This window comes from Sphaeramia orbicularis, chromosome 5 (assembly GCF_902148855.1).
Source record: "Sphaeramia orbicularis chromosome 5, fSphaOr1.1, whole genome shotgun sequence".
Taxonomy (NCBI): Eukaryota; Metazoa; Chordata; class Actinopteri; order Kurtiformes; family Apogonidae; genus Sphaeramia; species Sphaeramia orbicularis.
Genome location: NC_043961.1, coordinates 48,058,676 through 48,165,780, shown reverse-complemented (window position 1 = coordinate 48,165,780; position 107,105 = coordinate 48,058,676). Strand labels below are relative to the sequence as shown.

The 107,105-nt window shown below is 37.4% G+C and overlaps 3 protein-coding genes and 1 long non-coding RNA gene across 4 annotated transcripts; 2 read left to right on the top strand and 2 right to left on the bottom strand.

The window, feature by feature from the left end:
* The first annotated feature begins 2,959 nt into the window (after window positions 1–2,959).
* Window positions 2,960–4,851, top strand: LOC115419276 (uncharacterized). Its single transcript, XR_003935420.1, has 3 exons — window positions 2,960–3,087; window positions 3,202–3,206; window positions 4,840–4,851. It is a non-coding gene; the product is annotated as an uncharacterized LOC115419276 (long non-coding RNA).
* A 4,236-nt stretch (window positions 4,852–9,087) lies between these two features.
* st7l (suppression of tumorigenicity 7 like) lies at window positions 9,088–30,702 on the top strand. The gene is made up of 15 exons (XM_030133943.1): window positions 9,088–9,261; window positions 9,700–9,782; window positions 10,750–10,909; window positions 10,991–11,045; window positions 11,497–11,612; window positions 11,798–11,876; window positions 12,409–12,497; window positions 13,241–13,341; window positions 13,740–13,854; window positions 13,956–14,028; window positions 14,597–14,699; window positions 23,959–24,109; window positions 24,436–24,528; window positions 24,675–24,814; window positions 28,869–30,702. The coding sequence occupies exons 1-15, from the start codon at window positions 9,093–9,095 to the stop codon at window positions 28,962–28,964; spliced, it is 1,623 nt and encodes a 540-aa protein (XP_029989803.1). The 5' UTR covers window positions 9,088–9,092; the 3' UTR covers window positions 28,965–30,702.
* A 14,557-nt stretch (window positions 30,703–45,259) lies between these two features.
* Window positions 45,260–65,245, bottom strand: LOC115419273 (protein Wnt-2b-A-like). The gene is made up of 5 exons (XM_030133948.1): window positions 64,657–65,245; window positions 59,310–59,530; window positions 55,944–56,221; window positions 53,997–54,258; window positions 45,260–46,138 (listed from the first exon to the last, which is right to left on the bottom strand). The coding sequence occupies exons 1-5, from the start codon at window positions 64,854–64,856 to the stop codon at window positions 45,909–45,911; spliced, it is 1,191 nt and encodes a 396-aa protein (XP_029989808.1). The 5' UTR covers window positions 64,857–65,245; the 3' UTR covers window positions 45,260–45,908.
* Window positions 65,246–73,359: 8,114 nt separating this feature from the next.
* On the bottom strand, window positions 73,360–104,748 carry LOC115419271 (CTTNBP2 N-terminal-like protein). The gene is made up of 7 exons (XM_030133946.1): window positions 104,519–104,748; window positions 92,896–93,000; window positions 83,562–83,792; window positions 83,161–83,268; window positions 81,813–82,001; window positions 81,514–81,684; window positions 73,360–75,167 (listed from the first exon to the last, which is right to left on the bottom strand). The coding sequence occupies exons 1-7, from the start codon at window positions 104,555–104,557 to the stop codon at window positions 74,217–74,219; spliced, it is 1,794 nt and encodes a 597-aa protein (XP_029989806.1). The 5' UTR covers window positions 104,558–104,748; the 3' UTR covers window positions 73,360–74,216.
* Window positions 104,749–107,105: the final 2,357 nt, after the last annotated feature.

Sequence of the window (107,105 nt, the reverse complement as noted above, 5' to 3'; positions counted from 1 at the left end):
CTCAAGTGGGTCATAGTAACCTATAAATACTCCCACTCCAAATTTTTCTCTTTGTAAATGTAAATATTTTCATGTATTTACACTAAAACAAAGCATAATATTGCAAAAATATCTGAATAACCTGAACAAACATGAACAACCTGAAATGTCTTAATAGAAGTACATGCAATTTTAACAATATTCCATCTGTTACTAGATATTTTGTGTATTTGTAGTTCCACTGTGATTTGTAAGTTATAATGTACACGTGTAAATGATAAACTGAAGCAGAATATTGTTAAAATTACACATTTTTGTCAGTTTGTTCATATTATTCACATTGTTTGAAAGGATAGTTTGTAGATGCACACATTTTCATAATGTCATTTTACTTTTTTTCCACTCTAAAACACAGAGAAAAGTTTGGAGTTGACATTATTTATATATTACTATATTACAATTTTACTGGTCCACTTCAGATTAAATTTAGCTGAATGTGGCCCCTGAACTAAAATGAGTTTGACACCCCTGACTTAAACAAATAGTGCTGCTCTAAAATTTTATAAAACTTTTTTTTTTATTATTATTTGGAACATTTTGGGGGGGGTGCATAAAAAAATCCAAACTTGATTTTTAAAACACACCCTAATATGCACTATATGCAGTGAACAAATGCAGTGTGGTCTCTTCTTTTTACATCCATTTCATATTAATGCCTAAACTAGTGCAACAACCCAGGAGTAAAGAAAAATGCTTCACTGTAGATTATTCCAAGCATATTTAAATATTCAGTTAATGTCCAAATCCATGTGTATTTTCTCCTTCTATCTGAATTGGTGTGTTTCTCTGCTGGTGTCACTCTGTTTCATGGTTTATAATTGTACACTTCAAGGCCAATCTGCAGCACAAAGCCCTCTAAAATTAGCCTCCCTATGAGTCATCTTTGAAACCATCCTATAAAGGTTACATGATTCTCAGCAGCAGAGACTGCAATCAAGGCCTGTTGACTGCGATGGAGGACTTGAACCACAGAGGCCCAAGTGCTGTCATGTGCTTTCAGTCAAAACCTCATCAGGTTGTATGAATGGACTGGGAAGATTCAGACACTTTCAAAGAAATCTTGTTGGTTCAAAATGAAGGTTTGTGAGTCAGCAATTTGTTATATCCATCCCCTGCTGTTACTGTTGTCAATAAGATCACCGTTTAGGGGCACTCTGTACAAACACATGTCTTATGAATAACTTTAGCTCAGACTTAAGAAAGAAATGTTAAAATGCCAGCAATAAGATTTTACTTTATAAGAGTAACGTGCATATAGACCCACGTAAACCCTTGGTTCATGCTACACGCTTTAAATGTTCGGTATTAATCTTATACAGGGGAAACGGGTTCCTGTAAGGAAAGAATAGAATGGGAAAAATACTTGTTTATTTCCCATTAACTCTATTTTAGGTTACTGTGTATATTTTTGCCATTCCTGTCATTGCTCCCCTGTATGAGTATGTTTTTCTTTACAGATATAGAAGTTATATACATAATGTGAAATGCTGATTACATAGTGCTGCCTGAAAATAATAAAAAGATAATTAAAAAAAAATACCAGTAATAAACAAAAGCTACAAGTGCAACAATTTATTCTTCCTATGATTAGAAATGTTTGCAATCGATGGAAGACCTAGAAAAACACATGAGAGGTAATGCAAGCCCCTGCCAAGGCCATTCCTGGCACTTCAGCATTATCAAACTACAAACAAACCACACAAGTTTTGACTGACGGTTTCCTGTGACTGTATAGACAGACAGATGCTGGAGATGTTTTTGTTTTCTTTTTCTCAATAAAAATGAAGCCAAAATCCATCTGTCATAGTATCTGCCATGTTGCTGGTGTGGTTGAGTCAGTTCTGTAGAGACAGGGGGATATGACGTCTGCCCACCCCCCACATGATTTATGATTAATTATTCCAGCTGTCAATCACCCATGTTTACAACATCAAATTAGTTATGATAATACAATAATGTAAAATAAAGTAAGGATGGAAATACACACATATAACATTGCTTTAATTTTAGTAATACAAATATGTTATGATGTAGATGATGTGAGATTAGACAGATGATGATTTGCATACACATCAGTCAGATGAAATCTACCTAAAAAGTCTGAAATCACCTTCAGAAAATATGATTAGTAGGTGTACTTTGAGTTTTTAGTTTGGCCAAAGTCCTATAGAATAACAGAGTGGGTTGGATTTATAAACTATACCACAGCTGTGCATCCGAGATTAGAGATTAAGATGCTTTGGCCTGATTTTTGAAAGACTATCATAGTGTCCACCTTTATATGCACTGCCCTGCCCCCAAAAAAGTCACACATGCAATGTTTCACTGCACCACCTTTGGTTTTGATTGCAGGAGACATTCACTGTGACATATTTTTTGTCACATAATACTTATGTAGTGTCACAATAAGGTTCATAATATTTTTTCCATTCATAGTTGCATTAATCTTGAGTATTGAATTATTATTGATTATTGATTATTGAATCGGACCGCTGCATCAAGTCTTCATCACATCCCAAATTAGAGTCTGAACTTTATGGAGGCTAATCCATGTGTGAAAATAATGTCTCATTCTCCCTAAACCCTTCTGTCACAAGCCTGATGATCCTGATCAATCCTGGCATTGTCCAATCTTTTTGACATTAGAGACATGAGAGGACACTTCCTGCAGCTAGAGTTAAATAAACAGCCTGGACAAAAAAAGTAACTGCCTGGAATTAACTAAGCAAATAGTTCAGATCCCTCCATGGGTGAGTACTGCAGTGGTTAATAATGTTATTTAACTTTATTTAACTGATGCAGTAAGTAGCCTCTCATTTCTTTAACACCTAAAAGATTGGACAATGCCAGGATTGATCAGGATCATCAGACTTGTGACAGAATGGTTCAGGGAGAATCAGACATCATTTTGACACATGGATTAGCCTCCATATAGTCCAGACTCTAATTTGAGATGTGATGAAGACTTGTTGCAGTGATCCGATTCTCCATCATCAATAATCAAAAATTAATGCAACTATGGGTGGAAAAAATATTGTGAACCTTACTGTGATACTACATAAGCATTATGAGACAAAAAAGACAACACGGTGAACGTCTCCTGTAATCAAAACCAAAGGTGGTGCAGTGAAATATTGCATGCGCGACTTTTTTAGTGGCCAGGCAGTGTACATTCCATGTAAATGGGTATTTCCCCATAATGTTCAGAAAAAAAAATCTTCACAGATGGAACAGGTGGTGCCAGGCACAACAAACCCCGCCCCTCACACGTATTGTAGCTTATTTTGGCATTGATCCAGCTGGTGTCATCATGTCTATGTGTGTGGTGATGTCAGCATATCAATTGCCTCTATACAGTTGTGCTCATAAGTTTACATACTCTTGCAAAATTTGTGAGTCTTTGGCCATTTTTCAGAGAATATGAATGTTAATACAAAAACTTTTCTTTTACTCGTGGCCAGTGGTTGGGTGAAGCCATTTATTATCAAACAAATGTGTTTGCTCTTTTTAAATCATCTTGACAACAGAAATTATCCAAATGACCCTGATCAAAAGTTGACATACCCCAGTTCTTAATCCTCTGTATTGGACCCTTTAACATCAATGACAGCTTGAAGTCTTTAGTGGTAGTTGTGGATGAGGCAATTTATTTTCTCAGATGGTAAAGCTTCCCATTAATCTTGGCATAGCACCACCACCTTTAAGATTTTGGGTTTTCTTGCATGAACTGCTTGCTTGAGACCTCCCCAAAATGGCTCAATGATATTGCGGTCAGAAGACTGAGATGGCCACTCCTTCACCTTCATGTTTTCTGCTGTAGCCAATGACGGGTCGATTTGGCCTTGTGTTTTGGGTCATTGTCATGTTGGAACATCCAATTGTCCCATGCGCATTCTGTCAGGGTACGTAAATTTATGAGCATAACTGTATATGTGGCAAGTTTGAAGTAAATTGAAACAAAATTGATGTTTTTTATAGACATTTGAAATTTCACCCATTATAAGGAAATGGGGGGGGGGGGGGGGGAGATTAAAAAATTCATAAAAAATTTGAACTTTGACCTACTTTTGCCAAAATGTAATGACATCTATTCTGGGTCACTGGCAATCTATAAACCTAATTTAGTATAAATTCAGCTAAGAGTTTTGCTGCTACAGACATGTGAAATTTCACCCATTATAAGTAAACAGGGACAAAAAAAAGATTTTAAAAATTCATAAAAATTTTTAACTTTGACCTACTTTTCCCAAAATGTAATCAGATCTATTCTGGGTTACAGGCAATCTATAAACCCAATTTGGTATGAATTCAACCAATAGTTTTGCTGTTAGAGTGTTAACAAACAAACTAACAATACCCCTTGCCTCCCCTTCACAAGGGGCAGGTTATTAAGAAAAACAAGTAAACATGCTCATAACCATCATTGAACTGTTTCCTAAGAGGGCATGGTGGGGGAACACACATCAACGTGAATGTGTATTTCACCAAAAGTAGTCCTTGCTGACTGCAATCTACTGCAGGTAATACACTAACTTTAAAAAGATTCATTGTAATTGCTGACAGTAAAAAAGATTAAAACATTTAAATACGAGGCAAGTAGCCAATATACTGTATGTGCCCATTGTTGTTGTTTCATATGATGCATATTCATCACAAAAAGCCACAATGGGTATGCATGAATTGTACTGAGAGGTCATCATTACTGAAACTCTGTTTTCCATGTCCACAGAGACACACATATGGTACAGTTTTTAAAAAAATAAGTACTAAAATGTCTGTTTTGCTACATATCTGTGTAAGTGTGGGTGGTCTATAATTTAAGCTTAAACTTAAAGTTTTTTAAACTGTAGGATCTTGTAATATTGAAAAATAAAGTGAATCTGCTCCATACTTCAGTGTGTTCATCCTCAGCCCATGTCCTACCCTTCCACCAAGTTTAAAGAAAATCCTCTTTTTTTGGTTTCCTGCTGACAGATAGATGGACGGACAGACAAATGGAAGTGATCATATAACCTCCGTGGCAGAGGTAATTAGACTGGAGACCTGTTCCTATTTGATTGATGATGATATTTGTCGAATTTAATAAGTGAGTTCGAATGACTCATAAAACCCAGAGTCTGGTATTTTCCATCATTATTATTATTTTTTGGTGATATTTGCAATCTGAAGGTGGAGCCAGGGATTGTGTAACTTCGGTAACCATCTGTTCAGTATTTCTTGGTAGAGGAATTTATCATTTGTGCATCTGCATGTGTTTCACTATAATTATAGGGTTAGTGTCATGGTGAATCATGAGCTGCTTTTAGGTAGAAAATATCTCTCGCCATCATGTCTTACATTTGTTTGATTTTACTGGATCAGATATTGTATTAGATCTTTCAGTATGTCTATGTTCTGTTTGCTTAACACTGACAGGCAAAACAGCATAATAATTTCAACAAACACATGATTAATCAGTATGGACACAACATCTTACTTTGTAATTAAGTCATACAGCAAAAACAGGAAAAACACTACATTAAAAAGACATGGTTCACTCTGTCTGTGGAGGTTTACATTTTACCTGCACCAAGATTTTCATTGTACTTGTTATTTAAAGTCACAAATCATTTAGCACCTTTCTGAAAGTACTGGTAACACCCTTCAAGCTCCTGCAAATATCGACATACTGTTGTTCACTGACAACATTTGTGGTTTTTATTTGTGCATTTGGGTTTTATCTTATTGTTGCTAAAAAATGATGTTCTTGGAGCAGAGGGAAGTAGAAAAAAAGACTCTGACTGCATGAAGGTAATTCAAATGTATTATTCATCTCTGCCTCTTTCGTTTATACTTACAGTTGGCTAGAGTTGTACAGTATGTACAGCGAAATGTGAAAAAGCCGGTGTAGAAACCGGGCAAGAGGCTGGTTGCTGAACTATTTTTGGTATTGTGTGTTTTGAATCTTTATCCCCATGTTAATAGCTCTGATGATAAATAAATTTTATGTTTTACAGGTTTTGCTTAACATACAAAAAACATTTCATTAGTACATTATTGAACATAAAGACAACATCCTGGTTACATGTGATGGAAAGTATAAAGGTTGTCATCATGTCAGTTGCTGCTGTGTGGTCGATGTCCTCTTTGCTTGACAATAATGCATTGTAAATGAATTTTTATAGTTATGAAATAGCAACTAAACAGAGTCACTTGTATTTGCTGATTTGCAAATGAAAACGGTTTAAATGTTGGCCCGTGGTCTCTGAATATGTCATAGAGGAAGTCATTTTTTCTGTGGAACCATTGCTTTCAGATGTGGTCAAACTGCACGGTCTCTTGATAAAAAAAAAAAAAAAGAGAGAGAACAGGCATTTTCTGAAAATGAAGTGTTTTGAGAGAAATGAGTTGTAGAGGGAGAGTACCTTTACGGAGACAAGTAATATAAACTCACCGAGAGAAAGCAGTGTGGGAGACGAGAGCCAGTTTTATAAAGTTTGAAGTTTTCCATCAGCAGAGACCACCAAATGCACAGATGACAAACGACCAGTCAGATAGTATGCGCATATACCACACAGTTCTCACAGCAAACTATTACTTAGGAAAATATTATTACGTCCAAAATTACACCCAACTCACAATAAAATGTTGTACTGCTTTGAATAAAAAACATGACCAAAATGAAGATTCCATGCCATCAAATTATGTCATAAGCTTGACAAATGCAAAAATATTAATTCGGTGTTCAGTCTCCTGAGTCCTAATTCATTTACACAGTTGCCTTGGTGAACAATATGATCAACAGAACACCGGGTTTTTTCGAGCCTTAAAGAGCAGCCTCTTAAGTAGTAATGAGAGTGAGAAATGCAGTGCATTTAAGTGAAAATCCTGATTAATTATGTATGATTAGAGGACTCTTAAAAGCTTTGGGGAGAGAAAAAGGGGGAAACTACATAAACAGAACATGAAGTCTAGAATGGTTGGATAGATCCCAGACGTGAAATTGTAAATGAACCTTAAGTGTACAGGTGACTGCAGAATGATGAGAGGTATTATTTCTGCATGGTTCAACACTGGCTGACTGTGCACAGGTCATGTCACACTTTGTGCCAAAGCTTTGTCCATTGTTCCCTGCTTAATCTCAGTTTTTTGCTTTATAGCTGTATTTAACTGCATATGAGTCACCTACTGACTCCGCTGATGAGGATTCCTTTTCAATTAAGCATTCTTATATAATGTGATAACATATACACTTTCTGCAAGTGTCCTTTAATTCACTGAAATTCATATTTCATTTGCTTTCTGTTTATATTTAACTAGTTTAAGTGGCACAGTGTAAGCACAAGGAACGATAACGCTGTTTACACAGTGTATTCTTGGAGGCTACATGTATGTTTTATCAAAGAATGAGTCACTGAGCAGAGGTCATTTGGAAATATCATTTCAGCTGGAAATACATTCAGACATTCAGGTCATGCTATCTACTCCTGATAACTTCAGCAGACCTGTCTTGTTCTCTTCGTCGACTCCGATTCCTCTTTTCTCTTTCTCACTCTTCCTCTCTGTCAGTGGCATCATGCATGTTTTCACCTTCTAAAGTGATTGTACCTGATTTATATGACAGGCCTTTAACCCTGCGTGTGCTTGTCCATCAGCATCAGGCAGAAAACACCCAAGGGCATGTGAGAGCAGGACCAAATCTGGCTCTCTGTCATTCAGTGGCTCTAACCTCCAAGTAGAATGCACTCCAACAAATCACATTTATTTCTGCTCTGTTAGGAGAAGTGAGGCAGTCACACAAGGTGAAAAGTACCGTGGGTCGCATGTATCCAAAAATGTACTTCTACATTTTCTAACATCACTTATTTTTTTTTGGCACTTTTTATATATATCTCTGTATATATAAACCACACATCTACACAGTTGTCTTGAGGACAAATTCATTTCATTTGCTGTTTGCAACTGTTGAATAAAATGGAAAAATTGGGTTGCCTATTTATTTGCAGAAAATACGGCCTTGTACACTTCGCTGCAGGAAATGATACAATTCTAATATAATGTAACAAAATCAGAAAATAGAAGGAAGCAAAACTGAACATTATCTCAGCCTCCAGTTAGTGGCTGACGATGAAAGGAAACAGATTCATGATGTAATAGCACCGCTTAGTGGCTATATATAGTATTACAAACTAAAACCAGCGGAAAAACGAGCAGATATAAATTGTAATTGTACATTTATGGCTTCAGTGATGAATACCATTAAATATTCACAGAGCTATGTCCTGTATTTATCAACCTCACCTCCTTGATAAGGTAAATATAGTTTTAAGTGAAGCTGAGGGAGTGCATTCTATAATTTTAGAGCCTTTAATATCTATTGTCTAAATAGCATCGATCAGAAATCAGCCATTTCTATTTTGTATGTGTTGTTATATGTATCTAAAGAGGGCATTTATATGATATTTATATACAGTAAAAAAAAAAAATACATATTTTATATATAGCCTGTCAGGTATTTACAGGATTATTAGGTCAAGGTTTGGTGACTAACAGACGCTTGAGAGTAGTAATAGTCATATTCTATTTAAAATTGTAATTTACTGTTGTTATCTTCATATTATACAATAAATGTTTTACTGATTAAACAAAAGCTTTTCAATGCATATCTGATAAGGTGATCTTAGGGATATATTGTTTTTGAATTAGAAAAACTCAAAGCCACGGGTAACAAGAGCTGTAATATGAAACAAAATGCACAACAGGTTATCACTTTAAAATCTAAATATGTGGGAATGTGTACATCCATAGTCTATACAATAATAGAAGCTACTGGAACTGGCCTCTACCAAAACTACGCACTATCTTTATTTTGATCCATTAATTTCATACCATCTAACAATGTGTCTTCAGGTCTGGTTGAGAAAAGGAATGAACAGAAGTATCCACATCCACACTTGTCAAAACATGCATTTTCCGCGGCCTCCGGAAGTGGATTAATTACTGAGGTTTTCAAAATAATGGGCTTCTTACTTGGTGGTCACGTGACTCCTCTGTTTACAGACATCCGGAGAAACATGGAGGACTCCACTGGCAGTAATCCTCAATCTCTTGGATTTACAGACAAATTAAAGTCTTGGCTGTCTTGGTCATGGACTTACGTGTGCTTCATTTGGTTCGGCATGGTGCTGATCATGATATACGTCCTGTGGAGCCCGCTGAAACTGCAGGAAACTCTTACCTCAGGTGAATTAATGCGACAGCTAGCTAGCTATTGTTAGCATTCGGATATGTGGCTTTAGCTGGCAGCAAGCGGGAGCTTTTGGTTTGACAGTTCGCTGTAACACTGAGTCACTTTCAAATAAAAACACTTTCGCGGTTACAGTTAAGTCGTGTGTTAAAGTTTATTTTATTAGGTCTTAATTTCATGACTTCTTGCAGAAACTCACACAGTATGTTGTCAAAATCCCCTTAACAAGTTTTGTACTTGTCTTGAAATGACCGAGATCCGGTTCCTCCTCACCTGCTGCAGAAACCAGTTAGACATGACAGCTGATGTCAAACAGGATTTTACTACATGATAACCGTATAAAGAACGTACCAATGTAATGTTGACGATTGATAAGTGTAAATGGAGTTTAACTCTTCTCAAATACTATGTGTTTCTCTGTATTTGTCTTTCAGCCTCAGTGTTTCTGAACACACTGACCCCAAAATTCTACGTGGCCCTCACAGGAACCTCCTCCCTCATCTCTGGACTCATCCTTGTAAGCTTTACAAATGTCACACTTAATAGATAAAACTATGTAGCCACATTTTGCATGTTCTCTTTGCTTTAAGCCACTTATGAGACAACACATAGCACCAAGGTTTCCTATGCACAAACATAATGTGGCACCTCTGTCCAATGTTATGCCAACTCAGTCTCTTGCCTAAACACCGAGAAAAATGAAAAACACTGTTACTTAATGATCACTGCACCAAGTCGATTTCTGTCATTTGGCACCATCATTGTAGCATTGTGCTCATGTAGTAGCACTTTCTTCTGTTTTGAAGCATTACTTTACTGGTGTGGAAAACTGGCTTTAAACTTTCTCATATGGCGCCATCAGGTTTACACAACAATCTTGTTTACTCGTGTTGCTGCCTGATGTAACTGTGAAGATAATCACTGCAACTTTAATGTATATTTCCATATTTTGGCAAAAAAATGAACAGTAAAACCAGTTATCCTATGGTTTTACATTGATCATCTGTTTATAAGTGTGATTGTGATGGTTTGGCATCATTATGAGCTAGGGAAAACATTGATTGTAATAACTTTGTTAAGATTTCTGAATTTAATGTGTGTGGCTTCAAAAGGTGGAAAACTCATTTTTTTAGGAGATGACATCACAATGAAAACATTACATGTATTGCATTCCATTTATGCAGTTAAGCCCCCTGATGTATTGTGTGCTGAACCTTCAACCTCTAATCACGTTTTAAGTATTTTACCTAAGTGCTTACAAGACCATATGCATTAAGGCTAGTAAAAGTTTTTAAAGGAATTATTTGTAATGTTGAAGATTTTCTCAGTTGTTAATAGTTATAAAGTATGTGTTTGTTCTGTGGGTATAGGTGTCATACCATAAAAAGTGAACCACTGGTTAATATCAATACTGTATTGCAATGGCAACATCTAGATGAGGTGATTTTTGCCAACCAGTATTTTTAAAATCTTTCTTGCTACAGATATTTGAATGGTGGTATTTCCGTAAGTACGGGACCTCGTTCATTGAACAAGTGTCAGTGAGCCACCTACGTCCTCTATTGGGAGGAGTGGAAAACAGCTCCACGACTGGTCTCTTCTCATCAGTCAATGGAGACGCGGAGCCTAGACCCAGTGTTTCAGGTGATTATTTACATGCTACACAGTTTAACAATGATACTTGCTTCAAAGTGACTCATAATAATACTATATTCCCTCTGATAGAGTGTAAGGTCTGGAGGAATCCTTTGAATCTCTTCAGAGGAGCTGAATACAACAGGTACTGGATGTGTGGCTGTCTCTGTAATGTGATGTTTATAAAGATAAATCTTTTTAGACTCTGCACTTTTTAACTTTTCTTGATTGACATTCATAGAACTGATAGAGCTGTTGTTCTGTGGTGGCCATGGTTTAGAAGGTAGAGTCAATAACCGAAGAGTTGACGGTTCGAATCCTGCTCTGTCTTAGTCTTGTGCCATTGTGTCCTTGGGCAAGAAACTTCACCACACTGGTGTATGAATGCGTGTGAATGTTTGGTGGCAGCATGAATTGACAGCCACGCTTCCGTCAGTCTGCCCCAGGGTAGCTGTGGCTACAAATATAGTTTACCACCACCAGAGTGAGAATGTGAGGGTGAATGAATAATGGATCTATAATGTAAAAGGCTTTGGGTGCCTTGAAAAGCACTGTAGAAATCTAATCCATTATTATTATTATTCTGTGTACTATAGGTATACCTGGGTGACTGGAAAGGAACCATTAACATACTATGACATGAACCTGTCTGCTCAAGACCACCAGACCTTCTTCACAGGGGACACACAGCAGTTAAGACCAGAAGATGCCGGTGAGTCTTTATAATATATATTTTGTCCTACCCTGCAAGCTCAGTAATAAAATATACATTGTAATATTTATCTGTTGTTACCATGTGCGAACAAATGACTCAAACAAACAAACAAATGTTTCTATCACTAAGGTCTGTGCTAAAGTTACATGTGTAATTAGTCTGAGTTCATCATCCCATTATAGTGATGCAGAAGGCCTGGAGGGAGAGAAATCCTCAAGCCAGGATCAGAGCAGCTTACCAGGCCATAGAGATGAACCACGAGTGAGTTTATTTCTTTAACCTTATTGCATATTATCAACTGCTGATGAAGGCAAATAAATTGTTTAATGTCAATTTATCCTATTTAATGATAGCAGAGAGAAAGTGGTCTTGTGTTCTTTTTGAAAGAGATCAAACTCTGACCTTTTACTAATTAAGATATGAGCTGAATGACTGTGTGCAATTTAGACCTCAGTACAGTATTTAAGCAAGTGAGTATATTCAGTTCCTTTCAATGATCTCACATAAATTGTATAATTGAAGAAATACTTGTAATGGAACATCCTGGTCTCTGTGTTGTTACTAGTGCATGTGCTTTCTTCAATTAAGAGCATAAATATGTTCATATAATTGTGTTATGGGCTTTTTGCCCACTGCTGTAAAAGTAATGACTGCCTTGATTATATTACAACTCACTTTTGAATGTGCAAGCTAAATTAAAATTAAATTGTCTTGTGTATAACAAAGGAAGTATATGTAGTCTGCTGATAATCCACTCCTTGTATCTTATACTTTTGTGTGTATTTATGTGCAGATGTGCTGCAGCTTATGTACTTCTAGCAGAGGAGGAAGCCACAACTATCACAGAGGCTGAACGTCTCTTTAAAAAAGCACTGAGCATTGGTAAGACTAATTATGTGTGATAAAACCTGTGGGACAGAGTTTAAGAATTCATGGTAAAAAACTTAAAAAAAACATGTCTTAATGTATGTGTATTGAGCTGTGATGTTGTGCAACATTATGACACATGACTTAAACATCCGTGCATTAATACTTTTCCTTAAAGCCAGATTTTTTTCATTTATTCACCCTTCATTTTAACTCAATATGTTGAGGTCGAGGTCTCATTTACGATACAGCCAAGCATTACTTGTAGTGGTGATAAAGATAATACAAAGGCAATTGATTGAACAATAACACTTTAAAAATAATTGAAGGAATCACAACAAGAAATTTGGGTAAACAAAGGTGGTAAAAATAATAAAAAGGCCATTCAGTTAAACAATGAAACCATTAAACTAACTGAAGCAATTAAAATTCGAGGCAAATGAAGCAGTTAAGGTCTGAACAGCTTGATGTAAGAAGTGATGAAATTAAAAATTTAAATTGCCCTGGGGATAAAGATGAAATAGCTGACTTTTTTTTTTTCCCTGGGTGCCATTTCTGTTTGCAGGTGCACAATGACTAGAACTGCATTTTCTGAGAGCAATGAAAAACAAGCACAGCACCTGCAAAATTATATAATCATTTGAGTGTGTTCTATAGGGGGTCTCATTTAAAGGCAGTAACAATGGCAACAATGTTTGTGTTTTGTATTTCTCTCAACTGATTTGTATTTTTATGTCTCATTTTCTACCTGTTCCCAGCTGGAAAAGACATCAACTTACTAGTGTACATTAAACGCAGACTGGCAATGTGTGCACGAAAGCTTGGCCGGATTAAAGAAGCGGTGAAGATGATGAGAGATGTAAGTTTTTGTCCAGTGCTTTCTGAGTAACATACTTTTCATAAATACAGAACAGTGCAGAAGTCTTCGGCCACCATTAGCTATGTCAATTTACATTTTTAAAAAAAAATAATTTATATATTTATATGTGGTTGTAATGAGCTTATCTATTTCTCAGTCTCTGTATAAAAATACTGCAAAAAATAGAGGGAAATATTCTACACCATATTAAAAACTCACAAAAAATATAAACCACATGGCTTTTACAGTAAATTGTCAGTATTAGGTGTGATCTCTGTCCAAAACAGAAAGAAGCATTGGACCTGTGTTGAATGAAACCTGGTGTAAAACACACCTATTTTGGCCAAAAACTGTTGCTGAGTGCCGCATATTGAGAAGGTTGTGTCCTTTCTTCACAGTTAATGAAGGAGTTCCCATTGTTGGGAATGTTAAACATACATGAAAACCTCTTGGAGGCGCTTCTAGAGCTTCAGGCATACGCTGATGTCCAAGCAGTTCTAGCCAAATATGATGGTGAGTCTCAGCTCAACAAACATCACAGTAAATTGCTGATGAAACTGCTGTACGATGTTTACCGTGAATCACATGACACTGATTTTATGCTGCTGTTATAGATATCAGCTTGCCAAAATCAGCTACGATATGCTACACATCTGCACTGTTGAAAGCACGGGCTGTTTCAGATAAGTATGTTTTGCTTGTTGAACACTGCACTCCTGTATGTCTTAGATCTGTGGGGCTGTGTTTGAGTTCAGTTCAGTGAGCAGCAGCGTTGTATTATGTGTGTTTTTTTTAATGTCCTATTATTTATTTATTTAGAAACCCCCCGTAGGGGAGGCAAGGGGTATTGTTTTTGGTTCGGTTTGTTTGTTTCTTAACACTCTAGCAGCAAAACTGTTGGTTGAATTCATACCAAATTAGGTTTATAGATTGCCAGTGACCCAGAATAGATCTGATTACATTTTGGGAAAAGTAGGTCAAAATTAAAATTTTTTCAGCAATTTTTGAAATCTTTTTTTTCCTCCCATTTACTTGTAATGGGTGAAATTTCAAATGTCTATAAAAACCTCAATTTTGTTTCAATTTACTTCAGACTTGGCACATATGTAGAGGCAATTGATATGCTGACATCAGCACATGCATAGACATGATGATGTCAGCTGGATCGATGCCAAAATAAGATACAATATGTGCAAGGGACGGGGTTTGTTGTAGCTGGTACCACTTGTTTATTTATTTATTTATGTTTTTTCAGGTTTTCTCCGGAGGCAGCATCGAGGCGAGGGCTCAGTACAGCAGAGATGAATGCTGTGGAGGCCATTCACAGAGCTGTTGAGTTCAATCCACATGTGCCAAAGGTCAGTCTTGCCATGTTCACCACTTGTCTGATGTTCAGAATCGGAGTACCTCATTAATCCCAGAGAAATTGTAATTTCAGATTGTTGAAATTTAAGTCTGATCACACAATTTGCAAAGGAAATTCCATGTTAAAAGGTATAAAAATCAGATGACGAAGCAGGCAGATGAATAAAAAACCAGACAAACAAAGATGAATTATACTGACAATAATAGCATTGAACCATAGATTTTAAAAGAGAGAGAGTAAAAATGCTCTCAAAAGATGTTACCAGAGACCTGCCATCATATCAGTAGTCAGAGGTCTCTTAATCTGCAGCTGCCATAAAACAAAACCCAGGGGGGAGTAGCCAGTTTTGGTTTTGAAATCAAATCAATCATCAAATATAAATATGTGATGGTTCATTTTACATTTTATGAGTTATGTTGGCTGAGATGTTTGTCAAGTTCTGTCAAAACCATTGATGGTCTCTTAATGTTTCTATATATCAAGAGTCTGACAGCAGTGTTTCTCAGTGTGTAGCTGTCCCCGACTAAGATAATGATGACTTTTGGTAACTTGCTGTGCTGTGTAACGGAGATGTCCTGTGTGTCTTCTATGTTTATGGTTTGAACTGCATGTAAACCCAGCTTCTTGATTCCACATAATGTTCCCGTCTCACCAGTAGGTGTCAGACTAAGTCTTCCCTAAGTAGCTTTCAAATCTGAATTTTGTTACACCTGCTTTGGCTGCCAGGTTAAGACCCAACATGCCGATTTATATGTTTATCCAGTTTGAGTGTTTTTATTATAGTTATTTTAACCCAACTTTATTGTATATCTTTATCACATTCATAGAAGAAAATGCTTTCTTTTTCGCAACATGACAAGTGCAGAAACATGTTCCTGCATTTGATCATAACTAGGTCTTTATAAAATCAGCTGTAATAACTGCCCAGATTGTTCACAGTTTAGTGCAGTTGTCACAGGGAGCTCATGAGAGTACAGCTGAATATTTCCCTGGCCTTCCAGTTCCCACAGGATTAGATGTCACACATGCACACGCACACAGACTCATACACAACTATCTGCACCAGAGTTTTGTCTCAGTTTAGTCTTTGTAGTGTGGTGGTGTTTCATCTCATCCAACCCTTTACTTAGAGAGAGAGAGAGAATCAGTGTGTTTGTGTGTACGAGGAGGTGGGATAAACGTCAGCCAGCGCTTTGATCCGGCCTTTGATTCTTAAGCGCGGGCCCTCATCCTCGCTGTCTCTCCAACTGCTCCCTCCCCATTGTGCCCAGAGGCTGCTCTCCTCCCTTCTCATCACCTACCCTCATCCTGTTTCTTATCCTCTCATGTTCTGTCATCCCCTGTTTGGGCCAAACACAGCCTGGATCCGACCGCCACTGCCAACTTTATCAAACTTAACCTTTCTGAATGTTGTGAATGAGATCGGAAATTTATACCAGATCTGTTACCAAAGATCATTGGTGGGATGAACTTTCAGGATTTGACCTTCAGGATGTGGTTTTATAACAATGTTGTGTACAGTGAGTTAGTGTATTTGATAAACGCGGGTGGGAGTTGTCATGTGTTGTTTGACTGAATGACAAACACGCCTGTGCTTGTGGCCTTTGAAGAATCCACTAGATCTTACCACATGATGGTTTTCCCTTTCTAATTTCCAGAAATCCCATAGCAATAAATCATAGTAATTAATGTTATATTTCTGCAATGTATGAGATGATAAAATCGTTAAACATTTCTATTTCATTCACAAAAACCATATCTACTCTTAATAATTATCTGCAGCCAAATTGTTAACAGACAAAACTTACACAATCAAGATGGTAAGACAGATTCAGGTGTGTTTTATGTTCATATAATAATCGTCATGAAGCTTCATTTCATCTTCATCTCCTGTTTTTTTTTTTTTTTGGCCATCCTGGACTTTTTTGTTAAAGGGATATTAACTGTGATCCTCAATCAATCATTGTATGTGACTGTAATACCCCTCAGTCCTTCAGATTTCCCATTCTAAAGTGGGAAAAAAAGGAAGGGAAGTACAGTATAATACTGTAGAAACATAGTGGACTCACACAGTGACCTGCTCTCTCTGTAGATATAAACATCGCATTCTAAATGAACAAAAAATAATCCTTATTTTTATGTGATTGTGCACTAATGAAAGCGTAATTATGGATATTTCATTTAACTAATGCAATTTCTGTAAATCCCATTAACCCCCATAATATTTATTTTCACAGTAATTTTTAAAGGAGCTTATTTAAAAATGTATTATTTCTTATAAATGAGAAACACTAATTACTAAGCGAAGGATTACAGTAATTATTAAATGCTGTTGCTGTGCTTGGCAGCAGGAGATGCATCAAAAAAATCTTAATAACAGTGTGTATGTTTTCGCTGCTATAGAGACACTGTTGTATGCTCTGGTGTTGCACTGATACAGAGTAGACAGGCTTCAGCGATTAGTAGTGTGTGGATTTCTACAACTTTTGCAGGCGTAATTAATGTGAATAATACCCTCAGAGTTTACAGATACAACATTATGAGCACAAAGTTCAGTTTGAGCTTAATACTGGCAGATAAATCCAGCTCCAGTAAAGGGAATTTGTGCCATTTATCAAGGTCTTTTGCTGCCTTCATGTGCTATGGGAATTATGGTAAATACTACTTACAAACTCGAAAATTACTCATGAATGTCCCCTCATGTTGTATTTTCCACTGGGTAATTGGGGGAAAAAAATTTGATACACGAGTTGCTGAGGTGAAAATAACCTTTGACCTTGTCAACATGGCGGAGAGCAACGAGGGATTAATTGTAAATGATAAACATTGTTATTATTAATGTCCCACTGCTGTTAGGGGATTTTTTTGCACATTTATAGAATACACAATTTGCAAAAAAAAACTATTTTACAAAAAAAAAAAAAAAAAAGTGGAGTTTTCATGTTCTCCCTGTGGGTGGGTGTGTGTGTCGGTGGTGGTGGTGGTGGTGGGGTTCTCCAGGTATAGACATGCATTAACAGGGTAATTAGTTAAGCTAAATTGTCCATAGGTGTGAATTTGAGAGTGGTTGGTTGTTCGTCTCTATATATGTCAGTGTATATATGTCCCTGCGACCCTCTCAAGGATGAAGATCAGAAGATGAATGAATGAATGAAAGAAAAAAAAAAATACTATAGTAGATGAATTAACACGTCCAAAACTGTTTTACCCAAGTAGCAGGTCATGATAAATTGTGTCAGCCATTTTTCATTTCGGTATGACAACAAAAGCACTTGAACACAGCCCACTAGTAATTTCAAATCCACAAGTGGAAAGCATCATCTTCCAGACAGCATGTGAAGGCAGCATGAAACTCAGGTTGGTGGATTTTAATAGGCCACTTCCAGGTGTTATTGTGTGTCGTGAATAGAACAGAACTGAACAGACTCCGCTGTATTACAGCAAGCATCAAGTGTGTGTACTGACCAATCATGCCAAGCAGATTATAAGTGAGTATCATTCTAGGCTTTGTCACATGACTTTATTCACACGGCTGTGCAAGAACTACATTTCCACAGCTGTTTCAGTGCACACCGTCCTCCTTCCTCACCAACTCTCCATCTTGCATCTATTTCCGTTCTCTTCCATTTTCCTCTCCTCCTTATCTTTTTTTACCCATTTATTTACCCTGTCCTTCTCCACTTCTTCCTCCCCCTCCTTCGCCCTTTTCTTCATCTCTTTCTTTCCATTCCAATCAACTTCACCAGGCAGTCGGTGGTTAAGAAGCTGCCAGTTTCCTAGATGCCTGTGTAGCTCATCAACTGCTCCGGCTACCTGAATCTGCTTTACATTTACATTTACTACCACTTTGCTTCATACACAGTCATTTTAAAGCAGTCAGGGCGACCAGATCTCATCTACCTCACTAGTTTACTCCACTTTATAGGGCAGTTTCTCATCTCACCCCATTCTGGTTGACATTCTCACATGTAGATAGCCTGTCAAGGCCCAGAAATGCAGACCTTTGCTTAGTTTACCTCTGAGATTGCCATTTTGGTTTGTAAATTGAGACAGAGTAGCAGGACTGTGTTTGCTCTGCATTGAGATAGATGAGGGTTGATTCAAACAAGGGAAAAGGGGCAATTACGGAAAAACAACTTAGTTTAGAACATCTCGGTGTAATTTTTTTGTGGGATTTCTAATATTCACTCTTGTACTTGAGTTTGAAGGTGTTGTTCGTAGTAGTAGCTGCATTTAATGGCTAAAAAATTGTTAATCTTTGTTTGTGCTTCCCAATCCAACACCTGTTTGCTCTTTCGCTATAGGCATGTGTCCGATCCATATAGAGAAACCACAAGGCCGATGTCATTGTGTGTGTGTGTGTGTGTGTGTGTGTCTGTGTGTGTGTGCGCCATTGCGAGAGGCAAAGTGCTGCAGATTAGAATCAGAAGGCAGCTTATGAGTTATGCTCTGGGCTTATGACTGCCCAGGGATAAAAGGAGAACACATGAAATCCAATCCCTTCATCAAAGAGGCGACAGGGAATGGAGAAGCAGACCCAAGAATAAGAGGAGGGGGGGCAGAGTATGGAGGACTGAGGTGTCACCAGGTCTAATGCTTTGGCATGCAAGGAAGGACAGCTGAGCAGCCAGCCGTTCTAAATGGTTAATCTTAAAACACAGATCTACATGGGTGCCATATACTGTATGTTTTCAACTACACACAACTATAGAGGTCACAAAATCTATAAAACTGTCAAATCATGCATAGTTATCCTCAAATACCCCATTGTAGCTGAAAGAACAAATTGTCTTGAGTTTAAACTGTCAAAATGTAAAAGAGATTGAGCCTCAAATAAAACTCTGCTTCCTTTTCTCTATTGCCATTTTCCATTTCTGTTCTCACTACTGCGTATGAAAATGGCTTGATTAGACCGCTTTCGGCTGCCTAACAATCACTGCCAGAGGCTTAGGAAATGATGAAAGGTTCATGGTCAGGAGAAAGGAGACCAAATGTTGAGGAGGATGAAGACAAGACCCTCTTGGCTCGAGCAGAGCTGACGTGAGTAAGGCAGACGGCATAAATGAGAAGGGCAGACAAGCAGCTTCTGGTTGTCTCTGGCTGTCTATCCTCATGACAGCTTTAGAGGATGTTCGAATGGAAACATTAGAGGCTAGTAGCCAATGTAGTCTATTGGCCACGAGACATGGATGAAGTAGTGTCCACACTTGTAGACTGGATCGTTTCATAATTGGGCCATTACCTTGAGGGGTCTAGGAGGTGGTAAGAGCGGTATAGACAACAGGAGTGTGTTGCTGCCATCTCTATATAGAACCTTGCAGTGTTTTGTAGAAGAACGTTGCACATTAAATAAGCAGTGATGAGCCACATTTCCACCACAGGAACTTTCCCCAGGATTTAGGAACCTTTGGAGGAACTCTATGTGATTCCACCACAGGGACCGGCATTAAAGTTTCGCTCTGAGAACTTTATTTTACCTCCAACAAAGTCCTTGTTTGTACTTTTTTGATAGCTCTGAAACATTTAGGTGGGGCTGTCAGCACTTTTTGGTCAGTACTCTCAGCATGTGTGATTGCTTTTTCACACACTGGTGAATTGATTTGCCAAATCTTGGTAGGTTTTGGTGGAAATGTAAGCAATCAATGGAAAAGGGAAAACAGCTCTAGGACTAAAATTTCACCTGACTTTTGGTGGGAATGCTGCTGTAGATTGAACTGAGGGAAGAAACACTTGATAAATGGTCAAATGGTGATTGATCAGTGCTCTAAAAACCAAGGCGTGGAATATTATTGAACATTATTCAGGAAGGATATGAATTAAGGGACAAGGTGTTATGATGCTGTAAAATGATGAAGTTGAGGAAGTGAAGATTGTTGATTATATGGATTTCTTTGAGCAGAAAGGTGGGAAGTAGAGGAGGGACAGTTAGAAAAAGGATGAGGCCAAAAAATAGTCTGAGAAACTGTCTGGGGTACGACATCCAAGTATGTAAGCCTGGCAGGGATGAGGAGTAAGGTAGGAGGACATGGGTGAAAGGGGATGGATGAATGGATGGATGGATGGATGGACGGACGGACAGATGGATGAGGGATGGATGGACGGATGGACGGATGGATGGATGGATGATGGACGGATGGATGAGCCTGTGACCATGGAAGGGATTAGACAGGATTAGCTCTGGGGTAACCTTCCCAAAGTGTCAGTCTGAGATCTAGAGCACTGTGAAGCTGTCCGCCTGGGAATCCAGCCCAGGGGGCCCCAGCCCAGCACATGGGTTTTGTTTAACACAGACTCATGCCACCCTGGGAAGCACAGACATAAATTACACAGAGTGGGAAGTTCATCAGAGTCAACGTGTCCCCATGAATGACATATCCTTACGAGCTCAGCCTTACTTGAATCTATATAATACATAAAGGAAAAAATATAATTTGCTTATATTTGTATTTTTTGATGTTCCTCTGTTGCCATTTTGGAACGAGACCTGTTCTATAGGTTGTAAGTCTGGGACATTGGCCTTTGTCTGCACAGTGAGCCGACTGACTCACTAGGACAAACTTACACAGTAGGGAAACAGAGGAGGGGGGTAGTGGGCGATGTTACACATTCATGAAATAAATGCACTGTACTGTAACAATAACACGTACACCCACACACAGCTTTGGAAAGCTTTTCCCTCCCACCTTGAACAATTGCAAAATAAGGCTCTCAACAAATACCTCACGAGGAAAATGTTTTCAGTGTGCAGGGAGTTAGCCAGAGGATTTGCACAATCAGATGGAGTAAATGAAGTGATGACTTACAGACAAGGAGAAAATATGAATGAAACTGTTAAAGCTGCATTAAATTATTTATTAACACAAGAGGTTGGACTTGTTCAAACATAAAAGTCTCATTAGCATTGGAAAACAGTTGCCTACTTTACAACAAGAGCAAATAAATGGCTTAACCCATAAAGAAACAAACAGCCACCAGCAACCAAAAGCATCACCTGATATAAAATGTTTAATAACTTCTGATCCACTAATCCTATCAATACATGTAAATAATTGGTGTAAAATGCAGTTTGTCTTCTTTTCATGGTCATCAAATATGACCCATTTGGACGTTCAGAGGCTCCGTAAACACCATCATCTTTTACAACATTGATTCACCAGTAAAACCCATGGAGCTGGATCAATGACAGTGGATGGACACACTTGGGTTATGTTCAGTTAATGATATATTTTGATGAAAAGTCACTTTTTCTTTCAATTTCTGTTTCTGATATTATAACAATCAACTTTAATCAGAACTTTTGTGAACATCTACATGGTCTGTAAATTAAATATGGGAAAATATGTGATTTTCACTGAGAAAAAAAAAAGCAAAATACAGAGTATAATATTATGTTAAATGGTGATAAATAACTTAAAGAAAGGTTAAATAGAGAGGAACAATCATTTGTGAAGTGCCACAAAAAGAACACTGGGTCTTTATGGGTTAAAATTAGAGTTTGTATTCCAACCATCTGTTGAATGTGAAATGAGGAAAGAGAAAGATCATGCACACTGTCTCGATTCTTTAACTATAATAAAGACTTTCATCATGTGTAAAGGTGAAGGATATAACCCATCTGTCACCAATCCAGTGAATCCATTTTTGTATTTATTTTTGCCTCAGCCAAGGATGTTCTTGGCATGAACCAGTGTGGAACCCATTCAGTTTTGGAGCAGATCCAGGATGAAGGCTGGATGCTGGAATCTTTTTTCACTTTTCCTAAAACTATGAGATAGGATTGAGTAAATATGCGCTCCGCAGGAAATATGGAGAGAAAAATCCATATCCATATCTAAAGCTATTTAAAGCCACCTTTCCTAAACTTAGAGCAGAAACCCAAATAGGTGATATGGTCAGGGTTCATTCTGGTGCTTGAAATCCTTGAAAATGCTTGAATTTAAATGTTGTGTTTTGAGGGTCTGAAAAGTGCTTGAATTATAGTTTAAGTGCTTGAAAGCGCTTGTAATTATAATTCTGTGATGTGATTTATTTATTTTTTTTAATGTTAATTCAAGCCAAAGCTACTTACAGAGAGATGATACATTTTGAAAAATAAAACCTTTATGTCAAAAAAAAAAAAAATTAGCAGGTGCTCTCAGGTCAACTCCAGGTGCATATTTATCTTTGGATCAGTGCGAGTGTGCCTGAAGACCGTAAAGTGGCTTCCCTTTTTTTGGATAAAACTTTGTGTTCTCCTTTAATTTCTAATTTTTTTGCTATTATGAAACATCATTTTAGATGTTTGTAGCATAATACAATGTACATCATTGTGATGAAACGTGAAAAAAAAAAAAAATCATGAGTATATGTACTCCTGTAGGTATGTATTATACCCCAGTGATAAGGTGCTGTGCTGGAAAAATTTGAAAATTATCCTTAAAAGTGCATGAAAAGTGCTTGAATTTGACCTTGAAAAATGTGTACAAACCCTGTATGATGTATGAAAAAGACAGAAATGTAAAAGATACAGTATATCAAGACCAAAACAATGAGATGAAAACATGGTAAATTACACAGCTTAATGGAAGCAACATAAAACATGTAACAAGACAAAAATGTAAAAAAAAAAAAAAAAAAAAAAAAAAAAAAAAAATATATATATATATATATATATATATATTGTATATACTCTGTGTATGTGTATATATATATATATATATATATATATATATATATATATATATATATATATACTGTATATAAGATAATTGAAATTCAAAAAGCAATAACTGCACAATAGTTCAGCTGTTTTTGTGTGCATTTGACATTTCATATTCACTTTATTTTAACTTAATCTGTTGGAATTTCTGTAAAAAGATAGAAAACCAGATTATAAATAACATATATATACATATAATATATATACATTATAAATATAACCACAGTATAAAAGACAAAACAAGACACATAGGTGTTGAATGCAAGACTAACAACTGTTGATGTTATCTTGTCAGGTTCCAACATTCCAACAAAATGCATTTACTTCAACATAGTTTGAGATCTCAGGAAATCAGTAAAATGTTGACATTGTGGTAATTCTTGACATATTTTTCTTAGTTTGGGTGTGAAGGAGATATAAAATTGAGTTGTAAAGGTTTGAAAAGCCTTGGTATAAACTGTATTAGGTTCATGGATTCTACTTGAGCCAAATGGAATCTAGATCCTGTGGTTATGTACTGATCACAAGTGTTGTGTTGTTTTCTTTTGTGTAGTACTTATTAGAGATGAAGAGCCTGATTCTGCCTCCAGAACACATCTTAAAAAGGGGCGACAGCGAAGCAGTGGCATACGCCTTCTTCCACCTGCAGCATTGGAAGAGGGCAGAGGGAGCCTTAAACCTACTACACTGCACTTGGGAAGGAAGTATGTACCGTTTCCACAAAGGAAAATGACATTTGGAGTCTGTGGTTTAAAACAGACCAGTATCTTGTATACTGCTCTTCATTTTAAAATCATTGTGTCATGGGTCATGTAAGCACGGCACACCCACAAATATTTTACTCCTGATTATACAGAGTGAGATCATTCCTCACAGGAAGACAATAATTGTTTTATTTGATTAGAATATTCTGTATAACGGCACTTTTCAGAATTGGAATAGTTGTTAAACAGCTTCATCCAGACACAGTTTAACTAATTGCTTGAAATGCACTGTCTACTTTACTATGTGCTGTTTTTTTCTGTCTTAGCCTTTCGGATAATTCCTTACCCACTGGAGAAGGGTCACCTGTTTTATCCCTACCCAGGATGCACAGAAACAGCAGATAGGGAACTACTGCCCTGTGAGTAGAGGCACAAAAGGCTTTTTCCATGTACAACATGTGTGTCTGGATGTTTATTTTAAGCACAATTAAAAGTCCTTCCTTCTGCATTTACTCAGTGTTTCTTTTTTTCTCCTTCTCTGGTCATTTCTTTCTCACCTCTCCAGCGTTTCATGAGGTATCTGTGTACCCCAAGAAAGAGCTACCTTTCTTCATCCTCTTCACAGCAGGCCTTTGCTCCTTCACTGCCATGCTGGCCATGCTCACACATCAGTTCCCTGAACTCATGGGTGTCTTTGCCAAAGCAGTAAGTATTAGAACTACACGTCTCAGAAGTAGCCATTGTGATTTTTTTAGACATCCCTTTTTGTGTACACAGTAGTTTATTACAGACATGAGAATCACTTCTACATATAATGAAAGCCCATCTCTCTTGGCTCCTTTTCGTGTTTTGTTGCATGCGTGCTGTTTAAACTTGTTAACCTCTGTTGTAATAATCGCTGTCTTCCATCACTGTCAGTAACACTGGAGGCTCATGGGATTCGTAGGCCTTTAAAGTTGATGTTTCACTCCAAAACAAGCTGTAGTCCAAATAAAGTTAGCAGTAACCACAGATAACCAGGTTGCAGGTTAGCATCACAGCAAACACAACAGGGTAACAGAGACTCTTAAAGGGTCAAATATTTGCACGACTTCTTTCTAGTGTTTATTTGTTGCAGAAGTGTTGTCTGTTGTCGGTAAATTTGGCAGTTGTTTGCAGCCTTGGCTAATGTTTTGTTTATGGTCACCCTGTTTATTAGGGTCTGTTTTTACATAGACTCATATGCTCAGCAGCAAAAAATAAAGCCGTAAAGAACATCTAGTGCTTGTATTCGTGTTGTGAGAAAGATTAGATGTTGATAGGATTTTTACAGGACAGCCTGGTTTGTGTAACGCTGAGATGGAGAACACGAAAACCATTGAGGGAGGAACACAGAGGTTCTCCACTGTCTTCTGGAGAAAAAACAGATTTCTGCAAAATACTGATTGAAAAAAAGAATCGAAGCAAAGCAAAACATTGATGATGGTGACAGCAGCATGCATTTATTTCTATTAGTTATGGATGCAGGACTGTATAATCTAGTGTTTGAATATGTTTCCTCAGTGGGATTAGAGCAGTCTTTCTCAAATGGGGGTAAACGGAAGAAGCCCAGGGGGTATTTAAAATCTTCTTTTTGGGAAAATATGTTAAATAAGTTATCATGTACTGAATACAAAATAAACAATGAGAATTAATGCTGAAATATCAGCATAAATTGTATGAATTGAATGTTTTGATTGTGTTAATAAACACAGTCAATACATTCATATAATAAAATTGACACTCCTGACCTTATTTCATTTCAATATTTTTAAAAGCTCAGAGGCTCCCCCTAAGCTTTGGTAACAGTTTAAGCACATGTCTGTTTTATATTATTGAAGATTACTTTAATTTAGTTCTTAAGTAATTGTTTTTTGTTGATAAAAGGTTCATTTATTCATTAAGGACCAATTCAATTATTTTTCTTATCAACGAAAGTGGGCACTTTGATATTTTGCACAAAATTCACTTATAAAGAGTTGTTATTTTAAATATATTACAGTTAAATATATGCTGTTTGTTTACAAAGTTTTGAAAATAAAAACAGACACCTTTGGCACAGGAACAAATTTTGTACAACATAGAGCTGGGAGGAATGGTATTATTAGAGAAGTTACCTCATATAAAGTCTGATCTTTGGGAACCTATGAATAAAACCACCTAGACCATAAGTTGGTAAATTCATCTTGATGGAGTCGGGGTGAGTATGTGAGTCTCTCCATTTTGTATATGTCGTAAACTATGTCTGTCCAATCAGATGCCTTAAATTTTGACAGTGAATAAAAGCTGTGATGCAAAATGTGGTTTGAAAAAATTGAAATTCCAAATAACATATCTGCACACTAGTTCCAACTAATTTTTTTTTTTTTACATTGCATCTCAATTTCCGAAGAAACAGTACTGTGAGAAGACAAAATTCAGTTGAGTAGAAGCAGTCGTGGTTCAGGCCAGTTCTGCCTAGGAACAGAGACCACAGGGCCACGTTCACTAAGGCAGGGTACACTCCAGAAAAAACTGTACAGTGAAAAATTTAACACATTCACACAAGAACAGTTTTTCTTTTTCAAGTGAATTTTTTTACACAAACAAATCCTGTTGGGTGTGAAACAGCGTTAACTAGTAACAGTGTAATCAAAGAAAAACAGAACAAACTGATAAATCTGAATAAATTGGTGGACTATCTGTTGCCTGAGTACTTTATTTTGACGTGAAATGTCAAAATAATAGTTGAAAGATGTCACGGGGTTCTTTTCCAAACCGGCCAAAAAAATGTGTAAATTTTCAGCTTTTATTTCTTTTATCACACTCTCAGGGTAAGAAAGCAGCGACCAATTTCAAGTAACACTTTTATTAGGACAATGGGCCTCATCCACAAACAGTGTGTACACACAAATCTGTTTCTGGGTTTGACACACAAATCCAGGATTCATCAATATTTTCTTACCTGAATTTGTTCATACTCTGCAAACAAATTTAGAACTTCTTCAGACCATGCATATGCACAAATAACGAAGGCTGAACTGACTTAGAAAATGCAAACACATACCTTTCATGTACATGCAGAGCATATAAAACCACATTCATTACAAAGAGATTTAATTAACATTTTTTAAAAAATCATTAATTTACTAATATATTGGCTAAATGTATTAAACGACCATGAAACTGACACACTTTCACCCTCATCATTGAGACAATTAAAATATTCAGCAATAAATATCCAGTCCTAGTTTACAAAGGAATATATAAGAATGTACATTTCGAAATGTAGGCCTAACAGCTTTAATTTAATTGTTTTGGCCTATACTGATCACCCACTCTCATTGAATGAGGACCAGTGTCACCAAATATAAGTACATGTAAACTCTGACCCTTTTCATTGCATTCATTTACATTTATATGGTCACAGTAATTCACTCTCTGGAAGTATGAGGGTGATTATTGCTGTTGTTATCCTTCCTTCCTTCCTCCTTCACCTCACCAGGAAAACAACAAAGAACAACCTTTGAGCTCCGGCTACACCCTGAAGTGTGTTGTGTCACACACAATTTTTATACTCTGTTTTTAGGGATTTAGTCATTTTAGAACTGGAACATGCACATGTTCAAACAAAACAACTTCTCCTCTGACTCTGAACCTGTTTACATGGACACAAATACTCCGATCATTATCCGATATCTGGAATTATCAGATTATTCAAGTGATCATGTAAACAGGATAATCTGATATACTTTATCAGATAACAACACTAATCTGATTATGAGAAGTCAGATTAATACCTGGATTTCTCCTCAATATTCCGATGTCTTCATGCACATATACAGGTTAATCCGATTTATTTAATTTTTTTAAGTCTGTGCATTTGTAAACATGTAAAATTGCAGAGAACGGAAGTTACATAGTCAAACGTGAGCAGAAGGCAGTAACAGAAAGTTAAAATCTACCATCACTACATACGTATTTACTCTGAAAAAATCTGATCATGGACTGGAGCGTCTAAACCAGGGTTTTTTGATTATCGCATGTCTTAAGTGCATGTAAATACGTTAGATCTTATTATTACAATTATCCAATTACTCCCAATTATCAGACTTTTATGGTCATATAAACAGGCTCATTATTTTGCACATGTGCTGGTGCAGCATCTTGTACTCAGTGTTGCCCGAGAACTATCCAAACAACCCAGATCATTTTTACACTTTTTCCCGAATCGTAGTGGATAGAGCCAGACCTGTCTACAGCACTGGCATAGCGCCACTTTAACATAATGCCAGTGCTGCAGATCGGTCAATTAAGACTGAAATGCATTTAGTAGATATTATGTACTTAACTTATTTTCATTATTGCCACAAAAACACAAGATGAAATGGTGAAAGTCACTGATTTATTTGAGTCATACTAGTGTGTAGATGAGTGAATCACAGATAATGTAAAGTTTATCCTCATGCCGGATGAGCACATTGAACTGCACAGTTTATATAAACAAAATTTCAAAACTGATAAGGCTTGGATGATGCTGCCTCGTCTGTGGTAGAACGTCATCTCCTTCCTGTACTCAGAGAAGCTTTCCATATAAATATGTTCTGGTGTGAACATCCTGACCAAAGGAGATGTGTTCCTTCAGCTGCAAAATCCAAATCAAAACGCATCACAGCCCAGTGCTCCTGTTGTCACGTATATTCTGCCGTGAACTTTCCTATACATTAAAGTGTTGGGTTTCTGCTTTTCTTCTCCCTTTCAGTTCTTCAGCACCCTCTTTGCACCCCTGGGTTTCTTCGCAGACAAGATGGAAAGCTTCATGCCGTCCAGTTTTTGGCACCAGCTGACTCAGATCTGACCCCATCTCGCACACACAAACACACACACACATATATACACACACCAACACATCTCCAAACCCTCAGACAAAAAGTGTTTGCTCTCCTGTCTTCAGCATTACTGTCCACTTGCTGCGTTGTTACTGATTATGTTGGCTAAGGTTGTATCAACATGGCAATACCACTCTCAAGATGCTCTCCCACACTGTTCCAGCAGCCAGTTATATTTCCAAGAATACATGTCGTGAGTACCACTTGCAGCAATTTCACAGGCTCATTCATTTGTTATTATGTCAGACAGGGAAGATCTAATAAGGAATTTGGCAGAGGCACCAGTCTGCTGGTTTTTAATGCTCCTTTAGCTACTTATTTTGTGCAATTACTTTGTTATTACCATTCACATTTTTGAGAATATCTGTTTACTGAAACTCCCTTTGGCCAGAACTCTTATTTATGTGTATCGGACAGATTCAAGGGGCTCTTTGGGACGGGGACCTACAGTACGTGTCCTATATCAGCTCCACTGACATGTAACGGGGCAGGATTTAAAAGTCCGCAAGACCTCCTAAACCCAGAGCTGTGATTTACACCCTTGGAGTGTCTACAGTGTATACAACGCCCCTGCTGTTCAGCAGTTGTTGCCATGGCATGACACCTCAGTACTATATCACCGGGGTAACCGCTAGCACCCCTAGCCACCCAGAACATCAAAATGTAAATGGATTCATCACTGGCCATGGTAAGGCCTCTCATGGCATCATTCATGTCTTCTGATTGCACTACTAAACATTTTACCCCATCCTGTTAATCAGCTATTCCTGACGGTAAAAGAGACATTTCTAAAGTATAACTATATAACATAGCATTACAGTAAATCTAAATCTACTGTTATCTACTGTGAGTATTTCAGCGAGTGATACCTCATATTAAGATGACCAACGGTGTTTACTTAATACCATATATCCTCAACTATTGCATATGCAGTGGAATTGTGCATGTGCTGCCATAACAATAATAATAATAATAATATATAATAATTATTATATTTATTAATAATTTTCCACCCATTAAAGATCCCAGTGTGACTGGGAGTACCACTGTATTGTAACACTCAGTAAAAAAAAAGAAAGACTAATAGCTAACATAAATGTGCCTGGTCAGAAATTGTCATAAAACCTGAAATTGTGATGCAGTGTGTGTACAGTATTGAAATATGTATCAGCTATTGTACTGCTGATTCATATTTTAACCTAACTTAGTCCTGGTTGATGGTTAATATGGCATCTGTCTTCCCACCATTTGTTACATTCACAGGATTTATAACATAAAATTTACAAGTAATGTTTTCAGATACTAGTTATTCCAGTGTTTGTGATTATTTTGATCTAAAGCCTCAGAGTGTGCTGCAAATGACATTACACTCTCAATTGTCGACCCTGTAGGTTAATAAGTGCCTTTTAGTGAATCAGATTTGCTAAACATACCAATATGATTAAAAAACAAATTGATGTTAAAAGTAAAGTTTCATCAAAAACAAGAAGTCAAATTTATCATGCAGGTGTATTTCAACTTTACACTTCCATTAACTCTAAACTTTGGCCCGTAAAACCTGTGTATATTCTGGACACATGTTTTAGTGTTTCTGTGCAGCTGAAATGTGAGAGTACATGCTGACGACAGGAGGATGTGTGAAAAATTGTAACTTCCATTGGATGAGTTTGAAAGCAAAACTCACAATAAATTACTTCTACCGTGCAAGTGTCCTGTATCTGTCATTGATTTGTTTTCTGGTGATATTTTTTTTGTCATCTTAGTCAAAGTTACTATATCTGTATCAATATTGGGTTCTGACACAAAAGGGACAAGACTGAAACTTTTCAGCATGACAATAGATGTACATTATACTTAAACTAAGGTTAGGTAATATAGTGAAAAATGTTACCACAGCATAACATCAGTTGATATTGGTAAGTATCAGCTTTGAGCTATGGTTTTAATTTACTTATAATGGACCAAACACTGCAAATGATGTAAAAGATGACATCAAAGATACAACAAAATGGTAATGCTTTATGAATTAAATTTATTTTTAAAAAAAAGAAAAACAAAATAACCACAATCTGAACCCCAAGATGACAATGACATAAAAGGCAGTTATTTGTAGTTTTATATTCAGAAAAGGTGAAACAATGACCTGAAAATTGAAACAAAACAAAACATTGCAGCACTTTGGAAATCTACAACATTCAATCCAATTCTTATAGTAGCATGTTTAACATCATATATATAACATATATGAGCAACATTAAATAAAACAACAAAACTGACACATTTGGAAGTGTTTCAATAGAGAAGGAAAACTAATTAAAATGGAAAATGCAATAAATGAAATTATCCCTTCATAAAAATACTGTCATAGCAGTTATTTGGCTCAGCCTTATGTTCATGTACATATGTAAAGTTCGTCTAATTGGTACTGCTGGGGACATGGTGTCTTTTTCAAGGACAGACTGCTCAGTGCCACCCTGCAGCTACTCCTGGACTACATAAAATCAAGAGCCATCGTGGCCGTCATCATGATTATCCCACTTGGCCGCCATCAGCAGGTGCTTTTTACTTGGCCATGAACCACTGGTGCCATGATAATACTTCATACACTCATGCTTAAGTGGTGAGCAGGAGTAATGAAAATCACTGTAGAGGGCTGTTGACGGGCGCTCAAGTGTTTGCTCTCAGTGCCAGAGCGCTGTTTTCATACGGCATGTTGAAACCTGTGCTGCTCACTGACCTCTATCCTGGAGTGGCTGAATGTCGAGGTAACTGAACTAAAAGGGACGAGCAAATACAGAAAATACAGAGTAAAATGACTAACGGATATGTAAACAAGACAAAGAGCCAGTGGAAGGTATATGTTATCTCTAGTATTGTTCTATAATCATAGGTCTACAACAGTTATGATTATGGGAATATAAGACAAGTGAACAAGTAAAATGTATTCAAATGAATGGTTAAATAGAATGTGCCCTCAAAAAATTATAAGATATACTTATTTCACAGAAATGAATTTAGGTTTACCCTGTCCCTGGATATATCTGTCTCAAGACGTTGCTAGATTTACTTTCTAATTATCTTTCCAATTCATATTTCAAGGAATAAAAACATTAAAGAGCAACCTTTTAATTCTAACTTTCTAATTCTATGGTCTAAACCAAGTCAAGTGTTGCACAATAAAAATGTGTAAAAATGCAGAATCTGGTTCAAATTCAAAGTATTTGAAACCAATGACTTTATAAATAATAATATATTATGTTGTATCTATATATTATAATAATTTTCTTGTTTTTCTTTCACATTTTTTGTTCTTTAATTATTTATACTGAAAATTTAACCAATAAGTGATATAGATTCATCTTAATATTTCCCTTCCATGTAGGCCCTATTTCAACAGAGATCTAGTCAGCTGGTGCAAGTAGCCTCACAACTAGTGACATGCAGATCACCTGAGGGCAGTGAATGTGTCACAGTGATTGTGATAGAACAACACCTGTGTCTGGAGGGTCCAGTCACTGGTTAATCGGTATCCATGGCTACAGTTACACCATGAAGACAAAAGCTCCGAGAAAAGACCACGAAGGAGACCAGTGAGGGAGGACGCCAAGACCCCCATGACTTCTCTAAAGGAGGTGAAATCTTCAGCAGCTGAGTTGGAGACTGAATATGACAACTGTTGCCGTGGTTCGTCACCAGTCAAAGTTTTATGGGACACTGAGCCTGTTTACATGACTATAAAAACCCCATAACTGGGAGTAATCAGATAATTGTAATAATCAGATCTGACATGTTTACATGGTGTCAGGTTTAGATGCTCCAGTCCATTATTGTATTTCTTTTGGAGTACATACGTATTTAGTGATGGTAGACTCAAACTACCTGTTATTAGGTGTGTCTCAATACATATTATATACATAATACAATCTTGTGAAACGTCATCAGTTGTGGCACAAGTACTTTTACATTTAAAAGTTTGTGCAAACCAAGATCGGATGGAATCATCTGTTAAACCAAGGATGGACTGGTTAGTGACTTGTGTGGACTTGGGTGGCAAATATCCCAAGATGCATTTCATACTATTTAGCGCGTGCTGTTTACATGATCCCTTGAAAAATCTGATAACTCCAGAAGTTGGACAAAGATCAGAGTATTAGTGTGCATGTAAACGGGTTCAGTGTTGAAGAGATCTGGACTAGAGTTCACCCAAACACATTGCGCCTGTTTACATGACCATAAAAGTCTGATATCTGGGAGTAATCAGATAATTGTACTAATCAGATCTAACACATTTACATGCACTTAAGAAATGTGATAGACAAAAACGTTAGTTTAGACACTCCAGTCCATTACTGGATTTCTTTCAGAGTACATACAAATGTAGTGATGGTAGACTTAACCATCTTGTTGTCTTCCTCTCACGTTTATTTTTTTTTATGTGTTTACCAAGGTTATTATCGTTAACGAAAACTAACAAAATGACAAAAATTAGAATTGAAAAAACATTTTTGTTTACTGAAATAAAACTATAATTAAAAGACAAAAACAATAACTAACTGAAACTGCATTGTGTGCTTACAAAACTAACTAAAACAGGAAAGAAATATGGATAAAATTCCCTTCATTTTCGTTTTGGTCAATGTTGGATTGATATAAAATTGATTTATTTCACTCCATCAATTTTAGCTAGCGGCACCATACGGTATTTCATGGTTCATCACTTGGTTTAGAATCGGAAACATGGAGACTAAAGCAGCAGAGTCCTGTCTGGGAGTGAAGAAGAGAAAAGATATGAAAAAACTAAAACTAATACTAGAACTAAACTACCACTAAGCATTTAGAAAAAACAAAAACTAACAGAAACTAGCAAACCTACTCTAAAAACAAATTAGAACAAACTGAATTAGAGAAAAAAAAAGTCAAAACTAAATAAAACTAAACTATCATGAAAAATCCAAAACTATTATAACCTTGGTGTTTTCACATGCGCAGACGTAAAAGAATGAAATAAATCAGATTAACCTGTATACATGCATGAAGACATCAAAGTATTGGATCGAGGTGTGTTAATCTGATTTCTCATAATCAGATAACTGCCATTGTTGGATAAAGCCTATCTGATTATTCTGTTTACATGATCACTTGAATAATCTGATAACTACAGAAATCGGATAATGATCGGAGTATTGGTGTGCATGTAAACGGGCTCATTGACACCGAGCTCAACTGGAAGAAGGTTCTTTGATTTGATGAGACCAAAATGGACCTTTAATGCCGTCAGACCTGTGCTATCTTTGGTGGACACAACTCTGCACATCACCATAAACACACCATCCTCAGTGTGAAGCATGGTGGTGGCAGCATCATGCAGTGGGGATACTTCTCAGCAGCACGCCCTGGAAAATCTGTTTACGTATCTGATTCAGTCTGCAACAGACCTATGACCTCGGAGAAGAGTTATTTTCCTGGAAGACAGTGACTCAAAGTACCAAGCAGAAGCTACACAGAAATGGTTTGAAGACAACAATGTTCTGAAGTCACAGCCTCTGACTTCAATCCAGTAACACTGGGGTGTCAAACTCCATTTAGTTCAGGGACCACGCTCAGCTCGATATAATCGCAAGAGGGCCAGACCAGTAAAATAACAACAGTGAAAAAAAATAATTACATTATGAAATGTAATTGTGTTTACAAAAGTTTCCTTAAAAACATGAATAACATGAACAACCTGAAATTTCTTAAGAATAATAAGTGCAATTTTAATGATATTATGCCTCAGTTTATCATTTACTTGTATGTGTTACAACTTACAGATCACAGTGGATCTACAAATACACAAAACATTTAGTAACAGGCAGAATATTGTTAAAATTGCACTTACTTCTCTTAAGACATTTCAGGTTTTTGTGAAAGGATAGTTTGTAAATGTAAACAATTTCATGTCATTGTACTTTTTTACACTAAAACAAAGACAAAAATTTGGAGTTATCATTATTTAAAGGTTATTATGATATTATTTTGCTGGTTTGACCCATTTGAGATTGACTGTGGAACCTGAACTAAAATGACTTTGACTGCATTGATTGTTAATATTATCCTTCCTACTACTCCTTCGATGTCCGCCCAGCATCCCATCCATGTCCATTCGATGTTGCAGCTCAGGAGGGCGTTTGTACGGGTTTTCCTCAGCCTTCACAGGCCCGATCACCGCCAAACTCGCCAAATGAATCGAAACATTACCTGACTATCTAATAGGCACAATTTTATGTCCGTATTCAAATGTTGTGAGGTATGCTGGGCGATTTTAACAGGGACCCGGCTCACCACAGACCAGGTCCCAGCTAACCTCGGAACGGGTCCCAGCTCGCCACAGACCGGGTCCCAGCTCACTTTGGACCGGGTCCCAGCTCACCTTGGACCGGGTCGATTTTAACAGGATCCCAGGTCACCACAGACTGGGTCCCAGCTCACCTCGGAACGGGTCCCAGCTCACCTCGGACCGGGTCCCAGCTCACCACAGACAGGGTCCCAGCTCACCACAGACCTTCACAGGCCTGATCGCAGCCAAACTCGCCAAATTAATAGAAACATTACCTGACTATCTACTAGCCACAATTTTATGTCCGCATTCAAATGTTGTGAGGTATGCTGGGCGATTTTAGCCTCTGCACCACGGGTACAATGCCACTAGTTAGTGTAATTTTTACATTTCATAAATTCATCCCACAGACCGGATTGGACCCTTTAGTGAGCCAGTTTTGGCCCACAGGCCATATGTGTGACGTGTGCAGTAAAGCAACAGTAGCTGAACACGAAAGGCTGTTTATGTTCGATCCCTGTGGAACCTGATACAGTCTGAGAGGTTTTGATTGAGACCTATCCACACAGATTCAGCACTGCGATTGTCTTCAAAGTACATCTACTGAATACTGACTTGAAGGGGGTGAAAATTTATGTATGGAAAACATCCAAGGGGGTGAATACTTTTTATAGGTGCTGTATAATGCTATATTCTATAGCTATGTAAATCTATCTTGGTGCTGTAACTCCACAGGACACTGTTGCTCTTGTGCTGACATGATGTGTGTATTTTCTGTAACATATATCTGACACATACCAGTGTGCTGCCTACTGTTTTGGTCTGGTCTGTTAGCTGCTGATCAATCTGGAATAAAACTATCTCTGGAGGGTCAGGCTCATTCTTTCCTCTGTAGCTTCTTGCATTTTGAAATCCATCTTAGCGTACATGTAACTATCACAGTATCTTCCGCTGTGCTCAGTAATAAAACATTGTCCACTGTCTTGACCTAAATGTGAAGTAAATGAGCCATATTCCTCAATGTTTACTTCCCACGCACGGTTTATACAAACATGGGTTTTACACATATATTATAATATGTAGCATCATACATTGTATATGAAGATAGATGTTCTAATACTGTTTCTTGTAAGTGTATACAAATGAATACACAAGTACATGACCCTAACCACCGTGCTGATGCAGATCTGGAGTTGGTCCCAGAGGGCCTTCAATAGCAGCTCACTCCTAATGTGTGGTATATGCTAATGCTAATACTAATGTTAATGCTAGTTACCGTGTGTGAATTAGGATGGGTTAAATGCAGGAACTGAATTTCCCTAAAAGGACAATAAAGTGAGTTAACCTATAACCTTTTTAACAACTCTGAAAACATGGGAGATTCTTGTGTAACGCCTTTTCAAGTTTACAGTCGATATGCAGATGTCGCCTCATGTCTGACAAACGCAGCACTACAGCTGGTCATTACAGCCATCAATTTCATGACAATCAGAAAAATGACAATATATAACAAGTGTTCAGAGAACGCAAACCTCCTCCAAGCACCACGAACGGTGTGCATGTGTGGATCGACTATTTCTTTTTAAAGTAAACAGTTTCAAAGTTGTTCCATACAGCAGAAAAAGTTGAAACTTGGTATCAGTCATGTGTATGTCAAATTATATTAAATTCCAATCAATATTGAGTTATAATGAAAAATGTGTCGTAAATGGGATTTTCAATGTTAAATTGAAATGTCCACAGAGTCTACATTCCACAGTGGATGTGGACAATTTTGTGCCAGATACAAGATATTGTTATAAGCTACGGGTGTATCAAATTGGAGGCTAATCAGAATCATTTTGAATTTTTTTTATGAATTTTCAAAAATTGCACAATGATGAGAGATAGGAAAATTGGACATTTTGTGACCTTGCTGTGACCTTGAACTTTGGCCTACTTGGCCCAAAATTTAATGGATTCGTCCAAGGGGCCTATCTGTGGGTAAAATTAGGTAAAGATGGTTGTAATAGTTTTCCCATAAAGTTGCTAACAAACAAACAAACACGCAAACAAACAAACAAACACACACACAAAGCGAAGTGATCACAATACCTCCTGGCAGAGGTAACAACACAGTGGTGCAGTGGATAGCACTTGTGCCTCACAGCAAGAAGGTCTTGGATTCAATTCCAACACCAGTCAATGGAGGTGGGACCTTTCTGTGTGGAGTTTGCATGTTCTCTGTGTGGGTTCTCTCTGGGTACTAAGGCTCCCTTCCACCATCCAAACACATGCACTGATGCAATGAAGAAATTGCCCATAGGTGTGAAAGTGAGACTGATTGGTTGTTTGTCTCTATACAGTTGTGGACAAAATGATTAGACCACCCCTTGTTTTCTTCAATTTCTTGTTCATTTTAATGCCTGGTACAACTAAAGTTACATTTGTTTGGACAAACATAATGATAACAACAAAAAAACTCATAAGAGTTTAATTTCAGAGCTGATATCTATCCATTTTCCATGTTTTCTTGATAATAACCAAAATCACTTCAGTTCTTACATCAGTATTTATGGCATTGTACTGACAAAAACAATGGTTTTAGGCATTCCATGTTTTCTGATCTGTCTAATTTAGTCACATGATACACACAGGAGTTCGTACTTGATTGCATAATCATTGTTTTTGATGACTTTTGATGATCTAATATTTTTTTCCATTACTGTATGTTAGCCCTGTGATGAACTGGCGACATGTCCAAGGTGTACCCTGCCTTTGCTCATAAGTTGCTGGGATAGGCTCTAGTGACCCCCATGACCCTAGTGAGGACAAAGTGGGTTCAGATAATGAATGAATGAATGAATGAATGAAGGATCTCTTGAAATCTACCTAAAAAGACCAACTTTTTTCCTCATAAATGGGACAAGTATTGGATGTGTACATAGAGTGGGAGGGATTTATGAGAAGTTACTCTATGTTGTGAGAATAAAACCATTTGCATCAGTTCCCACAGGCTATCACAGTATTCAGTTACATATATACAATCAGTGGGTATAATGATATAGGTTACAATATGAAACTATTCACATCATAACAAGAAAATAGTATTTTATCTTAAGTTTCTTGTTATAACAGGAGAAGTTTGTATGATGAAAACCATCTTATTATAACCATAAAATGATTTCATTATAGTCACTCTGAACCATTTTATTTTTCTAGCAACAATGCCCTAAAATATGTCTAAAGACTGGACAGTGAAAAGGGTCAGTGATGACTATTTTACCAAGTTTTGTGGATGTTTTGCCTTTGTTCCGTCTGTGCCAGATTCTCCTGCTGTGCTGAACTTGGTCTATGTTGGAAGGACTTCAAAGCCTTGAAGCAGAAGTCCAAAGTATATAACAAATCCTTTCACAAAACCTGAACGGACAGGCCTTTACTTACGCTTTGCACTTATTTAGTATCTAATGTGCGTTAACAGGGCTTAGTATCACTGAGAAAGACTTTAAACCCCACCGTGTTTATTATGGCACAGTGGATATGGGAGTGAATTAATTGCCTCATCTGTAATGATTTGGAATAATTCTGCTGAAAGATAAATTAAAGCGTACAATTTTCCATTTGCAGCGGTCTTCTGTTCTCTCCCTAGAAACATGTGATCTGTAAAATATACAGTAAGTCTGGATTTTAGCAATTGCTATTCTCTCAGCAACAAATGACTATAATTTCACTCTGTAAAGAAAATAAATATGCTGCGCTATAGCAGCTATAGTCAAGTCCAATTTCACGTTCACATAAAGCTCTTAATTACTGCTGAAAGGGTCAGAGGGGCCGTGTCCTGTTCCAAAAAAAACACTGAAACAACATTTTGCCAAAGGTTTTCAACACTTTTTCTAAACCAGTCAAGAGCAACAGTTTCACAATGTATACATATCAGCATAGAGCTGTACATTATACATATTCATCATATGATTAGGTAAAGTGTAAGATAACAGACTGGAGGGCATGTCAGGCAAGTTCAAGGAGAAATTAAACATGTTTACTATGAAGTTGACACACTGTTTTTGAATCATTACAAGCTGTGAGCATGAATTACAACATTTCTCTGTTCTGGTTTCCCTGAATGTGAAGCATCCATGTGGACCACACTCTTAGTCTCTCCCATTGGACCAATTTTAGCTCTGCAATGTTGTTAAAATGAGATGGCCATTTGATATCACTATGATGGCAGGGAACGCTCGCAATGACACTCCTGTTATTTTTACAGACTTCAGCTGGATAAAACATGGCAGGGGTACAAAGCAGAACCCGGAGGCAAAGTGTTTTTGATCTGTTCTGTGTGTACGTCTTACCTTACTGCTCCAGATTTCAAATTGTGTCAGTCAATTTGTAGACATTTTATAAAGTATTTTCTGTTTTCTACCCTCTGTCCAGCTACCAATATAGAGCATAATGATGGAAATCACTACAGCAATACCAAGGGGCAAATACTTTGGCTCCTAAGTAAAGCCAATCTGAAATATCCTTAAAATTGTAATACCACTGATGACCACTGGATGTTGGCTCCAACAAGACCTGGCTCCACTTCCATTGAACTTCTCTCTAAAAATACTGTAATGTTTTCCAAGACTCGTTCTGGTCTCATCTGTTTTATTTGGACCCTTTATTAAGTGATCTGGTCCATCTTTCATTATTTCTTCTGTTAATCAGATCTCAGGTCAAATAGAGGCTTTGACTGATATGTTTGAGTGACAGTTTGCTCACTTTTATGCTTCATGTGCAATAAAACAGACTTTTCCTGGCATTCAGCTCCACTGTGATTAATAGTTTCCACTAACAAGACTGTATGACTGTATAACAAGACTGTCATGTGTTGTGATTAAGTTTACAGTTTTACCAAGACAATAAGTTAGCACTTAGCATTAGCTCAACCATCTCTCCAGGAGCCTTGCCCCTTTTGTCTACATATGGTCACTTCCAGCTCCACAAAGCCACCATGATGACAGCAGAATTGCAAACTTACCGTCTTCAGTGACAGTTAAGAAACCAGTGGATCACAGTTCCTCTGTCCACTAAATAAACACACATTATGAGTTAAACCCAGTGGCACAATGACACTTATCCACTAGTAGTGGGTGGATCAATCCAAATATTGATAGTATCGATACCAAGTGGGTATCGGTATCAGATTGATATTTGCGTGGTGAAATCAATACTTTAGTTTCAGTTTTTCTCTGGTTCAAATTGCTGAGGTTTTTTCAAAGAGGCGACAGCCGGGTCACCGGACTCATTGCTTCTGTCTTAGTGCGGAGCAGGCGCTTTGCTTCTCCTCCCCCTCTTGTGTTTCGATGTTGTGCAGTCACATGACTTTGAAGCACAAAGCAAACAAGCAAGCCGCTGGCTCAGGTGCACCCGCCCACCAGCACAAGCACAACACATGCACAGACTGAGACATGGAGCAGAAGAATGGGATGGAATAGGAGTGCCATGTAGTTATATTTTCAGGCCGAAAATGAGACAACGGCAAGCTGAATAATTTGTAAAAAGGCTATAAGGCACAGATAATTTTGATTTAATTTTTGTATTGCAGTTTCTTAACACTTCCTGAAATTTTTTTTGTTTTAATTTGTTTTCCGGTCATCATTTTCTGCTGTTTGTTAATTTAATTAAAAAATTCCAGACATGACAATGTATGGGGAAAAACTGTTTTGTTACTCTTCTATTGTTTCTGAAAAAAAAAAATTTTGATCATAAAGTATTTTCTTTGCCCTAATTCTGTCCTTAGTTTTAACTATTTAATAATAAAAAAGGAAACATCACAAAACACTTAAAGGTCATGAAAATTAATTGAGATTTAGCAATTCGATGATGCATTCACCTTAATTATTTAAACGTATTGGTATTAGTAGCGATATCAGTAATATTGGCCCTGTATTTACTTGGTGTCGGATCGATACCAAAATATGCAGTATCGCACACCACTATTATCCACATGATGCCTCTGTAAGTCATGTAGCTGAAAATTATCTTTGCATCTTCATTTGATTTCATTCTTAAGCCGTAAAAGATGGCCGACAGAGATAAATGCTTCTACGCATGTGCGATTCACATCATCCAGAGACTTAAATTGTCCCTTGATAGGCAGCACAGGGAATACTGTCAGTGTGCAGGTAAGTATTCAATTATTTTTTTCACTCATCCATTGATACAAGTGATTGTGTAAATTCTTGCAAAGTAGCAAATGTCGATGGGCTCAGAATTTGAAATTTTTTTGGTCTTTTTTTTTGTTTGTTTTTGTTTTTTTCCACTATTGCTCATTTTCTTTGTACCTACAATAATCAGGGAGCAAAACATCAAAGCTGAAAAATGCATGTTTTGAGATTACTAAATTAAGCTTGTTTGTTTATAGAATTACTGGTAAAAATGAAATCCACCAATCACAAAATCCTGTAGCTAGAAGGTTTTGTGCTTTGGCCATCAAACGCATGTACCTTTGTCTTTACCAGAGTTAGCAAAAGAGTGTTATTACTATTGTTTCGTCCATGTCATTAGCAGCTGCTCATAACTCACCCCCCATGACTTACAATGAACACAACATGCACTAGCATACATCATGGGTTTTCTTTTTACATAATGCAGAAGAGGTGGGCTTATTCTGATTTAAATTTTATTCTTTTATTCCCAGTTTGGTTCCTGTTGATTCTTTATGTCAATGCGACACAGACAGGTTATGTGAAATAAAAATTCCCCAGAATTCTTTGACATCGAACTGACTGAACTTAAAAACACAAGAGACATCTTTAACATTTTACCTTCTTCATGCCATTGTGGCCAATACATAGAGGACCATAAACTGTCCTGTAAAGTGTAAAACAACAGACGCCTATACCAGTGGCAGCTGCTCGTCTTTCAGAGAGGGGAAGCTCATTGTCGGCTTACATCAAAAAAATTTGTCAAGTTATTTAAACATAAATTCGGCCCTCTATTCCTTTTTAAGAAAATGGTCAGTGACCTTATCGTACCAAGTAGGTGCCTTTTCCTGGGACTTGATAGCTAGTTCACTCCGACCTAGCCGACATTATGATTGATTTAACTATCTACAAAATGATATTAAATTCAAACAAGAAATGATTAAAATATGTAACTGAAACAAGAAAATGCTGAAATTATGTTAAACTGAAACATGGAAGTACAATGAGTGTGTTTTATTTACAGTGCAAGAAATGAACAAGTCATTTCGTAGTGGTTTCTCTCTCCATTTCACAAGCAGAATGTGCGATGGTATTAAACTGAACTCTGTCAAGTGAAGGAGTAGATCTCAAAATAGCTGTCAGTCAAACGGAATTCAGCCTTTCGACTGATCCTCCAATCAGCATGTGGAAGCCCAGCATCCAGCCCAGCGTCCAGCCCAGCTGAGCTCCGCCCACAGCTCCATTCACACCCAGAGACGCTGAGCGTCCAGGGGCGGGACAACATTGTGGCATTTATCCAATTACCGTCCAGTTTTGAGGCAAAGAAAAAAATTGTTCCATGAAGTCTCATTGAAGTGCATGGACGCTGAGCGTCTACGGGCAAATACATTAACCATAGATCGTATGAGAAAACAGTGCAACAGGAATGTATGAGAAGTGAAAAACATCGAGTCCGTTGATTTGTGATAAAGCTGATTCTGAACGAACTCGTCTGTGAGATGAACGTGTTCTAACACATTTGTAGTCAATGAAATGTCAACACAACCGTACATATTTGACCATTTAATTTTCGTAATTTTAAGGGAAGCTGAGCTTCCATTGCAGTCTATGAGAAATTGCCTCTGGCCTATACTAGTGACAAGACAGTGGATCAGCATGGTTTATTATAGAAACAGAAGGATATTTTAAGATCTGTTTGTCCAAGCGGAAAACACAAACACACTAGTACAATGCTGACTGAATCAAAGCTCTACTTTGACGTCAAAGTGAAGCCTCATTGTGAATTCAACTGTCAAATCTTTATTTTGCTCAGATACACATGATTGTTTTTTTTTTTTCTGCAAACTGAAGTATAAAATAACATGACTATTTTAATCAAATTATAAATAAAACCTCATTGGCATGTCAGAGATGTGAGTGATTACACTCGAAGCTGCTCATGTAACTGTGTCATTCACCACATTCACTCATCCAAACCAAACTGATGGTGTGGGTCAATGCAAGCTCCTTTGTTTACAGGGTGTATGTAGGCAGGAAATATTCAGTTTTACAATGAATCAGATTTGTCAGAGTTGTGTTTTGCTAGAACTATGCTAGAAATATGAACTTGTTTAGCGGCAAATGCAGCTGAAGCTCAGGTCTGCCCCCACAGTGTGTGAACCACTCTCACCTTTCTAATCTTTAAGAAAAACAAAGCCCGATAACTCTTCATTTACACTCAAAACAAGATATTTTGTTTGCAATTAACTTTTGACTCGTGAACATTTGACACTGTATGTCATTCGCTCTTGTTCAAAGCACTTTACTTTGGCTCGCCCTCTCATTACGTTGACTTGAAAAAATTTGTTGACTCTCAGTATTCACAGCTTGTTGTCAGATTCATTTACATTTATAAACCCCTTAGAGGGTAGTGTCTCTAATGGCCTAACATGATGTCTGGCTGCATTACCAGATGTTGAAAAGTCAAATTCAGGGTCCAGAGCTACTTCACTTTTTCTTTTCTTTTTTTTTTTTTTTGGTGATGTCTTGGCCTGTTTTCATGAAATACTTTTCACAATCCACTCAGAGCCAGTGAATATGTTCACAAAGGACTGAAAATGTAGTTGCATAAGATTGCAAAAGTGTTGTGTCACAATACAGACAGAAAAAAAATCATGTTGACCTTTGCAATATGACCAGAAACAGCTCATCACTGAGAAGTGTATGTCAAAAACCAATACATGGCTTGATGTCTATGAAATTGACAACAAAACTCTCATCTTCTTAAATTGTGTGTTTTAATATATTTCATATTGAGATCTTCATCTTCCATATCTTGCTGTTTAGTTTACATATTTACACATCTAGCAGCTACAAAACAACGTGGGTGACTCAGTTGAAATTGTACATGTGCTATCCTAACTTTTTTAAGGACAGCGGCTCTGTTTATGGTCTAACCCAACTCCTGAGGGAAATAAGTGGGTTTTCAGCTGCTAAATCCTCCACATTTACCATCTCTGTCTCCTATTAGTAGCGTACAGTGGGTTTTTAGAGCTTGTTTCATGCAAACAACTGCCACAGTTAAAAACAAAGATCTGAGAGTAAACCACACAGGAAAGCTGTGAGTCAGATGGCTTTTAAACAACAAAGCTGAAAGTTGCTATAAATCCCAGTGAAATCAAGTGGAGCTGCAGCTTTGGATGGTAATTCTCAGAAGCTTCTGTACCACCAGTAATCTCTCTCACATTGCCACACTGTTTTCACATTATTGTTTGACATGTTACTACAAAAATATTGCTTTTAGCCACTTAAACTTTTTACATTAGTAAAATTTGCATTTGCAATTGATATGCAGCAGCCTCCCCAAAAAAAAACAAAAAACAAAAACACATTCACCTGGACATACACTGAGGTCCTAAACAGTCAATGCATCTCAGTGATCAGTCAGTGGTGTGAAACCTGGATTTACATGATTCCAACAGTGTCCAGAAGGTTACATCTGGTAAACCCTCCAGCCTACTATTCAGTTTGTGTGACAGGATCTTGTGAGGCTTACTGCTGTCAGATGGTGGGGTGGATAAAGACTAAGCAGTTTAATTAAGGGAAACTGAAAGAGTCCAATTTTGGCAAACAAAAGACTAGAAGCACAAAGAACCAAAGACAGTGAACTAGAGGTAGAAATAATAAAGCTTCCCATGAGGTGACATAATCATTTTGTTTTGCACATCAAAATACAGTTGTTCAGTCAATGCTTCTAATGTTTTTCTTTTATTTTTGGTTTTTTTTTATATTAAAAAAAAAAAAAATCTAACAAAATTGAAGTCTGCATACTCTTTTCTCCTGTATTCCACTCTCTGTATTAGTTTGTTAGAGTTGCACTAATTTGCAGCAACTGTTCTCAATGCTTTGTCAGAGTACCATCCAGTGATTTGGTGTCTTTTGGAATAATACATCAATATTTCTGGAATATCATAATAAATCTCTCTTCATTTTTCTTTCCCATGTCTCTTTTATCCCCTGTCTTCTAAACATTACTGCTGTTATTATTAGTATGAGTTAAGACAGTGTGTTACATACTGTGAAATGAGCAGTCATCATCTGAAATCCCTGTCAAACAATGGTACATTTCCAACAGGATAATATGATCGCAATCCTGTAATAAAGATTTCACCATTTAAAAAAGTTGAACAACTTCTAAGAAACAATTGTTAAAGCAGCACAGGAGCAGAAACTGGGCCTACTTTCCAGTTTAGCATCATCCAATAAAAGTCTGTGATGTCATGTCCTTCAGAAGGGCTTCAGGAATTGTCAAAGTGTCTGATTTAAACCAAAGAACCAGAGGTACAATAGAGAGATCCATTTATATATCCATTTATATGTCCAATAATACAAGCAGTCAGTAGCACAGAGTTTGAAGAGTGGCTGTATGATCCATAAGGTGTGGTTTGTTAGTTTCGGTCCAGCCTCTCGGGTCGCTTGTGTGGCTTGCAGGTGTGAATGTCCACAACGTCCTCGCAGTCTTTGCACTCCACAGCGCAACACCACTTGAACTTGCACTCGCACTTGGTGACATGTTTGACGCGCATTGTGTCATAGCCCCGTCCACAGCACATGACCTCACAGCCGTCCGTGTCCCTCGACGACTTGTTGCACACTCTGCCTGCTGTGCCCAGAGAGCCTACAGGGACATGAACAGAGTCAACATGTTGTACATCTACGAGCAACATGCACATAGTGGAACGACATGTCAGAGATGGTTGTGGCATTGATAGAGATACCTCATGGGTATTGTGGACACTAGTTGGTTGTTGGCTTTGTGTTTCACCTCTTGCGGTAAAAACAACTTTAGCAATCTTTGCAGTTGTTATGATTTCAGTCTTTTCCACCTCGATTAACATTCTTTATCCCTTTTCTTGTGTATACTGTGTACATAGTCCTCAACAGGACTAAGCCAAATGGTAAGATCCTTCCACTGGATACATAATGTACTGAGTAAAATGTTTTGGCTGGAAGCAAGATATTTAACCTTAAAACTAGGGATGTACTGATACCGATACCAGTATCGGGTATCGGGTTCCATACTCAGCATGTGGACTTGTACTCGTACCCGTGAAAGTACTCAGATAAAATGCACCAATACCACTTACGGCAGCGTGACATTTGCAGTTAAGTGCAGCAGGTACGCGGTGGAGGAGTAATGTCAGCAGTGTGGAGATTTTTCATAATAAATGACAGTGACAAAAGTAACGCTGACTGCAAGTAACGTTAAAGACAGACAGATATGGACAGAGCGTTCAGTCCGTCCTCTGCGTACGTGAGATAACTTTTGTTATGATTTGGTGCTATATAAATAAAATTTGATTTGATTTGATTCTATCCATTTTCCAGGTGCTCGTGGATGCGTACCCAGACAGAGAATACCACCGGGAACTGTGGAGGTAGCAAATCTTTTCAAAGAGCGACTGTGTGAGTTTGTGAAAGACTACTGACATATTTATGTCAGCTACCCTCATCAATGTCAATATCAACACTAGTATCCACATGAGTGTTACCTCTGTCGTCTCCATGTTTATTATTACTGACTTTCTTCTTCTTAAAAAACTTAACTTTTCTTCATAGTATTTGTCCAGTATGGTTAATTAAGAGTGGCATCCCCTGGTGGATTGATTGAGAAATGCTCATTCCAACTATGGGAATCGATAAGAATTTAACGATTCCGATTACATTATCGATTTTGCTTATCGATTTTGCTTATCGATCCGATTCCTTATCGATTCTCTAATCAATTCTCATTGGGTGAGGGAATAAAAGAGTACAAACGGGTGTGTTTGCATTAACTGTCTTTTATATTTCCATCTCTGCACAGAAATATAACATATACAGGGTGGGGAAGCAAAATTTACAATATTTTGAGGCAGGGATTGAAAGACAGTGTATGACCAATTAGTTTATTGAAAGTCATGAGAATTTATTTGCCACAAGAAAATTTACACAATAGAAAATGTTTTTATTCTGTGTGTCCTCCTTCTTTCTCAATAACTGCCTTCACACGCTTCCTGAAACTTGTGCAAGTGTTCCTCAAATATTCAGGCAACAACTTCTCCCATTCTTCTTTAATAATATCTTTAAGAAAGTCGACATTGCTGTGTGATGTTCTATTGGTAGCATGTTCTAAAACTCCCCAAATAGCATAATCCAGAGGGTTTAGATCTGGGCTAGAAGGCGGCCATAAACGTGATTCCCAAAAATTGCTAAAGTTGGATTTGTTGCTGTTGTCAACAAGTGTTTTGGTGTTCTTGTGTAAGATTTTAACATCAAATCATATTTTACTGCATTTCTAACGGTCTTGTTGTCTACCTCAAGTTCAATTGCCATTTTTCTCATGGATTTGGTTGGATCCTTTAGGATTTTGGATTTGAGAGCTTTAATAAAAGCTTTGGTACATTTTTTTGTTGCTTCCTCCACTTCCAGACTTTCTCGTAATAGTTTTGCTCATAGTCATTCTCTTCTTTCCATTATAAACAGTCTTTATGGACACTCCAACTATTTTTGAAATCTCCTTTGGTGTGACGAGTGCATTCAGAAAATCACACACTCTTTGACGTTTACTTTCCTGATTACTCATATGGGCAAAAGTTTCTGAAAAGGTATGGATAATAGTGTTAGGTATGATTATGACATCAATATATGTTTGGTTTCAAAACAATTGACGTAGTGCCTGCTGAGAAAAAACAACTAAATGTTCATTGTAAATTTTGCTTCCCCACCCTGTACAGTATGTACAAATAATAACAGAAGATGCCGGGCCCAATTTGGAATGGGTGTGGGGGCATACAGTGAAAGTGAAACTTAAGACGCTTTACTAATTCCTCTATTGCTGCATTTCCACAGCGTGGAACCGGCTCAACTCTGCCCGTCTCCCGTTGTTGTACACCTCATTTCCTTTCCCCTACCTTCGGAAACGTTTATTTGATGGGGTATGACGTTTGTTGCCCGCACCTGAACCAGAACTGGGCCCGGATGACGGCCTGGTGTTCACTCTGCCGCTAGATTCACAAGTGCTGCTAAGTAGCGTATCAAATGAATCACATGCTGTGTGGACAAATGTTTGAGTACATTGGAGGGATTCCACCCTTTTGAAGAAATGGAAGCTTTGCAAGTGTTACATGTGGACCTGGTGTTGTCTTTTTAGACCGTTTCTGCCTCAACGCCATGTTGGCTACATTCTGACCAAAACAATGCAGCGTATGCGTGACGTCATCGTGCATGCGCAACGAAGGCAGAATCAATTAGCAGAATCATTAAGCAGGCAGGCAAACGATTCCAAGAAATTAAGCTACTGGGATCTGGTTCTCAAAAAGAACCGGTTCTCAATTCCCATCCCTAATTCCAACGCATTAAATGTCAGTAGCAGCACTTTGTTACAGTCAGAGTAATGACAATGACAATAAAGCACATTTTCAAAAGGAACTAAGAGCTGCAATGAGATTATTAAGTACTCATATTGGTACTTGATATTGGCAAGTACTCAAATGTAAGTACTTGTACTTGTACTTGGTCTGGAAAAAAGTGGTATCGTGCATCCCTACTTAAAACAAAGGCTCTGATTTTCTAGAGAGCATAAAGATCGGACTTTATTTCAAAGGAAAAAGGTCATGTGGTCTAATGAGTCCAGACTGACCCTGTTCCAGAGTGGTGGGTGCATTAGTGTAAGAGGAGAAGCAGATGAAGTCATTACCCATCATGCCTAGTGCCTTCAGTACTAGTTTGTGGGGGCAGTGTTATGATCTGAGGTTGAGGTCAGTTGAATATACTGAATAACCAGGTTTGAACATCATACAAGGATTTTTCAGGATCATATTGTTGAGCATGAAACATGATTTTCACACATGGATTGGCCACCACAGAGTCCAGACCTGAACCACATTGAGAATCTTTAGGATGTGATAGAGACGACTTTATGTAGTAGTGTGACTCTCCATCAGCAGTACACGATCTTGGTGAAAAATTATTATAACTGTGGATGGAAATAGATGTTGTTGCTTTGGATAAGCTTATCAAAATTGTGCCAGAGTGACTGTGCACTATAATTAAAGCTACAGGCAGACCAATGAAATATTAGAGTACGACTAAACATTTTCATGCCTGGCTGTGTGTTTATTACGGTGGCCCAGAGGTGCAACAGGCCAAAAAAATTATCCACTAGCCCAAAAAATTATCCACTATAAGAAAAAAAAAAAGAGAACAGCCCAAAAAATTATCTACTAATTACCTACTACTACTATTCCTAGTGGATATTTTTTTGGACGGTTCTTTTTTTTCTAATAGTAGATAACTTTTTGGGCAAGTGGATAATTTTTGGGTTGTTCTCTTTTTTTCTTATAGTGGATAAATTTTTGGGCTAGTAGATAATTTTTTGGGCTGTTCTATTTTTTCTCTTATAGTGGATAACTTTTTGGGCTATTCTCTTTTTTTTCTTATAGTGGATCATTTTTTGGGCATTTCTCTTTTTTTTCTCACAGTGGATAATTTTTTGGGCTAGTGGATAATTTTTTGGGCTGTTCTTTTTTTCTAATAATAGATCATTTTTTGGGCTAGTGGATAATTTTTTGGGCTGTTCTCTTTTTCTTCTTATAGGGGATAATTTTTTTGGGCCAGTAGATAATTTTTTTGGGCTGGTGTCTTTTTTTCTTATAGGGGATAATTTTTTGGGCTAGTAGATAATTTTTTTGGGGCTGGTGTCGTTTTTTTTCTTATAGTGGATAATTTTTTGGGCATTTCTCTTTTTTTTTTCTTACAGTGGATAATTTTTTGGGCTAGTGGATAATTTTTGGGCTGTTCTGTTTTTCTAATAGTAGATAATTTTTTAGGCTAGTGGATAATTTTTTGGGCTGTTCTTTTTTTTTCTTATAGGGGATAAGTTTTTGGACTAGTAGATAATTTTTTGGGGTTGGTGTCTTTTTTTTCTTATTGTGGATAATTTTTTGGGCCAGTGGATAATTTTTTGGCCTGTTGCACCTCTGGGCCACCGTAGGTTTATTTGTTGTCTGTCTATTTGTTTTTACAAAATTATATTCATTCAATTTTTCTCATATGCAGATACTGCTGGTTGTTTTGTAATTTCTATAACTGTGAGTCATGTTTGTTCATGATTGTTCCACGAAAGCATGTTACTGCTAAACACACTGTAATAAACTGTTAAATATAACGTAAGTGTCCTGAACTGTTTTTTTTTTTTCAGCTGAAGCAATAAAAAAACCAAACCTGATAGAATCTAACACACTGTGTGCAGTAAAGGGGCACTCTACGATAATCACTACAAGTGAAATACCGCATATTTCTTTGACCCATTATCCACTGATTAGTGCAGCTTTAAAGGAATTAGAAGTGGCTTTTCATGCACTGTTACTTTGTAGTCACTCCTTATTTTTTCTGCTTAGCTACCAATTGGCTGCCTCTTGTCCCGTATCAGCTCAACTTAATGACAACTTGGAAAAACTCCAGTGATGACATCGATGTTCAGACCAGCTAATGTTGGCAGACAACCGCCGCACAACACCAGCAAAGATGTTGACGCTGAAAACTGAAACTTTCTTCAAAAGCAAAACATCACTTTTCCCACACTCTCACAGCAGGGTATAGGCTTCCACACAATACTCAGAGTAGTGTCCGAGTGGAACACAAAGGTGCTCATGTACTCAGGTGTAAAATCTAAGGCTGAGATCAGGTGCCACTTGTAATAACAGAGCATCCCTGTCGTAAAAGAGAAAGGGATAAGAGGAGATATTTCCCTCAGGCTTTAAGGAGTGGAGCTTAATAATGACCAAAGGAAGGTTCTGAAAAATAAGCCTGCATGTATCCTTAGGCTGTGAATTCCTATACAATGGAGATTAGTGGTGAGGAAGGTCATAAGCTCCTTTTTTAAGATCACTTTTTAAAAAGGAAAAACAGGCTTTCCACTGAGCGAACACACCTTCATTATCCTTCTCTTGTCAAGCTGAAACCAAGCTAACAGCAGGGAAGACGGTAACAATCTGTAAAATTGGTAGCATCACATACTCTGTGCTGTCTTAACTAACTTACAAACAGTGAATGAGACTTAGTAGAAGTCTTTTATGCTCTGTTGAAGGGGACTGATTGGAGGAGAGGGACACAGCTTAACAAGGCAAAGCAAACACTAAGAATTAAAAGGAGATGTTAAAGGTCAAATCATTGAACTTTAAGCTGTGAAGGAATGTGAGTCTTCAGTGGAGCCTTCAGGATTCTCATAGACTGTGGACAACCAACGCAGAACTGTTAAGTATATAAAACAAAACTGGAAATTTGATGTCTGTTTTTTTTTTAAAGAGTTAAATAAAAAGCATTAATTATTTCCTAAACAACGGTTTTATGAATCTTTGCTAAGTGAATGTTAGAAATGTCTTATTACTTTATACTGTAGTTTTATTATCGTTATGACATATTTAATATTTTCCATTCCTTAGCCTCATAGTATAATTGTCTAAGTCATACACTATATGGACAAAAGTACTTGGACACATAGAACTCAGGTGTTTCTTTTCTAACAGGGGTCTGGGATACAAAACAATAATGACAAATGTCATAATATAGTTTTATATTGTGATAAATATCATTGCATTGGTTAGTTTGATTTGAATTCTTATCTTTGCTTCCAAAATGCCTGATTTGGTTTTTACTTAATTTCTCTCAACATTGATTTAGTTTTTTTGTTTTTGAAATCCATGACTACAATTTTAAATGTTGTAACTCTAAAATTCTAACATGTTTTTCATGCTCTGACTGTAAAAAAAATAATGTATTTATTTATTTATTTATTTATTTATTTATTTATTTATTTTTACCACAACTAACCATCTACTTTCTTCACATCTCACTTAGGAAGAAAATGTTCCAATTAATCTTTAAGGAAATATTGATGTTAATAAACTATATGGACAAAAGTATTGGGACACATCATGGCTACAGCTGTAAGATGTCCTGTTCATGCTGATTTGAGATATAAACACCAATAATAATAATAATAATAATAATAATAATAATCAATATGATATTTATCATAATATCAAACTATATTATGACATTTGTCGTTATTGTTTTGTATCTCAGAATCCTGTTAGAAAAGAAACACCTGAATTCAATGTGTCCCAATACATTTGTCCAAATAAACATAGAAGAATACTGCTATTTATGCTTTATACAGATTATATTTTTTAGACTACATTGTTATTATTGTATTTAAAGCTTTATATTATATTATCGTATTTGTATCTAGGCTTCGTTTTGAAATGATCTGTTAACTGTTTTATGTCTTATTTTTATATTCTGTATTAACTGTTGTCTGTTAACCTGCCTAGGGACTATAGATGCAAATTAGCTCTTAGCTAACTCTGGTGCAATCGTGTGACTGCACAATGTCCCTGTCAAATAAACAATAATCTAAACCAAACTAGTGTATGACTTAGGCAATTATGCTATGAGGCTAACGATTTATGCAAACAATTGTTCGAAAGGATTTTCAACCAGTAACCATGACAACATATAATTTAATGCAGTTAAGTGTGTCATGTGACTGGTGCTTCCAAAAATATGTTGTTTCTACTGCAAAAGGCTAAATGGGATAAAAGACATAGCAGTAGCTGACTCTGTGATGTAGCAGAAAAGCTGTCTGAAAACTAGTTTATATATGAGATGATGTATTAAAGTTCTAGTCACATCATGACATTTCATTCTGCTGAAACTATTTTCTGTGGTTTTATTTAACACCCCTCCAAACAGAATAAGTGAATAAATGAGTTACAGTGCCAAAAAAACAAAACAAAACATGGGCCATTAAATGGAAAAAAAAAAACAAAAAACATTTAGTATTATTGGGATTTTCAACATTTCTGGGAACATTTGGTGTGATGTCTGTACGCAAGTCAACAAAATATAGAACACAGGCATAGTTTTGGGAAAATGCCTAAAGTTGGGGTTGCCGTGGCTGTGATGCATAGAAATGATATGGCCTCGGCCTGTGCTCTAATATGCACATTGGTTGTGCATGCTGTCTGAAATAGTTTAGCTTATAGTGCATTTTATTTGAACACACACACACTTAACAGCAGCTGGACACTGGCTCAGACTGGCACACAGTAAATGCTAATAATACAACTCAGACCACTAAATACGATTTTCACACATTGTAGGCGATGATCTGAAAGCCGTTGTACACTAAGTACACAAATATTACACAACAGCGATGACTGGATCTTATAAAAGCTAGGTTTCAAGTAGAGCATCAACCACTGCAAAGTAAGAGCAGCAGATCAGAGGTAGAAAACATGTATGCAGCTAAGATTGTGTCATATCTTCATATGTAAATCCAACTTTTCCTTTCTAAACAGTATCAATAAATGAGTCCCCTTTTTCCATTTACAAAATCTCTAAGTCTCCCAATTAGATTAAACTCCAGTAAAACACACTGCACAGACATGTTCACATTTTTTCATGACAAACCTAATTCATATTTTACTAACCTGCTGCCCGGTCCATGAGGCAGTAATCTGGTGACTTCTCAACATACACCAGCTCATTTTTGGTGCTTCTGTTGTAGTTCTCAGCCACCGTGAAGCCTGTCCCGTCCTGGTTCATGGTCACCTCGATGGCCGTGTCATACTTCCTACGGAGGTAGTCTCCCGTTCGCCTGAAGTCGGACATGGCCAGCCAGCAAGTTCTCAGAGAACAGGAGCCGCTGACCCCGTGACACTTGCACTCCAGCTTCATAAAGCGCTTCACTGCCTAGAGCAGAGGTCAAAGGTGACAAAGCGTTAAGCCTATGATGCTGCACATAGTGATTTTAGGTGTGATCAGAGCTGCTTGAACAGATATCAACGTAATACTCTTTAACTTTCTTACATAGATTATCTGAAAAATCACAAACTGTTTCAGTAGTTAAATGAAATATAAATTTGTTTTGATAAAATCAAGTTGCTTGGTCTATAAAATCATTTTCTATTGTTTGTTACAAAACTCAGAGATGCAAATGTAGGAAAACAAAATATTCACTGGTGCACTGCTAAAGTTCTGACAATGAAAAATTATTATAATACAATATATTCTATTATAAATCTGTAAAGTGTAAAGTATATATATATATATATATATATATATATATATATATATATATATATATATATATATATATATATGATAATTCAAATTCAAAAAGCAATAACTGCATAATAGTTCAGCTGATTTTGTATGCATTTGACATTTCATATACACTTTATTTTAACTTAATCTATTGGAATTTCTGTAAAAAGATAGAAAACCACAGTATATTTCCAAGGTCAACAATGTTTCGTACTCCCATCGGTATGAGGTCTAGTTTAATATTGTTTGTGCAAGTGGTTATAGCTTCACTAAAACTGTTCGAAGAGCAAATACAGTCATGACCAAAATTCTTTGCTTAAAAGTGATTTAGTGAGTAAAAGTCTATGAAACCTTTAAAGTTGTTCTAATCATTCTTCAGTGTACCTCAGAAACATGTGGATTTTTTTTTTTTTTTTTTTAAATGTAGGCAAAAAAAATTGCAAAAATATAACTTGTGTCATTCCAAAAACCTTTGGACACAAATGTGCATTCCCTGGTCACTTTATTAGGTACATCTTTCTAGTACCACCTGTAGACCTGGTTCCATCTGCTTCAAGGTTTGACATGTGTTCAGAGATGCTCTTAAATAAACAAAATCTAAAACCAAATAAAAACATACAAACATACTGATGTACCTCAGTTTTAACCAGTGGTTATTTGAGTTAATGTTGCCTTTCTATCAGCTCCAACCAGTCTGGACATTCTCCCCTGACCTCTGTCATCAACCAGATGCTTTCACTCAGAGAACTACAGCTCACTGGATATTTTCTATTTCCAGATCATTCTTGGTAAATCCTACAGATGATTGTTTCTGAAATACTCAGACCAAGTCCCAACAAGTCCCTTAAATCACCTTTCTTCCTCATTCTGATGGTCAGTTTGGACTTCAGCAGGTTGTTTTGACCAGGTCTTCATGGCTAAATGCACTGAGGTGCTGACATGTAATGGACCTATTACATATGTGGGTAACCTGCACATGAAACTGCAAGATGGCCCAGCCAATTTAACTGTCTTTTTTCATTCATTTTATGCCATCATTGTTTAAGCCTGAAACTAGTTCAATACTATGTTTACACCTGGAGATGATACGGAATTTATTGCCCTTAGTGTTAGTGTTTTAAACAGCTCAGTGGAACGGTTTGTAATGATCAGAATCATATCATTTTTACTCAGTACACATTTATTATGATTTTATTTATTTAACAATGTATTATTTGAAATAACATCCCGACTAACATGCAAAGGAAATGCACAAAATCACACATGGTTACAACAAACAGGAAAACTGCCTTACTGAAAGTCAAGTGTTCACATAAAGGTTAGCTGCTCACCATCCGACCACAGCGGTTGTTGTGCAGGTTCATCATCGCGCGAGCATCCTTCACCATCCTCTCCTGAGCATCAACAAACGCCTTCGCAAACCTGATGCCATACTTGATGTTGTCGCTGCATCCACCCCAGTCAAAGTTTCCCCTGTCGTCGCTGGCTTGGCCGCGCTTCTGACCGTCGCAGTTGCAAATTTTCAGCTCTCCCTGACTGCACGCCCTTGTAATGGCGTAGACAACTCCTGCTGAAGAGATGGCATACACAAATGCTGCCTCTTTGCTACCTGGGTGTACAGAAAAGAAAAACAATTCCATCAGTACTCAAAGAAAGTGGACAAGAATCAGAACAGGGATCACAATACTTCATAATACTTTAATAATCCCAGGGAAAATGTTGTGTGTTACAGTTGCTCTGTGCAAGTATAATAAGAAGTAGCAGGAAGAAAGAAGAAATTATCAATTCTACAAAGATAGATAGATAGATAGATAGATAGATAGATAGATAGATAGATAGATAGATAGATAGATAGATAGATAGATAGATAGATAGATAGATAGATAGATAGATAGATAGATAGAGATACACACACATACATCAAATGCACATATTAACCCATAAAAACCTAATGCTTCTTTTGTGGCAGTTCCCAAATAATTTTTTCTCAATATTTAACCTTTCTTAAGTGATTTATCACCATTTACTGCAATATTATTTTCTTTATGTTGCGTGTTTTCAGTGTAAATCATGTACTTTCCTATATTTATTTCACTGACCATGTAGATGTTCATAAAAGCTCAGAGTAAATTTAAAAGCTATTTAAGAAAACTGAAGAAATAGTGTATTTTTCTGTAAAATACATCATTAACTGAACATAATACAGCTGTCTGCATCCACTGTCATCTACCAAACTCCATGGATTTTACTGGTGAATGAATGTTGTAGAAGATGATGGCGTTTCCACGTTCACTACAGAGCCTCTGAACGTTCAAATGGGTCATATCTGATGACCACGAAAAGATGACAAATTGTATTTTACACCAACTAGCGGCATTGTACCTGTGTTACCATTGTACGATAGCATGAGAGGCTAAAATCACCCAGCATACCTCACAATATTTGAATACGGACATAAAATTGTGCCTAGTAGATAGTCAGGTAATGTTTCTATTCATTTGGCAAGTTTGGCAGCAATGTGAAGACTGATGAAAATCTGTACAAACGCCCTCCTGTGCTGCAACATTGATCGGACACTGGATGGACGCCGGATGGACACAGAACGTGCATTATAGTATCATTATTATTATTATTATTATTATTATTTACATGTATTGATAGGATTAGTGGATCAACAGGTATTAAATATTTTAGATCAGTAGATGGTTTTGGTCACAGGTGGATGTTTGGGTCTTTATGGGTTAAAACAGCAATTTGCACAATACAGGGTGAGTCAGAAAAAAATCTCTTTCCATTTAAAGAAATTGTACTGCTAAAATGGAAACACTGATTTTTCTTTTGACCATACAGTCATATTGATGTGGTTATTGAGCATGTCTGGTGATGTAGTCATAGATTTATTGCATTGCATAAGAGAGAGAAGGTCCATTGTTTATTGGGCACTGAAATACCTGCCAACACAATGTATGCCACAGTGAACAAACTTGAAATTGACAACAATTACAGGAGTCGGGGCTTTGCTTTCACACTCAGGACATAGGCCTACATGACAGTGCCCAGGGAGTTTTCATCATGGCAAGACCACAGCGATTGCAGGTATTATTTCCTCATCGAGTTGTCTGTTTGGGTCAGGAGAGAGAGTGGCCACCTAGATCCCTGGACTTGACCCCCCTTGATTTTTTCTTGTGGGGGTATCTTAAAAACCGTGTGTATCAGACTGTTCCACAAACTCTTCAGGAACTCCGAAATCGCATCACGGCTGAAATCCAAGCCCTACGACGAACACGAATGGCGAGAAGAGCTGTGTTAGAGATGCGACAACGAGCACAGATTTGCATCAATCTGAATGGTAGCCAGGTTGAAGGTCGTGCCGGACGACTTCGTTGAGACAAAACATTTTGATGGCGAGTAAACATGCTGTAATGGTTGACAATTTCAATTTCATTCACGGTGGCATAAACTGTGTTGGCAGATATTTCGGTGCACAATAAACAATGGACATTCCCTCTGTTATGCTATGCCATAAATCAGTGATTCAATCACCAGACATGCTCAATAACCACATCAATATGACTGTATAATCAAAAGAAAAATAAGCATTTCCATTTCAGTGGTACAATTTCTTTAAATGAAAAGAGCGTTTTTTCTGACTCACCCTGTATGTACTAGACAAGTATTATCAGTGTGATAGCTAAAGAAAAATGCACATAAATAAGTGTGCAAAAATATAATAGTAAGACTTCTGTGGTGTTTTGTTTGTCTTTTACTTTTTAACATCCATTCTTTCTTGGAACACTAACCCTAACCTTATCTTAGGTTTAGGGATAGGGTTACATTTAAACTAGTTAAACCAGTTACAACTGATGTAGTTTGAGTTATGTTTGAGCCACATGTTAAACACAGACTCTAGAAGATATTTTCTTTCTAATGAGTAAGTCCAATACATGCATTTTAGTCTTTCAAAAAGCCTGTGCTAACTCTGAATGGAGTGGACATGACCCACACTGTTGTACTTTTGTTTCCTTTTAGATAATATTCATAACGGTGGAGTCGAGTATTTAGTGCATTTAGTTTAATTGACTGTGTTTCTGTGGAGTGAAGCAGCCTTTCAGACGGTACGAATGCTGAAATCAGTCCATTTATGGTGGATGGTTGAGACAAAGGTAGCGGCATGTCAGCCATAACATCACAGTCCATTCCTCCTTTCACCTTTTTAATTTGCACAGATGGTGGCTTTCTCAGTCACTGGGCTGTGTTTTCATTTCAGACGAGAGGAGATTTTGGGGGTTATTTGGTCTGGCTTTCCCACCCACCTCCCGTTCTCATTCCTGCTCACGCAATGAAGCAGAACACAGGCGATATGTCAGGGAGTAAAGCTTTGTCTGGCTGCCAGAAACATCTACCCAAATATTTACATCTCCTATTACTGTTTATACATCACCAGCGTAGATCTCTCAATCTGCTACTTGTTTTCGGAGAACTTCCACTTACTCAATCTTTCCTCATAGGCACAACACTTTCTCTTTCTGTCTGTATTTTAGGGCAAAGGTGACGCCTATTAATTCTTGTGATTATCTAGAGACGGGGCAGACATTTACGAGGATGATTAACTCAAGTGTCTCTGAAATAAACAACCGCTGTCACGCACATGCAAAAGATTACACAGATAAGGCCCAGTCGCACATGTGCAGACTCACTTCGCAGCATCACCCTGCCAAACACGGTATGGTCCCTGTCCAGTGTACTGCAGTTCCAGCGGTGGTATCTGAACTGGTGCTGGCACTCTCTGATCCACTCTTTGGCTCCTTCGCCAATGGACTGCATCAGGTCCGGGTGTCGCTGGCAGAGCTGCCGTTGCTTGTTGACCAAACCAGGAATATGGTTACAGATGACTCTCGCACCCAGCGCTCCAATGTACCTGCAGAAACACATCCAGCAAGGTTAGGAGGGTTACTTTTAGAAAGAATTTCACAACAGATACCTTTTGAATGTATTTTAACCCTTTATCTGGAAAGTGAATATTTTTGAGAATTTCCGCACACATTACAAGACAGTGAGTATCACCAGTTACAGTAAGGACAGTGAGTCAACAATCTCAGGTCAAATGTGGTCTGTGGTTTCTGTAAGGTCCACCTCTGCATGAACAGTGAGTGTGACTCAGTGGTTCCCAACCTTTTCTGGCCCGTGACCCCATTTTAACATCAAAAATTTCTGGCGACCCCAGACATTCAAAACTGAGACATGTTTTTTTGCAAAAATGTATTTGTTTTTGATCATGTAATGATTCGCTATACTATTTTTGCAAATAAACACTAATTTTAGACAACATTTAGGCTATATATTGTATATTATTATGGACAGAGGCAGAAAAGCCAGGTGTAGATTACTGCACAAAGTAAGAATTTTTTTTTCCTTGGTCAGGATATGTACAGTCAGTCCAGCTTGTATTTACAAGGCTGACAATTAATACTGAACAAACAATAACTCAAACTATGAATTATGAAAGAGCTGCAGCACCTGAAACTGGCCACAATGAACATTTGAAAGATAAACAGTACCCCACTGCTTCAGTTTCAGCTTCAGTGTTTGTCATGTCTTTTATGGATCGTGACTGTCTTTCTCAGTTCATCATATATTTTTTATTAGTAAGTTGTTTTTTTTTATTTTATTTTATTTTTTTTTATCAATTACAAGAAATATCAGGTGACCCCATTTGAATTCCAGGCGACCCCACATGAGGTCCTGACCCCAAGGTTGAAAAACACTGGTGTAACTGCTTTGTTAGTAATGGTACTAATGTAAATAATGATGTTCAAAGGGATAATGTGTATGTTGACAGGTGTCTGGATCAGCACTAATGTTGCTGTAATGCTCCAAAAATTTTGTTCAAATGTTCTAAAATACACGTTCTTTTCACCTTACATGTGTTTTTCTTGTTTTGTTTGGTTTTTGTTTGGTTTTTTTTTGCCTATATGGGTAAGGAACCAAATACGGTAACTTCATTGACCCTGAATTTCTACATGACAATAAAAAAAATGTGAAAAATTTCACAAAGTAATAAAGTCTTGTTATGTCCCCCAGTAATAATTTTCATGATTATATTAATTTTGAATTTCATGGTATTTCTATAAGTGTCCTATAAAGGGTTGAAACACATTCTATAAGACTGACCAAAGTGAGTCCAGTTTTAAAGTACACAAAAACAACATTTCTACAAGTGTGAATGGATGTGTCATACTGCTAAGTCCACTGAAGCCAGGGTTATTCTGAAAGAACACTTGTTGTAGAGGTGTATACTACTGAAACACAGAAATACATGAGCTGTTTTGTCTGAAAAAAAGGATGGAGAGACTTTTTTTTTTTTATCTTGACCTGTTATTTGCCACAGCATCAAGTGGAGACCAGTAAACAATAATAAAAAAGGAAGACATTTTGTTCTCACTTGTCCCTTCAATTTCTGTAGTGTATGTTCGTTGCATCAATCTTGTTAGAATAAAAACAGCACTAGAAAATGCAGTTGTCACACAACATGAAATGTGTGAGGAAAATGCAACATAAATAATGGAAATAATAACTCCATCCTGTCATGTGTGGACGGGTGAGATCCATGTGGTGTAAAGCCTGTGTTGTAAGTAGTTTTCGGTACTTTCTTTTAAAGCTGTAGTGCTTGATTCAGCAGAATTTTCCATCTTTACCTTCCGGCATATTGTAATTCACGGTGGTCTGAGAGAACATGAGATGAATGCATCTACTCTATCGTAATAAGTATTTACTTCCTGCCTTCCTTTTCAAATATGTAGAGACTGTATTTGTTGTCTTGTAGTTGGTTTATATTTCTATTTTCTTTACTGACTGATCAGTTCCTGTAGTTCTTGAGTTCTTCCTTCTCCCTACACATTCAAAATAAATTACTAAAAGTATAATTAAATTACTCTGAGTTTTCAGGATATAGAACATCTACCTCATGATATCCCAACTTTGTCTAATCACACATTTTCAGACAGGTAGGAGGTGAGTTTCCCTGAGGGATCAATAAATTTCAGCTGTATCTGTATTTGTTAAATTTGTGATTGACAGCTGTAATTACCAATCAGTGATCAGATTCTGTTAGACGTCACCTCAATGTGACTCTGTCGTTGTGTCTCAACATGGAAGTTCAGAAAAGTGGCTTCACTTTTCTATAACTGAATGAAACTGCATCAGGTTCATCTATATTTCTGTTCAGTTTATAGATTTGGACTGAGAGGAGAAAGCTACAGAAGGGGCATATTGTCAAATGTTAGTGTTTTTTTCCCTCATAACTTCAGTTCCTGCAACTTTAAATCAAGAGCTTATGAGAAATTACTGATGCATTTACAGGATGAATAATGCTAACTTCAAAAAAGCAATCACTTTAAATTCAGAGTATGTAATTTCTGCCAGAAGGGCTCTTCTAATTAAATGTGTTATCTTACAAACAATACGGCAGTAGTGAGAGGCATTTAAATCAAACAGGTTTTTACAAGAAAAAAAGAAATTCCTCAAATTTTTTAGATTGTTGGAAATATTTGATTAAATTTAATTAATTAATTAATAATTAAAACAAAACATTGAATTGTTCTGAAATATTTTATTGTGGAAATGACACAAATATACCTTTATTTAGTCTAATGATGCTAATAATGTAACTGTATTATAATTACCTTCTACTGTATACAACACTGGGTTACAAAAAAATGTTTTTTGCAAGTTGTCTAGGTTTTTTCAACTGAATTAGGACCATTTTGCACCGCTAAATCCAAAAATGACATCTGTTTTTCTCAATCAGGTCAGGTTTTTTTGCTAATTTGATTTTGAAAAATTTGATCTTCTCACAAAATTGATTACATTTTTGTGACTTTATCAGTTGATTTTTTTGTATAGTTCTCACCCAAAATAGGTTTTAAGAGAAAAAAAATCATTTTCTAACAGGATTCCTGTTAGGTACAATGGTGTATTCATCGCAGATGTAGCAGAATACGTCAGGCTTATTTTTGCAAGATCTTCTAGTCGAAGCCATTTCATTCACCTGTAATATTAAAAAAAACATTAATCTTAAATTGGCAAAAGTAAAATGTTCAGAACTCGTTTATTGCAAGAAATATGAAAGAATTTTGTACCATATGATGTGAAAATGCCCATAAATGTAAGCAAAAATATTAAAAAGCCAATATGTAGCATAGTTCAGAAAGTTGACCTGATTGAGCAAAATGAATGTGATTTTTGGATTCAGCACACCAAAATGATCCTAAATCAGCTCAAAAAACTTAAACAATAAATTTGTTGTTGACCAGTGTAATCAGCTCGGTTTATAAGCAAAAAACCCCCACATATTTTACATTTTAATACAAAACGATATGATATTTATCCCACTACTTCAGCTTGAAATACTGATTTTATTGCTGATTGTGTTCTTATTTATCTTAACATCCATACCCATTGTCTCCCTGGGCTTTGGACATGCAGGATGTAGAAGAGATTATTAAATTCCTTGCGTTCAGTGAAAAGCACCTCTTTCCCTGTGACAGGCCTTTGCTTCCTGCTCTATTCAGACATAATCCTTTACTTTGCAGCCACTCTTTATAGGGCGGCTCACATGCTGATGGTATTGTGACACTTAGGAGGTCCGCTTAGACAAGAGGACAGTCATCTACAGTAAGTGACTGCCAAAATTCAGACATTCACGCCTTTCCCACCACCCAGCTTCACAAATCACAGAACCTATGATGCTTGTGACTATACCCCCACCACCACCACCACCACCACCAGCACCCCCTTCTCCTTCTGTCTCTAAGCCTGCACGCTCCACTCTCCATCCGGATATCATTATAGCCCTTAATCGCAGCCACATTTGTGTCGCCTGGCCACCGAGACAGAAACAGACAGAGCAGGCAGTTTCCACTCCTGTTATGGCTGTCCCAGTCCCGTTTGACTGGGACTATGCCTGAGCAGTAAAGCAGAGCAGAAGCGCTACTTGTGTTTATTGTGTTGTACATACCAGCTGTGCCAAAAGACCCCTGGCTGTCCACAAGAGGACACACACTTAGAAACAGACAAGGGGTCCAGAGCAACAAGACACATGGTGCTCATCTAAATTATCACAACAGATATTTAAAAAAAAAAAAAAAAAAGGCTTTAACAATATAATCAGGATTACATAAATATTAATCACTTGGACACAAAGCATCCAAGCCTTTCCCTCAGTGTGTCACTCTCTTTCTGTGGAATTTCAGAGATTTATTTCTAATCTATGGATAACATATGCTTTTGGCTCTCTTGGGAAATTACCATTCATAACATTATTTACAAAGGGTGCATTTTAATCTAAATCCATCTGTAAAACAGAGGCTAATTGTTTTAGTGGCTGGAGTATGAAAAAAAAGTAGAGCAGCTATGTAACTACTGAAGTACAGATTGTATACATATTACAGTAAGTGTGAACTGAGACATGGTTTAAAAAAAAGAAGAAGAAGAAAAAAAAAACACTCGTCCAGGTGGGTGGGATGAAGGTCTTTTCTTTTTTTTTCCCTCTGGGCATTTAAAGCCTCCAGAGAAATCATCAAGGGGCATACATTCATGCACCAGCGCCTGCACCTGCCACTTACTCTGGGCAAGATGGATGGATAGGGGAGATTCCCCCAACACCATTAATCTTCATAAACACATGACACACACTGCAGTGCCAAACATCCCACTTTGCATAGATGTTAAAAAAACATAATGTCATCACCAAAATGTACAAGTGTTAACATTAAGTGGATAAGACATTCTTATTTAAGGGACTGGATTTGTGCAGATGAAGGGTTTTATATTAATTTAAGTCAAATAGCAGATGGAAGCAGACCACAGAGCAGAGAATTCAGACTAAACTGATGAAATCCACACAAATGTGGACTGAAATCCTTATGTTTGCTGCGGAAATATATGCGTCAGAACTTTTGCAGCAGTTTTAAGTTTACTGTTCGTCTTCAATAACTAACTTAACTAATAAATAACTTCAAAAATTCATTCAAATATCTCACTCACCACCACGATGAATCCACTCTCGGTGTGAAAATGAGCAGGAGCAAGATAAAGATGAAGTATATTTTAGAAATGGGTTTAGAGTGATGGATTTTAGTGCCATTTCTGATCCCCATAGCACCACCACTCCTGCTCCTGCTGCTGCTGCTGCTGTCTGATAAGCCCCGAGAATTCATCAGACAAAACAAGTTAGTTTCTTTCATGTATTGGCAAAAGCTGCACAGTCAGGTGTGAAGGTCCCTGACGACTGTTCTTCCATCATTGGAGAACAGAGAGAACTCCACAAAGTCCAGATCCGGTCTTAAACTCCATCAGTTAAGCGCTGGAGATTTGCGCACAGCCATTATCTTCACTGACATTTTTGAGTGGGTTTTTACCGAGTCCTCCGTGTCAGACTATTACGCGTAATTTCAGCAGCTCTCCTCGCGGATGCATCCACACTGAACCCCACTGGAGCACCAAGAAGTTCTAATTTGCAAAATCAGATGCTGTAACACAAAAATAGAATCGGACAAATGACTCTGCAATAGCATGAGTCGAGCAGAAGAAGAATCTCCGCGGATGGAACCGTGCGCACCTTTCCTCTTACGCACTGGAAAGAAGATGCGCACTAACCTCTTGGAGCTCCGGTGCGTCAACTGTCTGTGCCCCCCCCCCTACCCCCCTATCCCCCACCCCTCCCTCCCGTCTGTATCAACTCATCCAACTCCCACCCTCCTAGAGAGAAGAGTAGAAATAGCTCCATGTGGACCTGTAGACATCACCATAAAGACGCAGCTATATTTAATAAGACATTAGACATTAACTCATCCAACTTTTTAACACTTAAGAATCAGTGATCACTGCTGGAACATTTATTTAGAACTTTAACACTGAATACACAAAAGAACTCCACTTTTTGTTTAAATGTTTTAGTTTTACTTTGTAATTTGGAGGTATGATAGAAAAATACAAAACAACAAAAAACTGGTGGTGACACACATTCACACAAGTTACAGGGAACTGACACTGTACTGAACTAACTAGACTGGTCAGCTGGTTAACAGCCTCTTTTAATTTCCATAGCAGAGATCTGACTGATATGACAGTTTGTTTGTTTGTTTGTTTGTTTGTTTGTTTGTTTCAAATTTCTCAAACTGTACAGTCTGTTTTCTAGCTAACAGTGTTGATAATAAAATGGTCTCAGCTTCATGTTTATCCTTCACTCTACCTGCTCCGAATGAGCAGAAAAGCCAGTTAGAGGGTCAAAGAAAAAGTATCAAAAGTCTTGAAAAATAAATAAAGAAAATTTTTTTTTTTTTTTAAAATATGATACTAGAAAGTTTCTATCTAGCACAGTGTTTTTCAACCTTGGGGTCAGAACCCCATGTGGGGTCGCCTGAAATTCAAATGGGGTCGCCTGAAATTTCTAGTAATTGATTAAAAAAAAAAAAAAAAAAAAAAAAAAAAACTTACTAAGAAAAAATATATGTTGAGTTGACAGAGACAGTACAATACATAAAAGACATGACAAACTCTGAAGCTGAAACTGAAGCACTGTGGTACTGTTTATCTTTCAAATGTTCATTGTTCATTAGTGCTAATCCAGACACCTGTCAACATACACATTATCCCTTTGAACATCATTATTTACATTAGTACCATTACTTCATGGTAACTAACAAAGCAGTTACACCAGTGTTTTCAACCTTGGGGTCAGGACCTCATGTGGGGTCACCTGGAATTCAAATGGGGTCACCTGAAATTTCTAGTAATTGACTAAAAAAAAAAAAAAATTACTAATAAAAAATATATGATGAATTGAGAAAGATAGTCACCATCCATAAAAGACATGACAAACTGTGAAGCTGAAACTGAAGCACTGTGTTATTGTTTATCTTTCAAATGTTCATTGTGGTCGGTTTAAGATGCTGCAGCTCTTTCATAATTCATAGTTCGAGTTTTTGTTTGTTCAGTATTAATTGTCAGCCTTGTACATACAAACTGGACAGACTGTACATATCCTGACCAAGGAAAATAAAATTCTCACTTTGTGCAGCAATCTACACCTGGCTTTTCTGCCTCCATCCATAATAATATACATTACATACATACATATACATTATATACATACAGACTAAATGTCATCTAAAATTAACATTTATTTGCAACATAGTATAGCAAACTATTACATGATCAACAACAAAGTCTTCATTTTGAATGTCTGGGGTCGGCAGAAATTTGTGACGTTAAAATGGGGTCACGAGCCAAAAATGGGAACCACTGATCTAACATGTAACACTGTTAGAACGGGTGAGATAGGGGTACCTCGACCATATTTCTGTTGTCTAATTTGAATATATTGAGGTAGTTTTGAAGGATTTTTTCTAGCTGTGCAAAACATTAGTGAAAATATGTTATTGCACATTCACTCTGAGAACTTGTCTTTTGTTTGGATCTGCAGTAGGTTTTGCTTGGTAACCTCCAGCCATGAAGGAAAAGTTTTATCATTCTGTGACACATCATTAAGCAGGAACTTAATTTCTCCATAGAGATAGAGGTCATTCTTCCCATGGGGGCATTTTAGACATTGTTTCAAATGCCTCACAGTTCCGTGAATTCAACCCAACGCACCCTTACAGTAAAAGGAACGATCTGATCACTATAGTGCTTCAGAAAAGAGGCTTCCTAGACTGTTAGTGAAGTACTTGTTTCATTGTAGATAGAAATTGGGTTTACTTCAGAAACACTTAGCAATAATATGTTTAATGAAATCTGAGAGGGATGCTTTAAAGTCAACAAGAAATGAGACTGGATATTAGCAATTATTTGATACAAAAGGCAAACAATTTTCCTCATGTAATTGTTCATGAGATGCGGAGGAAATGCTTTGGTCTAAACAAACCAGCCTATTTTCCTGGAGTGAATGAGATAACCCATTCATCTTTTATGTTCACTTTCTAGCTGTCGTCTCACAATCAACTCTACATGTCTTTGTTAAATGGCTGCTTTGTAGCAAATTAATTAATATGTCTGTTAACAGTGGATTTTGTAGCACAGGGCTTGAACAGTAATTGTCTTTCTTATGTGCTGGACAAGCACTTAGACTTCTCCTGTAAAGTCTCTGGAGTGCATGTCAGTAGTTCAGCTCATATCAACAGCCCTGATCCAGAAACAGGTTCGTCTCATCTAGCCAACGTGGAAACATTTGACCGACCCCAAGGACATGTCTGGCTTCTATCTGTGCAACTTCACTTACTCACTTGTTGCTGTGTGTCCAGCAGGTAGAAAAAGACAGCAGCTAGATGCAGTGTGTTTGTGAGTGTGAGGTCATTTTAATCAGTGCAAATCTAGGGGAGTTAGTTAGGGACCTAAATAAAGGTCAATAACAATGCAGCTGCCTAAAAATACCACATGGCAGACAGGGAAAGTTGCAGTGTGCATGTTTGGGAGTCATCATCTGGGATTTTAGTTGGATTTTTCTGGAAAAATCAGGATATCATGTCTGAAACCTGCTAGATGTTTTCTCTGCTCTATCACACAAATAGACAGACTCACATACCCCAGCAGTTTGTCCTTCAGTTATGTCATATCTGGATTTAGAGCGACAATCAGATCCTCATTACATGTGACCCTGTCTTTCTTTACCCCAGGACAAGCTACAGATTTTACAGTGACAACTCTATAACAAATTGCTTTACAGGGAGCAGGTGATGGCGGTGATAACACTCGTCATCCGGACCTCCCTCCCATTCTGTCTCACTTTGAGCCAGCTCCAGCTGTGGTCTTTAAGAGGCACAGTAAGGGGTGGGGGGGTGGGAGGACTGAGAGCCTATTCTAGGCCCATCTCATGGCCTGAGCTAATTTTGGAAGGAGAAATGGGGTTTAGAGGGAGAGAAGAGACAAAACAGAAAAGGAGAGCCATTAAACGAGAAAAAGAGCCAGAGCCCAGATTACAGTCAGAGCAGAGCAGTGATGGACAGATAGACAGATGGACTGTGGTTCCTTAGACTGAGCTGTGGTAAGGGCTGTAAATTTATTACATAACTCATGACAGGTTAGAGGTTTCCTCCTTGACCTCAGTTTTGTCATCTCAACATGACACTGCTGACGTTTGTCTTATTGTATGTGTGTTATTGTGCACCATACCACCATAAAGTGCAGATCTGCACAAGAGAGACAAGTGTTCGCAGCCATCAGTTCTTTTTTATTTATAAAGTGCTTTAACACAGCTGAGTTTTAAAGATCTGTGCCTTACATTTAGAAAACAAAGTGCAATAAAAATGAATTTCTATTACATCAAATTCAGAATAAAAGCATAATATGCCTTTTTTCTGAAACTGGGCACCCTAAAAGAAATGTAAGACATGAGATTTATTCTTACTAAAAAAGTAAATTATTACCTCTTATGAAAGGTGGAAAGAATTTTATATAAATACAATTATAAAAATATATGAATTAATAAAATCTCTTGAATAAAAATGCATGATATCCAGAAACATGTACCCACTGTATGTAACATTTGTGTCTGTTTCTTGTCAAATAACCCACTAATCCAACAGCAACTTATTCATAAATGCAGAGAAAAGATTCTACAAATCAACACCAGATTTATTTTTTAAAACTGCAGCAGCTCAAAGTTTTAACAGCCAATCCAGGAAAAAGATAGACTTGCCAGTTTTCTGAGGCCATACACCTAAAACAGAAAGCTACTACTGTGGGATTTGTTCTTATGACAAACGCAAATTATCATGACTCTTGTCATGTGGAACAGAAGGAGCGCCAGGATCTGTTTGGGCTCGTACTTCAGAGCTGGAATAGAAGTTTTGAGAAGATGTACCTTTTTGATCCAAGTCATGCAGCCCAAAGCCTGAAGTCAGAGTGTGAATATTAAATCAGTGTTTAATGTTAATGCAGGCAGACGGCTCAATTCAATGCAGCTGTAAGATCAGAAAAAACAATCACAAATGGTGCCAATTTAGGCTTTAAAATCCCAATCAAATCATGTAGTTTGGAAAAGAACTGAATTTAAAGCTGTTATGTACAGTACTGTGTAAAAGTCCTAGGCCACCTTTAGCTTTATTGTTCTTGTAGAGTTGAAATGACCAAACATATTTATGTCTCATTCTCTGTTCTTCCAGATACAAGACAATACTATAAATATGTACACAGCTTTAAAAGACATGCAAAAATGGAAATGGGTCGAAAAGGTTTAAGTCACTATTTAATGTGACCTCTGACCCTATCATAAGAAGCAACACAAACAGTTAGAAAAATCTGACATGAGTTGAATGAAACCTGGTAATAAACATCAGAAAATTAATGCAATAAATATGATTAAAGATTAATATAAAAATAATATTGTCTGAATAAAAGGGTTGAAGACATTTTAAGTGCAAAGAGAGGTTACATTAAATACTACCACTTTAAGTTTATAAATATTGTTTCTTCTCTTTTCTTTTTACAGCTGTACATACTTCCCATAGATACTAAGAAATGCATCTGTGTGGTCATTAAAACTTAAACCAACAAACTGATGTTGTACCAGGACTTTTCCACAGTACTGTACATCAATCAGCCTACCAGTACTAGAACTAGTGTCCTGGGTTTACACTCTGTATGCAATACTTTTTTTTTTTTTTTTTTTTTTTTTTTTTTAATATCCTCTTGAGAAGTAATGTAGAAATGTAATATAAGATATTAAGTAGAAATTTAAAAAAGCACAAATGGGGATTTTATCCGACATATTAACTGTTCTCCAAAAATTCAGAAGAGCATACACTTGTAAATAAATGCACATTAAAAGACCGACAACTATCTCTTCTGATTAGATAAAAAGGTACATTTTGATATGCAGATATTTTAATCATTTGGGTGAGTTCATCTTTGGCTATAGGAAACTGATCAATACACATTTTTTTTGTTTCATTTTTTAAAATGTATTTTGTTTGATAAATCTTGCATTATTATAATATTCCTTATATTCAAAATGATTTTACCACTTATTTCTTCATCATCTTTGACTATATTAAACTAATAAATACTACCACTTTGGTGTATAAACACTGTTTCTTCTATTTTCTTTTTACTGCTGTACACTTCTATAGATACAGACTGGATCTTAAAACAGAGACTAAGAAATGCATATGTGTGGTCATTATAACTTAAACCAACAAACTGATGTTGTATTAGGACTTTTCCACAGTACTGCACATCAACAACAGTTACTGCCACAATTTTATACAATGCAACACATGCACTTAAATCTACTGAATGCATCAAAAGTTGTTTTCTTAAAAGACTTGAGTAAAATGATGTGATAGGTGTTTTCAGCCTGGTGTTTCAGTTCATCTTTCTGCAGAGGATGACAGACGTACAGTAGAGTAGATCCACAGCAGACTGAAGTGGAGTGAACAGTCATGCTGGCAGTGACAGCAGTTAGGACGTGGCCCCTCACAGCTCATCAACCTGAGCCTGTGTTTATGGAGGCTGAGAGAGACGGGGCTTTGCTGGAGGACCAGACGTGCCTGCATTAGATTTGGGATGCAGCTCTTCACTGCAATGTTAATTAGGTGATCTGAGCAGGGAAGGGGTGACCCGACCCCTTAACCAGCTGCCCCACCACCACCACCACCAGGAGGGAGGGGTCACTCATTGCAGCAGAGAGCCTTCACAGCATGTTTTTGGAAATATTTGTGGTGTTTATGTGAATCCACAGCAACTGTTGACAGACATATAGCGTAATATCTATCAAGTCAACACATCCAAGTTTTCTCAATTAACTTGCATCACTTAAAATACCACAATGAGCTCTGTTAACGGTTAAAACAACACAGGGCACAAAAAAGAGCCACCTTAATGATTTCATAACATCTCTTGTTCTTGTTTTTAATGCTAGAATAATCAGCCTACTAGTACTAGAACTAGTGTCCTGGGTTTACACTGTATATACATAATAATTTTTACATTAAAAGTAATTTAGAAAGGTAATATAGGATATTAACTAGAAATCAAAGAAGCACATATGGGGATTTTATCTGACATTTTATCTGTACTCAAAATGTTCAGAAGAGCATGCACTTGCAAATAAATGCAGATTAAAAGACTGGCAACTATCTCTTCTAATTAGACAAAATGGAACTTTTTAATATGCACATATTTTAATCATTTGGGTGATGTCATCTTTGGCTATAGGAAACTGATACATACTATATATATTGTTTCATTTTTGTAATTTTCTTTTGTTTGATGGACAAAATAATGAATGTAAATCTTAGATTATTATAATATTATTTATATTCTTTTACCACTTATCTCTTACATTGCCAATTATTCCACTTCCACAAAACCATTACATTACCTGCTGCACACTTTCAATCCCCCTTGGTCAAATATAGTGTAAGATTCTGTTGAAAGTTACTGCCCTAAAATTTAGATTAGATTGTCTTTGTGTAAAACTTATTACAGACATATTTATATATGAAAGTACTCAGACATTATAACTGCACAAAGCCATTTGACCTTGAAAAAGTAAGTCAAGATCACCTCTTTTTAATAGGCTCCTGCTCCATGCCAAGATGCATCCACTGTAAAAATTTGGTGCAGATATGTCAATGCATTCTTCACATAATGCAATTATGTCCTTGAAAAGACATGTCACCATTTGACCTTGAAAAAGTAGGTCAAAGTCACTGATTTTCAATAGGCTTCTGTTCCATGCCAAGGTGCATTCACAGTATAAATGTGGTGCAGCTATGTCAATGCGCTCTTCAGATAATGCAATTATGTCATTGAATGGACAGACAGACACACAGATGGAAGGACAGATGACACAACGATTACAATACCCCTCAGCCGAGGGGTAAAAAACAGGAAAGATCCATACCAAGTCTATTGCACATACAGAATGAGATGACACAGAAATAGGGAAGGAGTCTCAATACATGAGGCTTCACATTTACTGTGACTACTTATTAAATACTGCCCTCTAGAGGACAACACCTAGCTGTACAGTACTGACTCAAAACACCATACGATGGCTTCAACAATGTGATCTACATGTAGTATGTGATTGTTATTTACAACTAGTTATTCAGAGGTGGGGAGTAAGAACAAATACTTCTATACTGTATTCTACTAAAGATTTCCAGGACCCGTACTTAGAGTATTTTTTTCAAGACAGACTTGCTACTTTAGTTTTAATGCCTTTGAGATAAATTATTGCTTTTTATTTTTTATTACTGTGTAATATGTACGGTGTTACAGGATCCCTTGATTGAGATCACACTCAAATGTCAATGAAAGATGAAACAAGATGGAAAGTATTGGAAAAGATGTAACAAGGGAAAACAAGATATAAATGTGAACGGTGTAACAAGACAAAAACAAAGTGACAAATGAGATGAAAATAACATAACTGTCTGATAAAGTAAAAGCTGTAGTTTTGGTTTAGATTTAGTGCTCATTCCTTCATTCTAGCATCAGAAGATGAAAATGGCACAGGATTTAAAAAAAAAAAAAAAACAAAGACAGATACAAAAAAAAAGCCTCCATTTACTTTTATAGTTTGAGCCTGTACTTAAAATGTCTTTTTTAAACACAAGTAGCTGTAGGTCTACTTAACTACTTTTGTCAGTGCAATTACTTCTGATTATTTACAGTATCATGACATCACAGTGTGACAACGGCTCAATTTACTGTTAATTCCTCTAAGAACATAAATAAACAACAACAGCTTTGGGATTAATTTATTTCATCTGTAAATTTCCAGCATATACAGCTCTGTAAAGGATCTGGAAAAGGGAACGATAAACATAGGAACTGTGTCATTAATCACTGCCATGACTGATTGTAAAATAATTGTGAGGCTGTATAACCATCTTATTTCTTATTGATAACAAGGCATGAAATTCATACAAAACACTATCCTTAATCGACGATCTGTACAGTAACTGCATTTAGTCTTAACATTTTTTAAATCATAACTATGAAACATTATATGACACTAACAAAGGCCCGTACAAATACTGACGATTATCTCTTGTGTTAAACATTAATAACTACAGAACATTTATAAACAAAATATATATTTCTATAAAAACAATAGCTACAGTCCATCCAAGTGCACACTATGTACATATACTATGTAGTATATGTACATTGGTCCAAGGACTACTTGTTATATTTGGTCTGACGGTTATTTGTTATATAATAAGTAAAATACCAAGTAAAGGGAAAAAATAAAACTCCTTTGTGCTAAATGGATGAGTTTCCTTTAAAAATTTGACTTATTATACAAGATGACGTGCCCAACTTACAGTATTGGCACATACACATAAAAGTAGTTAATATCAACTATAAATGGTTAGTATCAGCATCTTAATCTCACCCAAATTGTGCCTCAGGGCACATTTGAGAAGAATGTAATAAATAAAATAACAGTGTTTGAAGGGACCTCGATTAAAATGAGCATAGGATCTGTAATGTACAGGAATATACCTCACTCATTACCAGATGTGGACTAAACCATTATGTCGTGGGCAGAGCAGCAGCTGTCTAATCAGTCTGATGGATGAAATGATAGTCTAATTCGAAGAAACCACCACGTCCAGTTCTTTGACTCCCTCCTGGCCAGAGGTGAGGCCACAGTTGCCCGACAGAGCAGCCTCAGAGAAATGGGCGCTAGACCAGGCCACTGTAGCCGGGGAGGGAGGGGCCTGGGCCAGACCGGGCTTCTTAGGAGGGATGGGTGGAGGGTTGCCCCTGTCTGCCCTGGGGATTGTGGGTGATCTAATACCCTGTTGTCCCACTCCTGCTGCTGCTGCTGCCCTTCCAATCACCGGAGACAAAGGGGCTGCCAGGTTGCGGTAGTCTGTCCCGAAGGGGGAGTTATTTGGGGTGGTTAGCTTTGGCGTGGTGCTCTGCTGGACGCTGGTGAAGCGGGACAGGACTTGGGTGACGGTGCTCCGGGCCATCTGTTTGACGGGGCTGGTGTCTGAGGAGGGGGAACCGGACACAGTGGACTGCTCCTTTGGGGAGAGGGGGAGGGCTGGGGGGGTACACGGGGGCTGAGGATCAGGCTCAGCGGTGCCCTGGAACTTATGTCGAGCGGCGTGGAAGCGCTGGTTTATCCCGGCTTGGTACGGGGACTGGTAGCTACCAGGGCTTGGACCTCCGTGTGGACGTCTGGCAAGGTCAGGAGAAGCAGAAGGTGAGAGAGGAGGCATGGTGGGGCTTTGGGTTGGTTGAATGAGAGGATTTTCATTTCCATTCTGAACACAGATCTTGCCAGAGAGGGCACTGGTTGGAGAATGATGCCCGTTGGTTTCCATTTGACAGTGGTGGCCATTAACTTTCACTGGTGCAGGGAGACTCTTCCTGTCCTCGTCACTGTCCTCTGTCTTCATGCTGGTTACAGCTGACAGTCCAGTAGGAACTTTAGTGGCCCACTCCTTTCCTTTTTCCTCCACTGATGGTGGAACGTCAGTCACTGTGACAATACTCACATCCTCCAGTTTCCTCCTCAGCTCTTCCACCTGAAGATATTTATTCAGAGCACAAACCTTGACAGTCAGGTTTAACAAGAAACTACTTTACAAATGCAGATTCAGTTAAGATACACTGTAAAGACACAAAGTATAAGTCGAAACCACTTATAGTGATCACACCTGTCTAATTGATCACAAAAGATGGATGATTATTAAAACTGAACCATTAACATGTTACGCATCTATAAGACAGACTAACATCTATGTTTAGACTTTAGTATGTAAGGGCAAAATTGGGCACAATCAGCATTCATTCTTGGGTTAAATCACACTGTAAATAGTCACAGGTATTGACTGTCAGTAATACAAACTACACGTGGTCATACCATCTGATAGAAGCTCTCAAAAACTGTTCAGTTACCGCTGAGATTAAAAGACAGATTGGAGTGAAAGGTAAATTTATGCACTGGGAGTGTGAAGGAGTCTGTAGTAGTTTAATGAATTTACCTATGCATAAAAATGTTTGTAATGTTTAAATATAAAACTTGTCATGTAAAAAAAGTTTTAAAATCATTTAATCATCAGATTAAATGATCAGTAAAATACTCAGCTTTATTTGTGATAATAAGGCAAATTTCATTCATTTTTGGGATAGGTGTTACATATTTCACTATCGGTTAGGTTGACACATGTAATTGCAATTGTTGGAAATTCTTCCTTTATAGAAACTACAAAGAAACAAAGAAATTGAAAAACACCTTTTTTGGATTATATTCTGATGTAGTTGACATTTATCTCACGTGACTGATTAGTTGCCTGCTGCATCTTCCCAGATATATTCTTTTTTTATAATTCAAGTTTTTATTAGAGTTTTCACTTGGATCATGACATTCATACAGTGTTGTTTAATAATAACAATAACATTGAGGGCTTCTGTACATACATAAAAGAAAAAAAAACAAACAAACTACAAAGCGTGGAAGATCTTAAAGAAAAAAATAAAAAATAAAAAAATTAAATTAAAATGATAAGTAATTAGTTAATTAATTAAATACATGAGGGAAGTAGTTCAACTATCATCCTGCTGACTGTCAGTCATAGTTATGTAAGACCAGAATGACTCCCAAACTGGTGCTGTGGTTTTATCCCTGTTATTGACCTTATGAAGCATACATTCATATGAAGCAGTCTTTATCATCCTATTGACCCATTCTTTAAACTGTGGGACTTTAGGTATTTTCCAGTGTTTAAGAATAATCCTGACTGCTACTGAAACCCCAACCATAATAACAGAAATGTTTTTATTTGATACATTAGCTATCTGTCCTTTTTCACCCAATAAACACAGCCTTGGACAAAGTGGCACAGTTCTGTTCAACCAATTATTACCTCCGCCAAGGAGGTTATGTTTTTGCCAGGGTTTGTTTGTTTGTCTGTTTGTTTGTTTGTCTGTCCGTTAGTGTGCAACATAACTCAAAAAGTTATGGACAGATTTGGATGAAATTTTCAGGGTTTGTTGGAAATGGGATAAGGAAGAAATGATTAAATTTTGGTGGTGATCGGGGGTGGGGGGGCCCATGGGGGGGGGGGGGGGGGGGGGGGGGGGGACTGATTGTTAGTGTGCAACATAACTCAAAAAGTTCTGGACAGATTTGGATGAAATTTTCAGGGTTTGTTGGAAATGGGATAAGGAAGAAATGATTAAATTTTGGTGGTGATCGGGGGTGGGGGGGCCCACAGGGGGGGCCACTGATCAGCCTTGGCGGAGGTCTGCGCTCTCCGAGTGCTTCTAGTTTAGAGTATGAATTACAACTATCCAGAAACGTTTGATGATTGGACATTCCCACAAACAGTGGATCAGAGTACCATTATCATTTTGACATTTCCAACACAATGAGTTATTCATCAGACCTGATCTATTCAGTCTTACAGGTGTCCAATAATATCTTTGTAATATTTTATATTGTGTAAATTTGTCTTTACCTTCCTTTAAAAATTTACCACATTGTGAAATTATTTTCATCCATTCCTCATTCCCAAAGATAACCCCAATGTCTTTTTCCCATAAAACCTTCAGACTGTTAAGATCAGGACTGAGTGGGTAATTCATTACCTCCGCCAAGGAGGTTATGTTTTTGCCAGGGTTTGTTTGTTTGTTTGTCTGTTTGTTTGTCTGTCCGTTAGTGTGCAACATAACTCAAAAAGTTATGGACAGATTTTGATGAAATTTTCAGGGTTTGTTGGAAATGGGATGAGGAAGAAATGATTACATTTTGGTGGTGATCGGGGGTGGGGGGGCCCACGGGGGGGCCCATTTCCAACAAACCCTGAAAATTTCATCCAAATCTGTCCATAACTTTTTGAGTTATGTTGCACACTAACGATCAGTGCCCCCCCCCATGGGCCCCCCCACCCCCGATCACCACCAAAATTTAATCATTTCTTCCTTATCCCATTTCCAACAAACCCTGAAAATTTCATCCAAATCCGTCCATAACTTTTTGAGTTATGTTGCACACTAACGATCAGTGGCCCCCCCTGTGGGCCCCCCCACCCCCGATCACCACCAAAATTGAATAATTTCTTCCTTATCCCATTTCCAACAAACCCTGAAAATTTCATCCAAATCTGTCCATAACTTTTTGAGTTATGTTGCACACTAACGATCAGTGCCCCCCCCCGTGGGCCCCCCCACCCCCGATCACCACCAAAATTTAATCATTTCTTCCTTATCCCATTTCCAACAAACCCTGAAAATTTCATCCAAATCTGTCCATAACTTTTTGAGTTATGTTGCACACTAACGGACAGACAAACAAACAAACAGACAGACAGACAAACAAACAAACCCTGGCAAAAACATAACCTCCTTGGCGGAGGTAAATATAGTTGTTTATAATGAGATAATTTAAGCATTTTGTGCATCTTCATCCAAACTTCCTTTGAATGCAACATAATAGAGTTGGAAATTCTAGCTGAACTTTGAGAGAGGAGCTCTATGGGTGTGAAAGGGAAAGACAAAGATTTTTCTATAATGGCCCAATCTAAATGATACTGGCCAGTCCAATGTAAAGACAGTTTCACTATCTCAAAGGAGATATAATACAGTCTTGGGTCAGGTAAGCCCAATCCACCCTTGTCCTTGGGTAAACATAGTTTAGTTAGGTTGATCCTGGGCCTTTTCCCGTCCCAGAGAAACTCCTTAACTAGTGTGTCATATTGATTAAAAATGGAAGGGGGCACTGTTACTGGCAGCATCATAAGAGGATAATTGAACTGTGGTGAAACCACCATTTTAATTACATTTACTCTCCCCCACAATGTCAACCTTATTTTATTCCACTTATCCAAATTAATTTTTATTTTTCGTAAGATTGCAACAAAGTTTAAATTTGGCATTTCTTCCACCTCCTTACATATTTTAATTCCTAAATATTTCATTCCCTTTGGTATCCACTTAAAACCAAATTTTGTCATTATATCTTCACTACTAATCGCAGATATTGGCATTGCTTCGGATTTTGTCCAGTTAATTTTATATCCTGATACATCTGAGTAGGATTGTATTGTATCCATCAAGTGGGGTATTGAATGATTTGGGTCTTTCAAGAGGACCAAAATGTCATCTGCATAAAGCAGCAATTTGTGTTGTTTATCACCTCCCTCTATACCTCTTATTTCTGCATTTCCTCTTATGTTGACTGCCAGTGGTTCCAAAAAAATGTTGAATAACAAGGGTGAGAGAGGACACCCCTGTCTTGTAGCTCTCTTCAGACTAAAGAAGGGCGATATAACACCATTAGTTATTACCGATGCCTTAGGATTATTATATAAGATTTTTACCCATGTAATAAATGCAGACGAAAACCCAAAATTTGACAAAGTTGCAAATAAAAAATCCCACTGGACCCGGTCAAATGCCTTCTCTGCATCAAGGGAGAGGGTAACAATAAGACTATTGTTCTCTCTATTCAGACTTATTAAGTGCAGTAGTCTTCTCATATTATCTGTTGATGATCTATTTTTCATAAAGCCTACTTGATCTGTGTGAATAATACTTGGCAAAACTTCCTCTAAACGAGTCGCTACAATTTTGGTTAAGATTTTACAGTCTACATTGAGTAAAATTATAGGCCAATAATTTGAGGGTTGTAATGGATCCCTATCCTTTTTTGGGATGACTGTTATTAAAGCCTCATCGAAAGTTGGTGGAAGAGATTGTAAAACAAATGCTTCATTGTATACTTCTTCTAAAACTGGGGCTAGGATATCTATGAACTGTTTATAGTATTCTATAGGGAACCCATCTAACCCAGGAGATTTCCCGTTCTTCATACCTAATATAGATTTTCGTAGTTCTGTTTCTGTCACAGGACCATCTAACAGTTTTATCTCATCAAAAGATAACTTAGGCAGGTCCATATTAGTAAAAAAGTCTGTTAATGCTTTGAGATCGGGGTATGTATCAGGAGTATAAAGTGCCTCATAATATTTTTGTAACACCTCATTAATTTGTTTAGTGTCAGTCGCTGTTATATTACCTTTTCTAATGGCTGGTATTAAATTACAGGAGTTACGCTGCCTTAACTGATTGGCCAGCAACTTGCCTGTTTTTTCTCCTTCCTCATAAAAGGATGTCCCTAACCTGAACAATGCATATTCTACTTTTTTATTATATATTTCCTGAAGTTCGAATTTAAGTTTGCAAATGTTTTGATATAGCTGGTTTGAAAAATTGTCTGCTAGATCCCTTTCATGTGTCCTAATTTTAAATTCCAATTCTTTTATCTTACTCATATCTTCCCTACATCTTCCCAGATATTCAGATATTCATGTGGAGTGATGAGGAGACTGAATTATTCCTTATCTGTAGTCTACAGCCACATGCACCACAACAGGATTATTCACCCCAAACCAGTTTATAGAAATGCACACAAGTCATATTCTCCTTTTTGTGACTTTTCAAAAGTTTTCTTCACATTCACTTGACATTGTACGAAAACAAACCTAATGACATGAATGCAGCAGTAGCCTAACTGTTGCCTCTGCAGCCTCCCTGTGCAGTTTCATAAACCACGTTCCTCTTTTTAAATTGGAACTGACCTATGGGAACTGACCTATGGCAACTTTAACACTGTCCTCACTCAGGGAACTCTTCTACCTTTCCCTCACCACGGGGTGCTCGGGGGCATTACATGACCAGGCTTCATCAATCCACCTGACTTCCACCACAGGAGCGTTTCCATGTACTCATTCATTTTGTGTCATGACCATTTCTCACTGTTTGAGCAGAGTAGAGTAACAATAGAGTGGAATAGAGAGTACTGCTACTTCTAATCATTTTTAGCAGTATAAGTGTCAAGACGACCACGATTTTCAACAATAGAAAATTATTTGGAGTATGAAAAGACCTAAAATTAACATTGAGCAGACTACGTGGTTACTATAAAACAATAAACAAATTGTTAGCCTCATCGCATAATTGCCTAAGTCATACACTATATGAACAAAAGTATTGGGACACGCTGAATTCAGGTGTTTCTTTTCCAACAGGGGTCTGGCATACAAAACAATAATGACAAATTTCATAATATAGTTTTATATTGGGATAAATATCATTGCATTGGTTTTTTTTTTTTTTATTCTTATCTTTGCTTCCAAAATGCCTAACAGATGGTACTTACTTAATTTCTCTCAACATTGATTTCGGTGGTTTGCTTTTTTTTGTTTTTTTTGTTTTTAATTTATTACTATTATTTTAATTGTTCTACCTCTAAATTTCTAAAATATTTTTCATGCTCTGACTGTAAATAATAATTTTATACCACAACTAACCATCTGCTTTCTTCACATCTCACTTAGGAAGAAAAATCTACATTAAACTTGAAGGAAATATTGATGTTAATAAACTATATGGACAAAAATATTAGAACACATCATGGCTACAGCTGTAAGATGTCCTGTTCATGCTGATTTGAGATATAAACATCAATAATAATAATCAATATGATATTTATCACAATATAAAACCACATTAACATATTTGTCATTATTGTTTTGTATCCCAGACCCCTGTTAGAAAAGAAACACCTGAAATCAACATGTCCCAATACTTTTTTCTATATAGTGTAGGACTTGGGCAATTATGCTATGAGGCTAATGATTTGTTTATTGTTTTATGGTGACGTGTCTGCTCACAGTGTTAATTTTACGTCCTTTCATATTCCAAATAAATTCCTATTGTTGAATGCTATGCAAAATAGTATAAACAATAATTGTGTGGAATGATTCTGTCTCAGGCATTCTCGTCTGTTGTAATCACTGTAAGCGGTTTCCACTGTAATCATATAACACAAAATGTGCGTTCTGTTTCCATGTGACTGTGCGTTCATACCTGTTGTTGAAGCTGACAGCAGTGATTCTCTTCCTTCTTCAGTCGTGAGCGAAGCTGTTCTCGCTCCGTGTCAAATTCAGCCAGCTGCTCCTCAACCCTGGCTTCCATCCTCAGTGCCCTCCTCCTCTCATCCTCCAGCTCCTTCTTCAGAGCCTGACAAGCCTCCTTCTCCTAAACAACAAAAACTATGAGTCTAGAACCAGTCCTAACATTTGCGCTGCACCAGATAAACAACAGAGAAGAGTATTCTGAGGAAAAAGCTGAATAATTTGTAAAACTTGTGTGTAAAGTTCAAATACCTTATCAAGTTTCCGACTGAGCTCAGTCAGTCGATGTCCTTCTTCCAGAGCTCTAGCACTCGCCCACTTGCACTCTTTGGCCAAAGCGCAGGACAGCTGTTTGTGCTGAGCCCGTTCTTCCTCCAGCTGGTCGGTAATTCGCCGTTGCTCTTTCTCCAGCCTTCTGACCTGGCTCCGTTCAAATTCCAACTATGGAGATAAATTAAGTCTTATCAGATAGTTAGTACAGTTGACATTTACTCTATTAGGAATGAGGACATACTTCATATCACGTGACATATCTGGAAGGCTGCATCATTTTGAACTTACAAGCTATGGGTTGCTATGGGCAACTGCGTAGCACAGACGCACAGGAAAGAGCCGTATAAATCAAGATTTAAGATAAAGAAAAACAGATAAGGCGGCAGTGAAAGCAAGGAGTCCCTATCGAGAGAAGCTCAACGTGACTGCTAAGCAAAGGTATTTGGAGAAGATCAGAGATATTAAGGATATAAACCCTACGAGCTACCGACGTCTGACTGGTGCAGGGATCCTGAGTCTCTGCCACCCTGTACCCACATGCAGTTTGTTAACTATCTTGTTTTCTGCATAAGTTACTACACAGTGCAAGAATTCAAAAGCCTCAAGTTCCCGGATAACTATGAACAGTTTTACTGTGGCCAGGTTCAAGGTTTGGCGATCTACAAGTCTGATGAAAACACTGTGGTGCTGGCATAGCTAAGCCTGTGGATAGTGCAATGTTTACGTGTTGTAATCAAGGGGGTAGTGATGGTGACATGCATCAACATTGTTTCAAAATCAATAGATAACATCGTTTATTACCTCCGCCAAGGAGGTTATGTTTTTGCCAGGGTTTGTTTGTTTGTCTGTTTGGGCCCACGGGGGGGGGCACTGATCAGCCTTGGCGGAGGTCTGTGCTCTCCGAGTGCTTCTAGTGTCTTTAATGTTTCCTTCTTACATTCTTGTTACATGTACCTGTGAAATGACTGGGGTTCGAGTCTAGTTTAGTGATGGCCTGCTTAGAGTGTGGGTAAGTGTAAATGCATTAAACTAGTCGGAAACCGAAAATAATGTACTTCCGGGTCTCTACGTTTGCTGAGTCAATCACAGGAGTAACTGGAGCAGTTTTTAATGCAGCAGGCTCTCCCAGGCATCTTCGATCAGACAGATTTTACAGACAACTTAGAAAAACAATGAATGCGTTGCTATGGGACTGTTGGCACCTGTAAGTTCAAAATGGTGAAATGGGGTGGGGATGCTGGTTGTTACATCATTTCCTCAGTCCTAATTGGAACTTGAATTTCCAAAACTCCACCAACCCCCCTGATCTATTTTCATTGGAGGGTACCTGTTTTTGTAGGTGCTCCCTCTCCTTCTCCAGGATGTAGGTCACATCATCTCCCTCTGCTGTGTCCTCCGCATGCCTCCGCTTTTCCTCCTCTAAATCAGCAATAACCTAAAATGAACACATGGGGGAGACAGAGAGTAAGGAATACAAATTTTAAAAATTACAATTTGGATGAGTGAGGTGTTAAAGTGGGTAACAATTAAAAATGTGAGCTAAAAATTTAATTATATGCCAACTGTATACTACAATTTTTCAGCAGTGTTGGGTTTTATAATTAATATAATTGTTTAGGCAAAAAAAAAAAAATATTTCCACTATATCCTTTGCTGACTATTATTCATTTCTAAAAGTCTGCAAGAGAACAAACCATGCTTCCCCTGTAGTGACACTCTGATACCCACCCTTCTGTGCCTGCTCTCAGCTGCAGCCAGCTGGGCCAGCATCTTCTCCTGCATCCTCCTGCAGTGGCTCACAACTAGTTTGAGAACCACCAGAGGGTTGGAGGTAGAGGAAGAATAGCCCTGCTCCTTGTGGCCCCCAACAGCCTCACTGTCTCGCTGCAAAGCCAGGAAGGGGTCACTGAGGTTGTACCTTCCATAGCGCTCTTGAATGTAAAGGTCTTTACGCTGGGCCTGGAAAGGTAAAAGGGGAAAAATTAAATACCAGTCAATGCTAGGTACTTTTTTTGTTTTTTTTTGAGCAAAAGGTAGGTATAGTGCTTGCTGCTTTTCTGGTAGTGCCTTCCTATAAGGTTAAACATCACCAAAAGGTGATTTGAAAACACTGCAGACTAGTGATTAGTCAGAGAATCATCACGTTCACTCATATGACTGATTATATGGCAACTGACAAAAACATTCAGTGGTCAGATGAGGCTGATGAAGACAAAGTATTGCATTGTGTTGATGACATCAACAGTCTGTCATGCAGCGTTGCTATGACACCACAAGGTGCTGTATCTGCAGTGGAACAAATGAAGTAATAGGCATCAAAAGTGAACAGGGCTGAGTCCATGGAGTGGAAACCACCATAAGTGGGGCAGTGATCGATAATCTAGTAACATGTGACCACACATGTTTTGTAAAAGAGTTTTAGCTTTGCTGTAAAAACTAAAGCTCTTCTTGGATCTCAGACTCTAAAACTCATCTGTGTCTCAGCTGTTGCTTCTGTCCATTTCTGTTAATTTATGAGGATAGCCTACATTTCTTACCATTTCTGCTTTTTCCCTTGAATTGCAAACAACACATAAGTGCACGCTTTTACACCACTATTACAGAAATAAGTTCTGATTTGTTTGTCTAATTGGTATAAAAACACCTCAGCTCAGGCTTTCGTCATCCCTTATACATTTATTTAACAACTGTAGTCATTTCTCTCACATCTGAGCTGTAAATCAAAGGGTACTTGATGACCTGTACATAAAAGAAAGAAAAAAAGAGGGACAGGAAATGCACAAAAAATGCAAGAGGAAGGAGCAACAGATGGTGTGTGTGTTTGTGTGTCTGTGTCTATCTTTAGCAGGGCAGCTGCTTTGGACCAGGCCTTGGCTGAGACAGACCTGTCCTCTGTTTAACTCATGACAAAGGAGGGATAATAGCAGCAAGACTTTTCAGGTCCAGCAGATGCCTTTGGGTCTGCGGTGAAAAGGAGCTGAAGTGAGAGAGAGAGGGTGAGAGAGGGGCTGCAGCAGAGCTGGCAATGTGTCTTAGTGAGGTTTCAACAAAAGAGGATCAAGAGATTAGAGAGAACAGTATCCTCTCTGGCAGGGTGAGGACAGAGCTCGTGATGACTGATACCAAGATTACTTTAGAAGTTTAAAGTGTAGTCTAGAGTGTGGATGAGACTGCGGAGCATTATTCAGCCATTTCTCTGTCCTTACAGAGCCTTCAGCTGCTGGCTGTGTGGGTGGGCATTGCAGCTTAGCACACAGGTATACCATAACCCCTCCCACACTGCATGCCTATGTTTGATCTTTTATGAAAAACTGGATCATACTGCATTTATTTAATGTTGCAGATAATATGACCTGACATACTACCCCCATCTGCAGGTATACACCTCTGAAGTAAAACACTGATTTCAGATAAGTACCTCATATAAAGCTACCTTTACACGTAGCCAACCTTGAACCTTGTGCACACTTGACCATTTTCAGAAGAATCACAACAAAATGTTACTCCTGCTATGAACTTATGGAGGTGTAGTTTTCCTGGTTCCGGGTACAAACAAATCTGAGACATGTAACAATCACAAACTGCTTTTCTAATGTACTTTAACAGCCATATTAAATCAATAACATCATCAGCCTTTTACCATCTCTTTTACTTTATTTTAATTGATTATTATTCATGTTTTATTGATTATGTTTTAATTGTAATCGTGTGAACTTGTGTCTTCCATTTTTGTAAAGCACCGTGAATTCCCCTGTGTATGAATTGTGCTACACAAATAAATCTGCCTTGCCAGATAAAGGACTAATAAACTAAATATGAAGTATGACAATGTGGAAATACCTCATCAAAGCCTTATTTTATATCAAGTAAATACACAAAGATCCTGTTAAGCAGATGGGGTGGGCACTAATTAGCTAAGATGCTACCATTTGTTAGCACCAAACTTCCTTATTTTCTCATTTAATACTTAACTTCACTCATCAGCTCCATCCTTTCCCTCTATACTGTGTCAGCACGTGAAGTGGTAGAATATTTCCTTTGAAAACTGTGATGTCTGTCCGACAACCTCCGTTTCTGTCTGTTTACACGCAAATGTGAAAACAGAGAATTGCCACAATCTGCACTTAAGCCAGAGTTTTCAGAAACCTTCATTTTCTGTGCACGTGCCCGTCATTGTCATGAAAACAACTGGCACAAACAGAGAAAAATCTCAGCTTTCAAAAATATGTCTGCTGCAAATAATCCAAAATACCACCTTAGCAAGCCAAATTAGCAATGCCTGTATAACATGTATGAAGACGTTTTTTTTTTTTTTTTAGTTTGCTAATGTTAAAAATAGGACCAATGGCCCTGTAGCTTACCGGCACTTCCTATGTGTTATAATGGGGAAATTTTTCAAAGTTGCACCAAATCCAGAATCAGAGCCGGATTCAAACAATTTCACTAACTTTTGTTGACATCATCACATAGAAGCTGTATACCAAGTTTGAAGTCAATCGGAAGTGTAGTTTTGGAGAAGAAGACGACTGAAAGTTTTGTAACGGACGACAGACGACGCCGCCAGAGGCCGCATGACGACGACAGCTTACAGCCTATCGGCCGGTAAGCTAAAAATATATCATGAGATTGTGGACAGACTGAGACAGAGAGCCTAACTCCAAATGGCGTTCATACCGGATCACAGGCTTTCCAACTGTCATCTTCTATGGTAGTGCTTCATCTGGCACAGACAGATGAGGGCAGGGCTGTGAAACTTTGCTGCTGTTATTTGATCCAGTCCACCAGGAATTGGGGTGTGAAGACAGATCAAACAGCATTCAAGGGGTAAAACAGGAAAACACAGGGCGCCCAGGAGAATTAAAAAATGTCTCTCAAATGTGGGTGTTACACAAAGCCTTTGTGTCCACTTATCACCTCGAGGACAGTCTTGTATGCAAAGCAGGACACAGCATCAGGCCAATACAATGCACAGTCCTCCTCGTCCATATTAAAGCTCTTATTTTCAGATTGACCTGCTGTGAGGAAAGACAGGTCTTGGAGCTTTACTAGAACGTAACATACCTATTTGTACAAACACTGACGATAACACTAAAGCACCCAAATAACATTTTATACAGTCAATTTGTTAAGACTGGTTTCATGAATATCTCTTTTTAAAGAGGAAGTCTTCAAAGAGAAGTGTGTCCGAAGACTTGGCCTGCAGCCCATTCCTGTTCCCGTCAGTACTGAGTGCTCTGATGTGTCACTTTACAGTCAAAGATGAAATACTCTTAGATCATGGTTTCCATTCTTGACACCTATGTTGCTCAAGGGTATATTGTGAGGCTGACTCAGTCACTGAAGCAGCACACAAGTAGAAATACGACAGTGGAAGGAGTTAAATTCAAAGCCATTACTCATCCAGTGGAAAAGCATTTTTAAAACGCACAAATCCCACGGATTTATTATTTTTTCTGTTATTCTATCTATTTATGTAGTCTGCACACATTTCCATGAGTGGATAATTGGCCGTAGATTTTCATAAGACAGTCTCTGTCTATCTGTCTCTTCTGTCTGTCTGTCTCTCTGGTGGTCTGCCTGTTTTCAGTTCCCTTCAATGCACAGAAAGAACCACACTTCCCCAACACAAAGGGAGGCTGTCTGAGCCTGACTCAATCCTCCAGTGCCACAAAGAGGCTATAGGAAGTGAAAAGCAGGATTGTAGGAAGCCCATTTCTAGCATTACTTCATTCTTTACACCCAAATCTTCCCAATCTTACTGTACATGTTCCTGATCCACTCTGTCTTGCATCATAGTCTACCTCTATTATTCAGCCTTTGTCTCCTGGCTTTAGTTCTTGGCAAGCAGCAGGTTTTTCTTTGGAAACTGCCTTTATGCCACGGATACAGTGGTTCAAAACCAGTTTATCTTCTGCTGACACATGCCTGTACTCTTTCAGTCTTCCAACGTTGGTGACAAGATCTGTATAATTTTGAGAGAAGGAATGTAACATAAGATACAACCTTCTTACTCCTGATTCCTGTGTGTTTCAGAGCTGCTTAAAACAGTTGGTAGATTCTCTAATATCCCATGAATGCATCTGAAATGCTCTGCAAAAAAATCTGATGATAGGACTGTGGATAAAACATAATCTCTGTTGCTAAATTCAGTTATGAAATGCACTGTGAATTTTAAAATACACCTATTTTTGCTCTACTTCAGTCCTGCCCCGTGGCTAAACTACACACAAGGTGAATTTGTCTGAAGTAACTCCATTTGGAGTTAACCACACCATGTGAACTTGACTTTAATTAAAGACTGATTTCCATATTTAAGTCCCTTTTGAACTTAAAGACTTGTATTCCTTCCCAAAGCAAAGGGACTCCTGGATCACTGCAGGACTTTGTGTGCCAAAACACGAGCGTTGCCAGAAAAACTGAACTTCCTTTTGAAAAGCCTCAGCGTGAGGGAAGAAGTGAGCAGCTGCAGAAGTGAGTCACAGGGGGAAAAATGCAGCAGATAGTCAGAATGCCATTGATAGTTCTGCATAATTAAATCTATGGGAAAAACCACACAATTAACCCCATATCCTGTCCTTAAAATACATCCTGAGGAGAAGAAGTGCACAAGATGAGGACAGAGACTACATTGCTAGGTCTTATGGACTCACCAGATGTGTGCAGATAAGAACGCCAGGAAACAAAGCAATTTAGCATGTGATGGAGTTTAGTAAAATATCCCAACACTATGATGTGATTAGGGTGATTGTGGGTTCGGTAATCATCTGTCACATGATGGTGTGGTGGCAACACTTTAATTTAAACCAACATGACTGGCCCTACTTCTTTAAATACAATAATTATTATGGGGTGATGTTTTCATGATAACAGGCTGCTTTCTTGTGAGGATTAGAGCCAGAACTTCACATTGCCAATTCCTTATTGGTAATAAAGCGGCAAGGTATGAGATGGTTCTTTATTCTGAAAGACAGGGTTCCTACAGGTTTCCACAAGTTAAATTGAACACTTTTTAAGACCTTTTTAACACTACTTAGAACAGAATTTAATGCCAATTTCACAGCCTATTTCACGGCCATACTGGCAAAAATTTGTGACTGTGTTGGGCTGAGTGTTCTGTGATCATTTCTCACCAAGGGCTGCAAAGTTCGCGATAATTGGTTCCCAATTTCAATATAAATTGTTGGATTGGAACGGCTGGAATGGAGTAGACTAACATTACTTTCTTTGCAGCTTGGACATTTCCCAGACACATTTAAACACAATACAGCGAACAAGTTTATGGCAACATAACTTAAGACCTACCATATCAAATTTAATACCTTTTAAAGACTCTTTTAAGGTATTAAATGCAGATTTGTAAATTCAAGACTTTTAAGACTTTTTAAGACCCTGCGGGAACCCTGGAAAGACATGAATCCTGCAAAACAGAGGAAGTAATAAGATCTGAAACTCTTAACTGCTGGAAAGGAGTTTACAGAGTAATGATTTTTCAGTTGAGACTGCAGAATATACCAGTTTATGATCCCACAGGTCAGAGATATTACAGCACCGATCTGATCCCAGGCCTGAATGGGTTAACAGTGTGTGCTAGTGGAGCCATTAAAGAAGTACAGCCACATTCCCCTCAAGCTCCAGTTAAGGTCAATGTTTATTTGTTCACTCCTACTCTCACTCATATTGAGTCACCAGGCACCCGGTGTGCTGCAACTCTTCTTGCCTTAGATGGCCAGATCCCACGGGAGATGTAGGAATGCGGTCTAGACACAACACATGAACATTTCAGCAGTAGATTCTTTCAGATGGCTACGCTCTAGATCCACAGATGCTTCTGTTTTTTCAATGGCGCATTTTACATTAGCAAACAGCAACTATTAATGAGGAGTAAAAAGAAATGAGTGTGTTTTAAAAAAAAGCCGCATTATTAAGTAGCTAATTCAGTTCAAAGTGATGCCACAATAACACCGTTATTGAAGTAAGTTTAAAACTCTGATTAAAGACAAAACTGTACCTTAGAAGACACTTTTCATGCCTACTAACACAGCACAGTATAGGAAAGTGTGAAGAAATAACCTGGTAATCCCTTAACTGAAAGTCAGCATTAATCCTGCCAGACTAGGATTTACTAGGTTTGTCACTGTGACTATTTCTAATATGGTTCATTTTCATCCTCACCACAGTACAACCATTTTATTTAAGCTTTAAAAGTACACCTTATGGTATTTTAACACAACAGTGCAGAGGATTCAAATAGATTCTCAAAAGGCACACACTGAACTTAGAGCAAAATACCCTCCGTACAGCAAATGAGTCAGTAAATGTTAATTATTGTCACTGATATCCTGACATTTCTGCATTAAAATCAGGGGTGAAACGATTCCTCGAGTTATTCAAGTACCTTGATTACAAAAAATGATCGAGGAATTTTCTCTGCCTCGAGGAATCGCTTATTTAATTGTAAAGCTCAAAACACGGCATTTCGCACGGACTACTTTATGAGGCACAACACGCTTGCGTCACTCACGCAAAGGAAGATGACGGAGGACACGGAGGTGTTCGGATGAACCAGCGGGATGATGGAAGCAAAGACAGGTAAGTGAATACAGCAATGATGACGAAAGACAAAAAAAATACAATAAAAAAAGACAGAAAAAAGAAAGATAAAAAAGAAAATGTCAAAAGTGTGGAATTATTTCAGACTAAACAGCAAAGTAAACACTGTGTCATGTATCCGTTGTAACACAGCCCCTCCATACCACAACAGCACATCTCCAATGTAGCATCTTCTCATAAGACACCCAGAATGGAGCGGAGGACCCGAGATAAAATAAAATTAACGTAGGGCAAATCCATGGGACTAACGTTAATGTACCTTATTAACATAACGTTAGCCCTGCGGAGGGCTAGGTTTCTGTTTATTATGGGTATTGTCAAATGTGTGGGTAGTTTATCACGATTATGACAAGCATAGATTTAGGCAGCGAGCCGTGCACCCGTGATTTGCATGGTTAATTTTCCAAAAGCACGGCCAAAATGGTGCATGGCTTGCTGAAAGTTTTCTCTTACCTTGTCACGGCCTAAGTTCGGCAAAATCCAACTACTACTGCTAAAATGAAGCGAATCATCAATTAACTGGATGTGTGTGTGTGTGTGTGTGTGTGTGTGTGTGTGGGGGGGGTTATAGGTTATGAGACAGACAGATGAGGTGTGGGGTCCATTGCCTTGATTTCTCCTCAATATAGCAGAAATGTGTCAAACTGTTCATGCATGGACTCGTTCACAGTTCCTGTTCAAATGTTCTTGCCTCTTTTATGCCACAACACATTCCTGTTTTGTCTAAAATGTAAATTCTGAAACTTATAGCTGCCAAAGTTCAGTTGCTCAGCAAAAAAAACAATGTTTATGCCTTTTTTTTTTTTTTAATTCATTAATGACTTATATTTTGATACTGACAAGAAATACTAAGTTGAAAGTAATTAAATTTTATTTATTTTTATTTGTGTTTTATTTATTTTTGTTTGTGTTTTATTTATTTGTATTTGTGTTTGCAATTGCCTCTCTGGAAATGTTTCTAGTCAAGAAAATACATTTTGTTGTATATGCACAATCTGAATGTAAGAAATAAAACTGTTAATTATCAAAAAAAAAAAAAAAAGGAAACCAACTGGTCCTTCATTATTAAGTGAAATACCTTATTTCCTCTTGCGTATTTATGATTGCTCTTTAACCAAGCAAAAATAAGTTTTATCCAATTACTCGATTAATCAAAGGAATTTTCAGTAGAATACTCTGCAAGCTCTTTTATTTCTATATTCACATGGGTATTTTGCTCTGTTGTTTGTATATTAAAAAAGTAGAATTGTCATGGATATAGTTTTTTTTTAACTGATATCATTATTTTGATTGATTACTTCAATCATTCTAAAAGCACTTTTTACTGTCTGAGAGGCAGATGTTAGTTTCTTTGTTGGGATTGGACAAAAATAATGTTGATGTTGGATGATTCAGGGACTGTGTACTATGCATTCTTTTCACAAATAATAGAATATGAACATTTGAGCAGGATCTTAAACTGTAATGACTGTAAGTATATTTTTATTTATTTATTTGTGTGTGTGTTTTGTACTTGTAATTTTATTTTTATTTATCTGTAAGAAATGTTAGACTTTACAGAGGAAAGTTTTGTGATATAGTATTGAATCCTGTTCTGACTAAATAAAAATGTGTTTAGTATTTGTGCATATTTCTGGTATAATTAAATTCTCCCAGGAAATAATATCTTGGAAGAAGAAACAAAACAAACAAAAAACAGTTAACAGTATCATGATATATCGTATCGTGGTCCTACTATTGTGATTTGTATCGTATTGCCAGATTGTTGCCAATACACACCCCTACACAGTAATGTGAAAATATGTCACTAAATATGATGTGACTAAATCTTTAACGCATTAGGCTATCTCATGAGTTCTGCCTCAAAAAAAAAAAAAAAAACTCAAATCATCTGCTACTGCTTCTTTTATTATCATCTAAACTGAGAGACACAAAGAAGCAGAAATTACATCTTGAGCCTTTGTGCCAACTTGTTATTATAGTAGAGTAGACACACACTTCCAATAACACTATGACGGAATGAATGATATATCTGTAACCAACACATTTCCACCCAAAGTGGCTTTAGATCTTTAATAGACAACAGTAGCTGTATCAGCGTCAAAGGGCCCAAAAATACTGCTCACAAAAGCGTCTGTCATCATCACTGATCATATTCAGTATACTTAAATACATGTATCACTTTTCACAAGTAACCATTACGTGGCCAATATAAAGCATACGTGTCCACAGTGGACATGTGAGCTGTTTCTTTTCAGCACTTTGATATTACTTCTCCTGCTGTGAAAAACTGTCACTGCTGGATTTCATTTTAAGTGACATGAATTAAACCTGACAGCAAAGCCACTTGGATTTAAACTTTTCAAGTACGGGAGGCAGTGTTGATATTGGGGGGGGACAGTTCTGCACCGTGAGTCACATTATAAAGATGCTCAGCTGCACTTATAGTTACCTTTAGAGCATCTATGACCAGGTCCCGGGCCTCCAGCTCTCCTTCCAGGACGCTGAAGAGCATCAGCAACTCTGGCTTGGACAAACTTTCCATGTTCAGCTTGGACTGTTAAGATAAAGATCAGAAAAGGGCCCTCAGGTTGATCATACAGTAAAAACACATACACCTGATATCACAGTTCAGTGTCTTGTTAACCATTTACAAGAGACTTAGCGAAAATACAGGGTGTCCACAAAACATTTATTACAACAGCAACTGATGAGGTATGTTAATGGATTTGTTCTATGTACTCAGTAGTCACTTTTCCATTGGACATCTGTGCAAAACTTTACCGTTATTTACATAAATGTCAAAAATACAGAAGTGTTCATTAAATCACAAATGCAGTGATTTGTTTATTTATTATTAGATGACACGAGAAGTCATTCCATAAACACGGCAACAAACGTAAATATGGTGTTGATCTACAGATATATTCATTATTATTATATATTACCCCTCTATCTCGTACTAAATTAAAAAATGATTGAGTTTCCTGGTGTGTCCACACATACTGCGACATTTTTCTTCTTCTTCGCTTGTTGTAACGTATGTCAACATCCGTTTTTTTAATTCACCTGACTCTAGTTGCGAAAAAAAGGTTGTTCCATTGCAGTTTTGCGTGATATATCATTTGCGCTACACCTGAAAAACCACCTCTTGCCAGTGCAAAAACTTTTAATCGAAAAATGAAACTTTTGGCGAAATTGTCATTTTTCCATTAGGTAAATTTTTATGCACAAGTTATATTTGCGCAATTTGAGGGTCACTAGAAAAGCGACTAGTGATTATCAAAGTTTCTTCAACCAGAGATCCATTACTGCTAATGTTTACCATGACCTTTTGACTGAATATGTGGCACAACTGGATGACCTTCAACCAACCATCATTTTCCAGGTAGATGGTGCACCACCACATTGGAACTGCATGTTAGTGGGTTCTTAAATCAAACATTTCCATTTCAAGGGATGGCCCAATTTCCTGGACACCTCGTTCACCACATATCACTCCCCTGGATCTCTTTCTATGGGGTTTTGTTAAAGATATCATGTATCAAACAAAGATACACGACATCAACGACCTGAAGGAAAAGATTACCGATGCCAGTGACAGCATTGACGAGGCTAGTTATGATACAGCCCATATCGAAACAAATCCAGTACCATCTTGATGTGCTTCGTGCAACTAATGGTGTCCATATAGAGGTGTATTAAATGAGGCAAAAAAACCCTTCAATATCAACTTTTTATTTATTTTATAATTTCCACAGGTTTGTCTATTCATTTGCTTTTGTAATAAAAATGTTAAATTGTAAAGACACCTTATGGACATGCTGTAAAGTTACAATTTGTGTAAAATGTACTTCACGCATATCATTTTGTTTCATTTCTGAAACCTGTCTACATCACATTTTGATTGACAGCTTACTTAGTCACATTAGCCACCAGTCACTACCAGGGGTGTTAGAAAATATCGTCTCTGCAATATATCGCAATATTTCATTTCACAATACCGTATCAATATTAAAAAGTACTGTATCAATATTTTTAGGTATTTATTCAAATGCAGATATGGTGGAGGTTTTTTTTTTTTTTTTATTGCTTATATATTATTTATTGTTATTTAACACTGTTTTATTAAGTAATGGTTATTTGAAGCATTCTAAAAGCACTTTTTACTGTCTGAGAGAGGCAGATGTTAGTTCCTTTGTTGGGATTGCACAAAAATAATGTTATGATGTCAGTTCTGAACTAATAGAATATGAACATTTGAACAAGATCTTAAACTGTAATGTCTGTAAAACATAATTTAAGTTTTAACAGAGGAAAATTTTGTAATATAACATTAGATCCTGTTGTGATCAAATAAAAATGTGTTTAGTATTTGTGCATATTTCTGGTGTAATTCATTTCTTTCAGGAAATAATCATTTTTTAAAAAGAAACAAACAAAAAAATTGCCTTTTAAACAGTATCATGATATATCGTGATATATCGTATCACGATCTTAGTATTGTGATTCGTTTCGTATTGCCAGATTCTTGCCAATACACAGCCCTAGTCACCACCTAAATATTTTCAAAGTCGCAAAGTTAGATTAGTTACTTAAATACAAATACACCAATGAAGTAAAGTAAAACACAGCCTGACATAGCTCAAGTGTACAGTTAGTAATCTAAATTATAAATCTACGTTAGCTAGTTAGTCTAGTCTTGTGCATCCTTCTAATCTACTACCGTCTGGAGATCCTCTAGCCAAAAATGTACATGCAGAAAAAACTGCTACACAATCAAACAACAATATGGTTTTTCAACATAAATCTCTAAAACCACTTCAGTTCTGTTCAACACTACCAAATGTTTAATCATTTACAGAATTTTAAACCATTAAATCCCAAGTTGAACACATGATGTCACTATTATTGATGTCACTATTATATGGAAAATATCTCATATTTTGTGTTTCTTTCTTTTAATAAAAAAAGTAGCATCATGTACTCAAACTGGTATTTAAAATGAAATTGTGAAAATTATTCAACATTTGGTAGTTTTGATGTCGTTTAAGAGATCTGTGCAGAAAAAAAGTAGAATAAAATACTGATGCATGATGATTTTATAAGTCGTACATAAGTGTGCAGTTTTGGCTCGAGGGTCTCCAGAGGGTGCAAAAAGTGTCTGTGGTGTATAATAGACCTGTGAGAGTAACTGATGTTATTCAATGAATGGATTTTTTTTTTAATTCTTGCAGAAATTCTTGCCATGAGTTGTAATACAGTCATAATGATCAAGGAAATCAAAAAATAAAAATGATTAGTTTTGACAACCTTTTCCTCCTCCATTGTTTGGTTTGTGAAATTAGTTATGTAATAATCTTTACCCTAACCCAAGGGTGTCTAATCCTGGTTCTCGAGAGCTACTATCCTGCATGTTTTAGACGTTTCCCTCTTCAAACACACCTGATTCAAATGATAAGCCTATCATCAAGCTCTGCAGAAGTCTGATAACAACTGTCAGGTGTGCTGGAAGAGGGAAACTTCTAAAACATGCAGGATAGTAGCTCTCAAGGACCAGGATTGTACACCCCTGCCCAAACCCATTTCAAGCACAGTATTAGAAACTCTGAATGGCACTATTGTGAATTAGCATTGAAGGTAATTTCCAATACTTTTTGATACAGGTACAAGGCTATTTCTAATGGTCTTTAGTCTAAATACCATCCTCTCTTCAAACTGTCTTTTTTCAGGGTAGAATTATTCATTTACAGGAAAACAAAGTTCACAGAGGTCATTTAAACCTTAAAGGAGTGATATTTTGCTTTTTTAAAATGGAATTATGCATTTTAAAACATTTCCCTGTGGTCTACATAAACTGTAAATGCTATGCTTGGGTCTGAATTCTTCATTAATTCAACTCCACAGGTCCATCTTCAACCTTATTTCTGAGAAACGACACCAGAAAGGTCATTCTGAGCGCTGGCCCTTTAAATGCACATGAGCTACTTCACGCCCCACCCACTCCAGGCTGTTGGCTGTGCTGCTCTGTCCCGTTCAATCAACAGCTGAACATTTTAGGTAACTGGCTCGAAGTTTGGACATATTTTCAGTATGGACTACAACCACTGTTGCTGACAAACAATTATGTCGTACTCGGACAAATGTTCGTTGGAAGTCTTGACCTTATATGCACCAATGTTGTAGCATAACTAGTTATACAACGTAATGAATTAAGCAGGAATTAAATCAGGTTGTAGAAATCCACTTCATTTTTGCAAAATGAATATAAAGATAGCTTTGCAGCACTTGGAGGGTTCAAATTCAATCTTTTTGAACTATTAGGGTCCAAATACACAAATAAATGAACCAAAGACTAATAAAAGTGGGTTTAGCAAAATATGACCCCTTTAACATTTCCATACACATTCATGCCCATAATGGGTATCCATAAACTTCTGAGCCCATCTGTAAATCTACATTTTCCTAGTAGTTTATTTAATTTTACAGGCTTGACATGCACTCAAATTATTTAACCAAACTTCCAAAGAGGACATACTTGAAAACAATTAAACACAGCCTCTTGCATTTTCCCACAAGTATTTTTTTCTTTTTTCAGCCATTTAATTTCATCTTGAAAACAAAGACCCATGTTTTCCAGTTGCTTGCATATCAGACATCCAGGCAGACATCTGATCTCCTCACTGATTTATGAGCTTTACGGGGATATTGGGTATTATCTTGGAAGAAATAACTTTGCAGTGGGAATTCTAGAATCCAGTGTATGTAATACGTAATGCAGCTTTTTCTTCCCGTATAGGGATGAGGCACTGTGTTAAAACAGGTGTGCGGCATCTTTCAACAAAAATTTAAGGATATGGTGGTAATCAAACAGAACCACTGTAAAATCTTAATCTGAAGCACAAACACAACACAGTGAGTAAACCTGAGATGAGATGACTAAATCAGACATGGGATAAATAGCTGCTGACATTCAGCCACTGACAGATCAGATTGATTTCAGCACCACTCTGAGACCTAAAGCTCACTAATAATATTCAACCCACCTTTAAAGTTCAGTGCAGGGTATAATATGGAATGACTTTGTTTTGTTTTCCTCATGCATGTTCCTTTCATAATGGGTACCGTGACAGTCAGTTATTTTGTGTTGGAGATGCGATGTGGTCTCTTTGTAGTCTGTGCACTCTAATCTCACAGCTGTCTTGGTTGGGATGACAAGCCCTGCGGTGTCCACACCTCAAACATCCAACCGCACTCTGGCCAAGTGAAATGTATGCAGGCCCCCTCTTTGAAACAGGATCAAAGCTGTTGATGTTATTACACTAAGCAGCATCCTTTTCAGATGAAAACCATCATGCAGGAGCGATCAGCCTTGCACTGAGTACCTAATGGCAGAAATAGTAGTGCTTGAATCGCAAAAATGTTTTGCTAAGTGGCTGTTATGGTTCAGGGTCATTTGGGTTTTTGACCATACAAGTGCCAAACCTTTTACAATGGTACAAGTGCCTAAAACATACCTGAACTAATACTTTCTGGTAAAGGGAAGTGGTGGATAAGGCTGTGATTTTTTCAGTTCTTGATTACCTTCTCAATGAATCAATTAGTGCTTGGTCTATAAGATGTACAAGGTTTACTGTGGGTGTGGGCGACATGTTACCATGACGACTAACAATCAATGTCATCATAGTTATCATAAATGACAAATCGCTATGTCCATCAAATTCAGAGACTGTGTTTTGAAGAAGCCAAACAGATCTTGCATCTTAAAAGATGTATTGAAGATTAAAACATTGTAAAAGTCACGAGGTAAACAGGGTTACTACACGTTTTGACAAGTTACATTTAAGACTTTAAGACCTTTTTAAGACTATTTTCAACAGAATTTAATGCCCATCTTACAACCTATTTCATGGCCATACTGGCAAAAATTCATGACTCCTAGAATTTAGGAAAATGTATTTATGTACTCCAGCATCTTGAGTACCACAATTCCGAATCGTTTCTCACCGGGGGCTGCAAAGTTAGCGATAACTGGTTCCTAATTTCAATACAAATTGTCGGGTTGAAACAAGTGGAACAGAGTAGAGCAGTGGTTCTCAATCTTTTTTTGTCAGGCCTCCCTTTGGAGAACAAAAAATCTCCAGGCCTCCCTCAAGCCCAACAACTATGTAACAGTGGTACAATTATAGCTTTTACTGAAAGAAATATCAATATTGTAACAATACTTTTTGCTTTTCCTTGAATAATTTGTTGTGCAAATTAAAAATAACTTCCATTTTTGCTTGAACACTACAAATAAACTCAACCAGACTGCTTCCTGAACCAATATTTTTCCAAATAAAAATAGGAAATGTGCAATTATCTTACAACTATGACAATAAAGTTACTTTTTTTCAGAACAACAAACACATTTTGGTAACAAAGATGAACATTTTAACATTAGCAGTGGCTGCAATGAGCCCGTTTACGTTGCACATCTCAGAACATTAAAGTGCAAACTGTCCAAACTGTGCAAAAACAGAAACAATGCACATTTTTCTTTTCCAGTCAAATCCTTGTCCATTTTCCAAACCTAAACTCTGTCTCGTCTAGTGACAGATCACCATGGCAGTAGATTTGTTTGTTATACGTCCCTAAAATGAGTCCAGGGTGTTCCAACACTGAAACATTAGTTCCACCTGCTACATGTTCTACAAAAAAAAAATTAAAATAAAATTAAAAAAAAAAAAAAATCACCCAGGAGATATCCCATGCCCCCTGGCAAGCCTTTGCACCCCCCCTGTGGAGCCCGCCCCACAGTTTGAGAAACACTGGAACAGAGTAACATTACTGTCTTTGACGCTTGGACATTTCCTTGACACATTTAAACACAATCCAGCAAACAAATTTATGGCTGTATAACTTTAAGATATTAAATGTAGATTTGTAAATTCAAGACTTTTAAGACTTTGTAAGACCCCGCGGGAACCACGGGTAAAAGATGTAACAAAAACAAAAACCGAAAAGACACAGCAAAGTAAACAACTGATTTTTTAATTCTATTGTTCATTTTCTTTACTTTGATCTACTGACTTACACATTTTTTAATCAAAATAAAGAAAATTCTGAAATCTGAACTCTTATTCAACAAATAAAAATGTAGACATTTGGTGTTTTACCTACACTGTATATAAATGAATCCCTAAAGTCAACAGAAAAATGTACTTTATTGTGCAGAAGTCTTAGACCACCTATAGCTTTGTTATTGTTGAACTGTTGAAATGTAAACATCTTTTCTTCAGATAAAACAAGAAAATGCAGGAAATATGGACACAGCTTAAAAAGACACAAAAAACTGAAACTAAATGCATTCTAAAGCTTAAATTCACTATTTAGTGTGACCCTTGACCCCATGACAAGAAGCAGCACAAACAGAAACATCTGACGTGTGTTGAATGAAACCTGATATTAAACATCAGAAAATTAATGCAATTCATCTCCTGTCTGAACAGGAGGGTTAAAGACCTGTTAAGTGCATAGGTCACACAAAATACTACTTCTTTGGTTTATAAAAGCTGATTTTCTTCCTTTATACTTTTGTTTTTCCTGCTGTACATACTTTACATAAATCCAGATTGTTTCTTAATACAGAGACTGACAAATGCATATGTGTGGTCATTAGAACTTAAACTTAATGTTGGACTGAGACTTCTGCACATTACTGTGTATGAAAATAATGATATACATCATCATAAAAAAAAAATCAGTAATGATTTATTGCCCAAACTTACAAGAAAACAAAAAATATTTGAACTTAGGAAGCTGGAATTGGAAAATTTTAATTTCTCTTAAAAAATTACCTGAACAAATTACTCAAAAATCTAATTTAGAGCTAAAACTGTTAACCAAGAATACTGACAACTCTCATCCACAATTGATTTGAGTGATTTTTAAAGTCAAAATTCTCTGATTGCAACATCTTAAACATGAACAATTTTTGGTTTCTTTACTCTTCTGTTACAGTAAATTAAATTTCTTTGTGTTGTTCACCAAGTAAGACTTTTGATGATGTCATTTTGAACTTTCTGCAAAAGATTTTTCACTTTTTTTTTTTTTTTTTTACATTTTATTAAGTTCATTAGTAATTAAAGTACTTCATCAACTAGTGAAAAAAAAAATCATTCTACATTAAACTGATAATGAAAGTAACCCTGAGCTGCAGTTCTCAAAAAAACTGCAGATTCATTTAACGTTGACAACTTCTCAATTAATCTATGGATTTTTGCAGTTCTAGTGTTAGATGAAAAGCATATTTGGGGGATGATTTTAAAAACCGCTGGGTCAGGTCAAGCAGTGACACGGTTACATGTTTCATGTTCAGTGGGCTCTAACTTTGTACAAATATAACCTATATCAATGTGTGTTACGTATTTCAGTAGGTATTAGTAAGTACTTAAACATAGTAAGGATGATGATGATTGCAAAAAATTAAGTTTTTGACCAAAAATATTTTAAAATGTGCTCCATAACACAGTTTTCATCAAAATGTCACTGATTTGGAGAAGGTTTACATGAAAGTGCTGAACATGCAGTTCCCACAGGAAATTAATTTAAATTTGCCAATGATGTGTTAAATAACATAGCTCCACTGATGTCAAAATTTTGGAAAATATACTGGAAACTTTTGGACTTATTGACACAGACTTAAAGTAACACAGTTTCAATGAGCATAGTGACACGGTTTCAATTCTTGATCCTATTATGATGTAAGGACCAATGTGTCTAGAAAACAAGTAAAATATTTTTAATATGAGCATTTATTATGCATCAAAGTTATTTTATATACAGAATATTTACATAATTGCAACATGTTAGCAACTTAACCCAGTTTTACACTATAGAATATTATTTAAAAGTCTTTGAATTTCTGTTGGACAACTTTAAAGTCTGCACTGGTCAGCTTCAGAAGACTGGTTCGTGTTGATGATGTTGGTGCTGGGACTGATACTTCTGCAAAAACATGGCTTCTTCGAACAGGTTCAATGTTACTGGTAGGTTGGAAATATTCTGAACTTAAATTCTGCCTAACAGTCATCATCTCAATGGAACCAACGTGGTATCATGACTCACGTCAATATGCACTCTACTTTTAATTGGTGTGTTATCCGTACGCATTAAAAGCTTTCCATGTGTATGTTCATGTCGTTATTAGCTCCCCGTCCAACTTAAATCAATGCGTCAAATACTGCGCACTGAGGATTAGGGTTAGGGTTAGTGGCTACAGTTATGTGAAACGGAGATCTTGGCATACGTTGACACGCCATCAAATGGCACTGAATAACATGCAAAAGGTTGAGAATGCGTATGTATAGCATGCCAAATGCCATAAGAACTGGCGTGACATACAAAGCCGTTTCATGAGCTCAATCTCATTTTAAACTCATTCAGAAAACATGGCATCTCATGTCTCTGAAAGTGTGCCTGTTTGTTGTGCCACCCATGTATCGTGTTTTTGTGAGACAGTTCTTACATACTGCAAAGTTCTTACCCAGCTTTGTCCCATCCACACTATAAAAGCCAAAGTGAGTCTACACTTTTGAGTTAAACGATGCCGGTGAATCTTTCAGTTTAACTTCACTGCTCGAGTCCGCCATATTAGCATCGTTGTTTGTTTTTTCTTTTTCTGTGACTTCGGCCCAATTTTCAGCCACTTGCACGAGTACCGCCCACTGGATGTAAAACGGTGACTCAACTCACTAAGGAGCAACAATGTAAGAAGTTTATAGCGGCTATATTTGAATAATAATTTTTAAAAAACGATGTGTGGCGAGAGCACAGCGATAATCCACCGTAAGATTAAATATCACAATAGTTCTCCATATTGATGTTTTGTCGCACTCCTAATCTTAGCCTGGTAGAAGAATCTTTGATGTTGGGAAGCTGCCACTACTAAGGCTCGTATGCATGCTTGGCACCAAAAAACATGCTGAAGCCATCGCTAAAGTGCACAATTCAAAAGGTATTGTTGACTAAAAAGTATCTTTTTCCCCAAAATTGAATCCTCTACTAATTGAATGAACAATGGGCTCATCCAGAGAAAGGATGTTTTAAACAAGGAAAACATCACTATTCGAGACTGTAGAAACATGAGGCCAAAACCTTGCAAACAGTAACATGGTTTCATAAACTGTTGACCACAAAATTTACTTTTCAACTAATTTTTTCAAAAAAATGTTTAAAGTGCCTGAAAGTATGTTAAAATATCCTTATGTTATGGTAGTTTAGTAATATAGAAATGAAAGGGATAATTTTGTAATTTTAAGCTCTTCATAAAGAAGTCCTTCTGTGCTGTTTACTGGACTGTGATCTGCACCTGAACTAGCATTCATTCACCAGGCATCGACTCTTCCCTGAGCTCTCTGTGGTCTGGTCACCACAACTTTCCACATCATGAAGTCATCAGAAGCTGGGGGGTTGCTCTTTGGTGGCAAAATGAGAGTCAGGAGCCACTGGCTTTCCATAACTGAACCAAAACCTCAGACCTTTTTAATACAATCAGTAACAAATAAACCCGAATGGGCTTTGGCGCCAATGTGTTGGAGACAAACAGGATATAAGTGAGTTTTAGAGTCTGCTGTTGCACTCACATGGAGGCCGAATGGTGATCTGGGCTCCTTTCACATCTCGCCTCTCGTGAACTGTACTTACAGCCTTAATCCCTACAGCAGCGTCTAAAGAAGGCACACAGTGTTTTAGTCCTGCCTTCACCAGCCTCATGGTCTGTGGCTTAACCACAGGGGTAAAATGCTAATTAAACTACAGCGTACACACCTCCCTTGGTTTTGGTTTACAGGCTTGCTTGCTAATTTCACAGGCCACTGTAATCACTGTGAGAAGAGTGTGTGTGCAGTGTTATGAGAAATGTCTGGGCCAGCAGGAGCCTACATGTGTCATCACGCTCACTTAGATCCTTATAATTCCAATATTATTTCCCATAATTCCTGAATTAGTGCTGATAATCTAAGCATGTAAAATATGAATATTTCCCACATGTTACTGTGGCGTCACTTTCAGTGACGAAAGACTTAATCTTTTTAGCTGTGTTAGTTTTAAGCTTGGCCGGTCAGCCATGTGGTCGGTCTGCAATACTATAAACTGAGGGTTTACAGCAAAAACATATGCTTTACTTAAGACGGACACAGTTGGTCTGTGAAGAGCTGCAAGAAGAAGAAAATAAATCTCCTACCCACATCATATCAAGAGTCATTAAAAAACACTTCTTTTTGGTCTTGGTCTTCTTAGTTAACCCCTTTAGTTGAATAATAATCATAGCATGTGATTCCACTTGTAGGAGTGTTTCACATCACAGTACACTAAGACAATGGCCACAAAACTATTGTAGGCATTAAAATTCAATCCACAATGCATCCGCTGACCTGACTTATGTAAATGCTTTACAGAAGAGGAGAAAAGTGAGTTCATCTAATGCTGCACTTCCCCTCAGCTGACCCTCATCTCTGGTTCAGGTCTGTGGACCAGAGGTCTGCTGGACTTCCTTGTTGTGTTAGTCAGGATGGCTGCCCAGCTGCAGCATGTCTGAACACTAAATTGGATTTGGTTGCCAGCCTCATTTTTGCTCAGGCCTTTAGCCTACTTACTCCCTACAGAGTTCCGAATCAATTTCAATAACATATTTTAATAATGGGAAGAAGAGAAATGAATCAAAGGGTGTACTATTAATACTTATACCGACAGAGTAACGTTGTTGAACAACTGGATCCAGTGTGTGAGAAGTCAATAGACTCTCTCATGGAAATGCTGGGATCAGCTGACTCAAACAGATGCCTGGTCGCTGTCGCTTCTCTACGAAACTGCTCGATTTTGACTTCAAAGTATTTTAGAGCAAAAAGCGGGTCTTGGTGTCATTTGATCTTTGTAGGATGCGGTCCAAACGGTTCGGCCTGCAGCCTTCACTACTTCCCATCTTTTTTTTTCTCTTTTGGATCAAAAAGTCCCACAGACACGGTGGAACTCTGCAGATACTCCTCTGAGTCTTACACCGCCGACATGAAATGGTTTTCCGTCTGCATCCTTACCTTCATGTGGCCCTCTGAGGTCTTTGAAAACTCCAGCATGAACTTTTCTCCTGTCAGAAGATTTGTTTCACTGATTTGGGTCCTCTGATCCCGACGCAGCGGAACGCTGCCAAGCGCCTTCTGACCGTCAGCTGAACCAACCAATGGACGAGGCCGAGCTCTTAGTTCTGACCAATGAGAGACGAGTATATGTTGAACTGGGCCGTGAGGTCCCACCCCTTCAATTTTGGTTGGATTTCTTTGTTTAGTATTTCTGAGAGTGCCTCTTCTTTATGAGTCTCCTGCAGACTCTCACGGAACATAAAGAAAGGCCGCTTCACTGCAAAACCGACAGAGAAAAACTCTTGTAGATAAGATTTGCGTTAGGACTGATGCAGTGTTCGTAGTAAATGTTTCTCACATTGCGTTTTGGAATGCAGTTTACGGAACCATATTACAGTCAACAGTTATGGTGATAAACCTGTCCTATGGAAATGTATAAGAAGACTTTTATATCAACATTTATCAAAATCAAGAACTGATGAATGACTTTAAGTAATGTTCAAATGTTCAAAAATACTCAAAAACAGCAACAGAATATAGAGTGCATGTTTATTAGTTAAATGTACCATGATGTGATGAAGTTTCATTCTGTTATAAACAACAATGCTTTAAAACAAGCTATAATAAGCTGTTATCTATATGTACAAACAACCGCTAGATTTTCATTTGAGGGCTGGTTCTTGACACCCCCCCACCCCATTACTAATAGCATTGGTCTCAAGATTTGTGGGATTACTGTATTATTGACTGCCATCTGGTGACATAGTCACTGTCAGAGTCACTGTGGCCTTTTCTGCAGAGCCTGATGATGTGTGAGTTATTAAAGGGATAAAGTCAAATGTCAGTGAGTCTCAACCAAGACAAGGAATGACAATAGGAAGATAATACTGATGAGCAATGACACAACAACCACCATCAAACTTTAAAAGAACAGAGGGCTTTGAGATCATGAATAACTAGAGGTATTCAGGCAGTGCATACTGTGTTTATCATTTTCAAAACCAACTCCTGTGTCTCTTCTACGGCACAGTGTTTGACAGAGCAGTTACTCTATATAAGAGGGGATACAGCTGTGTTGTTGTTTTTGTTGTCATTTACAGCTGTTAGGCACAGAGCTCCAGATGTTAGGCGAGAGATGAGGTATTCACCGGGCTGTAAACCTTTTAAAATTCAGTCTGGTTCAACACCAAGCCAGAGGCCCTGCTGTAATGTATAATAGCTGCCAGTAGAGTGCAATACTCACACAACTCACATCATGCGAACCCTGTGGTTTTATCCTACAGGGATAGTGAAGAAAATACAGGTTTTCCGTAATGGAAATCAAGGATGCACTGTTAGAGAGTAATATTGGCATTGAAGGTCATTCTTTCATGATTATGGTCATTAGTCCAGTTTTCAGACTGTGATTTAAAATTTACCACTACAATCTCTCTACTGGATGAAAGCAAATAGGAGTGCACTTTGGTGTGGTTGACAAATACGTTAAGCTTGAAGAAAACTAAATGCAACATCATATGTCAGCATTAAATTGTGTAATTCATACAAGAAAGCCTCTTATCTATGACTCTGCAGCATCTTTGTGCCATTTAATAATTGTGCTCCTTTGTCTCTTTCTGTCTTAAGGGTGTGGAGAGACCAAAGATGGAAAAGAGTCCATGCTTTGTACAGGGAGCCTCTTCAGTGCTAATAAAGAGTCTCTATATCAGGCTCCTCAATTAAGCTGCTCTGCTCTGCTTGCTGACTGGCTGCTGTGGAGAGTCAGTGTCCTCAGAGTCTTTGCCTTGTGTCCTCATCTCCCTTTTTCTAAAAACGAAATAATCAGTGTCAGGTTTTCCCTTTACTTAAGTTTAACTTCGGGGGAAAAAGTGGATCCACAGAGGTAAGCAGGTTAAGGCAATCATTTCAGAAAGATTCCCTCAGTTTGGAACCCTGAAACAGGTCTTTAGTTGTTTGTGGGAAAGAGAGAAAATATTTTTGCGTCAGCACAATTTTGTTTAAAACCTTTTGTAGTTTTTGGCTCCAGTCTTCTCCCACCCTCTGTCTTATCTCGGCTGAAAGAAATGCTGACCGGGCTTTTTTTATTGAGTCTATAGCTCATTTTTCCAAGGTGTCCTGACTTTCAGTGAAGTCTTAAAATCCGAGCCTAAACATCACATTGACATTTCAAAAAGCACGGAGGAATAAAGCACACTTTGACTTTTAAACATAGCTGCTTTAACAATACAGGATACTTCCCCAGAAAAGGTTATGATGAACTCATGAGATGAGATCTGCAAGAGGAGAACCAACAGTCACCGTCAAATGAAAATGTTTGAAAAGTTCTGTTAAATTTGAATAAAGCCATATTAGAATGAGACATCTGGGGCTTCACCAAGTGTGAATGAACATACAAAAACTTTGATCTGTCTTACGTCTCACATATCCTTCTGCGAGAGTATTCTGGACAAAATGAATATTTCATCTCCATTTCACACCTGGCACTCTGTCATAGATGCAGACATAATGTGGAGATGACACACCATGGTGGCAGAGACATGATCTGGAG

Excerpts from the sequence above, each read along its gene's own strand:
- st7l (XM_030133943.1), top strand. The coding sequence starts at position 9,093 with ATGGAGGACTCCACTGGCAGTAATCCTCAATCTCTTGGATTTACAGAC. Across the intron at positions 24,110-24,435 it reads ACACTGCACTTGGGAAGGAA|CCTTTCGGATAATTCCTTAC; the intron begins GTATGTACCGTT and ends TTTCTGTCTTAG. Across the intron at positions 24,529-24,674 it reads AGATAGGGAACTACTGCCCT|CGTTTCATGAGGTATCTGTG; the intron begins GTGAGTAGAGGC and ends TCACCTCTCCAG.
- LOC115419273 (XM_030133948.1), bottom strand. The coding sequence starts at position 64,856 with ATGAAAGAAACTAACTTGTTTTGTCTGATGAATTCTCGGGGCTTATCA. Across the intron at positions 56,222-59,309 it reads TGGCAGGGTGATGCTGCGAA|GTAGCAAAGAGGCAGCATTT; the intron begins GTGAGTCTGCAC and ends CTGTACACCCAG. Across the intron at positions 54,259-55,943 it reads ACAACCGCTGTGGTCGGATG|GCAGTGAAGCGCTTTATGAA; the intron begins GTGAGCAGCTAA and ends CCTCTGCTCTAG.
- LOC115419271 (XM_030133946.1), bottom strand. The coding sequence starts at position 104,557 with ATGCTGGAGTTTTCAAAGACCTCAGAGGGCCACATGAAG. Across the intron at positions 83,793-92,895 it reads TGGTCATAGATGCTCTAAAG|GCCCAGCGTAAAGACCTTTA; the intron begins GTAACTATAAGT and ends TTACCTTTCCAG. Across the intron at positions 83,269-83,561 it reads CTGAGAGCAGGCACAGAAGG|GTTATTGCTGATTTAGAGGA; the intron begins GTGGGTATCAGA and ends TGTTCATTTTAG.